General features: G+C 37.6%; 8 protein-coding genes across 15 annotated transcripts in view; 5 read left to right on the forward strand and 3 right to left on the reverse strand.

Moving 5' to 3' along the window:
- The window catches only part of LOC131954843 (CCN family member 3), a 28,034-nt gene extending 21,320 nt beyond the window's left edge, over positions 1 to 6,714 (forward strand). Inside the window, exon 5 of the mRNA XM_059318656.1 lies at positions 6,398 to 6,714. Within this exon, the coding sequence (XP_059174639.1) occupies positions 6,398 to 6,448 (51 nt within the window). The 3' untranslated portion in view covers positions 6,449 to 6,714. The remainder of the gene's footprint in view (positions 1 to 6,397) is intronic.
- A 5,694-nt stretch (positions 6,715 to 12,408) lies between these two features.
- On the reverse strand, positions 12,409 to 17,631 carry LOC131954839 (cyclin-dependent kinase 7). The gene is made up of 11 exons (XM_059318651.1): positions 17,526 to 17,631; positions 16,756 to 16,815; positions 16,459 to 16,560; positions 16,212 to 16,280; positions 15,923 to 16,033; positions 15,652 to 15,770; positions 15,272 to 15,371; positions 14,924 to 15,010; positions 14,652 to 14,801; positions 13,011 to 13,155; positions 12,409 to 12,572 (listed from the first exon to the last, which is right to left on the reverse strand). Exons 1-11 carry the CDS (start codon positions 17,580 to 17,582, stop codon positions 12,544 to 12,546), a joined length of 1,029 nt encoding a protein of 342 aa, XP_059174634.1. The 5' UTR covers positions 17,583 to 17,631; the 3' UTR covers positions 12,409 to 12,543.
- Positions 17,632 to 20,791: 3,160 nt separating this feature from the next.
- LOC131954822 (solute carrier family 40 member 1) lies at positions 20,792 to 27,100 on the forward strand. 2 transcript variants are annotated; one of them, XM_059318611.1, is made up of 11 exons: positions 20,792 to 20,965; positions 22,319 to 22,395; positions 22,572 to 22,731; positions 23,433 to 23,672; positions 24,050 to 24,265; positions 24,405 to 24,467; positions 24,774 to 24,892; positions 25,034 to 25,208; positions 25,886 to 26,152; positions 26,430 to 26,540; positions 26,641 to 27,100. In XM_059318611.1, the coding sequence occupies exons 1-11, from the start codon at positions 20,962 to 20,964 to the stop codon at positions 26,934 to 26,936; spliced, it is 1,728 nt and encodes a 575-aa protein (XP_059174594.1). In that variant the 5' UTR covers positions 20,792 to 20,961; the 3' UTR covers positions 26,937 to 27,100. The 2 variants fall into 2 exon arrangements, with proteins under 2 accessions (XP_059174594.1, XP_059174595.1); XM_059318612.1 differs by having other exon boundaries at positions 26,433 to 26,540.
- A 4,090-nt stretch (positions 27,101 to 31,190) lies between these two features.
- LOC131954833 (glutaredoxin-1) lies at positions 31,191 to 32,805 on the reverse strand. The gene is made up of 2 exons (XM_059318632.1): positions 32,463 to 32,805; positions 31,191 to 31,847 (listed from the first exon to the last, which is right to left on the reverse strand). The coding sequence occupies exons 1-2, from the start codon at positions 32,709 to 32,711 to the stop codon at positions 31,749 to 31,751; spliced, it is 348 nt and encodes a 115-aa protein (XP_059174615.1). The 5' UTR covers positions 32,712 to 32,805; the 3' UTR covers positions 31,191 to 31,748.
- Positions 32,806 to 32,863: 58 nt separating this feature from the next.
- On the forward strand, positions 32,864 to 38,298 carry LOC131954832 (NAD-capped RNA hydrolase NUDT12). 6 transcript variants are annotated; one of them, XM_059318627.1, is made up of 11 exons: positions 32,864 to 32,880; positions 33,713 to 34,027; positions 34,194 to 34,306; positions 34,932 to 35,034; positions 35,469 to 35,753; positions 35,998 to 36,145; positions 36,494 to 36,609; positions 36,689 to 36,777; positions 37,041 to 37,184; positions 37,601 to 37,752; positions 37,855 to 38,298. In XM_059318627.1, coding segments are annotated over exons 1-11 (1,629 nt in total). In that variant the 5' UTR covers positions 32,864 to 32,878; the 3' UTR covers positions 38,017 to 38,298. The 6 variants fall into 6 exon arrangements, with proteins under 6 accessions (XP_059174610.1, XP_059174609.1, XP_059174613.1 ...); XM_059318626.1 differs by having other exon boundaries at positions 32,872 to 32,890; XM_059318630.1 differs by lacking the exon at positions 32,864 to 32,880 and adding an exon at positions 33,241 to 33,480 and having other exon boundaries at positions 33,784 to 34,027.
- A 2,188-nt stretch (positions 38,299 to 40,486) lies between these two features.
- On the forward strand, positions 40,487 to 46,044 carry LOC131954846 (stAR-related lipid transfer protein 5). The gene is made up of 6 exons (XM_059318660.1): positions 40,487 to 40,728; positions 42,819 to 42,877; positions 43,066 to 43,201; positions 43,546 to 43,660; positions 43,801 to 43,894; positions 44,416 to 46,044. The coding sequence occupies exons 1-6, from the start codon at positions 40,627 to 40,629 to the stop codon at positions 44,570 to 44,572; spliced, it is 663 nt and encodes a 220-aa protein (XP_059174643.1). The 5' UTR covers positions 40,487 to 40,626; the 3' UTR covers positions 44,573 to 46,044.
- Positions 46,045 to 47,475: 1,431 nt separating this feature from the next.
- Positions 47,476 to 80,154, forward strand: LOC131954845 (conserved oligomeric Golgi complex subunit 1). Its single transcript, XM_059318659.1, has 28 exons — positions 47,476 to 47,516; positions 49,895 to 49,994; positions 50,355 to 50,399; positions 50,638 to 50,704; positions 50,937 to 51,043; positions 51,351 to 51,420; positions 51,599 to 51,778; positions 51,896 to 51,943; positions 52,093 to 52,179; positions 52,751 to 52,958; positions 54,081 to 54,143; positions 54,328 to 54,409; positions 54,837 to 54,942; positions 55,786 to 55,884; positions 56,069 to 56,163; positions 56,494 to 56,652; positions 56,969 to 57,133; positions 57,386 to 57,478; positions 58,480 to 58,584; positions 58,988 to 59,080; positions 59,788 to 59,881; positions 60,477 to 60,554; positions 60,700 to 60,776; positions 61,214 to 61,394; positions 62,201 to 62,332; positions 62,739 to 62,945; positions 63,575 to 63,743; positions 78,543 to 80,154. Exons 1-27 carry the CDS (start codon positions 47,495 to 47,497, stop codon positions 63,731 to 63,733), a joined length of 2,922 nt encoding a protein of 973 aa, XP_059174642.1. The 5' UTR covers positions 47,476 to 47,494; the 3' UTR covers positions 63,734 to 63,743; positions 78,543 to 80,154.
- Positions 80,155 to 129,161: 49,007 nt separating this feature from the next.
- LOC131954831 (RNA-binding protein MEX3B) overlaps positions 129,162 to 144,179 on the reverse strand; it is a 22,248-nt gene continuing 7,230 nt past the window's right edge. For both annotated transcript variants that reach the window (XM_059318623.1, XM_059318624.1), the window contains one exon: positions 129,162 to 135,940. In XM_059318623.1, the coding sequence (XP_059174606.1) occupies positions 134,418 to 135,940 (1,523 nt within the window). In that variant the 3' untranslated portion in view covers positions 129,162 to 134,417. The remainder of the gene's footprint in view (positions 135,941 to 144,179) is intronic.

Genomic DNA, 144,179 nt, shown 5'->3' on the forward strand with positions numbered 1-144,179 from the left:
CTCTCTTGTTACATTTCTCACCTGTAATCTAGGGCTCTCTTGTTACATTTCTCACCTGTAGTCTAGGGCTCTTGTTACATTTCTCACCTGTAGTCTAGGGCTCTCTTGTTACATTTCTCACCTGTATTCTAGGGCTCTCTTGTTACATCCCTCACCTGTAGTCTAGGGCTCTTGTTACATTTCTCACCTGTAGTCTAGGGCTCTTGTTACATTTCACACCTGTAGTCTAGGGCTCTCTTGTTACATTTCTCACCTGTAGTCTAGGGCTCTTGTTACATTTCACACCTGTAGTCTAGGGCTCTCTTGTTACATTTCACACCTGTAGTCTAGGGCTCTTGTTACATTTCACACCTGTAGTCTAGGGCTCTCTTGTTACATTTCACACCTGTAGTCTAGGGCTCTTGTTACATTTCTCACTTGTAGTCTATGGCTCTTGTTACATTTCTCACCAGTAGTCTAGGGCTCTTGTTACATTTCTCACCTGTAGTCTATGGCTCTTGTTACATTTCTCACCTGTAGTCTATGGCTCTTGTTACATTTCTCACCTGTAGTCTATGGCTCTTGTTACATTTCTCACCTGTAGTCTAGGGCTCTCTTGTTAAATTTCACACCTGTAGTCTAGAGCTCTCTTGTTACATTTCTCACCTGTAGTCTAGGGCTCTCTTGTTACATTTCTCACCTGTAGTCTAGGGCTCTCTTGTTACATTTCTCACCTGTAGTCTAGGGCTCTCTTGTTACATTTCACACCTGTAGTCTAGAGCTCTCTTGTTACATTTATCACCTGTAGTCTAGGGCTCTCTTGTTACATTTCTCACCTGTAGGGCTCTCGTGTTACATTTCTCACCTGTAGTCTAGGGCTCTTATTAAATTTCTCACCTGTAGTCTAGGGCTCTTGTTACATTTCTCACCTGTAGTCTAGGGCTCTCTTGTTACATTTCTCACCTGTAGTCTAGGGCTCTCTTGTTACATTTCTCACCTGCAGTCTAGGGCCCTCTTGTTACATTTCTCACCTGTAGTCTAGGGCTCTCTTGTTACATTTCTCACCTGTAATCTAGGGCTCTCTTGTTACATTTCACACCTGTAGTCTAGGGCTCATCCATCTTGTTACATTTCTCACCTGTAGTCTATAGCTCTCTTGTTACATTTCTCACCTGTAGTCTAGGGCTCGTCCATCTTGTTACATTTCACACCTGTAGTCTAGGGCTCGTCCATCTTGTTACATTTCACACCTGTAGTCTAGGGCTCTCTTGTTACATTTCTCGCCTGTAATCTAGGGCTTTCTTGTTACATTTCTCACCTGTAGTCTAGGGCTCTCTTGTTACATTTCTCACCTGTAATCTAGGGCTCTCTTGTTACATTTCTCACCTGTAATCTAGGGCTCTCTTGTTACATTTCTCACCTGTAGTCTAGGGCTCTCTTGTTACATTTCTCACCTGCAGTCTAGGGCCCTCTTGTTACATTTCTCACCTGTAGTCTAGGGCTCTCTTGTTACATTTCTCACCTGTAATCTAGGGCTCTCTTGTTACATTTCACACCTGTAGTCTAGGGCTCATCCATCTTGTTACATTTCTCACCTGTAGTCTAGAGCTCTCTTGTTACATTTCTCACCTGTAGTCTAGGGCTCGTCCATCTTGTTACATTTCACACCTGTAGTCTAGGGCTCGTCCATCTTGTTACATTTCACACCTGTAGTCTAGGGCTCTCTTGTTACATTTCTCACCTGTAATCTAGGGCTCTCTTGTTACATTTCTCACCTGTAATCTAGGGCTCTCTTGTTACATTTCTCACCTGTAGTCTAGGGCTCTCTTGTTACATATCTCACCTGTAATCTAGGGCTCGTCCAGCTTGTTACATTTCACACCTGTAGTCTAGGGCTCTCTTGTTACATTTCTTACCTGTAGTCTAGGGCTCGTCCATCTTTCACCTGTCGTTATTCAAACACTCATTTAATCTATTGTGAAATGATGACCTGTTATGTCGAAGCAGGACAATTGGTCCTATTGTTTTTTGTTTTTTTTTCTATTTGATTCGAGGTTGCCTCTACTGTAATGATTCTTACACTAACAACTACGTCCGTAAACCCAGCCAATATTAGATTTATTACCAAAACCTTGTTATTACCCCTTTTATTTTAGATGTCAATATATATTAATTTTAAAATATTTTAAATTTATTTCTAATTAGAATAACAATTTAATTATATTATTATTAGGTATTTGAGATTCATCATTGTGTAAAATTTGAAAAAAAAAATTGAGTTTCAAAAAATGACTGTTATTTCAAACAGAAATTGTGACGATCAAAAAGACAGTATCAACTGATCGTGGTTTCGAGAAATCTCGTAGGTTTCCTCGGTATAACGAGATTTCCCCCCCCCCCACCCCACCTACCTACCCCCTCCTACAACGCCAGTTTTTGGGTCGAAAATATGGGGCTTATCTGGAGAGTAAGATACGTCCCGAAATACATTTAAACTACACTTATTCCATCTTCGAAGTAAAATTAAAAAAATAATAAATGCACAAAACACAAATCCGAAGTTCAGTTGAAAATCTTAGTCACAGTCCAGTAGAAAAATCGTTTTTGTTTTGTTATTCAATCATGGTGAGTCACACATCATATAGAGATTCAAAGATTTAGTTTACCTCAGCTGTTGAAGTTCTACCTGTTTCACCCTAGAACCCATGACGCTATAGACTTTTAATCGCAAATTGTGTTTGTCCTTAGATAAGCGACTGTTCTTTTTGTCTTTGAACAAGTTTTGGAAATTGAAAAACCATCTTCATCTAACCTCCCCCCCCTCCCCCCCCCCCCCCACCCTGACCCACCCCCAACCCGTATTTACCCCGACCCGTTGCTAAAGTCATACTGTCTAACAGGTTATACCGTTAAACCAGTTAAACCTACAGTATGAGCTAACCTGCGGTTACAGGTTAAACTAGATAAACCTTCAATAAAAGACTAAAGTTTAAGCTAATTAAACCTACAATGAGAGGCTGAGGTTAAACCAACACTAGCAGTGATAGCTGAACTCACCAGCAAGGCACGTGTTTCCTGTTAGAGTAACCATGACAACAAAAGTCAAGTCAAAAAAAAAAAAAAACTCAACAACAGCAGACTCAAGATTTGAGTGGTTGCGGCAATCGGGCAGCCTTGCTCCACCCCCCCCCCCCACCTACTCGTAGGTCTGCTAATTCCGTCTTATTTGAAGCAGATGCTGTAGGTCTAGCACCATTCAATGCTGAGCTGATTTAAGCATTTAAAAGCTTGTTAAGTCTTCGGGGCACAAGAACAAGAGCCGACAGTCTGACGAACTAGAGACTGTAGGCCCTGGCTACATGATAGAGCACTACTGAAGTTGTAACTGGGAACGGTTTGAATCTTGTAACAGCAGTTGTATTAAATTACTTGCTAATCTTACATACATCACGAATGTAGTTAAACTTTATTTGAAAAAAAAATAATTTCATCATTCAAACTTAGGCTTTTATTCAGTTTAAATATATTTGGACTGTAAGAAAAAAAGAAAGCTAAAAATATTACCGGCAAATGTTGACTGTGTTATTTAAAGATAATATTGTAGAGGGAGTGAGGTGGCACCCAAAATGTAAGAATAAGATAGAAACAACACACACACACACACACACACACACACACACATATATATGTAAATTTCAAAATATATACATTAGTTAAACTATTATAAATACGGATATATTTTTTCTTTACATATATACTTCATGTCCCCGTCCCCCCCCCCCCCCCACCTCCACCTAACTTTACGTTTCACTGCAATCGTCCCATATGTTTTACCACATCAACGGTTTCCAAACTTTTTGTGTAACTGATTTCCCCTAATCCCCCCCTCCCATCCCCAACAAGCCGGAACATCTTTACGCCTCCCCACTACCCCCACCCTAGTAGTTTACCACGGAGCCGGCACTACCTACTGTAACACGATGGAAGCTGGGATTATTTCACTTGTACCGACTAGTCCAACCCATACATGACCAGCCGGGCAGCTCATGTTTAGTCCAGCCGCCGTCACGGTTGGCGGCACCCCAACCTGACCGGTGGGGTAAAGTTCGGATAGTTCAGTATACCGTGTCATCGTTCTCAGCACCCAACCAGACCGGTGGCGTAAAGTCCGGATAGTTTAGTATACCGTGTCATCGTTCTCAGCACCCAACCAGACCGGTGGGGTAAAGTCCGGATAGTTCAGTATACCGTGTCATCGTTCTCAGCACCCAACCAGACCGGTGGGGTAAAGTCCGGATAGTTCAGTATACCGTGTCATCGTTCTCAGCACCCAACCAGACCGGTGGGGTAAAGTCCGGATAGTTCAGTATACCGTGTCATCGTTCTCAGCATTGGTCTGATCCGTGACTCGCTGGTTTACTGGTTACTTTCACAAGACTTTCTTTAGTTTTCCTTATAGCTTGCGTAGTTTTATGTGTTGTTAAGAAACAACATGACTGCTAATGGGCATCTATGATCATGTGTGACGAACGGGAGGGGGGCTTCAAAAGTAAAGCCAGAAAAAGGTATATTGTTTTATTCAATGACATTTTTTTTTAAATTGTTATAAAATGTGAACAATATACTCAAAGTTAACAGAGCTCCGTAATGATTTTAGAACATTGTTTTAAAAACAAAAATTACAATTTTGATGGTAGTGATACGTTGAGGTATGACGTCATTATACAGGCAGGCTTGTGAAAATGTGATGATGGAGATTAATGGGGAGGGGAGGTAAATGTCGTTTTAAAATGCCTGAGGTAGTTTATGGATGACCCATGTCTTCATCCGTAATATTTTTGACACACGTCTACCATTTTTTAACCATGTAGTTGTATAGATACTTTGTGTTTTTGTTTTAACGGTTATAAAACGTGTCAGTCCAAATGCTAATTGACACTGTGGAATGAAGGGGAGTTGGGTTTAATAAAGTTCGATACCACACTCTTATATCATGTTAACACCTGCGACATGTATACTATACATGTATACTATACATGTCTAGAATAAAAATCGCAAAAAAGTTGATATTATAAGAGAACATCTTACCTATGCTACATGTATAGTATCTTGCTGCGATTTTTTTTCTAGATGTGTTAAGTATACATGTCGAAATTATAAACGTAGGTTTACATTTAATTTTTAAAGTTTTTTTTCCTACTGAATTGTAACAGTTATTTTATTTTTAAAAAGACTTCTTATAATAAATTGATATGATCTCGACCTGGATTTGCCAAAATTTTTAGTATTAAGGTCATTACAGATGATTTCAACAAAGAAAATTTTGCAATTGCTATGGGGGAGGTCTGAAGCGTGACGTCATTTTAGTGTGGGAGTGTTGTGATGTGTGTAGATGAGGGGGGAGGGGTCAGTAAAAAAAAAGCAAGACATCATTTACCCAGGTCCCAACCAATGTTTAATCACTGTACTGTAACACTCGCCACTGGTATCCAACCTTTAGGCTGCCGGCAAGTATGCCACGACCGGTGACAATGGTGGATGCCTCAAGTGTGTTACCCTTTAGTAACCTTCCACCTTATCCAACACCTGTCTGAACACCCCCTCCCCCTACTCTTGTCAATAGTTTGTTATCCAACCCCCCTGTTGTAACATTGCATGTTAGGGGCGGGGAGAAACCTCGCGCTCAAATCACGTGACTTGTATCACGTGATCAGCCCGCTGGAACACCTTTCCAGTGTTTGTTAGTGCAGGGTGAGCACTTGCCGATAGCGAGACGGGCCCCGTATTGAGTCGTGTTTAGCTAACTCGCCAGACATTTTCTTTTCCGACTACCCCGCTGGTTCCGCCCCCCTCGAAGGACGGGGAGCAGAAGCCAGAGAAAACAGCCCGGCTAAAATTTAGACAGTCAAACAGCGCAATGACCTATCCGGCAAGAATCGTTGGACCTACTGGGTTTTTGAAGAGGGGAGCTCGAGATTTTAATGAATATTTTAAGCGGACAGCATAGATAGCTATCTCACAATGAGATATTACACACTGATACTAAGTGCTGTTGCTGCCTTCAATAGTTAGACCAATATTTGTATATATATATATATATATATATATATATATATATATATATATATATATATATATATATATATATATATATATATATATATATATATATATATATATATACATATATATATATATATACATATATATATATATATATACATATATATATATATATATATATATATATATATATATATATATATATATATATATATATATATATATATATATATATATATATATATATATATATATATATATATATATATATATATATTGAGCATATATATATATATGTATATATATATGGAGAGTTTCAGCCTACTTTAACATCAACCATTCGTGTACCTTTCAGAGCACCACAGCGAGAGGCAAGTTTGTGTGTAAAGTCCCCAACTGTTTGTGACAAGAAACTTCTGGAACATCAAGCCCACAGCTGTGATAAAGTCGGTCAGGAGAGGTCAGTGTCCAGGATTCCTGATGGCAGACACGTTGAACGATCCGTTATTTCGTTCAGAGTTCGATCTAGTCCGTTACGCTTCATATACTTTGTTTTGGTCAACTGGCGTCATTTTCCATATGACATCAGATCGATATTTTTCTGTTGTTAACACATGTATGCAGATATTAATGCGCGATGTTCACATATCACACAACGATGTTTTTTTTTGTACATGCTGTTTTAGTTATTCATATATATGTGTATATATATATATATATATATATATATATATATATATATATATATATATATATATATATATATATATATATATTATAGCCAGGGGCGTAGCGAGGGGGGGGGGGGCGGGGGTGCGGACCGCACCGGGTGACACCATTTAGGGGGGTGACACCAAGGCAAAAAATAGCAAAATATATAGAGAAAAACTTGAGGGGGGGTGCAAATCGAAAGTTTGAGGGGGGGGGGGGTGTGCAAATCAAAAACTTGAGGGGGGGGTGCAAATCAAAAACTTGAGGGGGGGTGCAAATCAAAAACTTGAGGGGGGTGCAAATCGAAAGTTTGAGGGGGGGGGGTGCAAATCGTAAACTTGAAAGTTTGTCCCCGGGAAGGGTCGCAACGCCTCTGGGGGGGGGGGGGGTGGCACCACTAAGTGCCGCACCGGGTGACACCCGACCTCGCTATGTCACTGATTATAGCTACAATCGTAAATATTTCTAAAGGTCAACTTTTTAAAATACCCTTTTGGATTAAGACGCTCAACGGGGCAGAAAATTATTTATCTAACCTCGGTATTACGGAAGGTTTTGTGAAAACCCCTTGAAACAAAATTACCTTTTTAAAGGAAAAATGCTCACACTAATTTCATGATATGGTCTGAGATTATATAACCTTGATAAAATACCTTTATTTTACTTGTTTCTATTAAATTGTGTTTACGAGATGAAGATAATTAATATTGAAATCCCTCCAAGTAGGATTTCTGACGATTAAAGTCTTCATAAATTATGGCCAGGAATTTTCGAAGTACCTGGCAGCCAAGCGGATGTTGACATTAATTCTGCGTAACTACCTCATGATAATTATGTTGTTGTTTTTAGCGTTTGCCGCTATTCATTCGATGTGTGTGCTTTCATTTTTGTTTGGCTTGAGTTTTTGTTTAACTCGAGTTTTGTTTGACTCGCGTTTTTGTTTACAGTATTAGCTGGGGCAATAAATAATATAAAATTTAATTTAGAACAATCTTTTTGCAGGGGGGGGGGGGGGGCGGTAAAACAATGATCAGGGTCTGACGTAGCTCAAAGGTTTGGGCCTAAATCATCAGTTCGTTAGCGTTTAATGGTTAACTTCACTGTCTTTGATTTTTTTTTCAAAATGTATTTCAAAAATAAAGTAACAAAACAAAATAATCCGAGTTAAAAAGTTTTACTAATGTTTTTTTTGTTGTTGTTGTTGGTATTTTCTAGTTCAGTAACATACTATCTTTGTTAAGTAAACGTGTGTTTTATAACATAGTTCTTGTTGTCATGTCCATATACTAGTAAGATGGTATGTACACATATCCAATAGATGTTTTTGTTCATAGGAATGTTGAGATGGTGTTGTTACTATGTTATATATTTAGTTAGTGTAACCATAAGTTTGTGTTATTATCATGTATGTCCATAAAATAATGTGGTTTTGTTACCATTTCCTCAAGTTCATTAGATAAAGGAGTCACCATTTCCATCAGTTCGTTAGATAATAGTGTCACCATTTCCATTAGTTCATTAGATAAAGGTGTCACCATTTCCATCAGTTCATTAGATAATGGTGTCACCATTTCCATCAGTTCATTAGATAATGGTGTCACTATTTCCATCAGTTCATTAGATAAAGGAGTCACCATTTCCATAAGTTCATTAGATAAAGGTGTCACCATTTCCATAAGTTCATTAGATAAAGGTGTCACCATTTCCATCAGTTCGTTAGATAATGGTGTTATCATTTCCACGTTAATAATATTTAATAATTTTGGTGGTACCATTAACTATTTCCACAAGTTCTTGAAATAATTACGTCCTCGATGTATTTTTGTTACTATGTGTATGATGTAAATAGGGTAGACAAGTTAATAATAAAAATAGTATTTATTTCGATGTATCATAGTCTTTTAATTATTTTTTTTTCCTTACATTGATTGTGAACAATGTTCTCTAAACTTAGAACATTGTTCTTTACAAAAATCCAGGTGTTCTTTAAACTTAGAATATTTCTTTATAAAAAAAATGTTTTCTACACGTAGAACATTGCTCTATACACAAATGTTCTCTAAACCTAGAACATTGCTCTATACAAATGTTCTCTAAGCCTAGAACATTGCTCTACACAAGTGTGCTCTAAACCTAGAACATTTCTCTATACACAAATATTCTCTAAACTTAGAACATTTCTCTATACACAAATGTTCTCTAAACTTAGAACACTGCTCTACTCAACATCCGACAGGTCCTGGGGTAGCAGCTAGCTCCACTGACCTCATTTGTCCATCTGCTGTAAATTTATCTCTCTCGTCCTCGTGTACCTAATGACCCTAATGGTAAATTACCCCCCAGCGTCTCATGTAAATTCCCCGACTGGTTAACTTGTGGTAAGTTAACGGCAAATTCCCATAGACCATGGTGATAACGGCTAAATAGTTTAACCGCTTTAACTGATATTTCCTTCTCTAGCATATCACACAGTGTAAAAACTGGTGTGTGAATTTTAAAAAACTTGGATTTCAAGTCCTACGCTTACCATTTCCTCTACAGGTCACTTCCACAAATACGATTCTATTCTTCATGTATAGTGTGTTTACAGTGTTTAACTTTTAGTTTTCAAGTCTACTACAAACTAGTCTTCGTGCTTAGAAAACTAGACGGGGTTCTGTTTTCTTTTCTTTTTTCTTTTCTTAAAAAAAAAAATCCGCGAAGCAGTGTACACTTGTTATTTTTGTATTTTAAATCCGCGAAGCAACAGGTACGAGTGTTTTTTGTGTCTTGTTAGGAATGTAAAGAGGCTGCAACTGGGAAAATAAATAAATCTACATAATCGCTAATTGATGTTTGAGAAAATCAATATGTCTACCACTCCCCTCCTGCACGGGAAGCATCGATAGCAGGGGAAGATAACCCCAGGTTTCGTTTATTGCAGGGGCCGTGACAAATTTGGCCCAGCAGACGCTAAGTGGCTGGTAACTGGTGCTAAATGTTGGGGAAGGTCCTGGGTTAGATAAAGGGGAGGCTACTGCCGAATTCCACAGGGGGCGTTAGCAGCCCCTTCAGGATTTGGTTATCTTACCCTAATCTAGATTTAACAACGGAATTCAAATAAAAAACGGGTGAAATTCAATGACTAAAGGCTTGAATTTTCCTCTACAACGAGAAAAGTTACAACTGTTCTTCTTTAGCAAGTTAACATAGCTGATTGGCGTGAACAACCATAAAGGGAAATAATAACTAGCTTGAATAACTAGCTTTACATATTCTCAACGAGTTCCACTTACGTTTTGTAGCTGTTCGCTGATTGGTGGATACGATTTTAACTAATAGTGTTGAAGGTTTTTTAAAGTGAAGCTCTGGAGTGAGACCTTAGCACGTAGGAAATGGGACCAATGATAAGCCAAGTAATGCTATAGGACAAATAATAAGCCTACCAAAGCTATGGGATCTATTCTAAGCCAAGTAAAGCTATGGGACCAACGATAAGCCAACCAAAGCTATGGGACCAATGATAAGCCAACCAAAGCTATGGGACCAATGATAAGCCAAGAAATGCTATGGGACCAATGATAAGCCAAGTAAAGCTATGGGACCAATGATAAGCCAAGTAAAGCTATGGGACCAATGATAAGCCAACCAAAGCTATGGGACCAATGATAAGCCAACCAAAGCTATGGGACCAATGATAAGTTTAGTGAAGCTAAAGCTACGGGACCAATTATAAGCCAAGTAAAGTTAAATCGTTATAAATTGTTCACTTGGTAGTGACTGCTTTGTTTCTTTTTTAAATGGTGCATAATTTCATAGCTAAAAGTTGATTCATCAACTTCATCACCCTAGCTTAATGGCGGCCTATTACTCTAGCTAAAGATGGTACTTCTTTGCCTTAGCTAAAATTGATCTTTATTGTCAGAGCTAACACACACACACACACACACACATTGTATTCGTGAAATATTGTTCCTAAATGCATCACATGTAGATAAATATAGTTATATCTTAATAGTTATACAAGAGACAGTCATTTGATTATCATCATAGAAATAATTGACTAAAGCTATGATTATATGATATGGTGTAGTCTTTCGTCAGTGATGATATTTGGTTTAAGACAGTCGCTTTTCCAGGGTGGTTTGGTACGGGTGTGTATGTGTGTGGCGCAGAGTCGTAGCGACCTCTCCCGGCGCCCGGTGACAAACTTTCAATTTGGCGCCTACTCCCCCCCCCCCCCCCCCCCATATATTTATTATATTTATAATTCAAAATAGCAGCTAAAATGAGCTTATTTTGGCGCCCCTACGGGTCGGCGCCCGGTGACATAAGTACCCCCCCCCCCCCGTCGCTACGCCTCTGGTGTGGCGGGTGGGGAGTGGATGGTCCCCCGGGGTCGCGCAGATGTGCAGTTAAGCTGCTGGTTTAAGGTTAGGATTATTGTTTCAATGTCTGAATAGCCTGACACATTATGTTACACGTGGCCAGTCCAAGTTCCATGTCTTGACCGGCGAGGCTGAAGTTTTAATAGCCACGCCGCGTCCAGGGTTAATCTTTACTCGGTTACTGACGTTAGACAGAGCCGGCCATTCAAGTCACGTGACATTTATAGGTGGACCAAGAGGATGACCAGTGCTTATCCCTGAGCAGAAGCACTTGCTTCCCCCAGCAAGGCATGCTTTTATAACGGAATTTATTGCACAGGGTGTGTCTGTTTTAGATTGACCTCAGCCAAGGGAGGCTACTCTGATCTTTCGGAATATTTTAGATTAGTATCGAAACTCGTGTTGACTCCCTTTACTTGTTTATTTTAACACCGCAGTATAATTTTTTTTCCAAAATAATTAACCTCAGGTAGCTTTTTTAGGGTTGAGATAGAATTACCGGGTGATGTGGTGCACTGTAGTGGACTAGTTGTTTTGGATAATCCACGGCGAACGTTATACCATTGATTTATAGGCCCAGATGGACTATACTATAATAAAGCTTGAATATCACATCTGGTACTTTGATAGTCCGATGATGACTGGTGTGGTGATACATTGAAACAAATGGTGACTCATGTGGTCAATGGTGACTGATTTGGCGATACACTGAAGTGTTAAGTAATGCTATATTGAAAGAGTGATCACTGATGTCAATTCCCCAACACAAGTGAATATGAAAATGTTGGTAAAATCTGTCCGTATAATATGAAATCATTAACTTAAAATAGCTTATCATGGAGATTACTGGCTATTTTAGATGGCAAGATGGGGCTGTTCTCATTTTGAAAATGATTAGACAACAGTAAAATGCTGTACATACATCAGTTGTTCTGATGTATGGTATTTTCTACAAGTTCAGAGGTCATCTATTAATAACATTCACTCTTGGGGAAGGAAACAAGTCATTTTCAATTTTGTGCACAAATGTGAACTAGAAAGTTAAGAAAGGGAGGTTGTTTCAGGTCCATGAAGAAAACGACTTTATTTCATTCAACATGACTATACTGTCATAAATATAAAATATTCTGGCTTCATCCAACATGCATTCAGGTGGGCAGGGCTGGTATACTATTCCATTTTTTTTTGTGAACATTTAAATGGATAATATTTAGTGTATAAAAAGAAAACTTTTTCAACTTGTGATTTTAGACAAGTAAACAAAAAAGCAACACAATTCAACTAATATGTTTACAATTTATTCCATTAATTAAAGTACACAGTACTCATATAACATGTGAGATTGCGATGTGGTCAACTAGTGAAATGAGACTCAAGGGTATGGTCTTTATACAGTGATATAGTTACATAGCTGCAAGTTGTCTCAAAAGATGAGTCGCTTTTTCAAGCCACCTGAAAGAAAATTGTCAAATATTGAATTTTTAATGTGCTTTATGTTAAAGATGTAATAATATGAATGAATGTTTAAAAACTGAATTCCAATCAGCAAACAAAACAATCAAATAATCTGTTATATGTTTTAGAGGAAGCAACATAAGAAAGAAGAGTTAAAATAGTACATTTTGGGTTAGGTCAATGTTAGAAATTTTGTCAAAATAGTTTGTAAAAAAAAGTAGCTGCATCTGAGTATAGGACTTGCATAGAGCTAATATTGTATCTATTACTTGGGTGTGAGTAAAAAAGCCAGGGTAAATTGAAAGACCAAAGTCAGTCCAACTTTGGTAAAGACACAGGCAGTAGATTTTGATCATATTTTGTGTAAATGAACTTTGGACTAAACTTCAGAAACTTCTTCATTTATCAACCTGCTACTGGTTATCAGTGCTTTACCTGCATCACTGCCATCTTGTTTTCTCTTGAGTGATACTTTCTTGGCTTCTTTATCTTTGTCCAGAATTTTATTGGACTTTGGAAAAGGTAACTGGATACCAGGTGTAGGCGCAGGTTTGTTGCTGAAATATGTCATCTGGAGAGCCTAAAACAACAAAAATTTACCTAATTATCAGACACAAGGCATCTGAGGGGCCTAAAAAACAACAAATATTTTATTAGCCTGAAGATCCCATAGATATCAATAATAAACTAGGGCCATACATTAGAGGCAAAAAACCTTTTTAAAGCTTTTAAAATTTATTTTAAAGCAGATGTATACTCACTAGCTAGCATGTAATACATATTACAAATTTAATAACATTTAAATAGTGCTTTTTTATCTCAATCCTAATTTATAAAAGGCCAATGTGCGCACATCTCTCTCTCTCTCTCTCTCTTTCTCTGTCCGCAAAAAATTTTCGCCGGACATCACGTCAGAATCGGCAGCGATATATCGAGAATTTTTTACGGACTTTTGTTGAAAATAATATGTTAGATGTTTTAAATGTATAACCACAATTTTAGTTAAAGAAGAAAAATAAAAATTAAAGGCGTATTCGAATGTAGAGAAACAGTATTATTTATGCAACCGGAAAAGCATTAATATATGTGAAAAAGAACGCATAAAACTGTGACGTCACTATTGCTTATACATTAACTAATGACGTCATCTGCCGTGTTTAGAATGAAAAGAAATGAACTATTTCATTCAAATTTGATTTAGATCTACGTACACTATGAAATGTATACAATACAATTTTTCCGGCCTAAACTCATAAAATTTATTTTATGTATTTGGATTCTAGATCTAGAGATTCTAGATCTAGACTAAATCTATTCTAAATCTAAATCTACGCAATAACTAGATCTAGACGTAGACGCTAAGATCTAGATTTAGACTCTAACTTCTCTAAAATCAATTCCAAAAATAAATTTCTATATTAGGACTAAACTATTTCAAGACTTATTTATTTTATACAAAATCTTTGTTATGAACTGGCTAATTTGGGATAAAAAATTAATTTGAAAGAATAGGCATATTCGCGTAAGTTAAGATTTTAAAATACGTGTTTCATTCTCCGTATTTTATAAGGTGCCTAAATAGCGGAGATGTTAGTGAACATTAAACCACGCAGGTGGTGCGGGTTCGAGACACAGCAAGTCATCTTGGTTAATGTATTCTTTTTTATTATGCTCGGGCTAAACTTAAAAAAAAATTATTTTAGGAATCTAGATCTAGATCTAGATTGTAGGGTGTCCGATAGGGCACTTCCCGGCGCCGCAGGCGCTTCAAATTTGGCATGATCTTGCCTTGGTGCGACAGAACACGGGGGCCGGTTGGCCGAAAAGTCTACGATGTGGGGGTCAAAACTGACCTCGACTGACCGGTACCTTATATGAGCTATAAATCGAAAAAAAATGTCCACGGAGGAACCTCTTCATAACTCTTGAGGTCGTAGACCGACCTTCGGGCGAATTAATTAAGCATTCAAATTCTCAATGTTTTCGAAAGCCTAAGCGAAGCTGGGCAGCATGCCTAGTAAAATAGAAATGAATGTTTATTTTATTTAAATCATTTATATATGAGATCTATAATACCTGTGAAGCTGAGCAACGCTTGGAGGGGTTCAATGAGAGCATAGAGTTGAGAACCTCCAACAGATCATCACTAGCTGCAGTGAAAATATCTTTCATTAGCTGTTTGGGAAACTCTTTGAAAGTCACATAGTCAGGCAGAAACTTCATGTCCTGTGGTGGAATACAATGCACATTATGTAAAGGAACAGATTACTTCTGTTGGTGTATGTAAAGGAACTGAGCATGGATTACTTGTGACTGTCAGACAGCAATAAAAGAAAGTGTGTACCCACTGGCCAATCAGCTTCTGTTGGTGTCCCGAGAACTTGAAAGATTTTGTTCAACTGATCCAAATCTGTGTCACCAGGTAAAAATGGCAGCTGAGCAAGTAAATTAAGAAGACAATTAAGCATAGAAGTAATTTACATACACCTAAAGATGTACACAACAGTACTCTATACATAATTCATACTAAACAATACTAGAATAAGTTACATTTTGTGATATGAGGCACAGCAAAGTTTTAACATTTTTTAAATGATTCGAATGACAAACAAATTTTGCCAAGTCAGAAAGCAATTGAGAAACAAATAAAATTCCTTATAGATTTATTAATTAAAGAAAGACATGACACAAGTTACCCGAATAAGTAGCTCTGCAATGATACAACCAACAGCCCAAATATCAACACCTTCTCCATAAGCTCTTGCTCCAAACAATAGCTCTGGACATCTATACCACCTGATTGGAAGAAATCAAAAGTTGAGCATAGTTTTACTTTTACCTAAGGAAATGAGCTTATACTTTGGTGTCAAAAACATAATTATGTTGTAGTATAAAAATTGATGTACTATGATTTTGATAGGAACATTCTGTAGGAATAAATAACTATGAGGTAAGAGAGCTTAGCAAAACAAACACGTTTTATTTCTTCAGTATTCGATGTGCTAATAAATAATTATTTTCAATAACACAAATCAGTTATGTAATGTGATGTGCAGATTGAATCAAAGCAAGTTACCTTGTGACTACTTGGTGAGAATACGGTCTGCTTGGAGATCCATAAAATTTGGCTAAACCAAAATCACCTATCTTTAGAATACCTTGTTCATTAATAAGTAAATTATTTGGCTTCATGTCCTGAAATACCAAGCAATGAAGTAAATGGTTAGCACATCATAGTTTTAGCTTCTTTGTTATCATTTCATATTTGTATTTTTTCAAATATAAATAAATAAGGTAATGCATACATACATCACACATGCACAAAGTAAGAAGAAAATTGGACTAACTCTGTGTAGGACCCAGTTGCTATGCAAATATTCTAACCCTAACAATGTCTGTAAAACATAGGACTTGATGTGAGAAGCTGTCATGATGATATTTGGGTCTCTGATTACAACCTAAAAATAGATCACAATTGGTACAGATCAGTGTTAAGTGTATGAAAAAATTAACTATAGTGAATGATGTAATAAATATATATATATATATATACAATCATTGTATCTAATTTAAAAAAAAAATCAAACTATTGAAATTCAAATGATTAAGAACTTATCTCCACACAATCAAGCATACCTCAAGATCTGTTTCCATAAAATCAAACACTAAACTAACATTTGACTTATGACCAAAAACATCAAGGAGCTGTGGATAGTTAAAGGTCTAAGTTAGATCATTAATAATAGTTAAATAAGTTAATTATAGACAATAGTGTGAATGAAGCTATTAGTTCCTAGTTCGTAACTTTAACTTTATAATAAAAGCTACTAATACTAACATATAAAATTTCAGATGATAACATAGAGATTAAAGTCTGTATTACCCCTATAATATTTTCATGAGAGAGTTCCTGTAACAATTTGATTTCTCTAAGAGCAGTTCGGTTAATGCCATCAGCAGCTTCAGTTCGAGAGCCAAGTTTAATCTGCAGGAATACAAATGTTATATTTATTCTTATTCATTTTACAGTAGGCCTATTTTATAGATACTAATTTTCAAACATAGTAAATAACTAAACCTAGGCCTATCTTTTTTTCATTTCATTCATGCTAAGGTTTAATTTTTTTGTAATACAACTATCAAAAAAATTCTAAATTAATTCTTACAATTTCAGTATTACCTTTTTTACAGCTACAATTTTATCTGTTTGTTTATCAAGTGCTTTGTAAACAGTAGCAAACTGTAATGACAAAATAAAAAGGATTAAAATCGGCTTCAGTTAATTAAAAAAAAATTAAAATAGTTTTGAAAATCCGTCATTGAGAAAATTAAATTATCTGAGCCTACTAACTAGAATGAACTAGATCTAGACTAGCTAGGCCTATCTATCGATTTGAGAATCTCTAGTCTAGAAACTATCTAGAAGTGATTAGATTTTAGATCTAGTCTAGTAATTAATTAGAATCTAGTTAATATTTATTATTTAGGCCTAATAAGTACTAAAAGCCATTACTCTAACTAAGCCAAGTAGTAGAGTACTAGATCTAGTAGACTGAGGCCTAACTACTATTACAAGTATTACTAAACAAATTATAATCTTTTTTTTTAAACTAGGCTAATTAAAAAAAGATTAGTTTAAATTTCAGTTTTAACGTGAGAAACTCTTTTTGTCTTTTTTATTTTAAAAGAGTTAAAAAGAGGGGTCTCTAATTTAATTTTTATCTGAGTTACTGGACTCAGTCCAGGACTGGAGTAATCTCAGGGTCAGGTCTCAAACTCAGGATATCTCAACATCTGTGTTCTGTCGTTTGTTTTTTTATCACATTATTATTTATTTTTCATAGGATTCAATTTAATTTAATGCACAAAAAAGTAAAATACTAGTGCTTGAAGTTGAAGGTTTTAATTTAAAATTAACATAAATCTTGATAGATCTATACTATTCTATACCTGTCCTTCGCCCAAAAAGTCAATTTTTTCATATCGTTCAGTTTCTTCTTCTCCCATTTTGAAGAAATATGACTGCTGAAACTGTACTCAACCACATAAAGATAGCTAGGCCTAGCTTAAAAAATAAAACAGTAGGCTTAACACAGTAACTTAATTTGTCCTATAAGTATCGCTATTATTCGAACTAATTAGTAAAAAATGCCTATATTTACTAAGTCGGTTATTAACTCAATTAAATATAATTTTATACGATGTGCTGGAAACTTAATATAAATGCCAAGTTTTTATTTCAGTTTATCGGTGGTTTTACATAAATGTAAATTAACTTTAGAGAATTTTTATCTGGCAACATGAATCTAGTATTTTTAAAAAACTATTTTAAAAAAAGTAGGACTACATTTTTAAAAAGGGTTTTATTTAATAACAAGTTTTTAGATTTATATGAATGAGAAAGAGGAAAATAATTATTTCCTTTAAACATATTATAATGCACAACTATTTAAACAAGTATAAAGAAAAACGTGGGTCATTTCTTAAATTTTAGTCCGCCCCCCCCCCTAATTTCAAGAGCCCACTCCGGAGAAAATAAACCGGTAGTGATCTCCCCTAAACTTTCTCGAATATTCTTATATAAAACAACAGGGGATGGTAACTGGGGATATAGTTATGATTTTTAATCCATTTTAAATACTTAAACTTTTAAAAATAGAATAGAATCTCAGTAAAAAACAATTGCGCGCCAAGCGAACGCCTAATAAAGGTGTGTATAATAGTGCGCAATAGTATTAGTACTTAACAAATTTACATTAGTTTTTTGAGAAATCGGAAGTAGCGTAAATTACTACTTCCGGTCAACGGAAGCTACTCAAAATTTAACATAAGGTAGAGAATTAGATCTTATACTTACTTGTGGAATTTCATTTATCTATCTGAAATAGTACTCAAGTTATAGGCTTTTGAAAAATTCAAAGTAGAAAAAGTACCACTTCCGGTTATTGGAAATCGCTCAAAAGTTGATACGGATCTACGATTTTGATAAAATACTTATATATGAAATTTCATCAACCTAGCTGTAACGGTACTCAAGTTATCGTGTTTACACACGGACACACACACAGACACACAGACATACGGACAGAATTGCAAAGCCCAGTTTTTCAGACTGGATTACGCATAAAACCTCTTAATTTTGATAAATCTGGATTGATAATTTTTGCCCGATTAAAATAAGTCCTCTAAACTTCGGATGTGATGAAGGACTGAGGTGTAATACGGTGAAAGATGTTAAAATTTCAAGTGATTTTTGTGCACGATTACAATACTTTCTCTATACTTCGTATATACGAGAAAGTAAAAAAGTTTGGAAGAAACACTGCATGAGATATGATAGTTCCCGCGACCTACGCTTTTCTTTATAGATATACAATAGATCTAGTTATTTAACAGACGGTGCATTATAACATATTTAAAGAAAATCGTTTATTTTCTCTATTTTTTGGTGCATACTTATTTCAAATGTTGTTATTAAAGCACTTTTTATGAATTAGTTTTCAATACTTTAATAATGTTAATACTATAAAAGCTATAGATATGCGTGACTAAAAACATTTTGCGCCACCAAACGAACACTATGTGCGAATAATAACACGCAAATGTGTACTTTATTTAGGAAATTTGTTATTAATTCTTTAAAATTAATTAAGCATTAAATTAAGTCTAATTTGATTTCACTCTGCATTGTCATCGTGTCGATCTTGAACTCCGTACCAAGTTTAAAATAAATCAGTCCAGTAGAAAAGGACAAAATTACGCTCGCCCGTCTCTACTCATTAGCACGACAAAAGCACTATAAGCACGAGGAAGCAAGTTAAAAAGAGGCGTAGCGAGGGGGGATCGGGGACATATGTCCCCGGGCGCCGACCTTAGGGCCAGGGGGGTGCCGAAATGGGTTGGAAAAACAAATTGAAAGTTTGAGGGGGGGGGGGGTGTAAATCAAAAGTTCGAGGGGGGGGGGTGCAAATCGAAAGTTTGCGGGGAGGGGGTGCAAATCGAAAGTTTGTCCCCGGGCGCCGGGAAGGGTCGCTACGCCTCTGAAGTGGTGTCCGGCATGATACTATTAAAAAGTCACAGGGAGCGGTTGCTTGGTTGAGGCACATGGTGAATCAAACATCCAGGTTCTTTTAAGGGGTAATCCATAAATGACATCACACGTTTTTGACGAATTTTACCCCTCCCAGCCGTCACACACAGAGTTTCTTCCAGGCATCACTTCGGGGGGGCTTAGACCCCCCGAAAAAATTTTACCGCCCCCCCCCGGACGAAATGAAATTTATATAATTTATATAGAAAATATATACTTTTAACAGTGTCCGCCCCCCCCCCCGAAGAAAGTTTACCGCCCCCCCCCCCCCCGAAGATTTCAAGTGCCCCCCCCCCCCGGAGAAAAAAGTCTGGAAGAAACACTGGTCACACATCGTCACACAAAACTAGACCCCCCCCCTAAATGACGTCACACCTCAGCCTCCCCCCCCCCCTAAATTGCAGTTGAATTTTCGTAAAAGATCGATATTTTTTCCAAAGTCTTATCTGAACTCTATCAACAGAGTATTTTAATCAATTCCTACTACAATTTATTAAAACAGTTTTCTAAAACGCGAAATAACGGCTAAAAGTCGTTTTCTAACATTGCTTTTTTATAATGCAAAAGTGTGACGTCACACCATCTGACCCCCCCCCCCCCACTTCCCTCATCACACACCGTCACAAAATTACGGACCCCCCTCCCCTACGAGTCTGACGTAATTTATGGACGACCCCTAACTCACGATACGGAAACAAAGACGGCCAGTGTTACTTTCAGACTTTTTTCTCCGGGGGGGGGGGGGCGGTCTACATTTTCCGGGGGGGGGGGTCGGACACTAGTAAAAATCTCGTTTATATTGTAAACACATACTTTTACTAGTGTCCGCCCCCCCCCCCCCCACTCCCGAAAATATCAAGTGCCCCCCCCCCCCCCGGAGAAAAAAATCTGGAAGAAAAACTGTGAGGAAAGCATATGTTTAAATATTTAATTGTTTCAATCTGCGCATTACTAGATCTATAAATAAACGAGAATATGACATCTTTGAAGTTCTTTCAGTCTGCATTTTAAAACAGATGTGCTGAGTATTTATTTTTTTTATTTTCAGCGAATGGTTTCGAAAAATATAATAATGTAGATATTATATCTTTAGCTTACAATAAATTCAGAGTAGTTTCCCCTTAGCTTAGGCTAATCTCTTTTCATAAACAAAAACAAAGCAGTGATGATCATTGACAATTCAATTGAATTTATTGTTGCAATCAATGAATCATTATGCCTAATTTGAAATTTACGATTCAGTAGCAAATCAGCAACAATACCACTTATGATAAGAAGCGAACATAACAATTCACCATGAGTACGTATTATTGTATTATTTAATAAATTAATAGTCTAAAGTCTATTAGCCATTAGCCATTAGCCTACTATAACTATTAGAGTATAGGCCTAATATAATATTACTATTAAACTATTAAGTTTTAACTATTAAAGTAATAAGTCGGCCTAATTTGGATGATATTTCGAGTCGTCTCTTAAACTGAAATAAATAGAATAAGATGTAGATGTACTATAGGCCTAAAATTTTTAATTAAGATTATTACTAGAGTGGCCGTCCGATCTGCGCTCGTGAGCGGAACTCCCAATTTCCATTAGGCGCTATTTAATGACCGTTTCACATACAAACAAACCGAAAGTATCCTGTAACTCTACGTCCATTCTACTATATTAGGTATGAGTCATATTGTATTCCTACGCATAGCATTGGAGATAATTCAAATTATGGAGGTGAACCACCTCGGCAATCACTTTTTTTTTTTTCATCCTTCTTGCAGTCACTTGCGCTTACTTGACCCAGATCGACCCAGATTGTGCTCAGGACTTATTTTATTCATTTAGACTATTTAGTCTGTTAAAAGTTAATTAAACAAATAAAATAACCATTATATGCTGCATATTTTATGTGTATACTGTGTTATAAGTATGTTTAAATATTTCAATGATCCTTATTCAGCCTACCTATTATGCCGAGCAAGTCACGTGACCCACTTATCCTACCTCGAAGCTTGCCTGGTCACATGACTCCCGCTGAGCCTGTCAGGTCCAAAGAACCTTATGGCAAGCTAGGTCATGCTTTTCCCCATCCTTCCAGTGATCTAATTAACGTTTTAAACCAAATTCCTATTTAATAAGCAATATTCTGAGTTGTGAGCGCAATCGGGTAAGAAAACCAATAGGGACCAAAAATCATGTAATCACCCCTTTTTTCTAATTTTAGAAGAGAAAACCCCATCAACCTTGACATGTACAGTAAGCTGTATGTATCTAGAAGCTATTTTTAGCGTTACATTTTATCTAACTGTTGATTGGTTCAAGTTTTGAAGCTAATCCCGAACTCTGTCGGTACATCCGGGAGAGTGTGAAAGGAGAAAATGTGTACCATGCAATTTTTAAAAAATTATAATCAATTTTCAGAAAAACGAAATAGCATGAACTATACATAGAAGTGTTCAGAAATGAAAATATGACGTGCCAAACACTGCGGTTTTGCATAAAACATTAAAATAAAGTAGCTATAGCCGAAAACGTGACTTTACGGGAGCGCGATCGCAGCGTTGTGCATGGTGCAGATCGGACGGCCACTCTATACTAGATCTTACTTCATACTAAGATTGTGTAGAATATAAAATATAAAGAAATTATGAATTTCCAGCTTGCTGTAAAAGTTGTGTTGAGTGGATAACCGGGACAAACTTCTATGTTTATCTAAGTCATTTTTTATCATCATGGGTAAGTTTTACAATACCTTAATTAAATATTAATAAAGCTAAACCTGTCTCTATAATTAATACCTATTTGAGTAGGCCTATTAGATGGTTTTGGCCAACCATACAGTAGACCCAACAAATAAATACAACTTTGTTTTTGGAAATAATTAAAGAAAAAAATGACTTTCTTTATTTTAGGGGGATCGCATGTGGGCGTTTGGCATTGGCTTGTTTTTGATCAACATCAGCCCAGAGTCTCTTCAGCTTACGGCAATATATGGACTATGTATAGGCTTAAGCATCTTGTTTTTTGGGGCTTTGGTTGGTGACATTGTGGATGAAACACCTAGACTAAAAGGTAATCATTGATACAAAATAATATACAATAGGCCTACATAATTAGAGAGATGGAGGAACAAAAATGTGTTTTTATTTTAGTTTTAGTTAGTTATTTCTAATGCGGAATATCACAGTAGCCCTGAAATGTTTTCATTACAATTTGGCTTAGTAGTATCACTTCATTCTTTTTTAATAGTAATACCATACTTACTTACTTAACCCTCATCACTCCCTGTGGAGTATAGGGCAACAACAAATCTCCGCCATTCCACTCTGTCATGGGCGAGCAACTTTAGTTCAAGCCAGGTCTAGCCAGTAGCCTGCACTTCTTCTTTCATCTCTCCTCCATGTTCCCAGTGGTCTTCCTCTCTTTTGCTTTCCAGGCGGAGTCCACTTCAACACCATGTTGGGGAGTCTTCTTTTGCTTATGCGTAGGACATGGCCCAGCCATCTCCATCTCCTCATTCGAACTTCTGAAACAATGTCGTTTAATCCTGTCCTTCGCCATATTTCCTTGTTCGGGACTTTGTCGTCCCACTTTATTCTGAGGATGCGTTGGAGGGATCTTCTTTCAAATCCTCTGAGTCAGCTCTCTCCTTTCTTGTTTAGTTTCCATGACTCTGCAGCATAGAGGAGTACAGAACGTACATTAGACTTAATAGTATTACCATATCATAAGGTAAAGTTCTAAATAAAAACAATTTCTTATTTTTTTAACAGCTGCACAGACTGCTCTTGTTTTACAGAACCTTTTCGTAGTGATATGTGCTATAGTTGTGTACATATTCCTAGTGTACACTGACAGCATATTAGCCTATGGCGCCTGGACTAGATACACAATTTACTCCCTCATCATCCTACTCTGTGTTTTATCAAGACTTACCAGCATGGCTCGCCGTATTGCTGTAGAGAAAGATTGGGTTGTTGAAATGTGTGGAAAAGATTCTGACAGACTAGCAAGTAAATAGAGGATTTGTATTTTAGAGTTAATATATATTGGAAGAACTTGTCAAAGATTTTTAAAAAAAATTCTTTCATGCATTAATATTATTAGGCAATTGTAAGTTAGTGTTGATTATGCATTAAGAATTACACAGTATTTTATTTCAATAATTTTAACATAAACGTACTACTACTGTTGTTGAATTGGCATATAGGTCTAGTTATATAGTTTATAGCACATGTACGTTTTAAAGGTGAAAACAATTAAAGACTCTGAAATAGTCACTAAGTTATGATTGTTTTACTGTATAAATTATAAAAAGTTTCTTCTCTAATGTACCCTACATATATTAATTAAACTCAAGGTTAAATTTTTTAATGGTTTGTATTACCAGCAATGACAGCATCATTGAGGCGTATTGATCTGACCACTCAAGTACTGGCTCCAATAGCGACAGGTTTAATTATGACTTATGCTGGTGTGATGTTTGGTGCACTGTTCATTGGAGCGTGGAATCTGGTCTCAGTGTTCATTGAATATTATTTTTTATGGCGAGTCTACAACACTGTGCCTGCTTTGAAGAAGAAAAAGAACCTGAAAAAATCTCAGAGTATGTATAGATCACTACATTGAACATTTAAAACAAATGTTTAGAGCCTATAGTTAAAATAGTTAAATACAAACATACACATGTGGAATGTAGTAAAACATAGAATTATTGATTCAAAACTTTTTCTGCAATTAAATAGAAGTTGTGGTAGAAGAGCCTGAGGAAGAAAATGTAACAATGAAAGAAGAAAAGACAGTAAGTGGTAAGTGCTAGTTCATAAAGCAACAATGAAATGATTATATTTTGTTTCATTAACACAGGGATTTAATTTTTATGTTACAATGAAGTCAGTGCTTGGAAATATTTTGACTACAAGATTTTATTTACTGAATTAAACTGAACTTATGAACATGAAAATATAGCTATTAAATCTATTGTGTGTGAAAGAACTATTAAAAGGACTATTTGTTTTTTATTAAGCCATATATTTATTCATGATAAAAGGAATATTTATTTTGTTCCAGATATATTGTTTCAAATTCTTATATATTTATGATGAACCAATCAGGTGGAAATGTTGATGGGTCAAGTGTTGACAATGTAAACAAAGAGAACCTCGAATGCCCAGAAGAGGATGGTGCTACTGCCCTCAGAGAAATTGAAGCTGAAAAACCAATGATGATCCAGGTATTTTTTTGGAGAATGTTTAAAGAATTGTAATTGTTTTAAACAATAAAGTATAGATATAAACAAAAAACAGCAAAAAAGTCAAACAGCTACAGTTATTGATTATAAGACATAAACATTGTATTATCTTTATTATGTCAGGACTCTCCTGTAGTGGAGGTAAAGAAAACTCAGTGTAAATGCTACAGACTGTTCAACAGTTTAGAAAGGCTGTACCGAGGCTGGCCAGTGTATGCACGCTATGATGTTTTTTATGCCGGCCTTGCGTTAGCTTGCTTGTATATGACTGTGCTTGGTTTTGACAGTATAACTGTTGGTAAGTGGTTACATTTTTTAATACAATGTTTGTTAGTGGTTTATATTTACTTGATTTGACAGGATTTTTTACTTTTATATTTACTTGATTTGATAGGATTACTCCTTGCAAATAGTAAAAGACTAAAGGAAATTTTTTTTTTAATTACCTCTTTAAACATATAATATTACAAAAGCAGATTTTAAATGGCTGTGTCATTGTAGGCCTATGACTAAATATTAGACAATATCAGATGTTCCCATCAGGTTATGCTAAGATGTTACAAATATATGACTTCTCCTTCAGGTTAAGCTAAGATGTTACAAATATTACTTATCCTTCAGGTTATGCTAAGATGTTACAAATATCTGACTTCTCCTTCAGGTTATGCTAACATGTTACAAATATTACTTATCCTTCAGGTTATGCTAAGATGTTACAAATATGACTTCTCCTTCAGGTTATGCTAAGATGTTACAAATATGACTTCTCCCTCAGGTTATGTTAAGATGTTACAAATATGACTTCTCCTTCAGGTTATGCTAACATGTTACAAAAATATCTGACTTCTCCTTCAGGTTATGCTAACATGTTACAAATATCTGACTTCTCCTTCAGGTTATGCTAACATGTTACAAATATATGACTTCTCCTTCAGGTTATGCTATGATGTTACAAATATCTGACTTATCCTTCAGGGTATGCTAAGATGAATGGAGTTCCAGAAGCTGGTGTAGGTATTATAATGGGCTTTGCTGCACTGTTTGGTATCTTTGGCACTGTGATGTATCCTATCATGAGACGCAGACTGCAGTTACCGAGGACTGGTATTTTTGGGCTGTCTCTCCAAGTGGCATGTCTTGTTCCATGTGTTATATCTGTATGGATGCCAGGGAGCAAGTTTGACTTATCAAAATCATCAGATCTTAATTCTACACTTTTAGAAAATGACAATTGTACACATGGTAAGTCCACAATTACAAGAAGTACCTTTAAACCTTTTTTTTCAATTATTTTACATATTGTGTAATGTAGATTAGTTTGATTAACTTAGTGAATGATTTGCAAGTTCATCTCTGTGTAGCAGTTTCTCATTAATTACCTCTTATATGATTTGTCAAAATTTTTATTTTAACTAAGTGAAGTATTATGCACTATCATAAAAAAAATATATAAATATTTTATTCAAGGTAAACTATTCTACATAACTACATTGGCTCTAAATATAATCATTTTAATTAGCAGATCCAAGTTCTTCTAATGAGACAATGGACTGCACCCCACATACCATTGATCTGGCATCAAATGTTTCTATATGGATGTTACTAGTTGGCATAGTAACAGCAAGATTTGGTGTGTACTGTAGACCTGTTTGTGAAGTTTTAAAACAGTAGCCCAGTTTTTAGTTAACCCATTAAACAGTGTTAATTTTTTTTGGTTCACATTTTCCCAGGTTTATGGGTTGTAGATCTGTCTATCAGCCAGCTGTTCATGGAGTCTGTTGCAGAGGATGAAAGGGGAAAAGTCAATGGCGTCCAGACCTCACTAAACCAACTGATGGATATGTTGAAGTATCTGATGGTAGTGCTGGCTCCTTTCCAACATCAGTTTGGCTTGCTTGTAATGATATCTTTTTGTTTTATTTGTCTAGGTTGGATGTGTTATGCCTTCTTTTTAAAAAAGAGCAGGGGTCATTTTTTCCATTTTGAAAAGTGTACTCAAGGTTGTGTAACCAAAGCAGTGATGTAGTTTCTTTTTCGCAGCTCTTGTTATAAGGAATGTATTTACTGCCTAGAACAAAATGTAGCAATATGTATTCTTATTTTGTCTTATCTTGTATTAAATTAAAATTATATTTTACAGAATTTTAAAAATAGATATTATATTGTACAGAAAAAAAAAAAAAAAAAAAAAAAAAAAAAAAAAAAATATATATATATATATATATATATATATATATATATATATATATATATATATATATATATATATATAGTTGTGTGTGTGGTTGAGTGGTATGCTCATAAAACTTTTTAAAAGAGTCTCAAGAAATTATAGAGACAAACTTGTCTCAAAAGGGAACTTAATTTTGTTTTACAAAGAAATATTGAAAAAGATCTTATATAATGGCTTTTTACTAATGTAAGAAAGATATTATCTAATGTTGGGTCTGAATTGTTGATATTCGCACATTCCTGCTGTTGGATTTCAGTCAACTTTCACTCTTTGGTTATATACAAATTGAAATGTTAATGCACAATATTTGACTGACAGACATTTTTTTGTTGTTAATGCACATTTGATTTGACAGACATTTTTTTGTTGTTAATGCACATTTGATTGACAATGACAGATATTTTTTGTTGTTAGTGCAAGACATTTGATTGTCAGATATTTTTTGTTTGCCAAGAAATTTATTCTATGCAGATATTTTAAATCTTTTACTATATTTTTATGAATACTTGGGTATTTTCAGGCAAATATTGAATTAAGAGAAATATATACATCTCTTAAAGTTCTTTCTTCTTTGAGACTTTGAACAACTTTTTATTGTAAATTTTTGTTTTAAATGGAAAATTGTTTTAGAAATGACCAAATGTGATTTATTTTGTAAATTTATTTCCTTTCAGTTCAGTCTTGATTTCTTAATTTTAATCAAAATATTCTGTTTTAATCTAAATGATTTCCTGGCCTTAAACACATTTAATTCACACCAATCAGAATATATACTGACACGTAATACCTAATTGTGTTGGAGGAAATTAAAAATGGAGAAAAAATGTATCTGTAATAATTTCCTATTTCTTGTAACTTAAATAATTTTACTGTCCACCCAAAGTGTATTCTTGATGTCAGCATATCCAAAACATTATTATATGCTTGTTTGCAGTTATTTCTTGATTTCAAGTTTTTACAAAACTGAATACTACATACTTAATTGTTATTAGTATTAATTATCAATAATTTGTGGTGTTTAATAAAAATCAATTGCAAGCATTTGTAATTTTGTTTTAAAATATTGATGTGATAAACTGTTAGAATCTATTTATTTATATAAACTTGTAAACATATTAACTTGCCTGTAACAGAAGTTTTTTTTAATACAGTTTATACACCAATTTTATGGAGTTTTGAAATGTGTTTGCTTGTCTGATATCTAATATTTTAGCATCTAGCAATCACAGTGCCTTCTACTATTGTTGACAAGACAACTCAAACTGTGCTTCTCCATGGTGAGGGGGGGGGGGGGTAGATAAGTGAGAAGAAGGGCACTAGAAACTACAGTACACTGAAGTCTTATTTTCCCATTTCAACCAGGGGCAGTGTATAAAAATTATGAAAGAAACTCCAACTATAGAATTAAGTATTGATAATTTTAGAGACGGGCTTAGTTTTGAAGTGTAATTTTTTTAAAATTGGCAGTAGAGGAGCAGTAGGTTGTGTTTGTGAGTGGTAGATGCTCTTACTGATATTTGCTAGAGAAGTTGAATAAAGTATGTTCATTGTATAGTTGGATCTTATTTTTTCATCTTGCCACACCATTGTTACATATACATTTTACTGTAAGACAAACCAGAATATATCAGATGTGGGAAGCACCAATTAATGTACTATTACAATTGCTTATTGTAATGGGTTTATTAGCATTATTAAACTCAACACCAAATTAAAAAAAAAGATTTCAATAAATTTACTATTTACCATTGAGAAATAGATTTTCAAGCAGATCTAACAATATATATACATTATATAGCCTATATAGATCTATATTAAAAATTTTGAAGAGTAATATATAAAGTTGATATTTTATAAATGAATTATTCACATTATTATATCCCATTTTATAATTTCCTTTAATTTAAATCACATTTCTTCCAATGATAATGGATAAAAATAACCTTTAAAATGCAAGGGAGATAACTCGTGAATGACGTTGTGATCAAAGTTCTTGATCACGTCTTCCCACGAGTTGCCATGGGTTTGTGGAGGACACCTCCGCATCATGAGTTCCCAGAAACCGTCCTCAGTCAGTTCATTTTTGGCACAAGTCTGCAAGAGCCTCAAAGACACTTCGTCATTTCTTGACTTCCGTTCAGACCCAATCGGATTGTGTACCTTTGTTTCATTACAAGTAGGCGTGTTTCCGCTGTCACGATGGTCTCCAAACGTCAACATGGGTAGAGATCTGCGAGGGCTTCCCCCTCCCCAGCTGTACTCAGAGTCACTTTGGTTAGACACAAACGTGGATAATGATTCGCCGTCCTCGACATCCGTAGACAAATCCATGCATTCTACGTTTTGGTTCGAGTCATACACCTTCAGTCGGCTAGAGTTCCATTTCCTCTTGGTTCGTTTAGGAGAGGACGTTGCCAGTGGATGAGAAAACAGCCGGTGGTTCTTCTTCCGTACGTGGATTAGTTTCTCAACGCTGTGTTTAGTAAAGTACGGATGGCGCAGTTCCAGTTTAGCACCTTGCGGTTTTCTGCGCCTCAAAACGCGAAATTTGAAGTTGTAATCACGGAACAGACGGCGAAGGTTGTGAAACGTATGCACCTGTACAAACCCAGGGTAGAGAGCCATGACTTTTTCTTCGAAATCTTTTTCTTCGACAACCAGACCTTGTCCGTCATTCGTCCACTTGATCAGTATTCCATCTTCGACGACTTTATATAACTTTAGAGGAAATTTGTATTGTGAACCAAAAGATAATCTTAACGCAGACATTCTACGTTATCTTGTGTCGATCTTTTCAACAAAAATCATTTCAAAATCGCGTTCACCAAAAGGTTCACTTTCGGAAATTCCCAATGTGTGCACACCATTATCGTTGGTTGTGCATAACTCATTTTAAGTATTATTTTTTGTTGTAAAATCATGGTGCTACATTAGATTAAAGAAAGTATGCTTAAAGCATTATGTCACTTTCTCAGAGATAAATTATAAAAATTATTTGAATTCCATAAAGTTTTATAAACATTTTTAACAATAAAAGGGCCAACTTTAAAAAAAAAAATCACAGACCAAAACAGATCTGTACACAAACTGGCAAGTGTTGAAACTGATTAAGTTTTAGTATTTACATTTTGTTAAGGGGTCATCCATAAATGATGTCACGCTTTTTAAATCTCCCCCCCTCCCTCTGTCACACAAAGCCAGACCCCCCTAAAATGACATCACGCCTCAGCCTACAACCCCCCCCCCCCCCCTCAAAATTGCAGTTGAATTTTTTTAAACATCAATATTTTATTTTTCCAAAATCTTGTCTGAAATATGTCAAAATTGAGTACTTTAATCAATTCCTATTATAATTTATTTAAACTGTTTTCTAAAACGCTAAATAACGTCTAAAATTCGTTTCCTAACATTTCTTATCTATAAAGCAAAAGTGTGACCCCGCCCCCCCCCCCCCCCCTACGAGTGTGACGTCATTTATGGACGACCCGTAACACGACAGTTTATTTATAAAGAGACGTGATTTTATTTGTTAAATTATCGAAAATCCCAAGAAAAATTTTTGAAGGAATTTTCTTTAGCATTGAAAACGCGCTATTTTGCCAACTAAATTTTTTTTTTCAGCTCAACATATGAAATTTCCAGGGACATTATTCATGACAGCTACAGTCAATACAAATTACCTCCCCTTAGACCAACACTGAACGGCCAATCTAAGAATCTAGGACCACCTAGCTGCTTACACATGAGTAATGTAGTTTTAGCAATTTTAAGAGAAATTTTTTTTTACTTAAGATTGTTAGTCAAAACCATATGGTACAATAGTAGTTTAGAGAATGACAGGTGTATAAATGATTTTTAAATTCATTTTTAAAAAAAAAAATTTCATGATTAGCATCCATGTATTAAATCAAATGCTTCCTATACTAACTGAACTGCTTTGGTTCTTGATCCTAATAATTTACTAAATAAAATTATCTTTTCGATTTTTATATTGCACAAGCTTGGTACAAATAGGTAGAAATAGAAAAACAAAACAAATTTAGTTCCTATTGCTTTAATGCATAAAGACGAAGATTTGTAAATCATGTGATAAAATATGCAATAAATAAGTGTGACATCTATCTAGATGTGTGAAAATTTAGAGGCAGTAGTCAGTGATAACATAATCATAATGACCAACACATTGAAAATGTTTGAATGCAAATGTTTAGAGAGAAAATAAACATAAATCTACAACAGTAAAATATTAACTAAAAAATATTTAGAGAAATCATCTTTATTTGGGTAGATTATGATATTTTAAATATGGAACAATTGCACACAGACACTTATTGTATGTTTATGCATAAATATCATAAGATAATGATTCTTTTACCCTGAAAGATTCTGCAAGGAGGAACTTTAAAAAAATTGAAATAATGTGGTTTTATAGCAGAAGGCATTATTTAACCACATAAGGCCAGCTTTAAGTAGACAAACATTCAATGTGTCAGAGTAATTTCTTTTATAAAGATAAAACTTTTAAAAAGTTTCATTCAACTGATTATAATATCCCTTGCCATAATATTTATAAAACAGAAATGACTATAAAAGACTTTTCTTTATTCATGCATTCAGCAATATCTTCAGTTCTCCACTTTTATCTTTAGCAACAACATCATCTCCACCCCCAACAAATTTCTGATTGATAAACACTCTTGGTACCTGTGAAATATACATAATGATTATGAATAAAATAGCAATAGCCAACTTTAGCACACACAAAAAAGCATGTATCTGACTCATAGAAGTAGGTGTAGACTTTACACTATTGAACTGAACTGTAGTGAAGACATGAATTAAAAGTTGTGTTAAATTTAAATTAGGCCTAATATAATATAGGCTAAGGGGCGGAGTGGTCTAGCGGTACAGAGCTGGACTGCTAACCCGTAAGTCGAGTTCGAATCCTGGTTCAAATCAGTAAAACCCCTCTGAGTCCACCCAGCTCTGATGGGTACCTAACTCACGTTAGGGTAAGTAAAGGCGGCTGGGCATAGTGCTGACCACACTATCCCTTCATAAGTTCATATGTCGAGGTCACAGAAACAAGTGAACTCTACTTCACTTGTCCCCGTAGGCCGTAGACTGTCAGGTTTGAAAGGGAACTTTACTACACTTAGGCTTAGGCCTACTAACTTAAATATTAAATATAGGCTAATAAAAGTAGTAAGTCAGTAAGTAAGAAGATCTAGGCTTAAGTCCATTATAAACACAAAGGAATAAAAAAAATTTAAACCATCATAATCCCATTTTAAAATAGAGAATATTATTGTTTCTTACCGATCTTGCACCAGTAAGTTTTTGTAGGTAATCCTGAATATCAGAACAGTTGGTTAATTCGTTAATTTCAATAACTTCATAGTCATCATTCGAGAGAACGTCTCCTAGATATTTAGAAAACGTATTCTTCGCTTTGCTACAATACGGACAGCCCTGTTTGGAGAAAATCATTACTTTCTTGCTTGCAATTTTGGAATCCACAAATGATTTTGCATCACCCATTTTAAGCAGTTGATATAAAGCTTGCATCAGTTCTCAAGTACCGAGTTCAGTCTCCGACCGCACCTATGGCAGTTAAAAATAATCAAGCCCTCGTACTACTCTCGTGTGGTTGAAACGAGGTTTGATTCATCTTAGTTCGCAGGCTTAGGGCCTAGATTTTACTGCTTGGCGTTCGTCGACTACATTAATACAAAATGTATATAGATGTAGGCCTATTCATAATTTGTTGCCTATTTATTTTATTTTAGTTCGAAAATTATATCGTTAATAACTTGTATCTTATTTATTATTTAAACATACAGAATGTGATAGAATGCATGTAATAGACCTAGTCAGAGTAGTAGTCGTTCTTTGATCTAAGCCTACAACATAAAAATAAAAGCGGTAGAGTTTTACACATTATTTAAGTTTTAAAATTCAGCTTTGTCCAACGTTAAAAATTTAAATATAAAAAATTCTACAACATCAGCATTTTTCTGTCGAAAATTAAAAAAAAAAAAAAAAAATTGCAGCAATTTTTTTTCTACTGCGGAAAAAAACTGGCAATAGTAGTTGACCTTTGAGCTTTTCAAATTGTAAACAAGATCAGCTGTTTCAACAACTCATCAACAGTCAATTATTAGGCTGACAATTATGTCTTGTAGTAGCCAACTAGAACACAACATGCAGATTTAAAAATAACATACTACAGTTATTAAATATAGGATACGGTAATAAAATCTAACCCTAGCCTAAAGTTTAAAATTATAAATACGACTGTAGTGTTACGTGTAGACGGTGTAGCCGTGTGTGTACGGTACGTACTACTACTTCAGTACTAACTAGTACTACTACGACGTACCTAAGTCCCTAGTCAAGGACAAGTAGTCAACCAGTGTTTGAGTGTAGTTTAGTAACTACTAAACTAGAATCTAAACTAGTAAACAAAGATTATTAAGATAATTAAGAAGACTGTCAAAGCTCAGCCTAAGTTAAAATAACTTATATTCCTGCATGCATTCAATGTTTTTAACACCCTATTTTACTAGGGCTTTAGCTTTAATTTCAAATACAAAAACAACACAAGTAAATTCACTGAAGCCTACTCTTCTGGTTGTAGAAAAGATTTTCAGAAGGACAATAACCATAACCACGTCATCAAACTGTAACTACAGCATTAAAAAAACCAAAAGTCTATGCCAAGTAATAGGAAGCAGTAAAGTACCAGTCAGAGGCTATTCTTACAGCAAGACATTATCCAAAGCAGTAAATAAACAATCTCTTCATTGGTCAAGATATCAATATAATCTTTACCTGCTTTACCCAAACCTAACCACTCCCAACATTTTGTTAAGTCCAAACAGGTAGGGACAAATTTTAAAAGTACCATTTTGTAATTAAACCAGATAGATAGAATTGTGATTTAAAAAAAAAAAAAAAACGTTAGAATATATTGAAATACATTGGTTACTGAATTTAAAAAGATGGTGCTCATTTAGTTTTTTGATGTATTACCTCTATTTGTGTTAGAAATATGAGTGTAAAATCTGGAGCTAAAGATAATCCCCAAGAGGAGCAGATAAATGCACGATTTCTAGACTGTGCTGCAAAAGGAGAGCTGGAAGAGCTGAAAAAAATTATAGGTAACAGTTTTAAAATTTTGTGGGGAAAAATAATTCAAATAAAATTATATGTAGTATTTTTTCAATTTTTTTTACAAGGTGGTACTAATTGCTAATAGCAAAGTTAAAGATTATAATTCTTTTATTGATTGGTTTTGTTATATTTTTGCTTGTAAATTACCCTTAAAAAAAGAGGGGTCATCCATAAATGTTGTCATGCTTTTATGAATGATTTCTTTTTTAAAACATCGATTTCTTTCTAAAATGTTGACTCATATTGGCAACAGAGAGAAAATTAATTTCATTTGACAAAAGCAATTTAAAAAAAAAATTAGAAATGTTGGTTCAAATTCAGTTTCTAGCATCAGTTTTTTTAAATGCAAAAGTGTGATAACACACTATCTAAACGCCTCCCCCTAATCACACATTGTCCCAAAATTATGAACCCTACCTGCCCTCTAGTAGTGTGACGAATGGATGACGCCATAGCTCATTTGTTATATTACTGTTCAAGTTTGCATTAGAGAAAACTTATTTTGAGTATGTGAAACAGAATTTGCAACATTTATTGTAACTGTAACTGTTAAAATAGGTTAACAAAAATTCATGCATTAAGTATTTATGTAGGTATGTTAAAATTTAACAGGTCTTGTTGACGTTGATGTAAAAAGTGAAAGAGGATGGACAGCATTGATGTTAGCTGCAAGAAATGGTCAGACAGCAGTCATCTCTTTTTTAATTGAAAAAGGGTATCTATATATAAAACAGCTCTATATTACTTCTAATTTTATTTTCAGTTTATGAAACATTCTTATTTTAACTTGTAATTGATAAAGGATTTTAAAATTTAAAATAATAATAGTCAACAGCATGTGTTCGTGAATCATTTTTTTTTAATAACACATGGAAATATGCTTTTTTAAATATTTGCAAATGATCCAAGAAATAAAAAAAATGAATCTGTTTAAATGAAATTACCCCTTTAATAAATGATAATTTTTAAAACAAGTGCTTAATTATAACTATACAACCACACAGACACCAATGATTTTAACATTTCGATTTTCTTTTGAGTAAATTCATGGGTACCCTCTGTTCCACAAATCTCAGTCCTTTAAGAATCTAAACTCAAACATGATAATTCAGCAGGAATAAAAATTTGAAATTTTAATTTTCTCTCCAGGTGTGATGTATATAGCTTTAATGCAGCAGGACAGACTGCTTTAGATATTGCACACTTTTGGAATCATAAAGATTCGTTGGCACTCTTATCACAACACCAACAAAACACAGAGTTTAACCAAGTCAGGCATTATTACTCACAAAACCCACTATATAGAGCATCAGATGTGCGCAAAGATGAAAAACTATTGGAAGCTGCTCAAATGAACAAATCAGCAAAATTTGTCTTATTTTCAAAGCTTTGCCCATTTCTTATTGCAACTAAGGAACCAAAGAAACAATACAAGTATTTTTTTTTTAGAAAATGTGTAATTTTTTGTTAATTTAGTTAACTAATCAGTAGGGTAGCTATAGAGATTTTAAGCAGCATTATATGCTATTAGTTTTTTAAACATAGTTTTTAAAAGACATCTCTTGTTTGATTAATTCAGGGAGATTTCTAGTTTACTGTGTAATATTTTCTTTTATTAGTAGAACAGTCAGGTATTGTACAAGTATTATTAAATATTATTATTCTCATCTTTTTGTAGGTTTGCAGTTTTTATGTTGGACCAACTACCTCAGGAGTTTAAAGAACAATCCACTGTGATATTTTTGGGACTAGAAACTTTTGATCCTGAGTCTAGTCCATGGTTTGCAATTGAGCTAAAAGATATGAGCTCTTCATTTGCAAATACTGTGAGAAAAATACAATATATATATATTTTAGTTTCTTTCTTACAATTTATTAAGTTAATTGTTAATTTTGTTGGTGGGCATTGTAAATGAAATTAAAGCCTTGCTGTTTTTAAAATCATTTTGCTTGAATTTTAATCTTAATTTTAGAAATAAAAATGTTTACATTTTATTTAGAAATTTCCACTTTTTAAAAACTATATCTGTACTCACCCAATGCTACAACTCAACCAAATCTTCTAAATAATTTTTAGCCATTACAGTTTTATTTTAAATACAAAGGTACCACTGAGCTACTGTATATACCGAGCCATATTTTATTATCTTCTGATCATTAAATTTGTTGTTTAGCATTTTCCTGATGGTAACTTTGTGCCTGCATTTCCAACAACATTGCAAATGAGAGAAAGTGATGCAGGCATGTTTGCTGAAGCACATTCCATCTTAAGCTGGCTTGATCGTTACAAGTAAATATATTTCAAATACATTTTCAATGTTTCTTCTGTGTTTTCATCTGTTATTCATAATTATAATTATTTGTATCAGATATTGCCCAGTTTGTGGGAGTGCACAAAGCATCACAGAAGGTGGCTACAAGCAAGTCTGTAGTAATACAGATTGTCTAAGTCATAAAGGTATTAACTAATAGTATATACTTCCTACTTCTCTACTTTTATTTTAAAACATTGGAATAATAGTAAAAGTTTAATTTTTTAAAATAGAAAAAAACCTTTTCAATTTAGAGCTGGAAGAGAATGAACATCTATGTTTAGTTTGAATCATAGATTTAAAATTAAATATAATTTAAAATAAATAAGGTAAATCAAGAAATTTAGACAATGAAATATGGCCCTTTCATACAAAAATAATCATGTTATATATTTTTTCAAAACTGCAGGAGTCAGTAACACCTGTTACCCAAGAGTGGATCCTTCGCTTATTATGCTAGTTGTGTCCCCTGACAACAAACAGTGCTTGCTTGGTCGACAGAATAGGTTCCCACCTAAGATGTTTTCATGTCTTGCTGGATTTATGGAGCCTGGTAATTTTTTCTATCAGTTAAAAATACATTATTTAGAAAATAGACCGAATTTACACTTATTTAACACTCATACAGGTTATTATAGTTTTTAGAGTATTAAACTTGGCGCATATAATATTTATAAAAATTATTTTTAAGACCTCCCTTAAAGAAATATAAAAATACAGTCTAGTTCCCCTGTCCAACCTGACAGTCCTTGGGGCACCTGTTTCTATGACCTCGGCATATGAAGGGATAGTGTCTGTGGTCATCACTATGCCCAGTCGCCTTCACTTTCCCTAACATGACTAAGCTACCCATAAGAGAACGTCCCTGGGTCCAGCTCAGAGACATTCTACTGACTTCAACCCGGATTCGAACTTAAGACTTTTGGGTTAGCAGTCTATCTAAAGAGACATTACATATTTTTATTTAAGGAGAATCAATTGAAGACACATGCAGACGTGAGATTGAAGAAGAAAGTGGTGTCAAAGTTGGCAGAGTCGAATACCATTCCAGTCAACCATGGCCTTTCCCAGCAACTTTGATGTTAGGCTGTATAGCACATGCTAGAACTGATACTATCAAGGTAAGTACTCAAACTATTTAGTTATAAGTTTTAAATCAATATTTTAGAATTTATAAAATTTTCAAAATCAAAGGATATTTTATTATCAATTAATGTTTTTAGATTGATAAAGAGGAATTGGAAGAAGTTCGATGGTTTTCTCGATCGGAAACATCTCAGATGTTGGCTAATCAACATCCTGATGGCCTATTTCTACCACCAAGACAAGCTATAGCTCATCAGTTAATTAGATCATGGATTACAAGTTGTTCATCAAATTTATAACTTTAGTTTATAATCTTTGTAGATCCAATTTAAATATATTTTTAATTTACTTCACATTTAAAATGTATATATATTTAGAGATGTATGCATTATTAAACACGTTTCAGTTAATTTCCCCACAAAACAAAAAAAATTAAATGAATATTGGATTGCCCTAGAAGTGGAAAATATAATTATAGTTATAGTGGCTTATAGCACTTCTTTATACAAGATATGATGTAATGGAAACTTGTATTACAAATTTTATGAAAATAGAAATTAAACAAGAAAGTGGTATAAGATGTCATGTTAATTTTGATTGGTTTTTCTATAGTATTAGCTTGGGTTAAACGATTTTTTTCTCCAACATTCTGTAATTATTTTTGTACAATACTATTAAGTATACAAATAAACAGCAAATAAGCATTTTATGTACATATAGTTAAACTTCATTTCTATTCAGAATCATTAAATACAATTGCGTTGCATCTTAAGAAAATTAATTCTTCTTTAAAATGACCATATTCAACTAATAACTGCCTTTTAAATGGAAGACAAAATAATCCTACACAGGAATGCACTTAAAACTACAAGAACCCTGTTTTTGGTATTAGGTTAGGTTAGGTTTACCTGTTGCCCTTCCTGAGACATAGGCCGCTGACAAGAGCTTTCCATGCGTCTCTCCAACTGTCCCCAGGTGTATCCAATCTTCTTGGTGTCCTCTTCCATGTCACGTCTCCAGGTCTTTCTTTGTCTGCCTCTCCTCCTCCTGCCCTGTGAATTCCAGGTGAGGGCCTGTCTTGTTATGCTGGATACAGGCTTCCTAAGTGTGTGGCCAATCCATTTCTATTTTCTCTGGAGAATCTCTTCCTCAGCTGGCAGTTGATTTGTCCGTTGCTATAGAACATCATTTCTGATGGTTTTAGGCCAGCGTATTTGAAGGATCTTTCTGAGGCATGAGTTTATAAATGATTGTATTTTCTTTTTATTTGTGGCAGTTATTCTCCATGTCTCAGCTCCATAGAGTAATACAGGTTTTACATAAAAATTACCAGCGGGAGTGTTAACTCCTGGTATGTTCAACCAAGCTGGGAAGGTCTTTGCGGGTAGGGGTCAAATGAAAGCTAGCAACCCAGTCCTCCATGTAGGGGGTTGAGCATAAGGTCAGCAACCTTATATAGTAAAAAAACAACTTGCTACAGAAAAGCTGACAAAGAGTTTTTGGTATTGCTTTGCAAATAACAAAAAAAAACAAAACAAACCAGAACAATTAAAACAACAGTGTATAGGTCTTATTCCTAAATGTAGGCTCTATGGCTTCAGCACAACAGAAGAAACAAACATACATAATGTGGACACAATTTTTTTTTTACTAGAAGTGTAATACATTATTGTATGGATTTTTTTTCCTGCTTGTATAATACAATGTATTGATGTTTGAATATGCAATTATGACATTTATTTAGACTGTGGCTACCGTTATACAACAAACATATAACTGCAGATAAGCGGCTATGGGTATTAAAAAAGTAATTTTCTTGGGAAATTAAAGGAGAGCCTATAGGTAAAGTTTTGACTTTTGCCATGATGTGTAAACCCTATAAATAGGCCTATATATATATATATATATATATATATATATATATATATATATATATATATATATATATATATATATATATATATATATATATATATATACATTCATTACAAATAACGTTTTGTGTATAATTATAACATAGATCTACGTAGACCTGGGCTTCCCCGCCCACACAGAAAGGAGAACAGCAGACTTTTGTTGGCCCTCCTCTTCCCGTTCGTTTGGGCGTCATTAAAGGATGCCCCAAAGCTAAATGCGTTAATTAGTTGTGTAACAGGACAAAGTAGCCTACATCTATGACTGTATCTCTCGCACCTACATTGTCTCACTAATTATTGTTTATATGTTTGAGCTTAAAGGCCTACAGGTATGCAAATACAGATCTATCGTCACAAAAATAGGCAAAACAACCACTCAAATACAGGCTATCACTCAGTACAGTGTGTCAAATGCCCACGATAGTCTGTAGCCACCTATTGTTGTCGTTATACCATCAGTAGTTCTACTAAACTATACAAAATGTTTGTCTGCTGTAGTGGTTAATTTAAAATCGATAAGAACTGAGTGATCCATTACTCATCATTAGTGACCAGTTGGCTAGGCTCTTTCTTTACACATATGAATTCTTTTTCTGTCCTGTGTGTGGATTGACTAGTGTAGGCCTATACATTAACAATTTTACCTATTTACATTTTACATAGGATATAGATCTAGATCTAGATTTTTCTTTAAAAAGTTAACAACTGCATGTTTTTTTATACTGTACATTTTATTTTAAAAAAAGCAAATATTCGATAGCGAATGCTTTTTGGCGGAACCTATTTATTTGGCCTACAGTCCGTACAGAGCGACCTAGTTTAGGCAATCAGTGCCACAGTACTCGGAACAAAAGATTTGGTCACATGACACCGCCAGTGCAGTGTAGTCGTTCGTTGCAGTCTATAAACAAAAATATCCGTGGTTCACAGTCAGATGCGAACGGGGTCAACGTTTGAGGTGATATTTTGAGTTTTAGTCTGAGCTTGACCAAAATGCCGACAGACGAAGAATTAAAGGCTATCGGATTGAAAACTGCGGACACTCTAAAAGAGTATCTTACAGAAAAAGAAGGATGGCATACGGCTAAAAAGACGGTGAGTAGATTATATAGGCCTAGATCTATATATTTATTTATTAAACTTAAACTACTTTAAACTAGATTTCCATTCTAATCTACTCTAGTAATCTAGATCTAGATTCTAGAATCTAGATATAGATTCTAGATATTATATATATATAGCCTAGATCTAATATAGATCTAGAATCTAGATTCCTAGTAGTATAGACTATAGACTATAACTAAAATAGATCAGAAAAACAAAATGAAAAATATACTTATTTAAGAGTCGTCGTGGTCTAACGGTAGAGAGCTAGACTTAGACTGCCAACCTGAAAGTCTCAAGTTCAAATCGGAAGAATGTCACTGAGTCTACCCAGCCCTGATGGGTACCTAACTCACGGTAGGGAAATAAAGGCGGCTGGGTATAGTAGTGCTCATCAGATTATCCCCTTGTAATACAAGGCTTGTATGAGGTCATTGAAACAGACAGAACTCTACTTCTTCTGCCCCATGTGTCTTGTGCACAAATGGGAAACAAAGAAGAAATACTTACTTATTTACATTAAAACCCAAGGGGTCTGTGGACTTTGCCCACCATGGTTACGTGATTGATATGCCACTGCTATAAATCTACAATAAATCTAACTATAATAGATCTAGAATAGATCTAGTAGATATACCACCCTTCCCCCCCCCACAAACTTTAAATTGAGAACGTGTGTTATAATTAATTTAATTATTTATAAAATTAACATATTATGAAGTCTGAAAATAAAATAAACTAGATGGCGTGCAGTAAGGGGACTAGGCCATTCCCCTAATACTTAAATAATAATGTGTTTCAGAATAAATTAAAAAGTGCCAGTGAAAAATGTGTTTGTCTCTCTGTACTAGGGAACTAATCTTTGCAGTCACTAACCCCTCTTGCCTGCTGTGAAAAGAGTTTTCTGGGGTTGGTAGATCATGTGGTCTATAGACCAAATGTCTTGCTTTGTTTCCCTTGCAGTCTACACCACTATGTTGTTCCATGTGCCAGATTTCTACTAAAGATCAACCAGAAATCTTTGGTTGCACTGTCACAATCTCCAACCAAAGTATGTTAGTGCATTTTAGTTCTTAGGGAGTTTACTTAACATCATGCAGTAGCGCAGTTGATTTGTAAAACCCCCTTGTGATACAAAATACCAAATTTTGAAAAAAATGAAATGTGACATCCACCATGTCAGTTTTATGTTTGGAGCACATAATGTCAATTTAAATGCTTTTTTCTCCGGACAGCAATTTAAATGCATCATATTTTCTAAGTCACATCACAAGAAAAACTTCTTTTAAAATCTACTTTTAGTACTACTCAGCTACAGTCTCTTATCAGCTTTAGAAAGCCAATAGCAAGCACATTGATGTGTTGAGTGCTTTAAACAAACCATTGGCCCTGTGATTAACAAAACTGAATTGAGAAAAAAGTTATCTCTTTATCTAAGTATGTTGAGATAAAGCTTCTTTAGACACTTGTGTTAGTCATTCAGGTTGTAGAAGTGAACTGGACATAATAGAAATAGCATCCTTTGTCTGCACTTTTATTATAACATTATGGTCCAAATCTTTAAAATATTAATGTAATGTAGGTTCTATTTTAAACTGTATTTTTACAATAAAGATGATCAATGCACTAGAATTGATGAAGCCTTACAAGTATAAACTCCTAAAAACATTAGATTTTCCCTACCTTTACACATTTATTTTATGTTTATCACTTTTTGTGATTGGATTACCTGGTATGAATTTTAAAATATTATACATATCAAGATTAGGACAGATTGCAAATTTTCAAATAAAGGCCATATCATATTTTTTATGACATTTTATCTATAGTTGGGTAAACTAGGGCACTCATGCTATAACCATTTATTTTTTGTGACACTAATCTATAGTTGGGTAAACTAGGGCACTCATGCTATAACCATTTATTTTTTGTGACACTAATCTATAGTTGGGTAAACTAGGGCGCTCATGCTATAACCATTTATTTTTTGTGACACTAATCTATTGTAGGGTAAACTAGAGCTATCACGTGTATGACTTGATTATGTAGTCTGACTTTCTATTTATACAATTATATTGCAGAAAGATGTCCTTATTGAATACAGACATTCCAAATGTGAAGGGTTTGAGCATGGCTACCTGTATGTTGTATCTTCACACTTTTCTTGCTCATAACTTAAGTATCTTATTTTAAACTACACTTAAATTTGTATATAAATTAACTGTTAGCAAGTGTGACTATTTTATATCAAATTTTAAAAAGTATTGTAGGCCTACTTGCCGATTAATAATTTACACAAATGTAATGTTTTTTTTTCTCTAATTATAGGTACAGAGGTCAAGCAGAATACCATTGCTCAAAAGATATAATATTTAGATATATTGACCCATTGCACGATGATTGCATGAGAACAAAGTGGGATAAGGATATTACTGGTATCAAAATACTCAAACAGATTACACCAGTATGTTTTTTAAGACTGAAATTTCTATTTCAGGAAATTATTTAAGTAAAAGCTTCTAAAATCCATGTTTCAATTGTGATTTAAATTATGAAAGTAAGGTGGTTACAGAAGAAAGTTAAAACAAAAAAAAAAGAGAAAGAAGATTTTTTATTATTTTTTTATAATAGCACTTGTTAATAGTGAGGACCATATAGGGCCTAATTAGTGAGATTTTTCCAGCATACTTAAATTTTAAATTAAAATAATCTGCTTCTATTATAGATGATATCTGTTTCTCTATTTATAAATAACATGAGACATAATTATGTAAATTACAATTGTGTGAATAATCACCTAATCCTCAGGATTTACGCATATGTCGGTCAACAACAAACAGTGCAGCAATGGGGCTTATATCCCCAAGAGATTTTATTGATGTTATTCTGACTATAATCACTGATGACTGTATATCAACAAATGGTAAGTACTATTTAGTCATTGTTATTTTCAAAGAAATATATAAATTTGTCCCTACCAAACTAACAAATATCAGCAGTTACATCTAAGATATACTGGGTTAAAAAATGTGCATTGTGTTTATATTTTTGCTACTGTTGCAGGTACTAGTATTGAGTACAGTGATTGTCCACCAGTTCATGAATATGTAAGAGGATGGAATCACCCGTGTGGAATGATGTGCATGTCTGTTCCAGAGTATGTTTGATCCTTAAAATTATTTCAAGTAATTTAACTGAAATTGTTGACCAATTTTCTCTTGAAAAGTACAAAGTTTTTAACCAGCACAATTTCATCAAACATTTCTCAACAGAAATGTATAAAGTGATACAAATGTATCAATTTCAAAAGAAACAAGTCATTGTTTAGTTGTAATAAAATTTGCATTGTTCCGAGTTGGAACTTAAACCAATTACAGTCCATACATTTCTGGCTCTAAAGTTTTGTGTGACCAAGTATAGGGGTGCCACTTTTAAATAAATGTTTAAAGTTGCTACATTTTAAAAATATTAAAATTTTTTAAAAAGTATGATTGATCAGATCAAATTTTTAAAAAGAAACTTCAAATTAATTTTCTCTCAAATCTTGTATAAGCAACTTGTTTAGTGACATTTTTTGTTTTACTAAAGTAGCTGTTTTACCGTGTTAAATTTTTAAATTAGACTGTTCAACTGCTAATTAATAAAACTTAACAATAATTGTTGCATTTTTCTCTTCAGCAAAGTTGACTACACCAAACTAGTAACTTTTATTCAGCCTGATATAAAGGGCATGATACCTAGGACTCTAGTAGATTCAGCCTTGCCTGCCTCCATGTCCGGTTTCTTCAGCAACTTGAGAAGTATCCTGAAGAAAGATGGCCATATAAAAAAATAAATACCAGCAATGTTAGTTCATGTGATTCAGCTATGACCTTCCTTGTTCAAACTGTTTATTCAGGCATTTATTGTTCATAGGTGAAAGTTGTTGTAAAGAGACATTTTGATTTGTAGTTTTTAATTTCAATGCTTTTGTAAATTTATTATAATATCTATTTAATGTAAAATGGTTTAAAACGTATATATACATTTGTTTAATAATGATTTTTCTAAATATATTCAAATGTATAAAGTGATTTTTTAATTGTAGATTTTAATAAACTGTTGGGATTTATCCTTAAACATTCCATATGTCTTCAACAAAAGTTGTGATAACAATTTGTACTGTAAATTTTACAAATGTCAAAATATTATACATGAGCAGCAAGAAGACACACTGTTTAAATCTAAAATATCATTGTATTATTTGTTTCCTTTTTCCTCCTTCAATCTTCTTGGTTTATTCTGTGTTAGATATTTCTTTGGTTGTTCTCCTTATTTAACTTGAGTTACAAATCAATTTTTATGTAGGATTATCTTTATACAGCTGACAATAAGAATGTGTTATTAAGTTTCCTACCATGTATAAGTATGCATTCTCACAAGAGTCAAGCATTGAGTCATTTTTACATACAATAAACAATCTGCAGGGAGCTAAAGTACTTAAGAGGGAGGTTCACTAACAATGGTGTGACAAATTTGTATGTAGTTAACTAATGTTTATGCAGGCTTAAAAAATTCATTAACAATACATTAGTATTAAAAGTATTTTAAAACATAATAAAACTATTATTTATGAGAGTGTGTTAATTAAAAAATGGGTGTAACTTATATTTTCTATCTAAAGTAAATAAACCACTGCAAAAGTGAGATAAATTTGTGATATTATACCAACTTTGAACAGTTTTATATTGTTATATTTTTTAATAAGCTTTTACTTTTATGACATGCTTAAGTCCGTTCACAATTTATTGTCTCTGTTGTCATATTGTAATTTTATACATTATTTTACACTGCATTAATTAAAAAAATTGATTAATTTCAGACAGCACTTATACATTGTACTTACAATTGCTCTTTTCTTGTTGAAATTAGTTTTGATAAGCATTGACAATTTTTATTTTCTTTATTTGTATGGAGATAGCTTTTATAAAGTTTATGAAATCACAAGTATTGAAAACCAAATTGTGTACAGTAAAATATATTTAAGCCCCAATATCAAGTAGGCCTTTTGATTGTCTGTTGCCTTGTTTTGCTATTTGTTTTTAAATCTAAATTTTAAATACTTTTTGTCTCTTATAATTGCCATTAGATATTCCATCTCCAATAACAGATACTAATAATTTTGTCCATATAAAAACTTCTCAAACTGTAATAAAATAATTTCAATGTAATTGATGTTAGAACAAATACATTTAAAACACATATCTAATTTTGGTGTTGTATTAGTAACTAGATTTAGATTTTTAAAAATTAAACAGATCAACTAAGTTTTAAAAAAATCTTTTGTGTTCATATTAATTTTACTTTGTCAACCAAAATGTATGAGAGGTCTAAAAATGGTCAGATAGTGAAGCCTATTTATGTGAAATAGGCTTTGGGAACAGTTATGTTTTTGACATATTTTGATTTAATCTACCTTGAAGAAATCTCCAGAGTTGACAAGGATTAACATAGATGAGGTCTTTATTTTTTATGAAGTAAAAGCATCTCCAATTTTGTAGGTTTATTATTCTCGCATACTCACTGAAAAAAGTGCTCAAAGAGATTTCTTTTTAAAAATGGTTTTACAGACTGTTGTTTAGGTTTTTGCTAAGGCAACAGCTGCCTTATTCAATTTTTATTATTTTCAAAATACTTAAGCTCAGGAACCCCTAGTTGTAACCATAAAAATGCAAGCATTTAGTACAACAGTATTAGCCTAAAACTTTTGTTGTACATTTTAAAGAAAGGGTTATAAGTAGTAAGTGATGAAACCATCATACTTTTTAGTTGTCTTGTCATAAAAATGCACCCCCCTCCTCACACCCCACTTCCTAAAATGGTGTCAAAAGTTCAGCCTTACACAAACCAAGACCGAATAGCAATAATCAATTTTTGAAACTGCTATTTCTTAAAAAAAAATATTGAAGGAGCTGGGTGAAAATTAAGTTGATCAATTTTATTATAACCTACAAAAAGTCTATTAGGCCTAATAAAATTAATGGGACTTTCTTTGCTCTTCTCCCCTTACCATGTAACTTAAGTCCAACCCCACCCCCACCCTCCCCACCCCTAGGCGTGCCATCATTTATGGACGATTCCTAATGCTGTTATTTGAATAAAACGGATTATAGTTAATTACTTCCAACTCGATTTCTTTAACTATCCTTGAAAATCAAATTCTTGCACGCCCTATCATAGCCTTGTTCTATCTGTACCGTAGATAGATCTAATAGTATATCCGTAGTTATCTATCTATATAATTCTCTAGAAAACAAGCTGTAAGTGCGCCTAGCAGTCCCCTCTCTTCCTCTCTAGGCATATCGCAACCCCCCCCCCCCCCACATGGTCTGGTGAGCTGTGGTTCACGCTAAATGTTACAATCGTAGAGCCGGGTTTAGTGACGGCTATTAGGAGCAGATAATTTAGTTTGAAACTATTTTAAACTTAGGGGAGGTAACTAAGCGGAGGCTGCTTTCACGTGGTTTGGGGGGGAAGGGTTGGGGGAAAGGATGGTTTTAGTGTTTTAAAGCAAATATATTTTCAGTGACAGCATTCACAAATTATGAATTACTGAAAAGTAGAAAATAAAACTAAATAGCGGCGTGTTATACGCCGCGGGTCGACTCGTATAATATAAATAATACACGGATGTATTATTAGACCTATGACAAGATCGCTCTTTGCGCTGTATCGCAGGGAAACCCAAATTTTTCAATTGTTTACATCTAACTAGAAAATGGCTGCCCACCGGCCTTCAGGTAAGAAAACTCGTAAGTTGACGTGTCAAGCAGAGGCAATAAATTAATCGGTTTGCTCTGTTCAGCATGAGCAAGAAGTAAAATAGTTGTTGAAACAAAACCACATAGAAAACTAGAATCTAGATTCTCGATTGATGTTATATATAATATAGGCCTAAAAAATGGCCTAATATTTTTATATTTTATATTTTAACTTTTTTTGGTAATCTATCGTTTTAGGTACGTAAAATCGCCCGCAACTAGTAATGTGAAAAACAGGTGACTCCTTACATTTTAATAATTATTTCACATTTTGAGGAGGATTTATGTTTTGAAAAATACAAAAATGTTTCCTTGTTTCATTTATGTACCTGTTTCTAAACAATTGAATTAAAACTTTTCAGTAATAAATGAACACCAGCGATGTTTCCAACAGATGCAACCATGCTCATTTACTGTAGCAGCCATCTTGTTAAAGTTTTATTTTTATAGACTTATAGCGCAAGATTCAGGCGGAAGTCACTCTATTTTACAAATGGCTGCTGTTTATATAGCAAATCTTGCTTGCAGACACTGCTGTTTAAAGTTAATTTCGGGCCTATATTGATATATTTAGCCATTGATTTAGGTTTATTATTCATTTATCTATAATATTTGACACAAACATATCACAATATACTTCTATTACAGCCTTGACAATGAGGTAACGTTTTCGTACATTAATAGCCGCGGGCGATTTTACGTACCCAAAACGATAGATTACCCTTTTTTTTTTAAGGGATAAGAATCATAAGATTAGATCATAAGACCTAGCCTAGCGAGTAGACTAGAGACACCAGCGAGAAAATTTAAAAATCATGCACGGCGTAGTTACAATTAATATGGTCATAAAATCCTGTCTGTCTAGTTTTTTTTTCGGACTTTACTAAAGATTGGATGTATTTGTCATTTGATGTTTTGGTAATCTATCGTTTTGGGTACGTAAAATCGCCCGCGGCTATTTATGTACGAAAACGTTACCTCATTGTCAAGGCTTTAATAGAAGTATATTGTCATACTTTTGTGTCAAATATTATAGATAAATGAATAATAAACCTAAATCAATGGCTAAATATATGGATATAGGCCAGAAATTAACTTAACAGCAAATTAACAGCAGTGTCTGAGAGCAAGATTTGCTATATATATAGGCCTAAACAGCAGCCATTTGTAAAATAGAGTGGCTTCCCCCTGAATCTGGGGCTAAAAGCTTATAAAATAAAACTTAGACAAGATGGCTGCTATAGTAAATGAGCAGGGTTGCATCTGTTGAAAACATCGCTAGTCTTCTTTTATTAAGGAAAAGTTTTAATTAAATTGTTTAAAAACAGGTACATAAATGAATCAAGGAAACATTTTTGAATTTTCTAAAACATAAATCCTCCTCAAAATGTGAAATAATTATTAAAATTTAAGGAGTACCTGTTTTTCACATTACAAATTGCGGGCGATTTTACGTACCCAAAACGATAGATTACCGATGTTTTTAATATTTTTGGTAACTAAATATAAAAAAAAAAGCAAAAACAATTTGGTTATGTCGACATAAACAATGGCATCCTGCTATTCGATAGGCCGCCATAAATTTTACTATACACATTGTAAGCTAAAAAAAGAAAAACTAGGTCATGTTGTTTAAATTTGCATTGTTATTTAAAAACTTAATCTGCAAAGTTTTGTAAACAAAAAAACTATAAACTATAGGCGCGCTTACAGCTTGGTGTTTTTTAGGGTATCCAAGAAGAGAATTATATATATAGATTTTAAATTTATATAATAAATAAAGTTTGGATGATATTTAGAATTACCCTTTGAATCCTGGACAGATCGTCCCCCTGGCGTAGCCTCAACCAACCGGTGTCAGTCATTCAGGCCACATACCATGCACAGTATTGTGTGTCATGCCTTAACCAAAACAAATGGCGGATATAATGAAATCTCAAGGGTTTTCTCTAAATTTTTACCCCTTCTTACTTTCCCTAAGTACTTTTCATCTGTTTTTTTTTCTTCACTTTGCCTTTTTCATCCTGTTTTCCTTACTTTCACCTGTTGGCTGGTTCCTAGTTTTGTATCCCAATGCTAAACATTGCTCACTCAATTGCTCATATCTAAAAAAATCTTGTATTCCTTTGTACCACTGTCCTCAAAATTTTAAATTGAAATTGCAGGCTTTACTTATAATCATTAATCCTATTCTTAGTTACAAGTTGTCATAATAAACATTAAGTTAAAGAAGAGCCATATTAATTATTTATTAAGTCCTAAAAACTTAAGCTTTGGCTAGAGAGTTGCTGGTTTCTGATATCTGGGCTAGGCAGTAGATCTAGGTTCTTTTCTTAAAAATATCATTTTTTATACAGTTCCGCAGCAAGTAGCAAACAATGTTCAGAGGGCAGATTCTAATGCTCTCTTTGAGAAGCACACGATTGAAGAAATACGTAATTTGGAAAAGAAAACGAGGTAGGCTTGTGTATTCATAACTACACAAAATACTAAGATTTTAAAATTAATATATTTTTGTTTTAAGAAGAAAAATATAATTTCTTTGCATTATTTTTTAAAAATTAATTTTACTTCAATACTTTTTCCTTATTCTTAAAAAGTACATTGACACATAGTGTCGTCTTTTATATTTTTTGTGTGTAAATATTGATATTAATACATTTGATATGTAATTAATTGATTTAAATTTTATGAATATTTATGGGTAGGCCCTATTGTTTTAAATATAATGTTTAAAAGAATATCTTATAGTCTGTGATCACCTGATATACAAATTTAAAAATGACATTTTACAGTGAAAAGTATGTTATATTTCAGATCAGACATTGAAAAGAAAAAGGAAGATCTCAGAGTTATGGTTGGGTATGTAATTGTTTAATTGAAAAATTATCCTTTATTTTTTTACTATATTTACTTACACTAAATAAAAATACTTTTTTTACTTAATACTTGTGCATTAAGAACTTTTATAGACCACCTACAATTATCTTTAAAATACTCATAGTCTTTTCAGTTACACAAATACAGGAAAAGCTTTCAGGATAAAACAAAAATATAGATACTATAATTAGCTAAAACTAATCTATTTATCAAATTTTAGAGAAAGATACAGAGACCTGATTGATGCTGCAGATACCATAACAGATATGAAAACAAGTGCCCAGAATGTAAGTTTATTTCCTTTCTAAGAATTGTAGCAATTAAAAGCCAGCATTATGATTTTTACAATTTATCACATATGTCATTTTTTATTACTTAATTAGGTAACATTTATCTCTGGTAACATAAATAAATCCACTTTTTACTGGGAAAACTAACAATCCGTTTTTTCTAAAAAATATTTTATGTAGTATATACTCATTTTGTCAGTGTAATTAGTGCTGTATATATCACTGCTAGGTCATGAAATCTATAGCAAAAATGGAGCACCTCTGTTCAGCCATGAGACAAAAGCACATGGTACGGGGATCTTCTTTTCCAATGGCAATTAAAAATGATTCTGATAAGTAAGTAAACACTGACTCTCTCACCTCTTATGTTTATATTTAAATCATTCATTTAGTTTTACTTTAAGGCATATTTAAAACTTTCCTGAATTACTCATATTTTTGCAAAGTTTGTTAACACTTTAACTTTGAAACAATGCATCGAGTCTCAGGTGTTATATACACCATATAGAGGTTTAATCTTGATATCAAGATATGTAACTCCTAGTACAGGAGAATGTGTTAACTGCATTTTATATTATATAAATTTTTAAAAATATTTTGTTTTTACACTGCTTTGAAGTTAATTTTGTTTTGCTTATCGTAGGAATGGAAAAGAAATGGAGTTTTATGGTAAGGCAGCACAGATAAAACTTCTAATGGACATCCCAGAGAAGGTGAGTAATATGATTACACACTCTGGCATTACTTTGACATTATTTTTGTCAGCTCATTCTTTTTCACAGAACAGCTACTTTATATTGGTTCATAATATAATTTTAAAGAAATGGTATGATGTAAATTACAATAAATAAAGTCATTGCAAGCAAGTTTAGTTTTATAATTTATAATTAGATATGGAGCAGTGTGGACAGTCAAGAATATTTAACAGCTGCTCGGCTATACTTGCTGGCCAGGCATATCAACGCCAGCCTTCACCTTGATTCCCAACTGTCAGCTGATGTTGTTACATGGTTCCCTGTTCTCACCAGGCAATGGGCAGCTATCAGCCATTTCAAAACTACCATCTTACAGGTAAATTACAAACTTCACTACCTCATTATTAAAGCAGATACAAACTAATAGCATTCACTTACTGTACTAAAAACTGAATAGAACTCCATAACAAGTACTTTTTTTTCTTCTTTTCAGGGTTGTCGATTGATGTTAGCTGACACAGAAGCTGATCTAAGTGACCAGGTAAAAATATTAAAATTGTCTGAATGATTCATTTAATTAGCTATTAGACTCATACATTTTGTACAATTACTATACATTGATGCAGTAATATTACGCAGATAATATTACTACATTATTATGGTGTAATATTATATTAATGATTGTTACAGCAAATGGCAGATGTGTTGTGCTGTATTATTCTTCTTGAGGATACCACACCACGTCAAGTCTTTACAGAATTCCTTTTGGCTCGGACAGTCAGTATTTACCTCCATACAGTATTTTAATCTCTCAAGATATTATACTAAATACTTTTTAATCATCATCACTTTTATTTTCTTCATCATCATCACACTAGCCATAATCATCATCATCATCACCATCATAATCACCACCAGTATCAGCACCACCATCATTAGCACTATTACTATCATCATCATTATCATCATTATAACCACTATCATCACCACCAACATCATAATCGCTACATTCATCACCAGAATTAACATCATTACCATATCCATCACCAAAGTGATTATTATCATAAATTATGGATATCCCCACCATCATCATTACCAACGTCATCATCAACACTAGGAGCCTCACCATCATCATCATCATGACCATTATCATCATTATGAGGTTATGAGTTTAATCACACAATTGCCTTTCCTCATTGTTCCTGCCGTCACTTCCCATGTTCTTCTACACATAAGTTCCAATCTACTGCTTTCCTAGTTATATGATTTGTTGGTGCAGTGTTTTCATGATTCTGATTTTATGCTAATTCATAACTTTGATTTCAAACAACTAATGTGTAATCTCCAGAAAGCACTGCAGCAAATCTTACACTCGGGTCACCAAGTGAATGTTAAGGTTCAGATACTGAGTGTGGCTCGCCTCTTGACATCCACACTCAGGCAGATTTATTCAGTGTTTTACCAGCATGAGTCGCAGCATCCTGGTCAGACTGAAGGGGAGCACAAGGGCTTGCTGCTGGAGACTCTGGAGAATGTCCTCAACAAGCCAGGACATGGTAAGTCTTTCTTTAAGGACAAGCAAGAGAATGTCCTCAACAAGTTAGGACATGGTAAGTCTTTCTTTAAGGACAAGCAAGACACTGGAGAATGTCCTCAACAAGCCAGGACATGGTAAGTCTTTCTTTAAGGACAAGCAAGACACTGGAGAATGTCCTCAACAAGCCAGGACATGGTAAGTCTTTCTTTAAGGACAAGCAAGACACTGTAGAATGTCCTCAACAAGCCAGGACATGGTAAGTTATTCTTTAAGGACAAGCAAGACACTGGAGAATGTCCTCAACAAGCCAGGACATGGTAAGTCTTTCTTTAAGGACAAGCAAAACACTGGAGAATGTCCTCAACAAGCCAGTACACAGTAAGTCTTTCTTTAAGGACATGAGCAAAACACTGGAGAATGTCCTTAACTGGTCAGGACATGGTAAGTTATTCTTTAAGGACATGAGCAAAACACTGGAGAATGTCCTTAACTGGTCAGGACATGGTGAGTCTTTCTTTAAGGACAAGCAAAACACAGGAGAATGTCCTCAACAAGCCAGTACACAGTAAGTCTTTCTTTAAGGACATGAGCAAAACACTGGAGAATGTCCTCAACAAGCCAGGACATGGTAAGTCTTTTTTTAAGGACAAGCAAGACACTGGAGAATGTCCTCAACAAGCCAGGACATGGTAAGTCTTTCTTTAAGGACATGAGCAAAACACTGGAGAATGTCCTTAACTGGTCAGGACATGGTGAGTCTTTCTTTAAGGACAAGCAAAACACAGGAGAATGTCCTCAACTGGTTATTCTTTAAGGACATGAACATGACACTTCAGAATGTCCCCATAAGGATATGATTAAGGACTGAAATGTGTAGGAATTTTGAAATGACAATGTGCTGTAAATTGGGATGGTTTATTGCTAGCATGCATGATTGCTAATTTCATCAGTTTTCTCCTGGGGCTTGAGTCTGTAGAAATCCCAGATTAAATAGGTACTTGGCTCAATAATACAGGCTTACTGCCAGCCACTTAATCCCTATTATATGCAGAGGCCACAGTAACAGATGAACTCACAGCAGTTCACTTTTTACTGTATATATCATAATTATTTACATATTGAATCTATTTGAAATCCTCAGGTAACCTGAACCTAGAACTGCATGGGACTATTTCCTCAAAGTGTCTTCCTCCTTCTGTGAAAAGTAAGTTAATAATATTTACTAATATATTATTTTAATCTTAAGGGATAATTTATATAATTATATCTTACTGCATTTTTTGTTAAGAAAATTAAGTTGGCCTCTATACTTGGCTTTTTTGTTTGAAATATCTTTGTTAAATAAAAAAGTTTAAGATTGTAAAATGTATTTTTATTTTTCACTGTAGATTTTCAGCCTTTACTAAGAAGACCAGCCGCTCCACTTCAAATAAAGCAGTTGAAAGAAAACTGTCAGCAGTGGATGAATACGTAATTATTTTTTTATCATCCATCTTAACAAAAATACTTGTTCCAGGTGTTAAAGGTTGATTTAAGTGTTAGTTGCTATTTGGATGGGTCTTTTAATGTGCATATATTTAGTTTTTAAATTTTGGTGTTCATTGAATCCGTTTTTATCTCAAGCATAAGAACAAAATTCCTGTTTTAGATTAAACTTGATATTTATTAAAGCTATCTAATTTTAGCTATAGGCCTACTCTGATTTTTACCATAGAGTAGTATTATGTACAGTATTATGGTACTATATATAGAGTATATTTCATTTGATCATTTATTTTGTAATCATTGTGTAATACATTTTCAAGTATATGAAGTTTCAGGAAAATACTTATTATGGTTAGATTTTTTTTGGCTAATTGAACAAAATGAGAAAACTAATTAGTTTTGGTATTTGTAGCTGTTTACAGGATGTTCAGTCTGGAGTTGGCAAGTTGTTGAACTATGTGAACACAGTCAAAAGACTGGCTGATATCAGAGATGAATTGTGGGCACTGTTGACAGCAGTAAGTTAATCTTTATGTGAACACAGTCAAAAGACTGGCTGATATCAGAGATGAATTGTGGGCACTGTTGATAGCAGTAAGTTAATCTTTATGTGAACACAGTCAAAAGACTGGCTGATATCAGAGATGAATTGTGGATGCTGTTGACAGCAGTAAGTTAATCTTTATGTGAACACAGTCAAAAGACTGGCTGATATCAGAGATGAATTGTGGGTGCTGTTGACAGCAGTAAGTTAATCTTTATGTGAACACAGTCAAAAGACTGGCTGATATCAGAGATGAATTGTGGGCGCTGTTGACAGCAGTAAGTTAATCTTTATGTGAACACAGTCAAAAGACTGGCTGATATCAGAGATTTTGTATGGGTGGGCACTGTCAATTACTACTGCTGAGTGTTGTGAATGGTATTTCAGTGTACTGCATGGGTATGAGAGTATGTGTGTTGTATAATGATTTATATTAATAAAAGATTGTGAATGTGTGACAAAGCACGTAAGTATGTGACGCATGAGAGTAGGATCTTGTTGTTGGGAACTAGATTAGATCAGTCTTTGTCATGTTGTGCTAGGGTGTAGACGTATGACGTATACTTTGTGAAAGTAATTGTGCGAGTGTGTTTAGCCGTGAAATAAACTATTGAATAAACCAATGTGGTCCTGTTCAGTGATTCATATCAGATCGTCATTGTTGATAAACCTACGTTGACCAACAAGGTTGACTCCGTCCCAAACTTGCATCGCAACACTAAGTATGAAAGTGTGATATGAGCTGCTTATCTGTTAATTCCAAATTTGTGTTAGTGTTCCAAAGTGTTGACTGGTTGCTATGATACCATTTGTTTAGGTCCAGAGTGAGCCCTCTTGGCTACAGATGAATGAAAACATCTTGACTCTGAGGGTCTGGGAGGACTTTCTCAGGCCATTGTTCTTGGAGAGAGTTAAGGTAAAACTTGTCACGTGTCTGCTAACTTTAATCAAGTTTATATAAATTAGTAAATAGTCGGTATAATAATATTAATATTTAATGTAATCAAAGTCATATATTCTATTCTTTACTGGCCAATGTTTTAACCAGATAATCCCATGAAATAAAAAATGTATACTAAGTTTGATTTACTTATGTCCAGGCACTTGTTCAGTACCAGCTGGACACTACAGCTGAGTTGACCAGACGGACTGTGTCAAAAGCCATGATGGAGCTTACTTCTGATGTCAATGACAGGTAGAGCTAATGAGATGTTGGGCTACAAAATTATTTGTGTACCTGTACAGTATAAAAAATTGTTGCTGCTAGTAATAGATAACATTCAAACAGGCTTACCTAACAGGAACAATTTAAAAAAAAATATTTCTATACCTGTCTGTACCTTTTTTTATGCATATCATATCTCCAATGAAGAAACTGTATGTAATAATTCACTTAAACATTTGTATTGCCTTTAAAAAATCCATTTAAACCAAAATGAGCTGGGTTCCTTGATTTGATTATGGTGTAATTTAAACAAGTTAAGTAAAAATATGCAGTTTTGCATGTATTTCTGTGTTTTCACAGCTCAATGCAGTGTGAGAGAAACCTGGCAGTGTTTGTGTGGACTGAAAGCTCCTCTGACATTTTGATGTCTGATATCTGGCAAACAGCAGCCACAAAGACCATATCAGACAGTGGTGGACTCATCTTAAAAGCAAGGGCATTCACTCCAGCCGTACAAAGGTTAGTCATTTTATAAGATTTATTTCAAATTACTTTAGTTAACTCAAAAAATGGGTATGATTTCACTGTAAATCTTGAGATTTTAATAGACATTTTATAAATGAGTTTAAAGTTAGTTTTTTGTTTGCTATTTAAATATTTATTTTAGACCATAAGCAACAATATTCATATCTAAGAAACCTTTTATTTTCCAACACATGTTTTAAGGTGTAGTAAAATTTCAATTTTATTGCTGAGATATTGATACAGCGGAGAAGGATTCCAGTTAGTTTCAATATTAAGGTTGTAATAAATGTTCATCCCCTTCCTCCTCTAGTCTTTGCCAGAGTGTGGATGAGAAACTGAAAATTTTGTTAGAAGATACAGAAAGCTTTGTTCTTGAGGGGGAGGAGAAACAGGAGGAAGGTGCCTTTAACAGATTTGCTGACACTTCAGATATTCTTAAGTACATGCAGGGATCTTGTGTCAAGTGTGTGCAAGAGTAAGTAACAAGTTACATTCAAACTTCTTTGAGCTTTGGCTCAAATTATGTTTTTTATTATCAAAAATTAATAACAGTTTACTTCATTTACTTTATAAAAAATTTTTCAATATTTTAAAACAATTTTATTTTAAAATAAAAGTAATTTCAATTATTTAAATTGAACTATTAGGTTTATTTGCTTCAATTATCTCAAACTTTAATTAAGCAACTGATGAACTTAACTAAATCTTCTTTACATTTCTACAAAAGAATTTTAGACTACTTGACAGAACAGTTGCGATTGTGGGAAAAATCCTTAGCAGATATACCAGATCCTGTTACAAATGCAATTACAGAAAACAAGTACGTTTCAGTAGAACTCACTTTAGTTCTGATGTTCAGAATATTGTTAAATACAGTGTTTTATAAGCATTTAATTTAAAATTTTACCAGTTCACAATTTCCTGTTTAACATTTTAGGTTATCCATTATATTTGTTTTAGTACAAACAAATAGAACAGCTTTAGAGAAACCAAGCCAACAGTAATATCAACAATAAAAACATTCTTAAACATGATATATATATATATATATATATATATATATACGAGAAAAATGGCCCGTTGAGGAAGGGTACAACGGGCGCTAGGCTGATAGTGCTGTCTCTTTTCTCTAAACTAAAACCAACCCACCCCCCCACACACCGCCCCCAACCCCCATACCCCCCCCCCAAACCATGTCTACCGTCCCATTCAACGAAATATAATTATATACTTTTTCCAGTGTCCGCCCCCTCCCAGAAAATTCTACCCCCGCCCCCGAAAATTTCAAGTACCCCCACCCCTCTCCGGGGAGGAAAAAGTCTGAAAGAAACACTGGTGTCGCGCTTAGCCACTACCCGAAGAATAGCATTAAAGAAATTGCAAGAAAACCACTTTTTAGATTAGACACATTAATTAGGCGGTAATTTTATTATAGAGTATCGATGAAGAAATTTCTTTTGAGTTAGGGGGGGGGGGGGGGCTCAGACGTTCTTACGCGGGGGTGGGGCTTCGCCCCTACCCGAAGAATTGTATGAAAGAAACTCTTCACGCAAACCACTTAGATAAGACAAAATTTCCTTTTTATTCAATGTTTACTCTCCGGTTTGAGATTATTTTCTACTCTGTGCTAAATGTGTCGACGTCATACTTCGTTTTTCGAAATACTATGCATGTTTTTAATTTCCTTGTGTTTTCTCTAGAGCGTTCTTGTCAGACAGAGCGTTCTTGTCACATACACAGACAGCGAAACTATTATTATAGATATATATATAATATATAACTGGCAATAATGTTTTGTGTTGTAAACTAACCTTCTCACAGACTGCTTTTGACAGCCAGGACATGTGCAGCAATGATTGAAATGACTCCACATTTACAAAGTTGTATCTTAGCTCTACCCAACTGGAACAAGCAGGCACCATTCAAGTAATTATGACAACTTAAAACTTCTTCTTTCTTAATTGTAATGTTAGACAAGATTTCCTCCAGCACAATTCAGCCTGCTTTTGTTTTTGGATTTACATCCATAGCCTTTTCCAAAAATACTACAAGTAACAGTTGTTTGATTTTGGAGTTTCTTTCCTAGATGGGTTGCAGTCCCCAGCTATTGAGCCTCATCTTCCAGAGGTTCAAACTTGGGACTTTTTGGTTTAGCAACTATGAGCTTTACATACCCAACCATGCCAATCCCTATAATTTAAAACAAAAATCTTGTTTATAATTAGGGTTCAGTTTAAAATAAAGAAACGACATATGTAAACATTTACTCATGGCTCAGATCATTTGAAGCTGGTTTTTTGAAGGTGGTATTTAAAATCTTTAATTACAGATTGGCCAAGAAATTGCGTACACAAAAATTTGAATTGCCAGAATGGATGTCTGTACATGCAAAATTACGACAGTGTCAAATGTTGGCATACAAGTAAGTTATAGGATAGTCATATAAGTTATGTTGTGGTGTGACTAATTTTGCATGCATAATTTACATGCATTTTTGAGAAATCGGAAATAGCATAAATTAGTACTTCCGGTCAACGGAAACTACTCAAAATTTGGTAGGAGGTAGAAACTTAGATCTTTTACTGACATGTGAAATTTCATTTATCTATCTGAAATAGTACTCAAGTTATAGGCTTTTGAAAAATTCAAAGTAGAAAAAGTACCACTTCGGGTTGTCGGAAATCGCTCAAAAGTTGATACGGATCTACGATTTTGATAAAGTACTTATATATGAAATTTCATTAACCTAGCTGTAACGGTACTCAAGTAATCGTGTTTACACACAGACAGACAGACAGACACACAGACATATGGACAAGATTGCAAAATTATGTTTTTCCGTATCAGTGAGGTGTAAAACGTCGAGATTTGTAAAAATCTCGATTTTTTTTTTTGCACGATTACAATACTTTCTCTATACTTCGTATATACGAGAAAGTAAAAATGACTGGGAGTTGAGGATTGTTTTTAACCAGTTGCATTTCTTGCTGAGTTATTCCCCTTAAGTTCAGCTACTGTGAGCAAAAAAAACTTGTTTGGACAAATGAATTACCCTGGTTAAAAATCACTGTATACATTGTCAAAATTTCAGCTCTATTTAGAAATCACTCTTTGCTCTTTGTCCTCCAGGATTTGGGTGGAATACACAGCCAACAGTCTAGTGACTCAGTTCTCAGACACCATGGCCCGTTCAGACCCAGACAGTATACTGGCAGCGTCAACAGTGAGTGATCACATAGTTTACTTGTACAGCTTTCGTATTCTAGTGGAACGACAAACCTAATCCTCGTACAAGTACACCTAATGTACAAAACTTACTGTTGTGTATTTTAGTGGAATAACAAACCTAATCAGCGTACAAGTAAACCTAATGTACAAAACTTACTGTTGTGTATTTTAGTGGAACAACAAACCTAATCCTCGTACAAGTACACCTAATGTACAAAACTTACTGTTGTGTATTTTAGCGGAACAACAAACCTAATCAGCGTACAAGTACACCTAATGTACAAAACTTACTGTTGTGTATTTTAGTGGAACAACAAACCTAATCAGCGTACAAGTACACCTAATGTACAAAACTTACTGTTGTGTATTTTAGTGGAACAACAAACCTAATCCTCGTACAAGTACACCTAATGTACAAAACTTACTGTTGTGTATTTTAGCGGAACAACAAACCTAATCAGCATACAAGTAAACCTAATGTACAAAACTTACTCGGTGTATTACTGTGTGTATGTGACAAACACTAGTCAGTTATGCTTGTATTTTTGTTTATTCCTTCTTTAATCCGTTGGTTCTTCTGGTTGTTGCAGAGATGGGATGAGGTGGAGATTGCTGAAGAAAGTGAGGAAGGCAAGAAATTAGCTTCTAAAATTTTTGTTCCTATGCAGGTAAGTTCCACCCAACATTATGATAATTATGATAGTTCTTATCATTTTATCTTGGTCATTTTATTATTATTTTTTGGTTTTTATATTCTTATCTTTTTTTTTTCATAAGTATTCATACTTCATACTTTTTTTTCTATCATTTCAGGCTTCCTGGCATATCCAGACTCTACTGTACACACTGTGTAAAGAACTCAACAAGATAGGGATACAGGCTCTACCCAGGTACAATTGTCTATTGGTCTCTGCTGTTGACAACTGTCTATGCAAACACAATCTTTTGCTCTTAGGGACAGTTATACATACAGTTTGATATTAGATTAGATTTTACAGTATTTTAAAAAGTAAGAGCTTCTGCTGGATTAGAGTAGAGATTATCCAAATGTTCACATGCAAGATAGTCATCTGTGGGACAATATTTCTGTACCTAAGATATTTGTAAGAGTGGTAAGGATCTATCTTTGCTCCACTCCTTGTAATCCAGTTAAATAAAATACAGCACATACTGATAACGAGTTTCTATTTACAACTCAAATAAAACATGTTCTATTCTTAAATCCTGTGTTTTTCTTAATGTATAGAAGTGTTTTTGAATAGAAGTAAAAAAAACTTGTCTTGCTGATAGAATATATTTAAGAAAATTGACATTTAATATTTTCAAGAACTGTAGTGCGAGATTTACTTGTGATGGTGACAGATGGTATTGTTACCACGTATGAGAGAGCCATCAATAACAGAGGTGGGAAGAAGAGCAGCAATCCATTCAGTCAGCATGAAGTCTTGCAGGAGTTGTTCAACTTTAAGTTTGTCCAGCTGATCATACCACGCAGAGAAGATGACGAGGTGAGTCGGTTTCATCTGAATTTTATCAGTCATGGGAAGTCAAATGTTAATAAAATAGTGTATACGGCATTTCATGTTGGTAGTTCCACAAAAACTAACAATAATATGTAATTGAGTGACTAAAATAATTGTTGTAGATCTTGTTTGTAGCTTCACAAGAATTTCCAACAGAGAAGGAATAGACAGTAAGATATTTGTTGTATATCTTGTTTCTAGCTACACAAGAACTACCAACAGAGATAGAATAGAGAGACTAAAATATTTGTTGTATATCTTGTTTGTAGCTACACAAGAACTATGAATAGAGAGACTAAAATAATTGTTGTATATCTTGTTTGTAGCTACACAAGAACTACCAACAGAGATGGGATAGAAAGACTAAAATAATTGTTGTATATCTTGTTTGTAGCTACACAAGAACTACCAACAGAGATGGAATAGAGAGACTAAAATAATTGTTGTATATCTTGTTTGTAGCTACACAAGAACTACCAACAGAGATAGAATAGAGAGACTAAAATATTTGTTGTATATCTTGTTTGTAGCTACACAAGAACTATGAATAGAGAGACTAAAATAATTGTTGTATATCTTGTTTGTAGCTACACAAGAACTACCAACAGAGATATAATAGAGAGACTAAAATAATTGTTGTATATCTTGTTTGTAGCTACACAAGAACTACCAACAGAGATGGGATAGAAAGACTAAAATAATTGTTGTATATCTTGTTTGTAGCTACACAAGAACTACCAACAGAGATGGAATAGAGAGACTAAAATAATTGTTGTATATCTTGTTTGTAGCTACACAAGAACTACCAACAGAGATGTCAGACTGTGATAGACAGATTGGAGGAACAGGTGGATCCATTTGACCTGGATGTTTTCTCCCCATACATACAAGCTAACCTGATCAAACAAGCCCAGAGATGTTCTGTAAGTTGTTTTTTTTTCTCTTGCAAGTTGAATAGCTCTACTAAAATATTTCCTAATAAAATAGCTCTTTAAAAAAATCATTGGGTGATGTTTGATATTTTTAAGTAATATTATTTAGTCCTTCAAGTGATATATTTTTAGAAAAATTTGATTTTGTGTTGACCAGGTGATATTTGTCTTTAAAAATTTGATTTTGTGTTGACCAGGTGATATTTGTCTTTAAAAATTTGATTTTGTGTTGACCAGGTGATATTTGTCTTTAAAAATTTGATTTTGTGTTGACCAGGTGATATTTGTCTTTAAAAATTTGATTTTGTGTTGACCAGGTGATATTTGTCTTTAAAAATTTGATTTTGTGTTGACCAGGTGATATTTGTCTTTAAAAATTTGATTTTGTGTTGACCAGGTGATATTTGGGACACTTTACTGTATGGACAAGCATGGCCAGTCCTCTCTGGGATCTCGTCCCATCCTAACAGGACAAGAGCAGCATAATGTCCTGCCACTGTCATCATGCCCACAACGTTTCCCCCTTCTCCCACTCAGCTCACAACAAAGTAACACCAGATCAGCCTTGACCACCCAGCCCATCACCTCACAGACCATCAGTCGAGTAGGTCCATGTTTCAAGTTTTTTTTTCCATCTTGGTTGAATCCTATCTTTCTATGGTCTTAATATCACAATAATCACTTTTACTGGGGTCCTTTTTTTTTTTCATTAATTTTTTGAGAAATCCTTTAAAAAAACTGAATCTCACAAGTAATTTTTCTGTGAATTAATACATATTGTGTGGGACGGAGTGGTCTAGCGGTAGAGAGCTGGACTGCTAACCCCTAAGTCTCGAGTTCGAATCTGGGTTCAAGTCCACCCAACTCTGATGGGTACCTAACTCACGTTAGGGAAAGTAAACCGGCTGGGCTTAGTGCTGACCACACTATCTCTTCATATGCCGAGGTCACAGAAACAAGTGAACTCTACTTCACTTGCCCCATAGACCGTCATGTTTGAAAGGGGAACTTAATACATATTGTACATTTAAAAAATGTTTTACTCTTTGTTGTGTAGTCCAAATTATACACTTCAATTACTAGTAGCCTAAACTATGCTTTTCAACTACCAATAGCCTTAACTATTCAACTACCAATAGCCTTAACTATTCAACTACCAATAGCCTTAACAATTCAACTACCAACTCAAAAATGCAAAAATCCATGGGTCATCTCATTGTCTGAATGTTACAGAACCCTGAAGCTTCAGGACCCACGTTGACCTCTGTAGTGGAAGCGACGTTGCCTTCAACCTCGTCACAGGCTGACCTCAGTAGCTCGTTCTATGACAAGATGGAGAAGCTGGGCAGTATGGGCTCCAGGATATTCTCTAACATCAGCGGCAAATCATAATCTAGCAATGGTTAGTGTCTTGTGTTTCTTGATGACTTTCTTCTTGGTGACTGGGATGGTGTGTGGATGTATGAACTTATGAAGTCAAGTTCCTGAAACTTAGGTGGGGTCTGGCTTGTTGTGATGCCGGATAAAACCAGCCAAAATAGCATTTATTATAGAATGATCCCCAATATAGTAGCTAGTTTAGTTTGTCTTGAATGGAAGCAAATCAACTCCAGGTCTGTTCAATGTTTTAGTGATTTTGTTTTAAATGCAGACCAAATTATTATCCATTGATTTTATCCCTGAGTCTATCCAGTCTATTCTGTGCTTGGTATTAGTTAAAGCAGTGACTAGGCATTATGCTGATCACACACTTCTTGTGTCAAAGCTAGGGGAACAGACTAACTCTATGGCTTTATAGAATAGAACTAGCTTTTTTACTTTCTCGTATATACGAAGTATAGAGAAAGTCTTGTAATCGTGCAAAAAAAAAAAATCGAGATTTTTACAAATCTCGACGTTTTACACCTCACTGAGACGGAAAAACATAATTTTGCAATCTTGTCTGTGTGTCTGTCTGTCTGTCTGTCTGTCTGTGTGTAAACACGATAACTTGAGTACCGTTACAGCTAGGTTGATGAAATTTCATATATAAGTATTTTATCAAAATCGTAGATCCGTATCAACTTTTGAGCGATTTCCGATAACCGGAAGTGGTACTTTTCCTACTTTGAATTTTTCAAAAGCCCATAACTTGAGTACTATTTCAGATAGATAAATGAAATTTTACATGTAAGTAAAAGATCTAATTCTCTACCTTCTGTTAAATTTTGAGTAGTTTCCATTGACCGGAAGTAGTAATTTACGCTACTTCCGATTTCTCAAAAAACTAATGTAAATTTTTAAAGTACTAATAATATTGCGCACTATTATGCACTTTTTTATTAAGCGTTCACTCAGTGTGCAATTCTTTTGTCTACGAGATTTTATTCTATTTTTAAAACTTTAAGTATTTAAAATGGATTAAAAATCATGTCTATAGCCCGATTTCCCATCCCCTGTTATTTTATATAAAAATATTCGAGAAATTTTAGGGGAGATCACTCCCGGTTTATTTATACTTAACACTATTACAGATTATTTTAGCATGTTTTACCATTTGAAGTAATATTTCATGAGATAATTTTTTGGAATATTTATCCTAGTTAGCTCCCTTATGATGTTTATTTTAAGTTCTAAATCCTGGTCATTAAAAAAGTGGACACACAAATATTGTTAATCTCTTTAGGTTTGTTATACATTGTTGGGTAGAAGGCCTTCTGTAAAAAAATTGTTACAATATCTTTTTGCAAGAAATAGCTGTAGTTTACAGTAGCAAAATATTTTAAACTCAACCTTTAGTTCTTCATTGCAAAGGTTTGATATTTATATTGAGTTGTAGACTATGATCAAGGTTTAACATTTATATTGAGTTGTAGATTATGATCAAGGTTTAACATTTATATTGAGTTGTAGATTATGATCGAGGTTTAACATTTATATTGAGTTGTAGATTATGATCAAGGTTTAACATTTATATTGCATTGTAGATTTTGATCAAGGTTTAACATTTATATTGAGTTGTAGATTATGATCAAGGTTTAACATTTATATTGAGTTGTAGATTATGATCGAGGTTTAACATTTATATTGAGTTGTAAATTATGATCAAGGTTTAACATTGATATTGAGTTGTAGATTATGATCAAGGTTTAACATTTATATTGCGTTGTAGATTATGATCAAGGTTTAACATTGATATTGAGTTGTAGATTCTGATCAAGGTTTAACATTGATATTGAGTTGTAGATTCTGATCAAGGTTTAACATTTATATTGAGTTGTAGATTCTGATCAAGGTTTAACATTTATATTGAGTTGTATATTATGATCAAGGTTTAACATTGATATTGAGTTGTAGATTATGATTGAGGTTTAACATTTATATTGAGTTGTAGATTCTGATCAAGGTTTAACATTTATATTGAGTTGTAGATTCTGATCAAGGTTTAAAATTTATATTGAGTTGTAGATTCTGATCAAGGTTTAACATTTATATTGAGTTGTAGATTATGATCAAGGTTTAACATTGATATTGAGTTGTAGATTACGATCAAGGTTTAACATTTATATTGAGTTGTAGATTATGATCAAGGTTTAACATTTATATTGAGTTGTAGATTATGATCAAGGCTTAACATTTATATTTAGTTGTAGATTATGATCAAGGTTTAACATTTATATGGAGTTGTAGATTATGATCAAGGTTTAACATTTATATGGAGTTGTAGATTATTATCAAGTGAAGTCTGGCCCCCTGTGGACTGTTGGCAGCTATTAGTTTAACCCTTGACCTCTTTATAACAAATTAGTTTAACCCATGACCTGTTGATAACAAATTAGTCTATCCCATTACCTGTTATGGGACAGTATGGTGGAATGGTAGAGCGTTTGGCTGCTAACTCAAAGACCTTAAGTTCAGATCTCGGTCCATACTTGAGACTGTGGTACTTCCCTGAGTCCACCCAGCTCTAATGGGTACCAAGTTATGTTGGGGGTAGTAATGGGGGCTGGGTTTAGTGATGAACATACGATGCATTCATATGCACATGAACTCTACTTGATCTGCCCAATATATCGTTAGGTCGGATAGGATAACTTTACTAACTTTATGATAACCTTTTGGTTTCTATTAGTTTATCCCTTGACCTGCTGGGAGCTGTTAGTTTATCCCTAAATGTGTAAGTTTCTAATAGTTTAATCCATGATAACCTGTTGGTTGCTATTAGTTTAACTCTTAAACTGCTGGTAGCTAATTAGTTTATCACTTAATGTGTTAGTTGCTAATAGTTTAACCCATGATGACCTGTTGGTAGCTTATAGTTTAATCCATGATCCAAGGTAGCTCTATGACTAATTGCTCGTGGCCCTCTCCATACATGGCTGACCTCTCTCTTGACACTAAAGGATTATACATGTTCTTTTCACCTGTTAAAGAACATGACCCTGAGTAAAGAACATGACCCATAATTAAGAACATAACCCATAGTAAAGTACGTAACCCTGAATTAAGCGACACAAAAAAATGGTTCCAACGTTTGAATGATAACTTTAGACCGAACCCCCGAGAATGTTAGTGAGAGAACTTGACTTAAAAGATCCCCCAAGTCTAGCGGCTCCCCGTGTGACGTGCTTCCCGCCCCCACACGACCTAACAGTAAATTCTACCCAAACCCTCTGACGTGAGTTCTTCCAATCAGTTAAAAATGAGGTCACGTACGCTGGCCAAGTTAAGCCTTCTATACGATACACTCTACCGAATCCCTAATTCCGAGCCATTTGGAGCAATTACTATTGATTTCATTCATTTGCGATTGTCGCTTCTTCCTTTACCTTTGACCTCGTGACCCCCTTGCCAATCTTGCTGTCTGACACGTGACCACAGGTTGGAAGATGTTGATTGATTCCGTCTGTGGATCTTTAGCTACATACGCTGGTCTACCCCCTCCACCCCTCCCCCAGTCACCAGATATCCTCCCCACCTCCAGTCAGCAGATATCCTCCCCTCCCCTCCCCCAGTCAGCAGATATCCTCCCCTCCCCTCCCTCAGTCAGCAGATATCCTCCCCTCCCCTCCCCCAGTCAGCAGATATCCTCCCCTCCCCCCAGTCAGCAGATATCCTCCCCTCCCCTCCCCCAGTCAGCAGATATCCTCCCCTCCCCAGTCAACTGACCCCCTCCCCCCTCCCCCAGTCAGCAGATATCCTCCCCTCCCCTCCCCCAGTCAGCAGATATCCTCCCCTCCCCTCCCTCAGTCAGCAGATATCCTCCCCTCCCCTCCCCCAGTCAGCAGATATCCTCCCCTCCCCCCAGTCAGCAGATATCCTCCCCTCCCCTCCCCCAGTCAGCAGATATCCTCCCCTCCCCAGTCAACTGACCCCCTCCCCCCTCCCCCAGTCAGCAGATATCCTCCCCTCTAGTCAGCAGATATCCTCCCCTCCCCCAGTCAACTGACCCCCTCCCCCCTCCCCCCTCAGCAGATATCCTCCCCTCCCCCAGTCAACTGACCCCCTCCCCCCCTCCCCCAGTCAGCAGATATCCTCCCCTCTAGTCAGCAGATATCCTCCCCTCCCCCAGTCAACTGACCCCCTCCCCCCCTCCCCCCTCAGCAGATATCCTCCCCTCCCCCAGTCAACTGACCCCCTCCCCCCCTCCCCCAGTCAGCAGATATCCTCCCCTCTAGTCAGCAGATATCCTCCCCTCCCCCAGTCAACTGACCCCCTCCCCCCTCCCCCCTCAGCAGATATCCTCCCCTCCCCCAGTCAACTGACCCCCTCCCCCCCTCCCCCAGTCAGCAGATATCCTCCCCTCTAGTCAGCAGATATCCTCCCCTCCCCCAGTCAACTGACCCCCTCCCCCCCTCCCCCCTCAGCAGATATCCTCCCCTCCCCCAGTCAACTGACCCCCTCCCCCCCTCCCCCAGTCAGCAGATATCCTCCCCTCCCCCAGTCAACTGACCCCCTCCCCCCCTCCCCCAGTCAGCAGATATCCTCCCCTCCCCCAGTCAGCAGATATCCTCTCCTCCCCCAGTCAGCAGATATCCTTTCCTCCCCCAGTCAACTGACCCCCTCCCCCCCTCCCCCCCTCCCCCGGTCAGCAGATATCCTCCCCTCCCCCAGTCAGCAGATATCCTCCCCTCCCCCAGTCAGCAGATATCCTCTCCTCCCCCAGTCAGCAGATATCCTTTCCTCCCCCAGTCAACTGACCCCCTCCCCCCCTCCCCCCCTCCCCCGGTCAGCAGATATCCTCCCCTCCCCCAGTCAGCAGATTCCCTCCCCTCCCCCAGTCAGCAGATATCCTCCCCTCCCCTCCCCCAGTCAGCAGATATCCTCCCCTCCCCCAGTCAACTGACCCCCTCCCCCCTCCCCCAGTCAGCAGATATCCTCCCCTCCCCCAGTCAGCAGATATCCTCCCCTCCCCCAGTCAGCAGATATCCTCCCCTCCCCCAGTCAGCAGATATCCTCCCCTCCCCCAGTCAGCAGATATCCTCCCCTCCCCTCCCCCAGTCAGCAGATATCCTCCCCTCCCCCAGTCAGCAGATATCCTCCCCCAGTCAGCAGATATCCTCCCCTCCTCCAGTCAGCAGATATCCTCCCCTCCCCCAGTCAGCAGATATCCCCCCCAGTTAGCAGATATCCTCCCCTCCCCCAGTCAGCAGATATCCTCCCCTCCCCCAGTCAGCAGATATCCTCCCCTCCCCCAGTCAGCAGATATCCTCTCCCAGTCAGCAGATATCCTCCCCTCCCCTCCCCCAGTCAGCAGATTCCCTCCCCTCCCCCAGTCAGCAGATATCCTCCCCTCCCCCAGTCAGCAAATATCCTCCCCCAGTCAGCAGATATCCTCCCCTCCCCTCCCCCAGTCAGCAGATTCCCTCCCCTCCCCCAGTCAGCAGATATCCTCCCCTCCCCCAGTCAGCAGATATCCTCCCCTCCCCCAGTCAGCAGATATCCTCCCCTCCCCCAGTCAGCAGATATCCTCCCCTCCCCTCCCCCAGTCAGCAGATTCCCTCCCCTCCCCCAGTCAGCAGATATCCTCCCCTCCCCCAGTCAGCAGATATCCTCCCCTCCCCTCCCCCAGTCAGCAGATTCCCTCCCCTCCCCCAGTCAGCAGATATCCTCCCCTCCCCCAGTCAGCAGATATCCTCCCCTCCCCTCCCCCAGTCAGCAGATTCCCTCCCCTCCCCCAGTCAGCAGATATCCTCCCCTCCCCCAGTCAGCAGATATCCTCCCCTCCCCTCCCCCAGTCAGCAGATTCCCTCCCCTCCCCCAGTCAGCAGATATCCTCCCCTCCCCCAGTCAGCAGATATCCTCCCCTCCCCCAGTCAGCAGATATCCTCCCCTCCCCCAGTCAGCAGATATCCTTCCCTCCCCCAGTCAGCAGATATCCTCCCCTCCCCCAGTCAACAGATATCCTCCCCTCCCTCAGTTAACTGACCCTCCCCCCCCTCCCCCAGTCAGCAGATATCCTCCCCTCCCCCAGTCAACAGATATCCTCCCCTCCCTCAGTTAACTGACCCTCCCCCTCCCCTCCCCCAGTCAGCAGATATCCTCCCCCCCCCCCTCCCCCAGTGAGCACCTTTCCAATCGACCCAGCGATATTAAAATGAAAGCCGTTTGCCCAAGTTGTAGCCATGCCCCACCCCCCGGGAAGTTAACAGTTGGTAACAGTTACCCCTTGTTGCCTCCCCTGACCTAGTTGAGAGGTGTGCGGGGTGGAGGGGGGAGGGGGGGGTCCAGCTGGCCCAGCAACTGACCATCACCTTCTCGGACAAGCAATTACTGGGCTGCAGTCTGCCAGGCCGGGCCAAGGCTGACTAGAGACTGGAGCAGACACGTCCCGCTAATTGTCTCAGACGTTTCGATTGATGCTCAAACTGGCGCTTCAGTCATCTGTCAGAGCTCATCAGTCATCTGACTGACCCATTCAGTCATCTGTGGCCGCGTGGCCCCCGCTGATCGATAATTGGGATGATTAGCTGCAGTAGGAGTCGATACTGACTTTGGTTAACTACCCACATCTGTAGACGTTGGTTAACTACCCACATCTGTAGACGTTGGTTAACTACCCACATCTGTAGACGTTGGTTAACTACCCACATCTGTAGACGTTGGTTAACTACCCACATCTGTAGACGTTGGTTAACTACCCACATCTGTAGACGTTGGTTAACTACCCACATCTGTAGACGTTGGTTAACTACCCACATCTGTAGACGTTGGTTAACTACCCACATCTGTAGACGTTGGTTAACTACCCACATCTGTAGACGTTGGTTAACTACCCACATCTGTAGACGTTGGTTAACTACACACTTCTGTAGACGTAAGTCCCTCAACCGTGCACCGCCCCCTCTCACCACGGCACTTATGCAGGTGAAGTAGAGTTGCAGTGTGACCAGGACTACGCCCAGCCGTCTTTACTTCCCCTGCCTTGAGACAGCTACCCACTAGAGCTCAAGGGATATTCTAATGAATAGAACCACAATAGCCACTTGACCGAACGTTTTTCATTGTGTTACAATATGATGTTTGATTTTAGACGGTGTGAAAATGTCAAGATGCTCCACATCTGCTTGGTGTCAGTTATTTCGACATTTGTCATGTTCAATTAATTCTCTCCCCACTTAAAATTCTCTATCTCATCAACATTGCCATTGTCGTCTAAACATGAATAAATCAGAAACAATTGATACGTTTGTCACAATTTTGTTTCCTTGGCTGAAGTCCCGGATAAATATATCATAATTCAATGTGTTTCCTGTCAGAGTTCACTGTTAACTACGTCATAATGGAAGCTATTTACAATTTTTGTTGAAAGGATAAGTGTTAACTAGGTCAGCACTGTAATCTACCACGTGATACCCGTGTTCTATGAAGGACGTTTTCACTGGAATCTTCCCCCCCCCCCCTCAACCGTTCACCGGCGGCTAAAAAAAATCATTTCTCGAAATATCAATATCTCCGTCCACTGGGCCACGTGTCGGCATTCCGAAACTTCTAGAAATGGATATGGTATCCAGCCGGGGAAGGGGAGGGAAGAAGGTGCCCCAAATGCTTATGTGACAGCTTTAACGTATGAATAAACATAGCAGGCAAGAATAAACGGTGGATCAACAAGAGGAAATAACTCGCTCCTTGATATTTGACAAGGATGAGTGTATCGCGTGCACGCCAGGGGTCGCTTCGAGCCGTAGCTCCCCCTAGCTTGAACCATGGGCTGCTAACACACCCCCATCTCGCGATGGCTCGCGTGCTCCAGTCGCCAGTGAAAACACTCTCCAATAGCCTCTTTCAATATGCCAATGAACGTCGGTTACGTATAATCTAGAAGACATTCCGCTTCAATAATAAATGGTGTCGCAGGAAAAACCTTGCGTGCACAGTATTTTATTTGAGCACTTTTGACCTTTGTACCCTGTGTTTGTTTGCAACACATTGGAAGATCGTAGCGACCTCGAGATATGAATAGCTCAAATCAGAGTTTGTTTTTAAAACGTTCTTTTTTTTTCCTTTGTCATTTTTATGGGCTCTATTGTTGATTTTTCATCTAGCAATTTAATCTTTTTGCTGATTACTCTTTCCAACTTCTCGTGCACTGTAAAATTGAAATTCGATGCTGTGGCATGCGTAATGTTTCTATGTTGTTCGTAGCTTACAGCTCCACCACTTGTATCCTACACTGTATCACACAGCCCCAGTACTTGTATCCTACACCTCCATTACTTGTAGCATACACCTCCACTGTATCACACAGCTCCACTGCTTGTATCCTACACCTCCACTGCTTGTATCCTACACCTCCACTGCTTGTATCCAACACCTCTGCTGCTTGTATCCTATACCTCCACTACTTGTATCCTAAACCTCCAGTACTTGTATCCTATACCTCCACCACTTGTATCATACACCTCCACTACTTGTATCCTACACCTCCATTACTTGTATCATACACCTCCACTACTTGTATCCTACACCTCCATTACCTGTATCATACACCTCCACTACTTGTATCATACACCTCCACTACTTGTATCCTACACCTCCATTGTATCACACAGCTGCACCACTTGTATCCTCCACTGTATCACACACCTCCACTACTTGTATCATACAAGTCCACCACTTGTGTTCAGTACTGACACCTCGAGGTGCTAGAGAGAAATACATCTATGTTTACATAAATCGCTATTGATTTCCTAGTGTTTATTGCACAGCTTATGTAATTTCCGAGAATGTATTGCTGTGATATAACTTGAGTTTTCTTTCCGGGATATCGGGGGAGCTGACTGGGATCAATTTATGGGACAACTCATTTCAATTGATCACTGTGGGAGGTCTTGTTGAAAAAAAAAACAACTAGACATAAAGCACTCTCATTTACGTCCTAAAACGTTGACCATATGGCTATAGTTGACCAGAGGTATGTCTGTACTTGACCACAAAGGTATGCCTGTAGTTGACTTGAGTTATTCTTGTAGTTGACCAGAGGTATGTCTGTAGTTGACTTGAGGTATTCTTGTAGTTGACCACAAAGGTATGCCTGTAGTTGACTTGAGTTATTCTTGTAGTTGACCAGAGGTTTACCACGAAGCTGGGCTGTGTTGATTATCTGCATATATCCTGCCAACCTTCTCATTGTCTGTATCGGTCCTGGTGTCTTTGTCTGCTCCATTGCTCTATTGACTTTGTTCAAGTGTTTGTATACATTTTTCCTGTAGCGCTGTCTGTATTAAGTCAGTGTCTGTATTAAGTCTGTGTCTGTATAAGTCTGCCTGTCTCACTGTCTGAATTATGTCTATCTGTGTCTGTATTAAGTCTGCCTGTCTCAGTGTCTGTATTAAGTCTGCCTGTCTCAGTGTCTGTATTAAGTGTCCCGACACTCCGACCCCACACCCCGGCTTTAACCCCGTGACACGAATGAACTTCTCACTCGTTTATGAAAATTCCCCCCGCGTGCACCAAGGTGATATGAAAATTCTGGCCCAAGGGACAAGTTTTACGTATGAAACATATCAAGTTCTTCATGACACCCCCCCCCCCCCACCCTGAGCAAACGCCGGATAGATGTATCCGATTTGTTCCACTAGAAACTATCAGGCTTTAAAGCCGGGGCAATAACGTCCACAAATGTTGTTATAAATATTTATTGCGAGTTACCGTGGAGCCTTCCCCGGGAATTACGTCCAAATTAGGGTCGGAGGGACGCCGGCGTGAAAAACACATCAAATGTCGCCTACCTCGGCCCGTCACGCTGATTAGGAAATAACAGCTGCACTGTCGGCCGGCTTCTGTCTCATGATGGGGGGTGCTGTTCACTGGTCAGTCGGACGTCAGCACCAGCCTGCGGACGTCAACACCAGCTTGCGGACGTCCACACCAGCTTGCGGACGTCCACACCAGCCTGCGGACGTCCACACCAGCCTGCGGACGTCCACACCAGCCTGCGGACGTCCACACCAGCCTGCGGACGTCCACACCAGCCTGCGGACGTCAGCACCAGCCTGCGGACGTCAACACCAGCTTGCGGACGTCCACACTTTGCCGTACGGTGACGACTGGTTGCCGTAGAATACCTCATCATGCCGCCCCATTTCCGAATGTTGCCAAGAAATTGTCGAATATTTCCGAATGTTGCCGACAAATTGTCGAATATTTCCGAATGTTGCCGACAAATTGTCGAATATTTCCGAATGTTGCCGACTAATTGTCGAATTTTTCCGAATGTTGCCAAGAAATTGTCGAATATTTCCGAATGTTGCCGACAAATTGTCGAATATTTCCGAATGTTTCCGACAAATTGTCGAATATTTCCGAATGTTGCCGACTAATTGTCGAATTTTTCCGAATATTGCCAAGAAATTGTCGAATATTTCCGAATGTTGCCGACAAATTGTCGAATATTTCCGAATGTTGCCGACAAATTGTCGAATATTTCCGAATGTTGTCGACATTTTTCCGAATATTGGTATCAGATTTCAGAAAGTCGCCTCCAAATTACCGAATGTGACGATAAGTTACCGAATATTACTTAAATATTTCCAAATATTGCACTCAGTTTACCGAATGTTTCCGAAAAGTTACATCGATTGTTCCAACAACTAGCTTCAAGCTTTCAACCAACCACTGACAACAGGTTATCGAATGTTTCTGAATTACCTAAACTTTAACACACGTTAGCAAATGTTTCGGGTAAAAAAAAATTAAATAAAAACGAATCTTTCCTTCATGAATAAATACTTATGTAGACAGTCATATTAAAGTGATGTTAGACCTTGTCCATATTCGTATGTTAGACTAAGTCCCTAGTAATGATAGACTAATATGTATATAGTGTAAAATAACTGTGCCTCACCGATCAAAAATTGAATCATTATTGATACAATCCAGTTAGACTTATACCCCTCCCCCCCCTCCCATTGCTAAACGCTCACTACATGATGTCACATATCGATAGCTAATTATAAATGTTGTTAATGAATCAAACATGAGCGTGGATATTTATAAACAAACAACCACGCTACTGATATTAAGGCTCACACACATATTTAAGCCGTAATTTGTTTATTCAAGGCTTGAAAACTATCGGTCAACATTTATTTATTCATTGTCAGGTAACCTGTTTCAAATATTTGGCGTCTCTGTTATTTGACAATTCATTGTGACACATGTCAGTCAGATGTGTCAGTACATTGTGCCAGATGATTTGACATTGTGTCAGTGACAAAACGTTGTGACACACCAAGTAGCAGTCGCCAGCCAAACATGATCTGGTTGTTAATGTGGCAGTTTTAGAACCACTTCTCTATTGGATTGTTTCGCCTGAAACAGAAAGGAGTAAAAAAGTCCATGTTTTTAACAGATCTCCACAAAGTTGCTGCAGGATGAAAACAAAGTAGCCACAAATATCCGACAACATGGCTTTAAAAAAAAAACATTTTTTATTTCAACCTTGATTGATGAAAATCAATATTTTCTAATATTTGTTGTAAACGATGTTATCATTCTTAAAAATGTATTCGTTAAACACAGATTGTGTTTTAATGACGTCATTAAATGATTTCCTCCCCCCACCCCCTGCCCCTCCTCCCGATCTGAAAATCGGAGGAAGAGTTGCAGCTATAATTGTATCATCCTCTTCTCCCATACACTGCTACGTCTCTGACAAAACTGATGTCCGTGGGATATATATATATATATATATATATATATATATATATATATATATATATATATATATATATATATAGTTTAACCATCATATATCAGAATGTCCTATTCCACCCTTTTCAATGTTCCTCCATCTTTTTTCCTGCTCTTAACCGACTAACCTAATAAAGCCAGGGACCATTCAGGCATATTTTGATCTCAACAAAATCCTTTATTAAAGATATAAATCTTTGTAACGTGTACTTCGATGTGTGTGTGTCTGCGTGTGTGTGAGTGTAGGTGTGAGAGAGAGAGAGAGAGAGAAAACTCAGTAACTCAGTTGGCAGCAGAAACGCTAAATTTAGTTTTCAAATGGTAAGGGGCTACTAATACCCCCCCCCCCATATGTGAGCGCTTGGTATGGGACGCCCCCCCCCCCACTTTATGGGAGCCTGGTATGGGCCGCTCGCCCCCCCCCCCCCCCCGTTCTATTTTTATATGTGAGCCTGGTATGGGCCTCCCGCCCCCCCCCACCCCCTTTATAAAATCCTGGTATGGGTCTCTCGCCCTCCCCCATATGGGAGCCTGGTATGGGCTGCCCCCCACCCATTATGTATGAGCCTGGTATGGGCCTCTCCCCCTATATGGGAGTCTGGTATGTGCAGCTCCCCCCGTATATGGGAACCTGCTGTGGGCCGCCCCTCCCCCCCTGGTATGGGCCGCTCTTCCCCCCCCCGTCCTATATAGGAGCCTGGTATGGGCAGCTCCCCCCCCCCTATATGGGAACCTGCTGTGGGCCGCCCCTTCCCCCCTGGTATGGGCCGCTCCCCCCCCCCCCTGGTATGGGCCGCTTCCCCCCCCCCCCCATGTATGAGCCTGGTATGGGCCGCTCGCTTCTAATATTGATGAGCCCGTCCCCAGCACTCGCAGACATGTGTCAGGCTGGAATAATGGCATGCTAAACAAACTGGGGGTGGGGGCCGTCTGAGGGTAGTTCTTGATGCCGCTCTCCGAGGGGGAGACGGTTGATCCGAGTGGCGGGGAAATATTCATGTCTGACCTTCCCCCCACTGCCAATAATGGAAATGGATTCAAGCAATTCTCGCGGACAATAGACGGGGATGAACATCATTAGCTGGGCCGGTCACAGCTCTAGCACCTGCCTCTACTACACCTTCCTTTAAATCACTAGGCAGCCGTATGGGGACTTTGGCAATTGGCATGAAACCAATTGTAAACAGATAACTCATTAGTTTTTTGGGGTCTTTAAGACGGTTTTGTGGTGTGGTTGATTGTAATGAAAATTAGAATTAGATATGTTACGTGATTATACTTTTGTCTTAATTATCATCATTTATCCACTTTACCACGCTAGTGTCCATGATCACGCCTGTGTACTTTTCATCAAGCCAACCTCATGAAATCTTTCTGTTAAAACATGGTTTTCCAATCTCATGAAATCTTTCTGTTAAAACATGGTTTTCCAACCTCATGAAATCTTTCTGTTATAACATGGTTTTACAAGCTCGTGAAATCTTTCTGTTAAAACATAAACGTTTTCCAAGCTCATGAAAATGTTCTGCACATTGACACCTTGTCAATTTGCATGTTTGAGAACCCTCTCCCTCCCCCCACCCCCTCCTCTATGTTGACGCGGTCATCTCTTTACCCTAATGCCAGTCGGTGCATTCTTGTAACAAATAACACTGACCCTCTCTGTCGTCCCCTAATCATTGCAAGTCACATGTTGCAGCCAAATAAAAACAAAAGGTCCCGCAATATTGGCCGGGATTGAAAGGTCCCGAGGGGTGTCCAGATATGCTGGCCAACCTGAATGGACAGTCCCTGGGCAGTTGTCGAACATTCGGGGGCTTTGTTGTCACACGTCGCTAGGGCGCTCATATTTTGTTGGTTTTAGCTGTGCTGTCTTGTTGTCTCTCTCTCGTGTCGTTGTGGGGGTGTGGTTGGATGGGGGGGGGGGGGGGGGCAGGAGTGTGGTTAGATATGGGGAAAGTATGTAGTTGCATGTTTGTAGTTGCTTGTGTGATTGTATGTCACATGTTCGATGGTTGAGACAACGTGGAATTGTGTCTTAGGATTCACATGGGGACCTGCGTGTGTGGTTTGATTCTTACAAACTTTCACTTAGTTCGCAACGTCCGTTTGTTTGTTTGTGGGTTTGTGGCAAATATGTGATTGTCATTACACTGGCCCCTGCGAGAATTATTACCGAACAAATTGTTGAGATTAGATCTACATCATCATTGGTTGAAATCACTCTGTAAAAACTGAGATCTACATCATCATTGGTTGAAATCACTCTGTAAAAACTGAGATTTACGAGCCACCAGTGTGAGAATTGGGTTGCCATGAGATACCTATCTGGCTGTTACCAGATTTTTATGAGCTAATTCCCCCCCCCCCCCCCAAAAAAAAAAAACACCAAACGGATGGTCTGCCCCCCCCCCCCCATCTTCAAGTGACGTCTTAATGTCGTCTGATGTACCAGACGTCTACCATCACACGATGCTGTACACCGATCTGTTGGTATGTTGGTCATTAGGTCAAGCGGGGTGATGGATCTACAGGTCAACATCTCCGCTTAGGTCGTTAGCTCATTAGATGTTTATTTAACTCAGGGTGCTTGAGTTAAGCGGTGAGTTTGACCTAAGAAATGAACTAGCTGGAAGGTACCGCTGTGCCAAACTCGTGTTGATAGTTTTCTGTGTTGGCTGTGATGGATTGTGTTGTCAGCTGACGTAATTTTGATTAGCGTCTTCTAATTGTCAAGTGTTGAGTATGTCTGATCTGTAAGCTTGAACTTGACTTTTGAACGGGAGCACATAATAACTCATTTAAAATACGACTAACCTAAATCATGAACCACCTGAGCCATGATCCACCTAAATCATGACCCACTTGAACCATGACCCACCTAAATCACGACCTAACTAAACCATGACCCACCCAACCATGACCCACCCAACCATGACCCATTTAACCATGACCCACCTAAATCATGACCCAACCATGACCCACCTAAATCATGACCCACCTAAATGCCACATTTTATCTGTTTCAGATTTATCTAGCAGAGGTTCCATCGCCATACATTGCTTGTCCAAGACTTTCTAAAACTGGAGATTTAACTTGACCTCCTGGGCATGTGCTATAGGACCAGGGCAGTTTTGTTACCCTCGTATAGAAAACACTTTCGCTAAGTTAGGCTAAAGTATGCCTGAAGTTGTTTGTGTCAGTTAAAGGTGATGAATAGAGATGATGTTTTGTATGAAGCTATCAGTGTGTCATAACACAGTGTGTGGTGTGTCATATAAAATGTGTCATCAGCTTTTAACTTGCCTGTACATCATGAAACATCAGTCTACAAACTTCTCTGAAACCGAGATTGAAAAAAAAATTGCAGCATGATTTATTTTTCTGTTTGTTTACTGTAAAACAATACCTGCACAAACTACAGGTAACTGTATCTCTTTTGTTCACATTTCATGAGGTTTTTAATTGGGTCTAACTAATCTCCATGGTTTATTCTTTCGAGTTTTTAAAATAAATAAATTGATATTTGATTAAAGTTTCTCTAGAGTTGACCTGTCCAGATTACTTGATACCATGAACCCCGCACCAGCTCGTTGACAGTCTCTAATGGTGGGATAAAATTGGGCCTTGTGCAAGTCCAAGTAATTTTTTTTACTGCTGACTTGAATGTGGAAATAGCGGGATGCAGTTGGGCCCTGTACAACACCATTATAATTATAAGTATTTTTTTTTTTACTGCTGACTTGAATGTGGAAATAGCGGGATGCAGTTGGGCCCTGTGCAACATGAGTGCAAGTAAATGTTTTTACTGCTAACTTGAATGTGGAAATAGCGGGATGTAGACAATGTAGTTCGGCCCTATACAACATGAGTGCAAGTAAATTTTTTTACTGCTGACTTGAATGCGGAACTCTTCTAGCCTGAAGCAGGTTTTTGTGAGGGAATAATCAGCGAGTAATCGAACTAATTTTTTTGGTTTGTTTGTTAATTGGCGGCTGTTGACAAATTTAAAGTGAATGATTGATTGACACAACTGGCGCGAGATTGTGGCACTGCCGCTGTCGTGTAAAAAGATTATTGGTTTGCCAGTTAGGCTTTGGTCAGGTTTTTAAAAATTTGTTTAAAACTCAGTAGTTTTTAATTTTGTGTTAAAAAAACGTTTTTGACATGGTGAAACTGTATTAAATACCCCCTCCTTCCCTGTGCACTATTGTGTGTTGTGTCAGTTGTCTGACGTCATCTCATGCGCCCCCCCCACCTTCTCGCCACACCTCTTGTTCAGGCACCTAGGACAGGTTTAACCCAAGTGTAGCGTGGAACATTCTGCTAATCCCTGCTTCTATGATTGTACAAATAGAACGATGGAGAAATAATGCTTTCATTACAAATAATGTTGTATATAAAATTCGTTTCAATATATTTTTATTGCTTTTAATAATATGACTGTCTTAAAAAATGTATTTTGAATGAAAACTAAAATAAACTGAGGGTTTATGTAGCAAACTGGCAATCGTATGGGAGCATGTATTGAAATGGTTGTGGGCTGAGGATCACGTGATCGTTGTAAGTCGCGTGGTCCTTGAGCTCGACACCCATTGGTTCTTATATTTATTATTTGGATTCAATAAAATGTATTTGGTTGTTTTCTTAAAATATCTTGTGTAAGTGAGTTGTGTTGAATTTTGACCCTGTGTTGTTGGTGAGATGTGTTGGTGAGATGAACGCGGGCAAGTTGGTGTTGCCAAATATCTGTGTGAACACCACTCACCACGCTTTACAAATGTCACGTGATGTTTTTGTTTACTAGGGCGTGTTGAAATAATAATGCATGTGAACTTGTGGTCGAAATACGAAGGCATTACACCTCCCAGCATACAAGTAGGACGTCATTACACTTCCCAGCATACAAGTAGGTCGTCATTACACCTCCCAACTTCCAAGTAGGACGTATTACACCTCCCAGCATACAAATAGGGTTATTACACATCCCAGCATACAAGTAGGACGTTATTACACCTACCAGCATACAAGTAGGTCGTCATTACAACTCCCAGCATACAAGTAGGACGTCATCACACCTCCCAGCATACAAGTAGGTCGTCATTACACCTGCCAGCATACAAGTAAAACGTCATTACACCTCCCAGCATACAAGTAGGACGTCATTACACATACCAGCATACACGTAGAAAGTTATTACACCTACCAGCATACACGTAAAACGTCATTACACCACCCAACATACACGTAGAACGTCATTACACCTCCCAGCATACACGTAGAACGTCATTACACCTCCCAGCATACAAGTAGGTCGTCATTACACCTCCCAGCATACACGTAGAACGTCATTACACCTCCCAGCATACACGTAGAACGTCATTACACCTCCCAGCATACAAGTAGGACGTCATTACACAGCGTTGTACATAACATTTTATATCTATATTTATATATGTTTTATACATATAAACATTGAAGTGTAAGAAGATGGACTCTCTGACAGCCTTCACCCTCCCCCACCCCCAATAGCCAACCGATTTGCATCTCCCCCTACCAGACATTACTAGAAGAAAACGGCACTTTGTTTATAGTATACCCCGTGTATACAAACACCCACACTTGGAGATGACATTGTTATGGGCGTCAGCACACGCGCGGCATTCGACACAGTTTACACGGACATGCACACACACACACACGGACATACACACACACACGAACGGACATGCGCACACACACTCACGGACATGCACACACACACACACACACACGGACATGCACACGCACACACGAACAGCATTCAACTCAGTACATGTAGGTCTTTTAAAAAATATATTGAGCATCACAAACACACACACACACAGACACACACATAGACACACACACACACACTTATGCGTGCCTGTATAATAACTTATTTATAACGTGTAACGTCCTAAATGTCTTTTAATTTGTGTACTCATTACATTTATAAAAGTATAATTATAGAAATGATTAGAGCTTAAGGGAGAAATTACAAGCAAATATGTATAATTTGGCGGGAAATGGAACGTCACAAACGACACCCTTGAATTGTCCACACTGTGAATACGTCTGTAAATAGAGCCTCGGCGTTAGAGCCCCTTCTATTTATTTATTTATTATTTTCTTTAATTAAAACATCAGAAACAGGGCCGCGGCGAATAAAAATGGCGGTGTTTAACCACATTCGTGGGGCGGTCAACACTCAGACACGGAGCTGTCTACACACACACGAACACTTACATTGATGCACCTACACACACACATAAACTTAATGACGCACACGAACACCCCAGTCATAAAGATATTTCTATTCGCTCACACAAGCGCACATTATCAGGAGAACTGCTCACACATACACCGTGACATGCTCCTCCATGGCCCTCATATTCCCCACCCCCCACCGCCGCCATCCCTGCACATTATACAAACATGCATAAAATACATGAATCAAATCCAATTTCTGATTTTTCTCGCGAACCAATTAAAGAATCTCCTCCAATCCCAGCATTCATCATTCATCTCGTCTGGCGTCTTTCAATGTGAGCCTCACCCCGTTCTGGCCCCTTTGATGAAACATTTTACCCTTATTTTATTTTTGGCTGCTCACAGCCAGTTAGCCGTGTTAGCCGGTTATTTGCGTTTTATCAGGTTGGTTTTGTGTTAGCCGGTTATTTGCGTTTTAGCCGGTTGGTTTTGTGTTAGCCGGTTATTTGCGTTTTAGCCGGTTGGTTTTGTGTTAGCCGGTTATTTGCGTTTTAGCCGGTTGGTTTTGTGTTAGGTGGGTTTTTTTTAGTTTTAGCCTGTTGGCTTCATGTTAGACGGTTTCGTTAATTTTGTGTTAGCCGGTTATTTGATATTTAGCCGATTATTTTTGTAGATAGTAATTTGTGCGTTTGACGATGGAATTCGTATTAATTCAGTAATTCAAGTTAGTCGGTTAGTCGAGTTAGTAGAGTGTTACTCGAAAACTAGTCAGTTTGTCGATTTAATTAGAAAGCTAGTCGACTAGCTGATGTACATTCCAGACCTACCCAGAACTATTTCTTCATGTCTTGAAGTTGGCCATTAGATGAAACAAATAGCTACAGGTACCACAAAGTCAAGTTTAAATAATGGCGGACCTTTTATGAGCCGCATGCAAGCAGGAACGGACCAGCAAAATTACACATACAAAGAGACACACAATACAAAATTATGTATGAGGTCAAAATATGACCAGGAAAAGAGAACCAATTCAGTCCATGTCGTCGTAAATCACACACAGACCATGAAGGTTTGTATGGAAAAACTTTATCCATTGTTACATATACCATCACATAAAAAAACCTTGAACATTGTCTAGCACTAGAGATATACATAATGGGTTAAATACCTCGGCAGATTTACGCTATGGGCTAACTGCCGTTATATAATTACGTATTATGATATCTACCACTGTATATTTACGTATTAGGATAAATGCCACTGTATACTTACGTGTTAGGATAAATGCCACAGCATAGTTACGTAATGGGCTTATAGCCACTTTCATATGACATGGAATAACTGCACTTGAAAGAGCAGTGAGAATTTTGTTTCGTGTACACGTCTGTCAGACCTTAGTGTCCTGTGCACGTCTGTTTTGTGGTAGTAAGTGTCGTACGCACGTCCATGGGACGTTAGTTCACGTGTGAAGAAGTTAGTGTCGTGTGCACGTCCGTGTTGAGGACGTTAGTGTCGTGGGCACGTCAATAAAAAACTAGTGTCGTGTGCACGTCAATGAAAACCTAGTGTCGTGTGCACGTCAATGAAAAGTTAGTGTCGTGTGCACATCAATGAAAACCTTGTGTCGTGTGCACGTCAATGAAAACCTAGTGTCGTGTGCACGTCAATGAAAACCTAGTGTCGTGTGCACGTCAATGAAAACCTAGTGTCGTGTGCACGTCAATGAAAACCTAGTGTCGTGTGCACGTCAATGAAAACCTAGTGTCGTGTGCACGTCCGTGTTAAGGCCGCTGAATGAGCGTGTACGTGATCCATCAGTTGATTGTCTGCTAAGTTTTTCTTTAAATATGAACTTGCCGCCATTACTGGAAGAATGAACCACATTTACTGCGAGGCAATTTGTTTGATTGAACTGAAAAACTGGAGCAGCCGATCCAATCTTCCCCGGGAGTTCCCATTCAGTCAATCGTCTGCGTGGCCAAGCCAACGTTTAGTAGATGCAGCGTTCTACACGTCTAGGGCCGTCTGCGGATTGTTCAGTTAAATGGTAGATCTAGTTATATGTGGGGCAACTGTTGTTTGATAATGAAGCAAGAGCGGTTACCGTTTCATCTTGTTTGATGTGGGTCGGCACGGGCGGTTGTACTCACGTTGAGCAGTCTACGACTCTAAAGGTCATATGCTATAAATAAGAGACCTTTAAATAGAAGTTGGTTATTTTTTTTTTTTACAATGGAGCTCCTGCGTCTAACATCGTTGTATTTACAACTCCGTTATAAATAGATTGGCTTAAATACACCAATAAACACACACCCACACCCAGCTACCACACCCACAGCCAACTACCACACCCAATATATATATATATATATATATATATATATATATATATATATATATATATATATATATATATAAATATACATATATATATATATATATATATATATATATATATATATATATATATATATATATATATATATAAGCATCTATTATGAGAATGTACACAATAAATACTTCCTACTGTAATTATCTTAAATTAGAGTAAAGACTTGATTAGCCCACTAGTCAAGACTTGATTAGCCCACTAGTCAAGACTCGATTAGCCCCCTAGCCAAGACCTAATTAGCCCACTAGCCAAGACCTAATTAGCCCACTAGTAAAGACCTAATTAGCCCACAAGTCAAGATTTGATAAGCCTACAACACCTGGAGATTCCGCTAATCTCGGGTAATAAATTCATCCTGTTAATTAATTCTAAAAGAAAACAATGAGCAACCAGCGTACAACCCAACAACCTACCGTAACAGTGTGAGGGAAAGATGTAGGCGGTGCTGGGGGAGTGGGGGGCGAGGTCTATTGTTTATTTGTCGGTTCTGCTGAAAGGGAAACAAACGTTATCTCCTCTAGATTCCAGTTATTTCCCTTAGTTTTGACTGATATTATTTTTTAATGAATCGAACCGTTGTATGGCTTTAAAATTCCATGTTCTCAGCTTGTTTACCCGTGGCTTAGGGGAAGTAAGTAAATAGGTAGGTGGGATTGCAGGACAGCTGTCAGGAGTTCGGCTTGGTCAAGTCTACATTCAACACAACATGATGTTCTTGTAAACCGTGAAAGGTTACTGGGGATTTAATTTCAAAGACAGCAAAAGTGTCTGCTTGACCACTCTGCAGGACCATAACTAGACCACCACACTGGACCACAACTAGACCACCACACTGGACCACAACTAGACCACCACACTGGACCACAACTAGACCACCACACTGGACCACAACTAGACCACCACACTGGACCACAACTAGACCACCACACTGGACCACAACTAGACCACCATGCTTGTTATGGCAGTGTAACATACAGTACATACATGTGGGAGACATTGTTTGTAAACATTAGAGCGGGTTAGAGTAGCTTCCCCTTTGTTTATATTTATTATTTAGTACACAGCGTACACGCATGCCAGCAGCATAATGGGAAGGGATATAGTTGAGAGAAAAAAAATGTTAGGTTTAGATACTAGACTCACTCCTAGCCTGATGCCAGGTGTGTGTGGAATTCGTCTAGTCAGTCTACACAGTCTTTGGTATAACGGGCTGCAGTTGGTCGTCATTTGACCACCCACGACAATCTTCATCACTCACTTGACAACAATGCTGGTCCACAGCTAATGTTACACCACAACTAGCATCATGCTCTAACATAACTAGACCATCAAGTTAGACCACAACTACACCACTAAGTTAGAACACAACTACACCACCAAGTTAGACCACAACTAGACCACCAAGTTAGACCACGACCAGACCACCAAGTTAGACCACAACTAGATCACCAAGTTAGATCACAACTACACCACCAAGTTAGACCACAACTAGACCACCAAGTTAGACCACAACTAGACCACCAAGTTAGACCACAACCAGAGCACCAAGTTAGACCACAACTAGACTACCAAGTTAGACCACAACCAGACCACCAAGTTAGACCACAACCAGAGCACAACTAGACTACAAGTTAGACCACAACTAGACCACCAAGTTAGACCACAACTAGACCACCAAGTTAGACCACAACTAGACCACCAAGTTAGACCACAACTAGACCACTAAGTTAGACCACAACTAGACCACCAAGTTAGACCACAACTAGACCACCAAGTTAGATCACAACTAGACCACCAAGTTAGACCACAACTAGACCACCAAGTTAGACCACAACCAGAGCACAACTAGACCACCAAGTTAGACCACAACTAGACCACCAAGTTAGACCACAACTAGACCACCAAGTTAGACCACAACTAGACCACCAAGTTAGAACACAACTAGACCACCAAGTTAGACCACAACCAGAACACAACTAGACCAAAAGTTAGACCACAACTAGACCACCAAGTTAGACCACAACCAGACCACCAAGTTAGACCACAACTAGACCACCAAGTTAGACCACAACCAGAGCACCAAGTTAGAACATAACTAGACCACCAAGTTAGACCACAACTAGACCACAAGTTAGACCACGAACAGACCACCTAGTTAGACCACCAAGTTAGACCACAACTAGACCTCCAAGTTAGACCACCAAGTTAGACCACGACCAGACCACCAAGTTAGACCACAACCAGAGCACCAAGTTAGACCACAACTAGACCACAAGTTAGACCACGACCAGACCACCAAGTTAGACCACAACCAGAGCACCAAGTTAGACCACAACTAGACCACCAAATTATACCACAACCAGACCACAACTAGACCACAAGTTAGACCACAACTAGACCACCAAGTTAGACCACAACTAGACCACCAAGTTATACCACAACCAGACCACAACTAGACCACCAAGTTTGACCACAACTAGACCACATCTAGACCACAAGTTAGACCACAACTAGACCACCAAGTTAGACCACAACTAGACCACCAAGTTAGACCACAACCAGATCACAACTATACCACAAAGTTAGACCACAACTAGACCACAAGTTAGACCACGACCAGACCACCAAGTTAGACCACAACCAGAGCACCAAGTTAGACCACAACTAGACCACCAAGTTATACCACAACCAGACCACAACTAGACCACAAGTTAGACCACAACTAGAGCACCAAGTTAGACCACAACTAGACCACCAAGTTATACCACAACCAGACCACAACTAGACCACCAAGTTAGACCACAACTAGACCAGCAAGTTAGACCACAACTACACCACCAAGTTAGACCACAACTAAACCACAACTAGACCACCAAGTTAGACCACAACTAGACCACCAAGTTAGACCACAACTAGACCACCAAGTTAGACCACAACTAGACCACCAAGTTAGACCACAACTAGACCACCAAGTTAGACCACAACTAGACCACCAAGTTAGACCACAACTAGACCACCAAGTTAGATCACAACTAGACCACCAAGTTAGACCACAACTAGATCACCAAGTTAGACCACAACCAGAGCACAACTAGACCACCAAGTTAGACCACAACTAGACCACCAAGTTAGACCACAACTAGAGCACAACTAGACCACCAAGTTAGACCACAACTAGACCACCAAGTTAGACCACAACCAGAGCACCAAGTTAGACCACAACTAGACCACAACTAGAGCACCAAGTTAGACCAAAACTAGACCACCAAGTTATACCACAACCAGACCACAACTAGACCACCAAGTTAGACCACAACTAGACCACCAAGTTAGACCACAACTACACCACCAAGTTAGACCACAACTAGACCACAACTAGACCACCAAGTTAGACCACAACTAGACCACCAAGTTAGAACACAACTAGACCACCAAGTTAGACCACAACCAGACCACCAAGTTAGACCACAACTAGACCACCAAGTTAGACCACAACCAGAGCACCAAGTTAGACCACAACTAGACCACCAAGTTAGACCACAACTAGACCACAAGTTAGACCACGACCAGACCACCTAGTTAGACCACCAAGTTAGACCACAACTAGACCACCAAGTTAGACCACCAAGTTAGACCACGACCAGACCACCAAGTTAGACCACAACCAGACCACCAAGTTAGACCACAACTAGACCACAAGTTAGACCACGACCAGACCACCAAGTTAGACCACATCCAGAGCACCAAGTTAGACCACAACTAGACCACCAAGTTATACCACAACCAGACCACAACTAGACCACAAGTTAGACCACAACTAGACCACCAAGTTAGACCACAACTAGACCACCAAGTTATACCACAACCAGACCACAACTAGACCACCAAGTTAGACCACAACTAGACCACAACTAGACCACAAGTTAGACCACAACTAGACCACCAAGTTAGACCACAACTATACCACCAAGTTAGACCACAACCAGACCACAACTATACCACCAAGTTAGACCACAACTAGACCACAAGTTAGACCACGACCAGACCACCAAGTTAGACCACAACCAGAGCACCAAGTTAGACCACAACTAGACCACCAAGTTATACCACAACCAGACCACAACTAGACCACAAGTTAGACCACAACTAGAGCACCAAGTTAGACCACAACTAGACCACCAAGTTATACCACAACCAGACCACAACTAGACCACCAAGTTAGACCACAACTAGACCACCAAGTTAGACCACAACTACACCACCAAGTTAGACCACAACTAGACCACCAAGTTAGACCACAACTAGACCACCAAGTTAGACCACAACTAGACCACCAAGTTAGACCACAACTAGACCACCAAGTTAGACCACAACTAGACCACCAAGTTAGACCACCACTAGACCACCAAGTTAGACCACAACTAGACCACCAAGTTAGATCACAACTAGACCACCAAGTTAGACCACAACTAGACCACCAAGTTAGACCACAACCAGAGCACAACTAGACCACCAAGTTAGACCACAACTAGACCACCAAGTTAGACCACAACTAGAGCACAACTAGACCACCAAGTTAGACCACAACTAGACCACCAAGTTAGACCACAACCAGAGCACCAAGTTAGACCACAACTAGACCACAACTAGAGCACCAAGTTAGACCACAACTAGACCACCAAGTTATACCACAACCAGACCACAACTAGACCACCAAGTTAGACCACTACTAGACCACCAAGTTAGACCACAACTACACCACCAAGTTAGACCACAACTAGACCACAACTAGACCACCAAGTTAGACCACAACTAGACCACCAAGTTAGACCACAACTAGACCACCAAGTTAGACCACAACCAGACCACAACCAGACCACCAAGTTATACCACAACCAGACCACAACTAGACCACCAAGTTATACCACAACCAGACCACAACTAGACCACCAAGTTAGACCACAACTAGACCACCAAGTTAGACCACAACCAGACCACGAGGTTAGACTACGACCAGACCACAACTAGACCACAAGTTAGACCACAACTAGACCACCAAGTTAGACCACCACCAGACCACAACTAGACCACAACCACGATACACAACACCGAATCATCACAACAGAGCCAAGCACCAATTTGATCATGTTCCGAACGAGACCGATCGAGCGAGTTAGGTGTCAGGATAGGCAAGCTTATCGATTAGAGTAATCTCCCCTCCTCCCCTCCTCCCTCTTAGATTCCTGCGTCTCCCTCCCCCCCCCCTCCCCCTCCCTTCCCCATCTACCACTTTAAATCGATTATAATTGAAATAAAACTACAAGGCAAGTTCTATTTTAATGCTCGTCCTCTGGTACATTTGCATCTTTCACTGTGTGAGGCCAACCAATCGGGACCCGACTAAACATTGAACTACTGACCCGGCGCAGGAACTTTCAAACAGAATTTAATCTCAGTCCCCTCCCTCCCCCCCCCCTGCTTGCCCTCTTCTCTCTCAGTGTCAACATGGTTTTATTTCTCCTCCAGCCCCCCCCCCCCCCTTTACAGTGTTGATGGAACTCAGACGAACAGTCTAATATAAGTCTACCCCCACCCCCCACCCCGGGGGTTAGTTGACACTGTAGACCAGCCCTGACCCCCGGGTCTCTATTTGATACTGACCATCTAGACCCCCCCCCTACTGGTCACTCCACTAATAGATGGACCAGACCAAATTCACTACCCTTCAGTATAGGTCGGTAGATTCATTGACTGACCTAGTGCTCATTTGTGTGGGGTGTGGGTGGAAGTGTGGGTGGAGGTGTGGGTGGGTAGTGGGCTGAGGTTTTTTGGTACTAGAGCATGCAACGTTAGGATATTAAAAGATGGGAAGAAGGTGATACAATTCATGCTCAGTACTCGATTAAAACTGAATAGCCTCTAAAATGTAAGCAATATTTTGTTTTTTAATTTCACGGTAGTGTGTGTGTGGGGGGTGGGGGGGGGGAGGGGTGGGGGTGGGGCGCTTGATTACATCAATCATCAAACATTAAATAATCAACAGGAAACATTTTTAGCGTTTTCAATTATTGTTGTTCTAGGCATATACTACACAAGTGGAGAAAATAAATGCATTGCTTGCATTAGTTTTATTGAGTTACCTCCCTTAGTTCTCACAAAATCCCTCTGCCTCACACTCCATTTGATAAATTTTTTTTTTCTTTTAACATTTTCTAAAGGTCTAGGAACATTAAACAGAAATGATAAAATTTTGATTGATGTTAATTATATAAAAAATTGTACACAATTTATTAAGTGTAGTACATTATTATTTCTAAAAACGGGAAATAATTATAGCGTGAAAGTAGTGTTGGTACAGAGTGCTGCAATATTTCATGGTGTACACAGTGTCCATAGTTATAGACGCAGCCAAATATCACAATAATATTTATAGCTGCATCTAGAAATCGCAGCCAAGTTATACAATCCACTGTATGTCAGGCATGGCTGTAACTGCCTATGTTCCCCCAAAGTTCGCCCAAAGTTTCTCCAAAGTTCCCCCAAAGTTCCACCAAGGTTCCGCCAAAGTTCCGCCAAAGTTCCCCGACTTTTTCCAATTTTAACACTTCTTCCCGCGCGTTGTTTTAAAGGGCAGCTATAGAAAACTCTCCAGAGTTATCCTCCCCTTTGTTGACAAGCTCCCAGCAAGATGGTGCTCTTCAAATCAATCTGCAATTCATCGTTAATAATTCATGCTTGAAGACCTGCTTCACGTTTTAATGTTTATAGAATCTACATCCAAGCTTGCCTGCTCTAGCACGGCAAGGCCACACTGGCCATCTATGGATGGCCGTCTTTTCCTGGCCATCGCTGGCCAACTAAAATATTAAATTCTTCTCAGTATTTAAACCCCACGTTTCAATACGTATTTTATCGAATGATCATGTTTTTGAGGGAATCGCAGGTAGATCTACATTACGAAGTATTTCTATGATTGCCAACATGGCAATACAAATGTGTATCGATTCTATTTTTCCTGTTGTTTATGCTGTTTAAATTTTGGTTTACCTCGAGCGGTTTTCCTGGTCATGAGTGCAAGTAAATTTTTTACTGCTGACTTGAATGCGGAAATAGCGGGATGTAGTTGGGCCCTGTACAACATGACTGCAAATGATGGAGGGGTGGAGTTGGGGTGGGGAGAAGGGTAGAATATAAGTACATAGATATGGTGTGAAAAGGGGCGGGGGGGATAGAATATAAGTACATAGATTCCATGTATTTAAAATAAACCCTTAGCTTTAAGTAAAAAAAAAAGTAAAGATTCCGCTTTAGACCTGACGATTCATATGTCAAATAAAATAAAGTTCATATGTTTCTTGACCTCAGCATATGAAGGGATGGTGTGCTGAGCTCACCAGAACTGAGTTGACTCAGGGACGTCCTACAGTCACAAGTCCCATCAGAGATCCGAACTCGAGATCTTCAGGCTAGCTACCAAACGCTCTACCATTCATCCACTACGCTCCACCAGCTATATAAGTACACATTAAAAATTAATTTAAAACAACAGAATATTTTATACAAAATATACATTTAAAAAAAAAAATTCAAAGCTACAGTCAGGATACTTCCCGAATAAGCTTACTTCTGACATTATAGTAGGTCAATAATAAAAGTTTGTAAGGTTACTGCCCCAGTAAGCTTACTTCAGACATTAAAGTAGGTCAATAATAAAAGTGTGTAAGGTTACTGCCCGAGTAACCTTACTCCAGACACCCCAAAGTTAAATTAAAAACACCCCACACTATCTGTTTTTATTGCCATGCCGTCGCGCTTCCTTGACATTTTCACGGGATTAAACGAGATTTGATTGGTTACTAAATTTAGACATTGTTTTTGCGCTCGCTGCCTAGTCAATGATTGACTTTTGATATAATGTATGGCATTTTTTGGCGCTGTATGACATTTTTCAAGTAAACATCAATACTTTGGTGTCAATCTTTAGTACTATTCATACAAGTCTCATGCATATATTTTTAAAACCATGATGGAACTAAAATAATAAAAATATTCCTCCACCACCCCACTCAATTTTTGCTTAGCTACTTCAAATATTAAAAACATCAAATATCAGAGTTCAAGCAAAAGTAGTTACAAAAACTACGCAATATTATTTTTATATTTTATTTTTTAAACAAACACAGTAAAGAGGGTTTTTAAAATAATGAAGATATTTTAAGTCACGTAATTTGATGTACTGAAGTAGTGACCTGTGAAAAAAACCGTTAAACTCTGGAATCTCAAGAATAGAGTTACTAGAGCTGTAAGCTCCGCCACGGACCCCCCACCCCCACCCCTCGTGGCATGCCTCTACTGTAGGTAGTCCTGTTAAACCACTTCCCTCCCGCAAGTTTGTTGCACCACAGAGCACCGAATCGCAGTCGTATGCTGCAAGGGTGTCTAATGGTGCGCATTCAGCCGGGTAACTCTTCCTTGATGCAGTCAGTTGCTTCCCTTGGTAACTTCCGGTTAGCCGGTCTCGCACGCACGGTTAACCAAACAAAGCTATAATTTAACCGGTATTTGCTTTTTATTGGATTTTTCTAGAATAAACTTCGCATAAAACAGCACGAAGTTTACATAGAATCACGCCGCAAAGACTCATTTTTTTTCTCCAGCGAATAATGATGTTAAAAAAATTGTACAATTATTTACTTTGACTCTTTTAACCCCCTCCCGTTAATCCTGTATTTTCAGCTGAGTCACACATTCTTATAAGAATATCCGGGCCGGATTATCTCTTGCTAATCTTAACCTCTGCGTTTTAAATCATACAACTTTATCCACAGGCGAGGCTTTGTGACACCTTTCTGATACAATTCGACCCACAATCATTGAAATATGACCCCTTCTAAACAATTTGACCCACAATCACTGCAATGTGGTCCATACTTTCATACACAATCTGGCTCAGAATTACTGCAATGTGGCCTGTAATTTTTACACAACTGGCCCATAATCTGATGCTGTGTTGTGGGCTTTAAATTAAAACTTTTTCTTTACCAATGTCCAGTTTTTTAGCTGCTGATGTTTTAAACGTCGGAATCAAAACGTCTTTTTTTAGGATAGGTAACAATTCCTGCGAAAATTCGCACACAGTATGAGGTTACTGAAACATGTCATTCATTATTGAAATGTGTCATGCATGACAGTACTGTCATACATGACTGAACAAATCATATTCTGTATGACATGACATATTCAATCGTCAGAATTATTGTGAAAATGAAACAAGTTTAACCAACAGGGAATTTAAAATGTGGATGATTTTTCAAGAGCCTAATTGTAAACATTGAGTAAACACAGTAATTGTTATTAGCTGCACCCCTAAGCCCCACCCATATACTACACCCCTACACCACACCAGTCTACTACACCCCTACACCACACCAGTCTACTACACCCCATACACCCCACAAGTCTACTTCACCCCTACACCCCACAAGTCTACTACACCCCTACACCCCACAAGTCTACTACACCCCTACACCCCACAAGTCTACTACACCCCTACACCCCACAAGTCTACTACACCCCTACACCCCACAAGTCTACTACACCCCTACACCCCACCAGTCTACTACACCCCTACACCCCACAAGTCTACTACACCCCTACACCCCACAAGTCTACTACACCCCTACACCCCACAAGTCTACTACACCCCTAAGCCCCACCCATATACTACACCCCTACACCCCACAAGTCTACTACACCCCTACACCCCACCAGTCTACTACACCCCTACACCTCACAAGTCTACTACACCCCTACACCTCACAAGTCTACTACACCCCTACACCCCACAAGTCTACTACACCCCTAAGCCCCACCCATATACTACACCCCTACACCCCACAAGTCTACTACACCCCTACACCCCATCAGTCTACTACACCCCTACACCTCACCAGTCTACTACACCCCTACACCCCACCAATCTACAGCACTCTCAGCGAACCTACGAACCCCACCCCCACACCGCACGCCCCCCCCCCCCCTCAGTCTTTCAAGAATCAAGACGTTGGTCATGGTATTGAGAAATGTTCTTCCATTGAAAACAAACTTTTAAAAACTTGCCGTGGAGAAACATGCATATAAGCGATTACACATTACGGCTGTGCGATTACAGATTAAAATATTTATCATTTTAAAATGTCTATAGCCCATCATTAGGAGGAAAAAATGAATGATTGGCTTATTTTTCATCAGCTTTAGCTTAGAAGTGTAAAGATGTCTTCAAAAACTCCGCGAATAAAAAACGATTATTGCCAACCTTCATTCTGTAGCTGGTGTGTTTTTTCTTTAATCCTTTCAAAATTAGCATTTTACCCCATTTTTAAAGCAGCGTTTTTGCCTGCATTTAACAGAAAGCAAAGGATAAAAACGTCTAATGGCTATCAATCATTTGGGGAACCAAAGTAAAGATAAATTTCCGATAAAAAATAAATGATAAATATTATCTAAGGTTGCTCACGGCAAGGTCCATTTATAAAATATAAAATGTTGCAAATCAAACCGTTAATTTCTGGGACACGCGAAGTGTTTTAACGCAGTCTTTAACTTGCTGGCGCCATTTTTATCCTGATTTGAAAGCTTCTGGCGAATTGATTGCACATTTTGCTATCCCAACCACACACTGGATGTGGGTGTGGGTATGTGTGGTATACTTGTGAAGTTATTTGGTTATCTAGTTCGTGTGTTCTACCATCATCAAAGCACATAAAAATGTTGGTTTCTTTTTGTATTTTTATATTGTCGAACAATGCTTTACAGTATGTTCTGTTATCTGTTATTAGAAAGACTTTTCAACCATTAAGTATAATAATACGTTACATAAGTACATTATATGCTATTCTCGTCGAGTGTGAGAGGTGTATACGTGAGCTAGCTATTTGCCAATTGGATGTTGTCCAGTTTTTATCAAAAGTTAGACATTGGTAATTTTTTTCTGGCAACCAGATGTGCAATATGCGACGCAGGTATCTTGAAATGAAACTTGGAGCACGATGTATGACAGTATAAGCATGACATTATGTAGGAAAGTAAATGTATGGCATTCTTTAGGATCGCTTATGTATGACATTATGTTGGACTAATTATGTATGACATAATATAGGATTGTATATATATATATTACTTTATGTATAACTGTATATGTATGACATTATGTATGACAGTATTTGTATGACATTATGCAGGACTAATTATTTTTTATCCTTATGCTCTGATTATAAAGTATTGCATTTGACAATAAATTACATTGGTTTACCAGAAAAACTATAACAATTTCCTTACTAAACAAAGTATAACAATATGGCCTACCTCTGTAAACAAAGCATCACAATACATCTGAAGACAAAGTATTGTATTTCTTTTTAGGCAACGTATTGATTTCTTGTGTATGCACTGCATTAGAATTACAGTGTGAGTGATTGAAATTATCGAATAGATTTATGAAAGATTTGATGCTTTAATTGTCCTAACAAGCAATTGCCAATCCCCTCCCCTCTAAACCCCCCCCCCCCCTGCCCCCATAATTTCTCTGACGTTTTCATTCCCTTCCATTTAGCCCCGGAGACAAAAGACATTTATCTGGCAAGTTTTGCTTTGAAAACCTTTGAAAAAAGCCTGATGTTTAATTTCAATGAAATTAGCCATTCCTGGGAGGGTGGGCAGCGGCGGCGTGTTAATATCATTAGGTGTCTTCAATGCGACGACCTCCGTGCAGATAGCCATTGCTTCCTTTGATCATTTAGAACGAGAGAGGAAGCTGAGACGGGGGTGTTTATCCCCCACCCCCTCTTTAGACAAGACTCGTCTTCTTTCTATCCTATTTATACACACTCACCCCCAGCCCCCACCCAGTCTTTCTTTTATATTTTATCCTTGACTCATATTCATTTATCAATTTTTATTTTTATTTTGAACAATATTTTCATCTTAGCTGCTTCAGCACTTGTATTGATATACATATACTCCCAGATATATGTTTATATGCATATTTTTTTTTACATATATGTATATACACCTCCAACACACACACACACACACACACACACACACACACACACACACACACACACACACACACACACACACACACACACACACACATATATATGTATGTATATATCAAAATATATGTATATTAAGTCACACACATATACCATGTATTTATATTTGTATCCACGACGTCGCCCTTGGTTTTAATCCACCATAGGCTGTATGTTTTCATACTTTCCAATCCACCATAGGCTGTATGTTTTCATACTTTCCAATCCACCATAGGCTGTATGTTTTCATACTTTCCAATCCACCATAGGCTGTATGTTTTCACACTTTCCAATCCACCATAGGCTGTATGTTCTCATACTTTCCAATCCACCATTTAACGGACTTTTCGATAGATTAAACATTCCCACAATATTCTACAGTCATCACGAATGACGAGACTAAATTTAACATAGCAATTTAAAAAAAATGGTTTTAAAATTTTTCAAATTCGCTTTACAATTTTGGACGAGCAGTACAGCAGTGCCGTTTAATACCGTGTGGTATATCTTTAACATACGCTACAACAGTGTCATTTAATACCTTGTGATATATACCTTAATATACCATACACAATGGCTTTTTACTGGCTTTTTACAAAATTACACAATGGACTGATACAAACAATGGCCTTTGCAAATACTGGCCTTTCATGAGCATTTCAAAATGGCCGTTAACAAACATTTCAAAATGGCAGTTAACAAACATTTCAAAATGGCCGTTAACAAACCTAATCATGAAATCTAGCAAAGATTTCTTGAGTAATTTTTGAATTGAAACTAAACGCGTTTGCCTTTCTACATTTTCTCATTTAGTATTAATTTTCGCTCGTTTGAAATGACATTGTAATTACATTAATTTATTTATTTTAACAATGAAAACAGAAATGTAAAAAAATCAATGCATGTTCCCTGCCCGCACTCGACTGGTTCTCTCTAATACATTTCTCTTCAGCCTTTTCGCATTCGTTTAACGCAAGTTCTTTATAAAAAAACAAAAACATCTCGGAATTTAAAAAAAAAAATTACTTTGTACGCAAATTCTATTTTTTCTGTGATAAGTGTCTATCAGCTATTTTCTTTTTACAAGTAATTTATTTAAATTTTAAAATTTATATTTAAATCAAATTGTAATTACTACTGGTTTTTTTTTATTTCATCTATTGTCATGTTTCGATTGTCATTTTTTTCGCTTATCTTGTTGCCAAACGTCATTCTTTGAGACCGTCTAAGACACTTCAAGACTTCCATATCAGCCGGGAAAAGCAGACGCTCTTCAAAAGCATTGGCATCAACTTCCTTTTTGTTCCTGGTTGCCTAGCAACCTGACGTAACGGTGTGCATAAGATACGTAAACAAACCATTATCTAAGTTTAAGTTAAGGTAACAAATTAGGTGGGGCTTTTTTTCGTGAATGTTTTCACGGCGAATCTAGGGCAAAAAGATTATTTTTTTTCGGTGAGATAGCAAGTAGCCCGTCATTAGATCATTGGATGTAGAAGAAATGAATATAGAGATAGCAGGTAGCCTATCATTAGATCATTGAATGTAGAAGATTATGAATATAGAGATAGCAAGTAGCCCGTCATTAGATCATTGGATGTAGAAGAAATTAATCTAGAGATAGCAGGTAGCCTATCATTAGATCATTGAATGTAGAAGAAATGAATATAGAGATAGCAAGTAGCCTATCATTAGATCATTGAATGTAGAAGAAATGATTATAGAGATAGCAGGTAGCCTATCATTAGGTCATTGAATGTAGAAGAAATGATTATAAAGATAGCAAGTAGCCTATCATTAGATCATTGGATGTAGAATAAATGAATCTAGTAAAGGTCGATTGACAAACACAGCTAAAATTTAATTAGCCAGTTAGTTATATAAACCATTTATACAAAAATCAAATGTAGCTCTGTATTAATCAACTGATAGTCACAGTGGTATTGTCTCAAAGGTGTCTGTCCACATGAGTTTATGTGTTGAAGAAATACAGGGTAATATATGTTGTCTGTCGTTACTTGACCGAGTAAGTCCGTAATTACTTGAGCTAATGTGTCGAAGTCTGTCGTTACTTGACCTAGTGTATATAAGTCTGTAATTACTTGAACTCATGTATGTAAGTCTGTAATTACTTGACCTAGTGTATGTAAGTCTGTAATTACTTGAACTAATGTTTGTAAGTCTGTAATTACTTGAACTAATATATGTAAGTCGGCGTGGTCGAGTCGGTAAAGCTCATGATTGCTAAACCGAAAAGTCTCGAGTTCGAACCATCGGGCAGATGAGGCTCGTTAGCTGGGGACAGCCACTCTTCTAGGAGAGACAACTCCAAAATTAAACAACTGCTGCCTTGTAGTTTGTTCTTGGTTGGACAAAGGCTATGGAAGCAAATCCAAAAAGAAAAGCAGGCTGAAATCGGAGTCAATGGTCTCAATGGCGCATAACCAGTTGATACGTAATGCTTAATTGGGTTGGAGGCGTGGTCGAGTCGGCAAAAAGCTCATAGTTGATACATTCGAACAAAAGCCTTGAGTTCAAACCCACTGGCAGATAAATCTCAATCCCCTTCAACACTAATAATTAAGAACGAAGAAGAAGACTTGAACTAAAGTATAAGTCTGTAATTACTTGAACTACTTTGCGGAAGGCTCTCGTTATTCTTGACCCAGTGTTTGTATATCTGTAGTTACATCAATGCCCTGCCTATGTGAAGTACCCCACCCCTAATAAAGTACCCCCACCCCGCCTGGCATGATTGATGAAGTTTTTACTATTCTGACCCAACTTGTTGAGTCGCACACAAATATCATCTTCGACTCAGCCCTTGGGTCAAGCCAAATATAAAAGTGGGGTGGGGGGTGGGGGTTGGAGGAAGAGAGACATAGCCTGGACGATCGTATGCCAAGTGGCAACAAGTTATTTACTGGACGAGTCTATTCTAGCCAGGCGGGGGTAGCAGTTTGTTATTTACGGGACAAATGTAATCTAGCTGTGTCAACAAGAATAAAAACCGATGAGAAAAATACCCAAAGTTTTATTTTTGGTTGATACCCAGATAAGGGGCGGTACTCTTCGTGATCTGCTGGAAATGTGAGCGGTGGGGCTCTCGTCTGCCACTGTGGGGTTCTCGGGGCTCTGCCAATGTGGGGCTCTACGGGTTCTCGTCTGCCACTGTGGGGCTCTCGTCTGCCACTGTGGGGCTCTCGTCTGCTACTGTGGGGCTCTCGTCTGCCACTGTGGGGCTCTCGTCTGCCACTGTGGGGCTCTCGTCTGCCACTGTGGGGCTCTTGTCCGCCACTGTAGGGCTCTCGTCTGCCACTGTGGGGCTCTTGTCTGTCACTGTAGGGCTCTCGTCTGCCACTGTGGGGCTCTTGTCCGCCACTGTTGGGCTCTCGTCTGCCACTGTGGGGCTCTCGTCTGTCACTGTAGGGCTCTCGTCTGTCACTCTAGGGCTCTTGTCTGCCACCGTAGGGCTCTCGTCTGTCACTGTAGGGCTCTCGTCTGTCACTCTAGGGCTCTTGTCTGCCACTGTAGGGCTCTCGTCTGTCACTGTGGGGCTCTTGTCCGCCACTGTAGGGCTCTCGTCTGCCACTGTGGGGCTCTTGTCTGTCACTGTAGAGGTCTCGTCTGCCACTGTGGGGCTCTCGTCTGTCACCGTTTACCACCGACCTCTAGCGGTCAGGCGGTGACGACACAACTTCGTACATCGATCGCTTGAAGGAATCATCTCCTGCCCTTTTACCAATCAACAGTTAATTTAATTAGTTCTTTCATCCCACAAACCCGTCCCCAAACGCCACCCTGGCTGTCAAACAGAACTGTCGATATCTAGGTTGAAACCTTTACAGTCAAACTTGAACGGAACTGCCATCTACTCTGACAAGTGTTTGTCTAAGAAGTTTCTTTTTTTTTCAGATTTTTTGTGGTTTTTTTTTAACACTATAAAAAGTAAAAAAAAAATGTGCTTTAAAAAAGAAAAACAACACCGGATAAAGCTGGGTATTAAGTTGGGAGAGAAAAAGCTATCAACACAAATATTGCGATAAAATACCTGTCTGTTTGGGAGCCTACGTGTTGCTCATCTTTTAAAAGTTGTTGGAAAATAGGCGCGTAATTCTTTAATCTCTGTAGCTTTAAAAACCGAGGGCTGTTTCTCCCGGTATCGTAATGGGGTTAAGATTAGGTTTAGGGTCAGAGCGAAAGTTTATTTTTCCTGTCGGTATCGTTGTGAAGGTGGATGTAGGGTAAGATCGAGATTTAAGATAAGGATTAGAGACAGTGCTAGATTTGGGGTTTGTATTTGAGGTAAATCTAGAATTAGGATTATTTTCGTGACGTTCTAGAAAATGTAGTTGTACTACTGGGTCTTAATACTTTAGGCATAGGGTCAAAATAATTTCTTACTTTATCTTGTTGGATGGTAGGGTGCTCGACTTCTAATACAAAAGTCAGAGTGTGGTTCCCGGACTCAAGTCCACCCAGCTCTAATGGGTACTCGGCTCACGGTAAGAAAAGTAAAGGCAAGGTGTCTGAGCATTGTGCTGACGTGTATATGACGGGTCAAGAAACAAAAGAACTCTACTTCACCTGTCATATGATTCGTCAGTTCCGAATTTGGGAATTTTACTTTGTATAGTATAAATCAGATATTTATAAAGCGACTCCTAAAATAGAATTGACAGTAAAATGGGAGGTAAGTGGGTACATAAACGCTGTTTATTGTTTTCTTATACCCCTAATAATAAAGCAACCTTTAACACTCCCTGTGTAAGATAATATCACACGTCAATATTTCAAACATTACTGCAAGTATTACCGCCTTTACATGACCCCACAATGTCCCAGTTTCCAACACTAGGGCAACTATTTATACCCCACACATGACGTCACAGCCTAACTAGGTCAAACACTGGTGTAAATATGTCCACCCTGTACGTGACGGCATAATATATTTAGTTCAAAAAGGTCACCAGTAAATATTTAGCAAAAAAAAATAAAAATAAAATAGGACAAGAAAACAAAATGTATCCTGACGCCATCTGATCGTGAGTGTATCTGTGTCTGCCCCACGCATCACACGCCACTCACACCCCTCACACGCGCGTGTAGATCCCGCGCGCAACTGCCTTCAAAACTCGATTAGAAATATATTTTTTAAATCAACATTAGGCACAAATATCAACATTAGGTTTGTCCGACTCCACAGAAATTGATCTGGAAGCTTCTAGAAATCTGTAAGCGACATCTGTTGAATGTTCATCTCCTCATTGATTTTCGGACCTCAGTTTTGTATTATGATTTTACAATATTGTCACTCACTTTTAATTTTTTAAATTTCCGCTAGATTCTCACCCCTGCTGTATGTTTTATTATTTTTCTAGCGTTTCACCTCTGTTTTACATTTTTTTTATTCATCAAAATTACCGCCCATGTTTTTTTTTTCACAAAATTATCACCCCTGCTTTACATTTTATTATCTTACTAAATAAACTACCCTTGCTTTACAATTTAAAACTAAAATATAGCCCATGTTTTATATTTTAACATTTCACTATATTGTCGCCCGTGTTTCACAACTACATTGTTACCTCTGTTTTATATTTTAACATTTCACTAGATTGTCGCCCGTGTTTCACAACTACATTGTTACCTCTGTTTTATATTTTAACATTTCACTAGATTGTCGCCCGTGTTTCACAACTACATTGTTACCTCTGTTTTATATTTTAACATTTCACTAGATTGTCGCCCGTGTTTCACAACTACATTGTTGCCCCTGACTTAAATGTTAGTATTTCACTCCACCCAAGCCAAGATAGGTTGTGATGAAATCTGAGGGTGATGTCGTCTCGGATGTTGACTTTGACGGTCTTTCATCATGCGTGATAATCTTATTCATACACATTTCTTATAACTATGACATTTTATACAAAACGATTGTCTCCCAAAACCTATGACATTTTATACAAAATGATAGTCTCCCAAAACCTATGACATTTTATACAGACACGATTGTCTCCCAAAACCTATGACATTTTATACAAAACGATTGTCTCCCAAAACCTATGACATTTCATTAACTTTTGACCCGATGGTGATGTGATCCTACTCACAAATCTGATAGAATCAATTGATCAAGGCATTCGATCATGTTTCACATTTTGGATCAAGTAGCAGAGAGCTAAATGACAGGGCATGACATTTGGAACAAGTACCGCAAAGTTAAATGACAGGTCATGACATTTGTGACTAGCGACAGAGAAATAAATGATGGCGACTGACATTTGGGACAAAGTCCAAAGAAATGACAACGGGTGCAGATGTTAACCTTAGCCTTCAACAATAGGATATCCCTGCTAATCGCAAGAACTATGGGATTTCTTTGCTCGTTTGAAATATTTTTTGATCAACTGTTGATGTATGAAATATTTAATTTACATATGGCATATCTACAAATCATTTAAACTATGTGAAGTGTTTTTGAATACTGCGAATTGTGAATTGTATATACCTGTTCTCGAGCTTATTTTTTAAAAGTACATCAATACTAACTGCTTTAAGATTAAAGTACATCAATACTAACTGCTTTAAGATTAAAGTACATCAATACTAACTGCTTTAAGATTAAAGTACATCAATACTAACTGCTTTAAGATTAAATCGCATTTTAACTACTTGCAATAATTGAAGGGACCCCCCCCCTCACTCCACACCCCCTCCCCCATCCCCAAACAATAAAAACAATAATTCGATATTCTATTCCTATTTCATGAAGTGCTAGATTAAGTTGTAACGCTGTTGAATGTAGTGATCGTCACGCTGCCTCCCACTAATTAAACATAACAACGAAGGCAAGCAAATATTGTATTTGGCCGAATGTATCCGAATTTATCTGGCACACAGCTCATATAACATAGTTCTTCTTTAGCTTGGATACCAAGTACTGTAATAGCTAGGATACATGGTACTTTAACTATAAGAACCCGAGTTTCTTCCAGGCAACTTTTCGGGAGGGGGAAGACCCCCTCCCCCCGAAACTAAATGGAATTTATATAGAAAATATATACTTTTAACACAGTCCGTCCCCCATCCCCCCCCCCCCCCCCGGAGAAAAAAATCTGAAAGAAACACTGTTAAGAACCTTATGATAGTATAATCTTTATAACTTAGATACTTAGTACTATAACATCTACAATACTTGATACTTTAACTGTAATCTATTAACCTGATTATAAATAGAACACATGGACTTCTACGGTAACCACATAGGTTAAGAGTATAGCCATTTAAATGTATAAATAAATAGCACCATCACTCTAAAAGAGCCACCATCAACTCTCCCCAAAAAGAACCCCTCCGTCTCTCCCCATAAAGAACCACTCCATGTCTCCCAAAAAGAACCACCATCATACCTCCCCCAAAAGAACCACTCCACCTCCCCCCAAAAAGAACCACCATCATACCTCCCCCAAAAGAACCACTCCATCTCTCCCCAAAAAGAGCCACCATCATCTCTCCCCAAATCCATCTACAAAACGTCCAGCCCAGCCCCGCTTCCTGCCTGCACGCACACCAATGGAGGCAAGACCCTAATCACGTGGTGTGTGCCGCATCACGTGCTGCATCCAGGCTGTAATCTGGGCCAGCGCGGAGACTAGCCGGCACCGCTGAATAAATGTAACCAAACTTCCCATCCACCACGACCAACCGGAAAAAAAATTTCAGCCCGGACGTTTGAGAAATGTTGCCCGGATAAACAGACTGTGGATAGTATTTTACCACTCACTCCCCCTTCTCATTATCTTATTTCCCCCCTTTCATCCCCACTCTTTAAACACACAACACAAAAACATCTATCTTTGGGATATTTATAGACGTATCGGAGTTTCAGCTTTACAAAATTCCTGTCAATAAATCCAGTAAAAACGGAACGTGTTTTCCTAATTCATTTAAAATTGTTTGTCAGCAGCAGATTTGTTGTTTTACATCAACGACCACGGATGTGACCGTCACACAACATTCACGTCCCAAACTTTTATAATTTAGAAAAAAAAATATTTCGCATTTTGTTAGAAAGTTGAAGTTTTTCCTTAGCGACGTGTTGCAAGCGGGTTCAAGCTATCGATTAGACGTATCCATGTAGCAGACCGGTGTTGAAGCTCTTACAGATTGTGTTGGCGGCCAAACGGTTCAATGATCGGCTGGTAATTGATCTCATATTTGTACAAACGTAGGAAAACATCTACATGGTCTGGTTTTTAAATACATGTCAATATATTTCTCTTTACATCTGTTTAGATTCATTACCAATTTTTTGAAGTTTTTTTTTAAAGAAAAGAAAAATGTTAAAGTAAATAAAATGTGGTTGTGGTTAAGTAACATGCTTTAACCACAAGTGACGTAATGGTGACGACGTGGCCGGGTGGGATAGCGTACGAACCCTAAAAAGTCCCGAGTTCGGATCTCTTGACAGACGAGGCTCGTTAGCTGGGGACATCAACCCGCTAAGGGAGAAAACTCCAAAATCAAACAACTACTGCCTTGTAGTTTGTTCTTGTCGTAACAAAGGCTTTGGAAGCAAATCCAGAAAGAAATGAAGGCTGACGTTGGAATCAAAAGGCTAGATTGCGCATAGTGTTGTTTACACATAGAGAGGAATACAGACAAGATTACAAAACTGGGTTTTTCCTACTCAGGAAAGTATAAGGCGTTTGAATTTGTCAAATCTTGATTTCGATTTTTTTGTATTTGCACCAAAACGAGAAAGTAAAAATGCCAAGTTTTTGTTGTACTGATCAGAGTAGACTGGTTGTACTTTCAAATGGTGAGATCATGACAGTCTAAACAGGTTACATCCACTGATTGTGTTCTGGTGGATCTGGTGTGGATCTGATGTGGATCTGATGTGGATCTGATGTGGATCTGATGTGGATCTGGTGTGGATTGTGTACTGGTGGATCTGGTGTGGATCTGATGTGGATCTGATGTGGATCTGATGTGGATCTGATGTGGATCTGATGTGGATCTGATGTGGATCTGATGTGGATCTGATGTGGATCTGATGTGGATCTGATGTGGATCTGGTGTGGATTGTGTACTGGTGGATCTGATGTGGATCTGATGTGGATCTGATGTGGATCTGATGTGGATCTGATGTGGATCTAATGTGGATCTGATGTGGATCTAATGTGGATCTAATGTGGATCTAATGTGGATCTGATGTGGATCTGATGTGGATTGTGTTCTGGTGGTGTTAATGAACTCATGATGCCAGCCATCTTGTGAGTCCAAGAACTAGCTCCATGTTGATATGGAACCCTGGCGTTATCGCCCGTCTGGTTATCTTTGATCTACGTCACGCGCTGGACGTGTGGGTTCGGGCCGGAGGGGGAGGGGGTGCGGGGTACGGTGAGTGATGTGGGGGGGGCGTGTGGGGGGGGGGGGACGTAAGGAGCTTTGTGGTGGTGATGATGGGGGGGGGGGTCTTGTAAAAGAATTAGGGTGGGTTGACCTTGACCAAGTAATGGACTGACGGTCCGCAGTTCAATTTGTCCAGTACTTGAGCCAGGCACCAACAGGCATTAGATTCCTGCAGCTCGGTCATTTCCTTAAGACAAAGTTCCAACTGTTAACCCACTCCCGTGTGCGTCATGGCTTATGCATGGGGGCGGAGACGGCTGGGAGAAGACGAGAGTTGTCTCGCCTTAATTTATTTACAGGGAAAAGTAATAAACACCATTATATCATGACTTGCAGTAAAAAAAAACACTCCATATTAAGGCGGGCAGTTTTTTTTAAACTGCTGAGTCTGTCTTTAGCTAAAGGATGGAAAGTGAGATGAGGAGGGCGATAAGAGAAAGTTAGAGACGAAATAGAGAAACCGAGAGATGAGGCAATGGAGAGTAACCATACGGTGAGTGGGAGAGGGGTAGATGAGGAGATAAAGGAGAGGGGGCTGGAGGAGAGAGGGATAGAGCAGAAGAGAAAGGAGAGGGCTGGATAAGAGAGAGTAGAGATGGGCAGAGGAGGCAATATAGAGTAGAGGAAGAGGAAGAGTAACTCAGGAAATTGATGAGGAGATGTCCGCCAAATTGATGACACGGCAAGGTCGGATATCTTCGCCATCCATCAACTTTTGATCGACCGTTGCTGGGAGTATTTTCATTCTGTCATCATTATTTCTGTGTCTGCGTCACGGCCATAACCTGGCAATAATGCTATGTATTCACGCCCCTGAGCACCCAATGTACCAAGGACCGACACCGGCACGACCCTACCCCCCCCCCCCCCCCCCGCCTCCGTGCCCAATACAGGGTGCCATATCTCCCCCCCCCCCCCTGTACTTATGCCACATTCATCAATCCACGGCGCCAAATCCCCTACCCCCTCCCAGACCACGGTAACTAGCCCACACCCCCTCCTCTTTGCCCAATACAAGGTGCCACCCCCAACCCCACACTAGACCACCCCTTTAGCACCCCTGCCCTGATATCACAACCCCAGCTTAAGTCACTCAAGACGTGAAGAAATTCTTCACAAATTTTGTTTACGTATTAGATTAGATCGATTGATTTAAAAACCAACATATTGATCGGATTGAACACAATCAGTGTTACTTGCGGTGTCTAAGTGGAGCATCTATTCTAATACCGAGTTAACACAGAACATACAAACTCCACAAGAAAACCTCGTTTTACGAACAAACTAAACAGGCTAGCCTCGTCCTACGAACATCCTACGACATCTTCGTACAGACCAAACTAATGTGAAATCTGGGCTTTTGATACCCAGAGAAATATCTGAACACAGTTAGCCATCAGCGTTTTTCTGTTTTATGCATACATTTCAAATATTTAAAAAAAAAAATGATGAATATTTTCTGCAGCAAAAAAAAAATCATGTTAATTTTTCTCTCACATTTTAATTTTTCCCAACGTCAGAGGTTTTTAAATTGACGCCATTTGCTTGGTACGCTGCATGGAGAGGAAAAAAACCAAACCAACGTCAGAAGTTTTTAAATTGACGCCATTTGCTTGGTACGCTGCATGGAGAGGAAAAAAAACCAAACCAACGTCAGAAGTTTTTAAATTGACGCCATTTGCTTGGTACGCTGCATGGAGAGGAAAAAAACCAAATCAGAGAAAATCGATGGAGGTTTTTTTTTTCCGAAGTGGCGAGCCTTGTACATAAACACGGGGTGTTGAGATTGTATGGCTCGCGGGGTGACTGGACTGACCGACTGACTTATTGACCTCAATGACTGACTGACAGACTGACTGACCTATCGGCCAACCGATCGACCGACCGCCCACCCGACCGACCGACCGACCGACCGACCGACCGACCGACCAACCGACCGACCGACCGACCGACCGACCGACCAACCGACCGACCGACCGACCGACCGACCGACCGACCGACCGACCGACCGACCGACCGACCGACCGACCAATGTACAAAGTAATATCAACAAAGAGGAATATTTGTAAAATGGACTGTGATAAAACACAATCCAATCAAATCTTCTCTAGCAGTTTACATCAAATGAAATGAAATTTATCTTTCTAATTAACTTCTCCTTACAAGTTAAGCACGGGCAAGTTTTCCTCACAATAAATCTAAAAATCTCATCGATTTTCACAGCCTAAAAAATTGATCCAAAATTGTATTTTTGGCTTTTTTTCCATGGCATTGATACAGTTTGTACCATTTTTCCTGTTCCTTGTTTAAACACAATTTTTTTAAAATCACCTTCTAGGGTGGTTGTTGTCACTTGGACTGATAAAATTTTTTGTAATTTGGTTGGAAACTTTGCTAAATCGCGTTTTTTTATTATTTTTTATTTTTTATTTTTTTTTAGATTAATCGAATGTTTAAAAACACAATTAAATGAAGCTAGTTTATATTTTAGCCAAGATCTATTTAGATAATATGTCGGCTAGATCTGCTAACATCGATTAAAAAAAAAATGTCAAGCCTTGTCTTTTGGTTGTCAGCTACTATCTTTCATCTTTTGTTACATTGTTGTGAGCATCTTTTTTTCTTTACGTTTAGCTAGCCTAAAAATTATTCTTAAAATATTTAATTTTGCTGAAAGGACAGTTATTAATCTTGGTTAGATTAATTCTATGGAAAGTTTTTAGACACATTTCAACATCAATTTTTACAAATTTAAAAATGAAAGTTGATGTTGCACCAAAAGCTGGTATTAAAATGGAAGTTGATGTTAAACCGGAAGATGATGTTAAAACGAAAGTTAATGTTAAATGAAATGTTGAAATATTGTAGTTTGTGATATTTCAGAGAGAAAAAGAGAGAGGGCAAGAGAGGGGAGAGGGGGGAGGGAGATATAAATAATTTTTCTCTCTGAAACTGATTACTTAGTTTTGTTGGAGATAGAATCCGAGTATCCAGCCGTCTATTTATAGCAACGACTGCCGCTTTAATCAGCCGCTACAATAAATGGCGCAGATTTCTGATGGTTTAATTTGTTATTTTATTGGATTCTGTTTTTATTGGTCCGCCTACCTACTGAGAGACTGCGAACATTAGTATTGTGTTCAGCTGGATTAGTGATTAGAATTTGATCTGGGATTTTTTTTTCAGAGCACGGGAGAGTATTCATGTTGTTTTCATTAAAATCCCCGCAGTTTACACTCACTTATGGTTGGGACATCGTCTTTTATTTTTCATGAAGCATATATATATATATATATATATATATATATATATATATATATATATATATATATATATATATATATATATATATATAAAGTAAAAGCGTATAACTTGATTACATTTTAAGAGATTCACATTCTTACGAAATAACATTTTATTCATCTAAAAGTTGTCTGTCATTTAACTCTGCTAAGAATTCCTCACCAAAAAACAGGCTAACTAATGCAAGACACAAAAATTTCTTATGGTAAAGCCAGATATTCAGACAAGGAGGTCTGTATGTGTCTAGAATGTCTATCTGATTCTTTTTATTCGACAATTATTAAAAAAAAAAAAATACAGAAATTATGTCGATCTAGTTTTTGTTTTGGATTTTTGTGTTTGGCGTGTGTGTATGGTGTGTGGAGTGTGTGGTGTGGGGGGTGAGTGTAAAGTATCAGCCCCTCCACACCACGGCTGTCCCCGTGAATGTCCGGGCATGGCGCGAGGGTCCCCCAGCGGCGGGCGCTCTGCATAATTCATGGGCTCCCCTCTCCCGTGGCCGGGATAGAGGGCTGTCACGGAAGCGATCCATGGACGCACACAACGACTGGTGAATAGGGGGCTAATTCTGATCTGACCCGCTTTACATGCATGTCGGCACAATTGGAACAAACTTAAATGTTACAGCTTGACGTCAGCCAACATTTTGTAGCTACGGTTTTTTAAAAATATTTTATTTCTATTTTTTATTATTTTTAATTTATAGAGTTATAGCTAAATCTATATATACACAAACACATTTGTCTGTACTTAACCTACATTCGATGATATTAATTATCTCGATGAACATGATTTGATTTAGAAGTCCGAAAGTTTTTGCTGCAAATATCGATTTCCCTCCCCTTACAGCTGAAAACTGTACCAGCAATACAGGGACGGGTGTCTCTCTCCAATTGGCTTCCCTCCCTTGATCTCTCGATTACCTTCCCTGCCAAACGCATCATTTCACAGCAAATCTTTCGATTTATGTTTTAGCGAGGAATACATAAATCTAAACCAAACATGTTTTAGCGTGTACACATCTAAAATTTAAATAAAGATCTAGAACGCATAAATCTGATTTATCCTCTGTTATATAAAAAACATTTTTTTAGCATATAAACTTATGTTGGAACTAAAATACTGAAAAAATGGATGCAATTTTTATATTTTTCCAACGGATGTAAAATTGTTTCGTTCTTATAAAGCCTTGGTCGTATGTGACTTTGGAGACCTTTATCCCGCCCCTCCCAACTCGCGTTGGAAATTTGGGAAGACTAGAATTGGTTAGCTCCCCTGAGATGAAAGCCGTCTGCAAGATTTATCAATACTTCTGCTGTATCGCCTCTCAGAGTGGGAGAGGAGGAAGGGGGGAGGGAGGGAGGGACGGAGTTTATTGTTTATGTTTTTTAAAAATCTTGAGTGGAAATACGTTTTGTAGAATCTTATTCCGGCAGTCGCTTTCGATAAAGCTCCCAGGTCATGACCTAATGACCTGGTCCTAAAGAAGGTTACTTGAAAGGTCAGCGACAAGGTCACTTAAACGGCTAAAATACAGACGAGCGTTAGCTAGTGTTAGTTTTTTTTTTTTTCAAGTAAACGTTTTGGAAGTGTTTTTCAAAACATCACCGTGCTTTCTCAACTAATATTTCAAGTTGACGTACGTTTTAAGATTCATCTAATTTCACATCTATCAACAACTTTAAAAAAAATACTCATCGATGACAAAAAATCTACCAGATTTTAAAAATATCAACAACTACCCCGAATCATCAACAGCAGTTAATGAAAGATTCACCAATGTTTTTCAACTTCGAACAAAATGCTTATCACAACCCATATCTGATAATTTTAAAATTGTTCACATATTACTCAACATATTACACATATCATATATTACTCAACATAGTACACATATCACATATTACTCAACATACTACACATATCACATATTACTCAACATATTACACATATCACATATTACTCAATATATTACACATCACATATTACTCAACATATTACACAGATCACATATTACTCAACATATTACACATATCACATATTACTCAACATATTACACATATCACATATTACTCAACATACTACACATATCACATATTACTCAACATACTACACATATCACATATTACTCAACATACTACACATATCACATATTACTCAACATACTACACATATCACATATTACTCAACATACTACACATATCACATATTACTCAACATACTACACATATCACATATTACTCAACATATTACACATATCACATATTACTCAACATATTACACATATCATATATTACTCCCTGGATTTGAACCCATGTCATTGACATGATCCATCAGCATTAGACCACTCGACCACTCGACACTGCAAACTGTAAAGACAGAATAAGGTGCCTGATACCGAGGCATCCGTCTGGATTAGTGTAGCCTGTATTGATCTCGACCAAAATTACACTTGGTGCCGCCCGATAACGCCGTCATTCAGCAGAAAAAAATATTTTAGACCAATATATATCGATCCACGCAATCATGTATTTGTCAATCAGTTAATTGAATAATCGATGAGGGGACCCACTTAAAACCGCGGCAATTAACTTGTTATATTAGTAATCAATGTTCCCCTTAATCAATTTCTTTTTCGGTTAGGTGATGGGAATTAATTTTAGCACACCTAATCTGTTTCATTTTAATTTGCTTTTTCTTCCCCGCCACCCCTCTTCACCCTCTGAATTGACATTTCTTGATGCGTGTTAACATTTAAATCATGTTAACAAACATAATACACTACTATATTTGCACTGTTTAAGAATGGTGTCAATTTACAAACAGCGCGTTAAGCGACACAGTATGAAGGAGGCAAATGTTTCAGCTAACTTAGATGTAGCGGTGGATGGGAGAGTGATATTCCATCACGATAACATTTAACATTGGTGGGGGTGGGGGGGAAGGGGGGGCACCCCTCACAACGTAAATTATGTGTTATGGATCCAATAGATGACGCGCCACACGCCCAGAAAATACATACAATTTTATGCTGTGTTGCTTCGCACTTTCAAAACACAAAGGATTAGATTGGGACCCAATAGAGAAACAATCTTGCCATGTATAGGACGTCCCTGAGTTCACCCAGTTTTGTAGAGTACCTGACTTACGGTGGGGAAAGTAAAGCGTTTGGGTTTAGTGCTGACCAAAACATCCCTTCATATGCTGGGTCAAGTAACAAACTCTACTTCATCTGCCCAATGGATTGGATCCCTTGGTACAAAGAGGAATCTACAATATTGCCATTAAATTAAACATATTGGGGCCCTAGACCCACGACATATACAATTTTTTTGTCCCTACACCGTACTATTATTTTAGACCCCCACCATATTAAACATCTAAGGGCCCCACACCTCACCATCATATAGGAGGAGCAATATAACTATTAGGTGTTGTTACATCAACATCGTGTTGGGCCCATTATATTAAACATGCTAGGGCCCCCACACCTTACCATCATATTGGGCCCCCAATCATATTAAACATGCTAGGGCCCCCACACCTTACCATCATATTGGGCCCCCCATCATATTAAACATGCTAGCCCCCCCCCCCCCCCCACACACACACACACAAATCACACCAGTGGCAGCCTGGTGTCTGGCTCTACTGGTGTCTTGCAGCAGACGACCAACACCCCGCCTGGAAGTTGTGTCAACGTATTAACTGGCGGAATTGAAAAAAGTCACGTGTCAACCCCCTCCCCCCTTACACCCTTTCCCACCCCGTCGTGTTGTACTGGGGACTGACGGGGAGACCACGAGCTGGGGGGGGGGGGGGGCTCGGGTCGTTGAAAAGGGGAGGGCAAATAAGGAAAAGACTTGGTTCGTGCGGGTCAAAAAGGAAAAGACTTACACTACAGTTTGTTGAGTGGACCTGTGTAATACAGAGTTTCACTTAATTACAGACATTTATATTGATACAAAATTTCAATTTAAATGTAGATATTCATTATAATAAAGGTATTTATTCTAAAACAGACATTGACTATAATGCAGACATTAACAAAAAATACAGAAATTGACTTTAAAGCAGACATTCACCAAATGCAGAAATTGACTATAAAGCATACATTCACAAAATGCAGACATTGACTATAAAGCATACATTCACAAAATGCAGACATTGACTATAAAGCAGACATTCACCAAACGCAGACATTGACTATAAAGCAGACATTCACCAAACGCAGACATTGACTATAAAGCAGACATTCACCAAACGCAGACATTCATGTTTTAACACACCATTCCTGTTTGGCGTTTATCAGGGGAGTTCACTGGCACAAGAAACATCCAGTCATGGAATGACGCACGTCTTATCTCCCCCTGCCAGTCGTATCAGATGTTTTTCAAACTTGGAGGACATGTTGAAAGAAAGCCTTATTCCCATCCCCGGGTGTTTGCTTCCACTAGACCTGGAACCAGTCACGTGACTGGCCGGTCTTTAAACTTGTGTGGGTTTAGTCCAATGGTAAATGGTTTGCTGCTGTTGGTCTGTCTTCTAAGCACTCACTCCAAGTTTTGGTGCTGTCCTGTCTTTAAGCACTCAGTACAAGTTTTGGTGCTGTCCTGTCTTTACGCACACACTCCAAATTTTGGTGTTGTCCTGTCTTTAAGCACACACTCCAAGTTTTGGTGCTGTCCTGTCTTCTAAACACTCACCCCAAGTTTTGGTGCTGTCCTGTCTTTAAGCACTCAGTACAAGTTTTGGTGCGGTCCTGTCTTTAAGCACTCAGTACAAGTTTTGGTGCTGTCCTGTCTTTACGCACACACTCCAAATTTTGGTGCTGTCCTGTCTTTAAGCACACACTCCAAGTTTTGGTGCTGTCCTGTCTTCTAAACACTCCAAGTTTTGGTGTTGTCCTGTCTTCTAAACACTCCAAGTTTTGGTGCTGTCCTGTCTTTAAGCACACACTCCAAGTTTTGGTGCTGTCCTGTCTTCTAAACACTCCAAGTTTTGGTGCTGTCCTGTCTTCTAAACACTCCAAGTTTTGGTGTTGTCCTGTCTTCTAAACACTCCAAGTTTTTGGTGCTGTCCTGTCTTCTAAACACTCCAAGTTTTGGTGCTGTCCTGTCTTTAAGCACACACTCCAAGTTTTGGTGCTGTCCTGTCTTCTAAACACTCCAAGTTTTGGTGCTGTCCTGTCTTCTAAACACTCCAAGTTTTGGTGTTGTCCTGTCTTCTAAACACTCCAAGTTTTTGGTGCTGTCCTGTCTTCTTAGTACTCACTCCTTTAATATTCCCGGTAACTAGTGTGTCCACTTTTAAACCCAAGTAATCGACTATACGTTTATATTCTGATCCATGTTTTTACACAACCTTGCTCGTTCATTTGGAGGCTTTACTAAACGGTGTCTTTAACATGTCGAAGGGTTTTTTCTGACATCCTATAAATAACATGTAGATTAATCAGCAGAAGGTTTAAATTCAAATTGGCTCGAACGTTGCCAAAAAATCTGGCCAACTATAGCCTCTATCTCCTCTCTGAGAGTCTAGGGTCATGAGGTCAGGTCTATAAATACTGCACTTATCATGTTATCAACTCCCCTTATCTGTCTTTTGAGTACCGGATGCTGGGGCCGGCAAGGGAGGCGATCCAAACTAAGGTAAGCAACTCCTCCCTGTAACTAAGGTAAGCAACTCCTACCTATAATCCCCATCTAGCAGACCTCATTTCTCTTCTATTTCTATATCGCCCTCAAGACATTTCTCATCTAGTCTAGAAGAAAACAAAGTCAGTATTTTACATGAGTTGTTTGATAAATGTTACCCATATTTTTCTAGCATTCATGTGGGGTATTTCCATTGAATGAAACTCTCAGTTTTCAAACATCCAACGATAACACTGATAAAACAGAAGGCTCAAATAATCTAAAATAAAATGGAACGAGGGTTCAAAGGTTATATCGATGTCCAAATCAGCATGATACATGTTACATAAGAGCTAGGATGACAGGTGTCTGCATGGTTTACCTGTTATTCTGGTCCTTAGTTTAGACAGGTGTCAGGAGAATTTCAGAGTTATTTTCTTTTGACGGACAGTTTCAAATGGAAAAAAAATTAAGTATCTGAACTTTTTAAAATAAAGTTCTGTCTTGGCAACAACAATTTAAATTGAAAAAAAAATTGAGTTAAAATATTATTCGAAAATTAAAAATTTCCTGAAATATTTTTTTTTTACTATAATTAGTTGTGGCATCACTAGATCATAAAGTCTGTATATTTGATGTATTCAAACTTGAGGCACTTTTGTGACACCCCATTCGGAATGATGTCATACCCCATCGCGACTGGTGTCATAATGTGCTTAAAGCGGTGTAATATGATAAATATTAAAGAACTTGTATAATAAGGATGAATAACAAAATATTCACGTAGTAGCGTTGAATAATAAAAGACGTATAGAATAGGTTATCATGTTCGTTTGCTACATTTTTTTTTAGCAGTTTTGTGAAAATCAGTTTTATTTTATCTGTGCTATAAGACCTCCCTGCTATAAGACCTCCATGTTCGTTTACTAAAGTTTTAAAAATTAATTTTTCGGTGTGGTGTCACTGACATGTGTGGTGTTTTTTTAGAATTATTATTTCGGATGTTTCGGATGTTTATCTATAAAGTTCCTTAATTTCCCTGAAAATTTCTTTCTATTATGTATCCTAATTTTGTAAAGCGGATGTTGTGTACCCTAATATTATTTACGGTGTAAAGCGGATTCTGTTTCTTGTTTTACATGAAATGAGAAGGATGAAGTAGAGTTTAGTTGTTATCGTGATCTCAACATTTGAGGAAATGCTGTGCACAAGTTATTTCCCGTACATAAGCTATTTCTCCTACATACATTATTTCCCTTACATGGGCTATTTCCCATACACACATAATTTAGCCGACACAACTTGTTACCTGCGTAAGTTATTACTTATAAAAAAGTTATTTCTATTTTACAAGTTGTTTCCTCAACACACATTATTTTCACAACACAGATTATTTCCCTTACACAAGTTAATTCCCCTACACAAGTTGTGTCCCTTACACAAGTTATTTCCCCTACACAACTTATTTCCCCTACACAAGTTGTTTCCCTTACTCTTCAACAGTACATGGAGCAGAGATGGAACAAATCCGCCAGGAAGAAACAAAATTATAATTTGAATTGCAAAGTGTTTCAACGGCCTCCACTCACTAACTCGTTTAGCTGTTTTAACTTCGCATAATGAGCTCAGTGGGAATCTGCGGAGTATCTTTACCACCCAAAACTCTGCACATTATCTGACGGATACAGATACAAAACTCTGCACATTATCTGACGGATACAGATGCAAAACTCTGCACATTATCTGACGGTTACAGATGCAAAACTCTGCACATTATCTGTCAGATACAGATACAAAACTCTGCACATTATCTGACGGATACAGATACAAAACCCTGCACATTATCTGGTAGATACAGATGCAAAACTCTGCACATTATCTGTCAGATACAGATACAAAACTCTGCACATTATCTGTCAGATACAGATACAAAACCCTGCACATTATCTGGTAGATACAGATGCAAAACTCTGCACATTATCTGTCAGATACAGATACAAAACTCTGCACATTATCTGTCAGATACAGATACAAAACTCTGCACATTATCTGGCTGATACAGATACAAAACTCTGCACATTATCTGACGGATACAGATGCAAAACTCTGCACATTATCTGACGGATACAGATGCAAAATCTGCACATTATCTGACGGATACAGATGCAAAACTCTGCACATTATCTGTCAGATACAGATACAAAACTCTGCACATTATCTGACGGATACAGATACAAAACCCTGCACATTATCTGGTAGATACAGATGCAAAACTCTGCACATTATCTGTCAGATACAGATACAAAACTCTGCACATTATCTGACGGATACAGATACAAAACCCTGCACATTATCTGGTAGATACAGATACAAAACCCTGCACATTATCTGGTAGATACAGATACAAAACTCTGCACATTATCTGGCAGATACAGATTCAATGACTGAAATATTTACGATTCACAAAACACTATCTCAACGAACTTTTAAAAATGTATTACACTACTATACATTATAAACTATCCTTATTTTTTTTTAAAATTACGCAACCATCCTTTTGTAAAAAGATTTCGCGAACAATATTACACAACCTAAAAAACCTTAAATTATTAAATAACTACCTATACTTAAAAGATATTTAATTATTACATAAACTACCTATACTTAAAAGATCTTTAAATTATTACATAACTACCTATACTTAAACGATCTTAAATTATTTCCCAAATAACTTTAAAGATCTTAAATTACAACACAACTAACCTCACCTAAAAAGAACCCACTAAAACCTAAAAAAATCTATAAAAAAAAATCTGAAATTACCCCTCCCCCCCCCCCCCCCCAACAACACACACACACATACAAATCGATAGATCACGTGATTGCTTCGAACACCGACGTAAAGCGATGCAGCTACAGACAGACAAGCTTGACCCAAGTGCGCGACGATTAGTTTTTTTCATGGATAATTCTAATGAGCCGACATCATGGCTGGTTAATTAAGTCAGAGACGCGATTTGATAATGAGATTTAAAAAACTATTCGAGGGTACTTGACTTTATAGGCAAAGTGGTCACTTCACAATCAGCAACAATCAAATGACTTTATGGGCAAAGTGGTCACTTCACAATCAGCAACAATCAAATGACTTTATAGGCAAAGTGGTCACTTCACAATCAGCAACAACCAAAGTAACTTTTTTGAACGAAAGGATATGCACACAGCTAGTTGCTATGGAAACAGCTTACTGACAGTACGAATTGACAAGAAGAAAATTAGAGTTATAGCCCTTGAGTTACTGGCGCTTGTTTATTTAATGATTAAAAATTTTCTTCAAAAAGCATCCCCTTCCCATCCTTTAATATATGTCTAAATGTCTGAAAACTATAAAAAATCCCATTCCCTAACCCATCCCCCACCCCTCGCCATAGTCATACAACTTCCCAACCCTGAGTAGCGACATAGTTAACTATGGACAACGTTTGATTGTTTCACGCATTTTTAGCGGATACTTATTAAATAGTCGGCAAACGTATTCGAGTCTTTTGTTTAGCTATTGTATCACCACACTAAATCCCTAGTCCTGGTCTGATCTCGCCCTACTTGGGACTGTCGGCATGAATATATACTTACCCTAACTCTAATCCTGACCATAGCACTAGTTCAGACCCTAAACCCTACAAAAAACCAAACCTTTACTATTAATCAGCTAATACTGCTGTTTTTTTCCCAGAACACAAAAAAACGTTTTCAACAAACGACTTATCAATAATTTAATTAAAAATCAGCTTTTATTGCTACGACCAATCAGCAATTCTTATTAATAAAATCAACTTAACGTCTGCTTAAAGACGCTTGCTTCATTTAGTGACGCGGTTTAAGGCATTTGGAGGAAATATGACATTGGTGTTAACAGGGGAGTATACATGACATTTAAGGGAGGGGAGGATATGTGACATTTACTTGACGGGGAATATATGAATATATATATATATTGAGAGGGGATATATGACATTTAAGGGAGTGGATACATGACACTGATATTACATTAGTGGTAGGGAGGGTATATAAGATTGAAAGACGGTTATATTACATTATTTAGTCACATGACGTTGAAAGGAGGAGGGGGATTTGCACGACAATGAGGGAAGGTTATATGACTTGAGAGGTAGGTGATGGGTAGGGAATGGGGAGGGGATGGGGAGTGGATGAACTAAAAAGGCTTGAAATCACGTGACAGGTAAACATGTTCGAGTTAACACGTGAAATGAACAAGACGTGAACTGTGAACCGGTTTTCTAACACAGGAGGGGGGGGGCTCTTGTTTAGCTCAGCAACTCTAAATACTGAGTCCGGCTCGTCTACACCGGAGCTTAAAGTCTTTCATAAACTAAGCTCTGTTACTTGTAAGCTGAATGGTCCACGCTACTGAAGCTGTTGGTGAGGGCTTGAGTGGTTCTCAATACAAACCTTAAGCACCCAAATAACCCCACCCCCAGCTAGCGTTGATAGGCAATATTACCAGAATAAATTTGAAACGTTAGTATTTTTTAAAAACTGAATGTGAAATATTAATAGCTCATAGATTTATAAGTAAAACACAACAAACAACAAAACACTTAGATTTATAAGTAAAACACAAAAAACTACAAAACACTTAGATCTATATTCTATAAATAAAACACAATAAACTACAACACACTTAGATCTATAAGTAAAACACAAAGCGTTACATGTGTCTATTATTGAACCGACCCCCCCCCCTTCCCCGAGTAATGAGTGTGTTATCTGTAGGCAACCTCCACAATATGTAACAAACACATCATCACCATCACCATCATAATGATCACCATCACCACCACCACCATCATCATCATCATCATCATCATCATCATCATCATCATCATCATCATCATCACCATCATCATCATCATCACCATCATCATCACCACCACCCTCACCATCATCACCATCATAATCATCACCATCATAATCATCATCATCACCATCACCATCATCACCATCATAATCATCATCATCGCCATCATCATCACCATCATAATCATCATCACGATCACTGCCTGTCAACAAGTCTTGGTAAATAAAAAAAATCTCGCATCTCCGTACAAACTCTGTAAACTGTTGATTGCGTCTTATTTACGACCCAAGTCTAGAATCACGTTGTAAACTTGAAACCTGTTGACTTGTCGATCGGCTGGTTTTTTACTTTCTCGTTTACGGAGTATAGAGGAAGTATTGTAATTGTTTTAGATCTCCCTGAGTCGGAAATACTTAATTTTGGAATCTTGTCTGTATGTCTTTGTGTGTGTGTGTGTGTGTGTGTGTTTGTATATGTGTGTATGCGCGCGCGTCTGTCCGTCTGTGTGTCTGTGAACACAATAGCTTGAGTACAGTTACAGCTAGGTTGACGAAATTTCATATATAAATATTATATCAAATTTGTGGTTCTGTATCAACTTTTCAGCGATTTCCGATAACCAGAAGTTGAACTTATTCTACTTTCGGTTTTTGATAGAAGTTTAAAAAAAAAAAACGAAAATGAATTTATTTTGAACTTGATTCCTCTGTCTTTCTTTATCCCCCCCCCCCCCCCCACTACTTATGTTTCGCACTAATATACACAGATCATTTGCTGTTCATTGGGTGCGCAATTCTTTCTTCTATGAGCTTCTATTCTATTCAAAAAATTAGAGAGCTGCTATTTCCATTAGTGTTATCTATAAATATTCGAGAAAGTTTCGGAGAAATCACTTTTTTTCGTTGTTTCAAGCACGGCCGTGTGATTGTGCTGTCAAAGGGATTGTGATTGTGGCTGTCAAAATAACTGTGATTGTGCTGTCAGTCACTTGAGACAAAGTCGATACTCCAGTAGACAAACGTCAGTAGCTATGCCAGGCCGGAGAAATCGGAGAACGCGAATTATGACCGTTGGTTTGGTCTAAGAATAGCATGGTGTTTTATGTGAGTGACAGGAAGTCTCAACGTATCAAATACTTAAAGGGTTAATGAAGTATCTCAACATATCAAATACTTAAAGGGTTAATGAAGTATCTCAACATATCAAATACTTAAAGGGTTAATGAAGTACCTCAGCGTAGCAAATACTTAAAGGGTTAATGAAGTACCTCGACATATCAAATACTTAAAGGGTTAATGAAGTACCTCAGCGTATCAAATACTTAAAGGGTTAATGAAGTACCTCAACATATCAAATACTTAAAGGGTTAATGAAGTACCTCAACATATCAAATACTTAAAGGGTTAATGAAGTGCCTCAACATAACAAATACTTAAAGGGTTAATGAAGTACCTCAACATATCAAATACTTAAAGGGTTAATGAAGTACCTCAGCGTATCAAATACTTAAAGGGTTAATGAAGTACCTCAACATATCAAATACTTAAAGGGTTAATGTGCCTCAACATATCAAATACTTAAAGGGTTAATGAAGTACCTCAACATATCAAATACTTAAAGGGTTAATGAAGTACCTCAGCGTATCAAATACTTAAAGGGTTAATGAAGTACCTCAACATATCAAATACTTAAAGGGTTAATGTGCCTCAACATATCAAATACTTAAAGGGTTAATGAAGTGCCTCAACATAACAGATACTTAAAGGGTTAATGAAGTGCCTTAACATATGAGATACTTAAAGGGTTAATGAAGTACCTTAACATATCAGATACTTAAAGGGTTAATGAAGTGCCTTAACATATCAGATACTTAAAGGGTTAATGAAGTGCCTCAACATAACAAATACATAAAGGGTTAATGAAATGCCTCAATTTATAAAACTTAAAGGGTTAATGTGTCTCAACATATCAAATACTTAAAGGGTTAATGTGCCTCAACATATCAGATACTTAAAGGGTTAATGAAGTGCCTCAATATATAAAACTTAAAGGGTTAATGTGCCTCAACATATCAAATACTTGAAGGGTTAATGAAGTACCCCAACATATCGAATACTTAGAGGGTTAATATCCCTCAATATATCAAATACTTAGAGCGTTAATGTGCCTCAACATATAAGTCTGAAAGGGTTAATTGTCTTTAGCGTGTAAGACAGAAAGGTTTAATATGATTTAACATAAGACACAAAAGGTTAATGTGCTTCACATCATTAGTACACAATGCCACATATACCAACCCTACTGCCCACCCCTCTTTAAAAAAAATACTTGTTTTTAATCCCACAACATTGTCCACTTACTACGTAACATTTCCCACCATGCAATATATTACATATACTACCCACTATATTTTACATCTAGTTATAATGGTTACCACATGCAATATATTTCACACTATTCTTTAACAAACCCTACCCAAGCCATTTTCCTCGATATAGTTTTGACAATTTCAATGAATCAAATCTGGACATTCGATCGTCATCCATCTTGGTGTCAGCCTCCGCTCTAGAAGATGATAAAACGAATTGGTTTTTAATTACTGGACTTAATCAGATAAATGCGAGACGAGGACACTTTTAAATCTGTTTTAGAAACCTCTGGATAATGAACAAGTCTGGTCATTCAACAAGTCAAAACAATTAAAAAACTTCCTACACAATCTTGTTGTGTAAACACAATTTGAATTACATTGAAAAAGCTAAAAAAAAAACCATTAACTTTCTGGGAATTTATTTGCTGTATCATTTAGATAAACGAAACCAAAACACATATCAACACCCACCCACACACACCACATGTCCACACTCCCACACACCACATTCCCACACACAACATTCCTACACTCCCACACACCACATGTCCACACTCCCACACACCACATGTCCACACTCCCACACACCACATTCCCACACACAACATTCCTACACTCCCACACACCACATGTCCAAACTCCCACACTCCCACACATCAACATCACCACACACAACACACCACACGCTCTAGTCAAGAAAGCTACAACACCATCCTACATCAACCACTCTACACGATCCCCGTAGACACGCGTCATGTGACTTTAATAATCAGCACATTTGAATACCGAAACGAAGTGGTTGAAATATTCGTCTTTAAGAAGACGGCCATCACCTGATGCAAACCGTTTAAGTCGGTTAATTTCAATTTGACCGTTAATTTCACATAATTTAGTCGGTTAATTTCAATTTGACCGTTATTTTCACATAATTTAAGTCGGTTAATTTCAATTTGACCGTTATTTTTACATAATTTAAGTCGGTTAATTTCAATTTCACCGTTATTTTCACAAAATTTAAGTCGGTTAATTTCAATTTCACCGTTATTTTTACATAATTTAGGTCGGTTAATTTCAATTTCACCGTTATTTTCACAAAATTTAAGTCGGTTAATTTCAATTTCACCGTTATTTTTACATAATTTAGGTCGGTTAATTTCAATTTCACCGTTATTTTCACAAAATTTAAGTCGGTTAATTTCAATTTCACCGTTATTTTCACATAATTTAGGTCGGTTAATTTCAATTTGACCGTTATTTTCGCATAATTTAAGTCGGTTAATTTCAATTTCACCGTTATTTTTACATAATTTAAGTCGGTTAATTTCAATTTCACCGTTATTTTCACATAATTTAGTCGGTTAATTTCAATTTGACCGTTATTTTCACATAATTTAGGTCGGTTAATTTCAATTTGACCGTTATTTTCGCATAATTTAAGTCGGTTAATTTCAATTTCACCGTTATTTTTACATAATTTAGGTCGGTTAATTTCAATTTCACCGTTATTTTCACAAAATTTAAGTCGGTTAATTTCAATTTCACCGTTATTTTTACATAATTTAGGTCGGTTAATTTCAATTTCACCGTTATTTTCACAAAATTTAAGTCGGTTAATTTCAATTTCACCGTTATTTTCACATAATTTAGGTCGGTTAATTTCAATTTGACCGTTATTTTCGCATAATTTAAGTCGGTTAATTTCAATTTCACCGTTATTTTTACATAATTTAAGTCGGTTAATTTCAATTTCACCGTTATTTTCACATAATTTAGTCGGTTAATTTCAATTTGACCGTTATTTTCACATAATTTAGTCGGTTAATTTCAATTTGACCGTTATTTTCACAAAATTTAAGTCGGTTTATTTCAATTTCACCGTTATTTTCACAAAATTTTAAGTCGGTTAATTTCAATTTCACCGTTATTTTTACATAATTTAAGTCGGTTAATTTCAATTTCACCTTTATTTTCACATAATTTAGTCGGTTAATTTCAATTTGACCGTTATTTTCACATAATTTAGTCGGTTAATTTCAATTTGACCGTTATTTTCACATATTTTAAGTCGAGAGCCGATATAAGTTAAGCCACGCCCACATAGCATGAAACAGATTTAGTTTTGCGTGAGTGCGATCAAACTTACACCTAGGCGCCTTCATCAGCCTCAGCGTAGCCAGGTACCCATAACAGCTGAGTTGACTCAGGTATGTGCCACAGATCTGAGCCTAAACGACCCACCAGTGTGGGTGGACCCGGGTGTCCCATGTACAAGATAACGGAATCTGGTGAAAGGTAACTTCCGGGGTACGGATCGCTCAAGGAGGCCGGTAATAAATGTAAACATCTTTCACTTGCTTTCCTAACAAACAAACAAACAAACAAACAAACAAACAAACAAACAAACAAACAAACAAACAAACAAACAAACAAACAAACAAACAAACAAACAAACCAACCAACAAACAAACAAACAAACAAACAAATAAACAAACAAACAAACAAACAAACAAACACAAAACACACCAATTAGACAATACCTCACACTAATGAATTAGTGTTTGTCTTTGTAAGTTGTCATAGCCAGCAACAACTTACTTTATAGCCTTGTGCACTGAATGAGTGAGGGGGGGATGAATGGGTGGGGTGAATGTTGTTTATACTTCTAACCCTGTTCAAGATATTAATACAAGTTTAAATATCATATTACTAAATCCGATCAAAATTTGACCCCTGCCGTTTGACCCCGGTCAAGTGATCACACACACACAAGATAAACAAACAAAAATCCGTGGAAAACGGCGGGAAAATGGCCGCGTTGTGTCAGAAGATATACGGGAGTTGATGTGTGTAACAGGAGACCAGCAGACGTTTCTAGGCGTCCTATGACGTCACGCGCCGTCATTTGAGGCACCTGGTGTAGAGTTGTCTTCTAATTACATTTGTAAGACTTTCATCAGCCGTCTGCTTGTCTACCGTTTGTAAGACTTTCATTAGCTGTCTGCTTGTTTACCAGTTATAAGACTTTCATTAGCTGTCTGCTTGTTTACCGTTTTTAAGTTGTAAGACTTTCATTAGCTGTCTGCTTGTTTACCGTTTTTAAGTTGTAAGACTTTCATTAGCTGTCTGCTTGTTTACCAGTTATAAGACTTTCATTAGCTGTCTGCTTGTTTACCGTTTGTAAGACTTTCATTAGCCGTCTGCTTGTTTACCGTTTTTAAGTTGTAAGACTTTCATTAGCTGTCTGCTTGTTTACCGTTTTTAAGTTGTAAGACTTTCATTAGCTGTCTGCTTGTTTACCAGTTATAAGACTTTCATTAGCTGTCTGCTTGTTTACCGTTTGTAAGACTTTCATTAGCCGTCTGCTTGTTTACCGTTTTTAAGTTGTAAGACATTCAGCAACTGTCTGCTGGTGCTCCAGTTTGACGTCGTGTGTGTGTGTGTGAGTGTGTATGCGTATGTGTGTGTATGTGTGTGAGAGAGAGAGAGAGAGAGTGTATGTGTGTGTTAGTGTATGTTTATGTGTGCGTGTTTTAAGAGTTTTCACAAACTCAAGAAGCCGGTGATACTCTCGTAATGACGCCCACATCAGCTAGAAAGTGCACAAGACACGCTCACATCGGCTAGAAAGTGCTCAGGACACGCCTACTTTAATGATCAATGTTGCTCAGTGTTTTTTTTTTGTGTGCTATATTCTTCAGACATAGATATTTCTGTCCTGATATATTTTAACCAGAGGTATTTGGTTTGAGATATATTGTAGGAGATATTTTGTCCTGATATATAATTTAGTCCTGAGATATTTTGTCCTAATAAGATATTTTGTCTGAGATATTTTGTCTGAAATATTTTGTCCTAATAAGATATTTTGTCTGAGATATTTTGTCTGAAATATTTTGTCCTAATAAGATATTTTGTCTGAGATATTTTGTCTGAAATGTTTTGTCCTAATAAGATATTTTGTCTAAGATATTTTGTCTGAAATATTTTGTCCTTGAGATACCTTGCCAAGAATATTTGAAAATCAATAGCTCAAATAAATACTCGGGTTTCTACAACCTTTCGTAAAAGTGCAATTAAACAGTGATTGTGGAACCACTTCAACCCCCCCTCATCCTTTCCCCTCCCCCACCCGCTCAGATGATATACTCCGTCAGTACAGTGCTACTTGTGAGGAATGAACAACGTGCGCCCATAGAGTGTGACGGAGTCCGGAGTTTATTCACACCATTAATTAGTCACAAAAATGCGTTAATTGCAGGAAATTAACCCAAATACCGGTCGCCACGGGGTGAGCACCCATCAGGACGTGCACGGGGAGCAACATCGTGGTCGTCTGCTCACGTGTTCATTGTCGGGCAAGTTGTTTGTATGTGGGGGGGGGGGGGAGTCTCTACAGCATTGAACACATCATCAAGTAAATATTGGCGAACTTGATGTTTGAACATGAGTAGAAGAGTGTGAATAAACACCAAGGAAAACATTTTTTTAAATATCAAGTTTAATGCACTCAAGAAATGTATTATCAAACACAAACTACCCAAACTAAACAACAAACGCACACGCAAACACACACACATGAACACACACACACGTACACACAAACACACACACACGAATACACTAACACATAGGCATCACGGCTTAAGAAAAAACGCATATCACTTATGATTTTATTATAATGTAATATTAACTACTTTTTAATTAAACGAAACATTGTTAAAAGTAACCTAATGCTATTAAGTTCATGTTTTGAAATTAAAAAAATATCAGGCAATTTTTTCAACATACACCAATTTTCTTAGTGTTTTATAATCAATATAATTAATGGCTAATTAATAGGGCAGCTGTGATATTTGTCAATTATTTTGTTTACACAGGCGCTCGTTGCCAGAGTTTTGTTGTTACAGTCGCTGTGAGACGTGTGAAGACTTGTCGGATATGTTTGCTCTAGGTTAGTGGTTGGTTGGGTGGTGGGTGGGCTGGGTGGTTGAGTGTAGGGTGGGCGATGTGGGATGGGGGACAGCGGGGAATGATGAGTAGAGTATGGTGTCGTGTAAGGTGTGTGATGGATGGTGTCATATGGATGGTGGGTGGTGTCATGTGAAGTGTATGGTGTCAATTGGGCGGTGGATGGTGTCAATTGGGTGGTGGATGGTGTCAGGTGGGTGGTGGGTGGTGTCATGTGAAGTGTATGGTGTCAATTGGGCGGTGGATGGTGTCAATTGGGTGGTGGATGGTGTCAGGTGGGTGGTGGGTGGTGTCATGTGAAGTGTATGGTGTCAATTGGGCGGTGGATGGTGTCAATTGGGTGGTGGATGGTGTCAGGTGGGTGGTGGATGGTGTCATGTGAAGGTGGATGGTGTCAGGTGGATGGTGTCATGTGAAGGTGGATGGTGGATTGTGTCAAGTGGGTGCCTAAGATTGTGATGTTTTGTGTAGTGAAAAGATTTGAATTTTGAATCCGAGAAATAAAATCTTCCCCCCCCCCATCACTATACAAAGCTCGTGTGTGAATCACAAACCCTACTCTCAACCACTTCCAAGTGAAATATTTTTGGCGAAACTAATTCCAGGCATAGCAGTTGATTATCGATCGACCTAGCTGCCACACAGTTTTAGATACATGGCGATCAAACAACAAAAGTTTCAGTAAATTCTTGAATTAAAAGATCTGCAGAAATATTTAAAAACATCAATACGTCACTTTAATTAAAATCTACCATAATGACCTGCACAGCGAACCATTGGCTTAAAGTTGTGTTTTTACTGACGGACACGTCCACACGGTCCATCCGTCCCACATGCCGGCTCGTCACGTGCACTCCTTGCACGTTTCCGTAGGTCACGCTAGCCGCGTGAACGCTCGGGATCCTGTGTAACCTTGACCTTCACTAATCTAACTATGATTATGCGCAATTTCCTCAACAAGCCATCAATGACCCAATGTGCAAGGAACTCTTGTGGGGTGTGGGGGGGGGGGGGGGGAGATGTGAACCACGGGAATTGTAAATTAAACAGTCGTTTCTTCTGGGAAATCAGACAGAGCCGTAGTATTAAACTTTTATTTTAAGCAACAGTTGGTGGCTTCTTCGATTACGGTACTCTTAGTGGCTAATTGGTGGTTTCTTAGTGACTAATTGGTGGTTTCTTAGTGGCTAATTGGTGGTTTCTTAGTGGCTAATTGGTTGTTTTTTTGTTGCATATTGGTGGTATCTTTATCACGCTTGTAAGTTACTTGTAGTAGTAGGTTCCTACTGTTGCAAGCTACAGTCTACATACACACGGTAGCTTACGGTTGATGTTCTTTGTTGGCATTGTTGGTGTCACCTATCATGCCACAGCCGATGTTGGTTCGGGTTTAAAAAAATAAAAATTCCTGATATTTTCTCGTCTGCTGCTTGTCAGGTCAACAATGTAGTGATGACGGTATGACCTCTAGTCTTTCCTAGGCGGCTGGGCCAAATAGTTGGACCTTCTCGGTATTGTCCGCCCGATCTGAATGTTTATTTTTTGTAATAAGCTATTTTTGTAAGTTAAATTTTTATCAGAATAGGACAAGTACATTTGTTGAGCTCCAACGAGCTATATATAGTCCATGAACTTTGTCTATTACCTATAACTTGTTTCAGCTCTACATTTTCAAACAGTCTCTAGTAAAACAATATGAAGGAGTACTGTCAAAGTAGAGAAGAAAATGTTTCAGTCTAAAGAAAATTGTTTTACTTCAGCAAGGAAATTATTTTGGCTAATAACCATACCTTGCTACAAAACGCATTAAAATTTCAATAGCCATTACAATTATTTAAAACTAACAATCCCTTAAATATTTTACTAAGCCCTGTTCGCCGTGCATTGTGTACGATAACGAAGTTTCAAATTCTACATAAACAATTCTCAATTCACTGTATTGATTTTCTTCTTCAGATAAAAACTAAGATTATTTTCTTAGAAATCGGGAATGCTGTGCATTTTTAACAGACCGGCGCTGGTTTGATGAGACTGACTTTGGCCACATCAGAACCTCCGTAATGTGAGTGAACTAAAGAAAAACATCAGATTTGTAGGGGTCTCCCGACACACTATTGTTCATCCGGTTCTAGCAAGTTTGTCTCGAGAATGCAGCTGGAAATCACTTCCGTTCTAAGCGGCTTAAGGTTGTAATTTTCTGGAGTTTTCAATTGAAACCAAATTAGTTCGGCTCTTTTTCAGCTGCGATGAATGGTGAGCGGAGTTTGTTAAAAAGTAAAACCAAATTTTACAAGATTTTTTTGTATTTAAAAAAAAATATGATTAAAGAAAAACGAAACAGTTTAATACATCAACTTTTTATTTAAATGCAAAAAATAAAATTTTGAACATTACACGTTTGTCAAATATATCTTTTTTTTTTTAAATTAACCTCTGAGGCCATAATTGCAATTGTCGGCCTTAGGTTTTAAAATAAAACGAATCATGATTTGTGACACATAAGTTGTGACAGAGCTAACTGACATGATTACTGTGGTTGCCATGAGAAAATGAGTAAAACAAAGGGAATTTTGAGGATGAGTTCGATTTGAATCGTTAAAGCATGATTTAAACTTTGAAAAAAAAAGTCGAACTTTTTAAACCATTGGAGCTTTATATTACTTAAAATGAGTAATTAAAATGAATATTTTTTATGAACAAATGTCCCTTTATTTTACAAGGCAACAACAACAACAAAAAAAAAACTTTAGTGTTTCTTTAACACTGTTTAAAAAAATAAAAATATATTGCTAAACTGAGTATTATTTATAAACATGGAAGTAGTACAACTGAAACCTGCTAAAATAACTGGAGGCATTGCAGTCGGATATTGAACGACTAGGCTGCACACTATTAGGACACTACTTAAATGAATAACATCGTGATCAGACTAAACATAAATATTGCAAGATAGGTAATACAATAAATTTATTTTTAATTCAGGTATATTTTTAACTGTATAAGTTGTATTCAACTTTAGTCTTCAATACATCTCCAAACATTCACGACTATCAAGAGTTTATTGCGATATGTATTATGCTTTTATTTGAGAATCAACTGGCCAATCGAAGGGCATTGGTTTTTTTTATAAGCATGCTTCAAAAATATTTGAGCATTCTGCAATTAAACATATTGGACACTGAAGTCCATAATCTATTTTTATATGGGGAAAAAAATGTACAAAAAATGACAACTTATAATTATGCTGAAGTTGAAAAATATATTAAAAAAAAAAACACTGGGAGCATACACATAAATACATAAAGCAGTTATAATAATTGACAAATAAACAAGCTCCAGAAAATGGATAAGTACATAGTATTAAATAGAAAAAAAGTAATAGGGAATGGCGTCACATTTCTGAATCAAGTACAAAACCACTGAAAGACATTCAAGCAAATGTTTTCCCTTTAAAAAGGTGAAGCATTTAAACAAAACTCAGTCTTCCTCGGATGGACCATCACAGCACATCTCAACAGGCACCAACAAAGAATCACACCTCTGCCCAACCTATCTAACCCCACTGACTAGCTTTCTAGTAGCAGTTTTCTGGTCGTGTTTGATATGTTATACTGGGCTTTTTTAGGAGAGGAACAAGAAAAGTTATCACTTTTTTAAAATCATGGCCATAAATTAAAGAGCTTTTATATCTAATGTGTTTAGGTTACACATTTTAAAGTTGAACAAGATGAAAATTTAATCTGGCTTTTTTACAGTTAGAAAAATTCAATATTAAAAAAAAATAGCTATTTTTATTCATACAGGTCCATTCTAGAAAACTGACTCAACTCATCTAAAATAATAAGCTCTTCTTAATTTGTATCTATTTTCAGCAGTTTAAAATTTTCTAATAGAAAATGTTAATTAATGCTCTATTAATTAGAAATCAAGCAGTTTTACCTAGTCTATAAAATAGCTTCAAAGAGAAAAATGCACTATAAATACCATTTTATTACTCAATTTTAAATACTTTTTAAGAAGCAGATTAAGCCTGGTTAACACACTACCACCATGATTTGTAAAAACAATTTTTTACTGCTAGTACTCATACCAGTCTTCAATGTCTTTCATGGATATTCTACACCTATTTTGTAAGCAAAAGAATCTTACATGGAAGACAAAATGAACAAAATCAATGGTAGGGATAAAAGAAAAGAAAAAAGTGGAAGTAGCTCTTCCTGTTAGATCTTTTATCCAATCCTCAACACATTAAAATGCACTTACTTTAAAATATAATTGGTTTTTCATCAATTCAAACTGCCCAACTAATCCACTTAAAATTTTTTAACTGCTAGGTATGGTGAACATCAGTATACATGTGCATTACACTCCATAGTAAAAACAGCATTATATAATAACGCATTATTTGCATATAAACATAACAATGAGAGAAGGCAATTTATTTATGGTATCTTCTGTAGAGATGATTAAATAGAAATTTTAAATAGTTCATTATTATATTTTTAAACTTAGCTTGCAGTAAAAAAAAAATCTGGATATTAACCTTATCTGATATATGTAGACAATATCATTAATATTAATATATTATATTTTTATTTTAATACAAAAGTGAAACAAAAACTACATTGTGTTAAAAAGCTACTTTAAATAACATCAATTATTACTAGAAATTAATATTGAATAAAATACTCTGTTGTAATCATTACATATTAATACTTGGTGAATAGACAGACTAATATCTAACATACAGTTAGATCAAATATAGGTACACCAATGATAAATTAACATCGAGTTGGAATTCAACTCCCGTAGAATGCAGAAATAAAAATAAATATAACAACCAAACAATTTCTCAAATTTTTCCCTAACGCCAAAGCAGATAGAACTTACTTCCTGACACTAAAGATTGAACACCAAACGAATTGTATAAAAATTTTGATCATTAGCTAAACATAGAAAAAATTGTTTTCAGTTAACATTAAACACACACCATGTAACAATGCCATGCATCAATTAAATAGCTTTGATATTACAATAACAATTTTTTTCTAATACATATATAATATATATATATATATATAACTTTAGCTTTGTCAGTATTATAAATCATTCTGTGATTTTTTTTTGCATAAATTATATTCACACGCATATTATGAATATTAATGATCTTTTAAATATTAACACCTCTACAATTAGTTCTAAGGGAAAATCATTTGACAATAATGTTGATAAAAAAATAACACTATCTAAATACTTTATTTAAAAAAACATTTACATGTAGTAGAATCATCAGTAACTGCAATGTTGTCAATAAAACAATTTTTTGGTATCTATGTACATGAATAAATATTTCAGGTTTTATTTAGAAAATTCACAAATATTTTATCGGAGAATTGTAGGAGATATGAAAGAAAGAAAATACATTGTACAATCAGATCTTTGGGTAACGATTGATCCCTTTGTGTATTTTTTTTGTTTGTTTTTGTGTTGTATATTCACATAGCAACCTCATGTTTTTCTTTTCCAAAATGTTTCAGAAATCATTTGTGGGAAAGCGAAACATTTAGTTTGTTTAAAAATGAGCAAAATTATTTCATATTTAAAATATAATCTCTTTCTTTAAGACATTCTAAGAAAATATAATAACATTTATGAAAAATAAAATTTGCATAATAGACTTTGATTTATAGATTAAATTTGTGGTACTGACTCAGATCACTGAGCTTTGTTATTGGAATGAAACAGTAAAATAAGAAAAAAAAATTAGTCCATATTTTAATGCATCAAAACATTTTAGATTTGATTAACAGTGCAATAAAATTTAACAGAATTAGGTCGCTAAACGAAACTGCAACAATATACTTTCCTCAATTAAGAGAGTGGCTTTTATTTGAAGCAAAATGTTAATTTTATTCAAAAGAAATATTAAGAAGATATTTATATAGATAAATATAGATATATCTTATTCTGGGAAGAGATTTTTAATTCATAATAAATATAAATATAGTGTGCTTAACAAACTAAACTACAGTGAGTTTGGCCAGGCATCAAGAAAAAAAATACACCTGTTCTGTCATGAACAATACATCCCTTGATAATTCGATGGATACGTTTTAAGAGGGCAAGAAAATCTAGTTACAAAGATGAAAATATTTGTTTCACTCATGAAAAAAAATAGACGATTGAATTTTGATCAGTCCAGTCGACTACTCACAGGAGAACTCTGGGATAGCAGTTCAGCTGGTTCTAGGGTTCACCTTTTTTAAAGATTTACAGTAATTCCCACAAAATGCCAATCAGCTGTTTCATTCTGAGATCAATACATTAAAATTGATGTCTTGTTTTTACTGCTAATTCAAGGTTTAGAATTTAATACACTGGTTTATTATGCATGTTACCATGTATTATGTGAAATTTTTGAACAAAATAGTTGAGTCCTTATAAAGTTTGACATTTGTTTAAAAATAAACAATGTAGAAGTACACACTTTCTATACTATAAAATTTAACTTAAATACATGTGTACTCCTCATTTATACGGCTCTGAGTTTTAACAAACAGATGACCTTCACTTGATACTTCAGGGCTTAAAGGCTTTTCCAGTGGTTCTAACATTAACAATAAGTAGGCATGGTCTAGTCAAGTTTTACATCGTAGAGGAAGCACAAGTTTGAGACACATCTGTAGTCTAATTGTTATATTCATTAACAACCAAATTAGAAATTCTTAAAAAACAGTTTCACAGAAAAAATAATTTAAATGGACCCTGAATGTAGCAGTATGTGTTGAAAAAAAAAGTATTTAAAAAAAAAAATCACAGAGCCTTGTGTTAAATGAATGAATCAGATACTTTACAAAAAACTAAAATTAGTTTAAAAATTCTAAAGATTCCCCACTCTAAGGGTAAACTTGAACATGAAAGAGAAATAAATTTTTTCTCCCCTTAAAACAACATTGGTACAACAAATTAAACTTCCTAGCTTGTGTCATTAAGCTTTTCCAAAAGCTGGTAAACAAATTAAACTTCATGTAATTAGCATTAAAACAATTAAAAGTTGTGAACCTTAAAATAATGGGAAAGGAGGAAAAAATTTCCAACCGGATTTCTTAATTGGATTGAGTAATTAAATTCAGCTAGTGAAAATTTTGGTTTAATCACCAACAATGAAATAGGCAGCTGCAAGATTAATGCATATTTGCTATGTACATTTTATATACAGCAACACAATACTGCGAGTTATTTGTTATAGACGCTTCAGTTTTTCAAATATCAAGGTCAAACTTCTATTGGACAGTTTACACTATCAATTTACATCTGAGATAAAAGTATTAACACAATATGTATTACCTTTTGTATGTTTTTAAATGTAAAAATTATTATAATGAAAATTTTTTAAATAATCTAGCTTTCCTTCTCCCAAATAAGAAAAATTACCCAGACTACTTTTTAAATTGAGAAATAAAATTTGTGTATTAAAAATCAGTTGCCTTACAAAATTTAAATATCTGATAGGAATAATCTTAATATATAAAAATGTCTAATTTCCTAAAGTCTAAGATTAAACAAAAAAAAAAAAGTCTGACTAAAACCAAACCCTTCTGGTTGACCTTAAGCCCTGATGCGCAGTACGTCGCCTGCAGGCTCCTTACAAGCCGGGCATCTCCTCTCACTCTCAGCAGCCTTGTTGATGATCCCTTCAGCACACTCCATGCAGAAGAGGTTGTGCCCACAAGGAACTAATGCAGCAACTACTTCAGCTTCTTCACACACCTTACACAGGCGGGGCGTCGGGGAGCCCTGGGACCCTGATGTATCACTTAAAGAGCAGCTTTTGCTTGTTGGGCTAGAGTTGCCGCTGGGAAATCCATTCATTTGTCCAGTAAACATGTTTGACTCTCCGATTGTCCCTGAGAAGGAACCTAATGATGAACAACTCAAGTGTCCTCCGTAGCCTACTCTGTCGTCTTGAAGGGAGCCTGGGAACCCGTGGATGCCTTCATTGCAGCTCATGAGACTCATGCTCAAGCTGGAGGTGACGTTGCTCTGAGATTGGAAAAGGTTGCCCAACACCAAGCTCCCTTTGGTTGATGTTGAGGAGGCAGTGGTCAAGAGTGGGAAGGTGGGGAAAGAGTCCTGGTCATTCATGCTTCTCAAAGAAGGGCTGCTTAAAGATGGCCCAAATGGGTTGTGGCTAGAGAACGGGCCATCGTTTAAAAAATCGTGTGGTGGGGAAATACTGGCTGAACTGTTGGAGGATGAGGGAATGCTACCCAGAGACATGCTGTACTGGAAGTTGTTGCCGTTTCTTGAGTTGCCGATGATGTTGGCTCCGCTTGACAACCCAGTTCCGTTTCCAAGTATGGGTGAGAAGTCAGAAGTTGCATTACTCCATGCTGTGAGGTGACCATTCTGAGGTTGGTCAAGTATGTTCCCGTAACTTCTCCAGTTGTAGTTTACAGTAGTTGGTGGGCTTGTGGATGAAAATGAGAAACCTGTTCCTTGGCTGCTAGATGAATTCCCATTGGGAGCACTTCCTTTGCTGCTGAAGTTGCTGTTGATTGACATCCCACAGGAGGAGTTGTTGCCATTCTGAGGCAAAATGTCCCCGTGATAGAAGGAATAGTCATTTCCATTTTGTCTTGGCTCATCGTTCCAGTTGTTGGAGAGATTTGTCGTGTCTTGGAGCCTGCAGTGCCTGGTTCTGGTTTCAATGTGGCGCAGTATCATCATCTTGGCCCTTTCAACATTCTCCGGCTGACCTCTGATCTCGAAAATAGGGGCCTTGTCTCGATTTGGGGTAACAATAAAAGTGTCAGTATCTTGCTGGATAGCCTTGATGGTTTGACCTTTGAGCCCGACAACCAGACCAACCACTCGGTAAGGCACGGTTACCTGTATCATGATGTCACCTTCTTTGCTCACTGGTTTGTTGGTGTCCAGGCCACCAGCCACCTTGTGGTGATTGCGTGAGGCACGAATGTGTGTGAAGTGCTCAGCTGCACTCTGGATCTCCCCCATAACGAGCAGAACGGCATCCTCCTTGCCAGTCACAACGAACACGGGTGACTGTGTGCGCATGGGTGTCTTAATGTAGGTGTTTGTCCTGGCTCTCAAGTCTTTAATTTTACAGCCTGAAAACAAAAAGGAATCTTTTAAAATTTCTTTATAATAAAAAAAACCAATAATTACAACCAATGTTGATAAGATTGATTATGTTTCTAAAACAAATGTGGTTATTGTTGTGGAGTTTAATAACAAACTAGGTTGGATAATATAATTTATTTTTAATGGACTCGAGTCCCTAGGATGTCCATGAGTCCACTCAGCTTTAATGGGTACCTGACCTACGAAAGTAGAATGAAGACGGTTGGGAATAGTGCTAATCACACCCTTTCTTCGTAGGCCGAGGTAAAAAACAGATGAACTCTACTTTCTCTATCCACGTCTGCTTTGGAGCTGCAGAAATCGACCAGCGATATACCAGCCAATAACTAACGTGTAGGTTTTCTTTGATGAGCTTCCCAAATTAGTTAGCAAGGCTGGCACATCTAAACGACTTATCACGAAACATCGATGCACTTAACAGATCCCCCGCCCACTGCCCACACCTGTTTCACGAAGCTACAGTACTTTTTTTTTAACGAGAGAGATCGTCAATATCGATCGGCATGAAAAAAAAATGTGTTGTATGGAAACTTAATCACTTGAATGGTACTTGCTAGTGGTTTCGGCACTTAGTTCAAATCACAGTGACATACTTGTAGCTGAAGTAGCATTTGGTCGGACAGCCGGGCTATAAAAAGTAAAATCAACACTGGCGTATGTTGAAGTGAATCTTGTAGCCTATCTATAGTGCTGTGTTTTGTTTACTGCGCACACACCGGAGCAAACCAAACACCAGTTGATATTTTCGTTTGGTGAATAATAATAGATTGGGATCGGCAGACGTAGAGCACTTGGCGGGAATGACAACTGGTTTTATAATGGGAGCCAAAAGAGGATCTTACTTAACGTTGTTTACATGGACAGAAGAGCTGTCGAACAGTTGTGTTTGTTAGTCAAACTTCACCAGAGTGTACCTTAGGATTACCTCACGGAGAGCTTCTTAGTCAAACTTCACCGGAGTGTACCTTAGGATTACTTCACGGAGAGCTTCCGTAGATGGCGTCAATTGGAATATCTATTTTAAGCCGCACTTTGTTTTTTAAACAGGAGTCCCGTTCACTTTTGATTTCGTTTATTCTGATTACAATATAGGCGTGTGTGACTTAAAAGGACAAAAATACAAATAAGTTTGTACCAGATGCAGCAGAAATGTTTAAATTATTTGGCATAACAGTACAGAGGAATGCCGTGTATATGTGTTGGCTAAAAATGAAAATACAATCGCAATTTGCCCTTGTTTTCTGAATCACGTGGTACATTTCCATTAAAGACATGCTACGGGAAATTATTCACGCCAAATTAAGTTTACGTATCCAAGCAGACGACTAGATGGCTGGCAATGTAATGGTAATGTAGTGGAAGCGATAGATGGACACGGGAAAATGGAAAGCAAGGGTATAAAGAGAAGCGTTTATTGCCTTCAACTTTGAAGTTTGCTACAAAGGTTTATTCTTTGAAGCTGTGAAAGTATTCATGAAAATCCATAATCTGTTGTTTTACTTTAAATTTCAAAATTTTTAAGCCATTTACAGCAAAAAAAAATATCAATCACAAATTATGAGAGATCTGAACTCTGCATCAACTGGGCAGTGACCACGGCCACGTTACAATTTATTAGAGTATCGCTCGTAAACCGCAGCTCGTCAATTTCCTTACCACGCCCCGGGCTCCAAGTGATCGTTAATTACCGGTGTTGTTCTTCTGGCTGCCCGCGTGACTCAAACATGGGCGTTATCAGAGCCGTTTCGTGACGCATCTGGCCCGTTGGCGTCATGGACGGCACTCGTCGTTTTCAGCTACTCTATCACAAATTGATCATTTAAAACTTATCGGGGGTGTTTTTTTAAACAAAGAAAACCCAAATTGGTCGTAAGGCAGAATTCTCTTAACATTTACCCATCAGTCTATAGAATCTACCCATCAGTCTATAGAATCTACCAATCAGTCTATAGAATCTACCAATCAGTCTATAGAATCTACCAATCAGTCTATAAAATCTACCAATCAGTCTATAGAATCTACCAATCAGTCTATAGAATCTACCAATCAGTCTATAAAATCTACCAATCAGTCTATAAAATCTACCAATCAGTCTATAGAATCTACCAAACAGTCAAAATCTACCACGCAGTCTACAAAACAGTCAATAAAATCTACCAAAAAATCTACCAATCAGTCAATAAAATCTACCAAAAAAATCTACCAATCAGTCAATAAAATCTACCACGCTGTCTATATATAGGTACATGCGTGTAAAAACCACCCAGTAAAGTTCACCCCGGGGGGTGACTTGCACTAAGATGCACATATTGATCCTCAGAAGCCACCGTTGGTGACAGACTTGGATCTTCTAAAATGTCACAGAGTCGCCCAAGTCTAAACGTGTCGGTTTAACTCGTCTGCCCACCCGTCCGTCGTTTGGTATGAGTGTGGTGGTGTCTGTTCAACAGTTCGTCATCTGGACAAATAATCAATATTCCTACAATTACAGGAGGATTTAAATATGAGAGAGAGAAATAGTTTTACATTGTTTACGTGTTTGTCCCCCCTCTCCCCCAGTCATTGTTGGTCTAAGGACTGGACTGTCACAATCATTCAGATGGACATGGGAGTAAAATTAGTGGTCAGGTTCTGATTGTCAACCGACGAGACGTTAAATATCCGTTGGCAAAGTGAGCCTTCACTCACTGGTAATAACACACACGTCAGATTCTCAAAACGGTTTTTGGAATGTCACGAGCGAGAAGTCACAGTGCCACACGCGCATGTAAATAGACCTCGGTTCGAGGCGGATTCTAGGAACATTTTAAAACGTTTTTTTTTTTAATTTAAATAGATCGGTCCATTGCCACAGTAAATACTGTATTAAAAGTAAATCTTTTTATTTTTTTTAATGTTTAAATGATTTAGTATATTGGTATGATAAAGTATATTTAATAAAAAAAAATCAAACTATAAGGTAACTTTTGCACTTTTTGACATCTAAATGGCAAGTCTATTGAAGAAGAAGCAAATTATTTTACACTTTTTGACATCTAAATGACCATTCTATTGAAGAAGTAGCAATTTATTTAGTCAATAAAAGCCAACACCGAACAATTATTTCCGCAGAACGGCAGTGAGTACACCTAAAACGTCTGACAGTCACCGCAAAGTGGGACACGCGTGTAGACCGTTGTGCGCCGTCATCCGGCGAGGGTGTTGTCTCATTAGCACGTCCGTAGCCTCATTTACGGAGCGGTAATTAAGTCGTTCGCCCCTCGGCCTGGTTTTAGCGTACACATTTTTCCAGGTCTGTTTCTGTGTGTATTGTGTGAATGGGGTTCTGAAACTTAAACCGTACGGTTTTTTTTAAACCGACGTGCGTGGAAATTCGAGTGCTGTGTTGCGGACTGGGATGGGTGGGGGGTGAATGATTAATTCACGAGCCAAAAACTGCTCATCAATCTTCCTTGTCCATCATTAGTTTAGTTACAGTTAATTTACCAGTGAACTGCATCACAGGTAGGCTAGTCAATGACTAGCCTTGAACTTGGAATTTTTCAACATCGTCTAGAGAAAGGGGGTAGGGTGGTTGCAGACTTTCGTTCACGCAGTAAAGTAATCTCGTGCCAAAATTCCAACATATCAACACCGGTGAAGAGGGAAGGGGGGGGGGGGGTTGGAAATGACTCGAAAGGAAGGTACCGGTAGCATTCCTCGCCTACAGCTGGCCAGGTGAGGATGACGCAGAACGAGTTCGTTCCCCCCGTCAGGTGAGTGGTCGTTTAAAAGTACGATCGTTCTCGCCTCGACCCCCCCTCCCCTCCGTCCGGTTGTCGCACAACTGTTTCTTGAACATCAAGTGGCTACATCCACAACTGCTTGGCTTCTGCACAGGCTTGCGATTACTGGTTTACCTGAGTCTAGTGGACAATCAAGTTGTCAGAGGGACTGGACAACACAAACCAATGGAAATATACATCTATGCATGTATGTGTATATTATATGGGCTATTTACATTATAAAATGAGTTTCCGTGTGATAAAGTTTATCAAATGGAACTATACATCTATACATGTACATATAGGCCTATATACATCCTACTATGCGTATGAAGCAACGTATACCATAGTATGCCCATTCATAGCGTCTCGAGTGCCTAATTGGGTTTCCGTGTGATAAGTTTATCAAATGGAACTATAAATCTATACACGTATGTGTATATATAGGCCTATATACATCCTACTATGAGTATGAAGCAACATATACCATAGTAGGCCCATTCATAGCGAGAGCCTCAGGGTGCCTAATTTGGTTTCCGTGCGATAAAGTTTATCAAATGGAACAATAAATCTATACACGTATGTGTATATATATATACATGATACTATGCGTATGAAGCAATATATACCATAGTAGGCCCATTCATAGCGAGAGCCTCGCGAGTGCCTAATTTGGTTTCCGTGTGATAAAGTTTATCAAATTCCTGCGACGCCGAGAATGTTCTGGGTGTGTCGGGGAGGCCTGGCAGAGATCTCGTCTGCTCCTAGACAGATATTTACTGTTGGGAGAAGCCGCGCGCGTTGATTTCATCTGAGATCCGTATCAGCTGCTGAATACACGAGTCGGGTCCCGCACCGTCCGTCAGGTCGTTGTCCCGAACAACGAGCTTTTTATACCGAGGGTGTTTTTATAACTGGTAGTCGAGGGTGAGCTGTTAAATTATACTTTTTTTTCAAAAAGTTGAAGGAACTAGTGTGTGGAAGGGAGTGGAGGTGTGAGCGTGTTTCAAAGAAAGTAGAGCTATGTATTAATTATGTAACGTGATATCAGCATCATGCAGGCTTGGCCAGATAAATGTTTCCAGGTCAATGGCTGTCGTTCACAAGTAGTAGCACAACGCCCGATTGTCCGACATTAATGTTTAAAGGCGAGAAAACAACCTGGCCTAGATGAGATGGATTTCTCGAAACCAAATACCGACAGGATTACACATTCTGGACAATAATTTCAATGGCCAGGTATTTTTTAAATCTGTAATTTACATGAAAGTCTCAAATTTCCATTTTCCAAAACATAAAGATACTTTTTAAATCCTTAAAAGTCCACAGCGTTGTCGATACTAAATCACATTTCTAGAAAATGGCAGAGCCGTTATTTTTTTTTTCCAGACTCGGCAGTGATCCCGCCCTCGACACGGCCTCCCCGAGGACTTGACTTCCTTTCTCTTTACAATTTCACTTTACCCCGCCCGATGGATGTTCCAAAGAGCGTGCCGAGATGTTGGCTGTATACAAATAAGTGGTTCTGACCAGGGGCGTTGCTTCTGTTGTGCCACTGTGTACAAATTCGTGGCTATAAAAGGGGGGGGGGGGGGGTTAGGCCCTTGTGTACAAATAAGTGGCCAAGATCACTGTCATTGTTATTGGGCTAGGCTCTTACAACTTCGTTATTAAATTATTTTATTTAGATCTGTTTTAACCAACGAACCGCGATGCGACCACGCAATCGTATTATTTTTATTCGATAAGGAGGACAATGCAATCATAGTTTAACCGATGGTCATTAACTTGATAAATTACCCCGCCTTTTGTAGTCTGGCGGAAAATATTTATTCAATTCAATAACATTCCCTGCTTGAAGCCACTTCTATACGAGATTGCTGTGGGAATTACGCCACTCGTGTCAAATATAGCCCCTCGTAGCGTCCTCGCGAATGAGGAGGCCCCCTGTGTCTACGCCACCGAGAGTGAGTACCGAACAAACGCGCACTTGTATTAGTAATCGATGATGATACATTCCATATCAACCGACTCTGGCGCCTCCAGGAGTGTTCCCGGCTGTTTGACTTGCGGCAGGTACGGGGGGGGGGGGGGGTGGTAAGCGGAGCACTGAGGGGGAATTGTGAGCAGATGAGGTGATGAGGAGTGGAGAGGAGTGGTGATCAGTGGAGAAGGGTGGTGATCAGTTGGGAGGAGTGGTGATCAGTTGGGAGGGGTGGTGATCAGTGGAGAGGAGTGGAGAGGAGTGTAGAGGAGTGGTGATCAGTGGAGAGGAGTGGTGATCAGTGGAGAGGAGTGATCAGTGGAGAGGAGTGGTGATCAGTGGTGAGGAGTGATGATCAGTGGAGAGGAGTGGAGATCAGTGGAGAGGAGTGGAGATCAGTGGAGAGGAGTGGTGATCAGTGGAGAGGAGTGGTGATCAGTGGAGAGGAGTGGTGATCAGTGGAGAGGAGTGTAGATCAGTGGAGAGGAGTGATCAGTGGAGAGGAGTGATCAGTGGAGAGGAGTGATGATCAGTGGAGAGGAGTGGAGATCAGTGGAGAGGAGTGGTGATCAGTGGAGAGGAGTGGTGATCAGTGGAGAGGAGTGGTGATCAGTGGAGAGGAGTGTAGATCAGTGGAGAGGGGTGGTGATCAGTGGAGAGGAGTGGTGAGGTGGTCAGTGGAGAGGGGTGGTGATCAGTGGAGAGGAGTGGTGATCAGTGTAGAGGAGTGGAGATCAGTGGAGAGGAGTGGTGATCAGTGGAGAGGAGTGGTGATCAGTGGAGAGGGGTGTAGATCAGTGGAGAGGAGTGATGATCAGTGGAGAGGAGTGGTGATCGGTGGAGAGGGGTGGTGATCAGTGGAGAGGAGTGGTGATCAGAGAGGAGTGGTGATCAGAGAGGAGTGGTGATCAGTGGAGAGGAGTGGTGATCAGTGGAGAGGAGTGGTGATCAGTGGAGAGGAGAGGAGTGGTGATCAGTGGTAAGTGAAGATGGATATAAACCATGATTAGAGTCGAGAAGAGAGGGGGGGGGGGGGGGCAAAAATGACCAAATGAAAATTGTTACAAGTCATTAACTTAAACAAAATGTCTGACTATTCTCTAAAAAGTGGGACGGGAATTATGTGATAAAATAGAGGAAAAAAAAAACCTGATAGAACTGATTCGCTAAAAATATTGGTTTCACGGGCTATCCATAAAAATTATCATCCCACCAGCTCCACAAACGAAACAAATCAACATCTCAGCACTTGTTTCTATTTTAGCCAGATAGACACCCGATACGAGTAAAAAACTGGGGAAATATTTGCAGGTAAACCTAACCCGCGCTGTCTGTCTGCATCCTAAACACGGCCTGTTAACATTATTATGTATACAGAGAATCGTCCGCATTCCAGCTCTTCCCAGTGTCTGTTTCCCCCCTTGGCTCTAGTGTTACCAAACAAGCAAGCCATTTTTTCCACCGGTTCTAGATCTCCCGGTGGCAGCCGAGGTCAGATTCTATCGGACACTGATGACTCGATGTTGGTCGGTCCGTCTGACAATCAACACAATGATATCAGTGGCATGGCTGACCAGCGGCTGACCATTAGCTAAAGTCTGAACAAATCCCCGGTACTTTGAATAGGAGAGTGTAGCTCGCCCACGGAGCGCGAGTGTGCACTACTTTCATCGATTAGACGGGACACGAGGACGAGGGAGAGGGTAAAAAATGTCCCGAGGTGCCTATTGGGAGGAGATAGGAGATTTGGGATGGATTTTTTTTTTTATATTTTGAAAGTAAAAAGATACGAAGGTTCGATGATTAGTGACGAGTGCTCACGAGGTGTTTAAAGTGCTGCACACGAGGACATAACGTCTCTTTTGACGAGGAGCCAACGACGTAATTAAGTCCGATGCTAAAGTCGTGTTTATCGAATATTTAACGACATGCTTATTGACAGGAATAAAATAAATGCTTGAGAGACTGGTGTAAATTGCTGAATGGGTGACGTCACGGCGGATCGATACGAAACTTTGGGTACACATCTGACTCACGCTGTAAATCATACGAGGCTATTCGACGCTGTTTAAGACGGCTCGAGTGTTTTTATATTGGTTTTACTCCAGACGGGCTATTTTTAGAGCATATCTGTACATTTGTTAATGTTTCTTCGCCCCGTTTATTCCTATCGCCGTTGTTGTAAATAAATAGTTAAGAATCTTAGAAGATGTAGGTCAGCTATAAATAGCCAAGTAGGAATTGTGTGTCGACGATGGATAATGAGGAAATGGCTTATACATAAATAGCGAGAACAAAGAGCACAGCAAACAAAGATGGAATACACAATACGGTATTCTGACAGACATGACTGGGGTTCGATTACCACTCAACCCGACCCTGATCTATAATACATTACTTTTGATTCACATCCACTTTGGCAGAAGTAAATAAAGAAATTAATCTGACAGGCTGACC

The sequence above is a fragment of the Physella acuta genome, unplaced genomic scaffold (assembly GCF_028476545.2).
Source record: "Physella acuta isolate Inbredline_101_S28 unplaced genomic scaffold, ASM2847654v3 ptg001034l, whole genome shotgun sequence".
NCBI lineage: Eukaryota > Metazoa > Mollusca > Gastropoda > Physidae > Physella > Physella acuta.

Excerpts from the sequence above, each read along its gene's own strand:
- LOC131954839 (XM_059318651.1), bottom strand. The coding sequence starts at position 17,582 with ATGGGAGAAGAAGAAACTGAACGATATGAAAAAATTGACTTTTTGGGC. Across the intron at positions 16,561-16,755 it reads AAATTGTAGCTGTAAAAAAG|ATTAAACTTGGCTCTCGAAC; the intron begins GTAATACTGAAA and ends GTATTCCTGCAG. Across the intron at positions 12,573-13,010 it reads ACAAGATGGCAGTGATGCAG|GTGGCTTGAAAAAGCGACTC; the intron begins GTAAAGCACTGA and ends ATTTTCTTTCAG.
- LOC131954822 (XM_059318611.1), top strand. Across the intron at positions 24,468-24,773 it reads AGAAGAAAAGACAGTAAGTG|GTGGAAATGTTGATGGGTCA; the intron begins GTAAGTGCTAGT and ends TGAACCAATCAG. Across the intron at positions 26,153-26,429 it reads AAATGACAATTGTACACATG|CAGATCCAAGTTCTTCTAAT; the intron begins GTAAGTCCACAA and ends CATTTTAATTAG.
- LOC131954833 (XM_059318632.1), bottom strand. The coding sequence starts at position 32,711 with ATGCAAGCTTTATATCAACTGCTTAAAATGGGTGATGCAAAATCATTT. Across the intron at positions 31,848-32,462 it reads AACTTACTGGTGCAAGATCG|GTACCAAGAGTGTTTATCAA; the intron begins GTAAGAAACAAT and ends TATATTTCACAG.
- LOC131954832 (XM_059318625.1), top strand. The coding sequence starts at position 33,678 with ATGCATTCAATGTTTTTAACACCCTATTTTACTAGGGCTTTAGCTTTA. Across the intron at positions 35,754-35,997 it reads GAACCAAAGAAACAATACAA|GTTTGCAGTTTTTATGTTGG; the intron begins GTATTTTTTTTT and ends ATCTTTTTGTAG. Across the intron at positions 36,610-36,688 it reads AGCTGGCTTGATCGTTACAA|ATATTGCCCAGTTTGTGGGA; the intron begins GTAAATATATTT and ends TATTTGTATCAG.
- LOC131954846 (XM_059318660.1), top strand. The coding sequence starts at position 40,627 with ATGCCGACAGACGAAGAATTAAAGGCTATCGGATTGAAAACTGCGGAC. Across the intron at positions 43,202-43,545 it reads TACTCAAACAGATTACACCA|GATTTACGCATATGTCGGTC; the intron begins GTATGTTTTTTA and ends CCTAATCCTCAG. Across the intron at positions 43,661-43,800 it reads TGACTGTATATCAACAAATG|GTACTAGTATTGAGTACAGT; the intron begins GTAAGTACTATT and ends CTACTGTTGCAG.
- LOC131954845 (XM_059318659.1), top strand. The coding sequence starts at position 47,495 with ATGGCTGCCCACCGGCCTTCAG. Across the intron at positions 51,944-52,092 it reads AAGCTGATCTAAGTGACCAG|CAAATGGCAGATGTGTTGTG; the intron begins GTAAAAATATTA and ends TGATTGTTACAG. Across the intron at positions 61,395-62,200 it reads CACGCAGAGAAGATGACGAG|CTACACAAGAACTACCAACA; the intron begins GTGAGTCGGTTT and ends TCTTGTTTGTAG.